A 144179-nucleotide genomic window follows, 5' to 3' on the forward strand; every position below is an offset into this window, starting at 1 on the left:
AAATTCGCCTCATCTCCGTTTTAAATGGACAACCCCATATTTTAAACGGTGGCCCCTAGTTCTAGATTCTCCCAAAAGAGGAAACATCCTCTCCACATCCGCCCTGTCAAGACTCCTCAGGGTCTTAAAGGTTTCAATCAAGTCGCCTCTTACCCTTCTAAAGTCCAACAGATACAAGCCTAGCCTGTCCAACCTTTCCTCATTAGAGAACCTGCCCATTCCAGGAATTTGTCTGGTGAGCCTTCTTTGAACTGCTTCCAATGCATTTACATCCTTCCTTAAATAAGGTGACCAATATGTACACAGTACTCCAGATGTGGTCTCACTAGCGCTCTGTATAACTGAAGCATAACCTCCCTACTTTTGTATTCAATTCCCCTCGCAATAAATGATAACATTCTATTAGCTTTCCTAATTACTTGCTGTACCTGCACACTGGCCTTTTTGCGATTCATGCACTAGGACACCCAGATTCCTGATGTGCACTATTATAAAGGTACAATGGCTGGATTTTGTGGTCAGTGGTGAAGTAACGGTGCTCACTGCTGGCCTCAAAGAATGTTGCCCACAAGGATCTCGTGATCTCTGTGGTTTGGTTGGAGTCTGGCATAAGTCAAGGAGATCTCCAGGCATCCGGCAACAGAGATGTCATCAAGCAGGGCAAGCAGCCCACCACATTGAAGCATCCTCACAGACAGCAAACCAAGAAGTTAAAAGCATTGAATACCTTCACTTTTAATTTAACCTTTCAGGTAGCAAAATAAATCGTTACTGGATTAAGATCGAAGCTAAAATATAAACTTCCAAAAAAATGTAGAATATATCATAATGACAAAATTTGGTATTAGTTTTTCAGCATCAGAGAGGCTGTTCAGCTATGATTATGAATTTAGTATGTCAGTTACACACCATGGTCAACAAAGTGTAGCTTTTTGAAGGGTATTTTTTATAGTGAGACTAACAGTAGAAGATTAGAATCTTTCATCAATTCACTGAATTCTTCAGGATTGCACCCTTTGGGGGTAAGGTGGGGGGGAACCTCAACTGCACACCCTCTGGTGGAGAGCAGAATCGCTGACAGCAACTTCTGGATTTCTATGTTATTCGGAACATGTGCGAACTCCCAAAGTTCCTGTCAATTTCAATGGAGTAATAACAGCAAACCCAACAAGCTCACCATCATTACGGCTGTAAAATTGGGGACAATATCATGACAGCGTGAAACTGCTGAACAGATCTAGCATCAGTTTTGAGTGAGGCATTCCACAGTTAGCCATGTATAAGGACAAATGGAAAGATTACATTCGGACCCATTTGGACCTGCTTAGTTACAGTGCAAAAGGTAATATGAGTCAGTAACAAAATATTGAATGCTTTATTTTAAACTAGTAGATCTCCTGTGGCATTTCTCACTGTATGTCAAAGGTTTTATGAGAGCAGTGATATTATAATGTAAAAAAGGAGCACCAACAACATTGATTTATCAGCAGAAGGGTGGCCCTAGCATCTAGCAGAACTGGAATGGTGGTGTCAGTTTATAACCATACTTTGGTAGGGCTTTCCAGGAGCATTGGAAACAGTTCTATTAGGTCTGAGATCTGCCAATAGGGAGAGGGTGATCTGAGAAGAATTGGGGGAAAATTGCTCAAGGTCTAGGAGCATTTTGGCAGATATGGGATCAGGAAGCATTGAGAATGCAGTCTAAGCATTTAGAAGGACTGAGGTGACGTTGTCAGTGCAGGGGGCAAAGAAGACAACATCTGGCAGGAAACCAGTAGTGCTTGCAAGAACATTTCAAAGTATGAGGCATTCCAGGCATCCAACATTCAAGCGGAGAACTAAACCAACACCAGCTCCTATTGGACCATCAGGTACCCACTATCCACACATTAGCTAGCCCCACCAATACGTTCCCCACTTTCATTGGGTTCTTATCTTTAATTCTTGCCTTCAAATGTTTAAATACAAATGTTCTGCTTATTAAAATTGACAGGCAGAAAGATATGGGCTGGAAGAGCATGGTTTCTTGATAGGCATTCCGAGCAAGCGGAAATAAAGTAGTATTAGTGGGTTTGCCCAATTATTCGTTCTTTAACAAACATCCGGGGCAGAATTTTCTCTTCGGCGTGCAGGGACGGGCCCCGCACACCAACGTGTAAAATGACGTGCGGTGATGTCAGGTGAGCGTCCCGACGTCTCTGTGCACCATTCCGATCTTTCGGTCGGCGCGTGCGCGCTGGAGTCAGCTGTGCGCCCGCCGAACTGTCAAAGGCCTGCTAAGGCCACTAATGAACCAATTTAGGTAATTAACAACGCTGCCCGTCCAACCTTAAGGTTGGCAGGCAAGCAAAGAGCCCAAGTGGCCTTCGCGTTTTGCATGAAACCTCATCCACGGGCGGGATGAGATTTCATGAAGGTTTTATTAAATAAATAAATAAATTTTTCACCATTCATAAACATGTCCCAGCTCATGTGACACTGTCACATGAGGGGACAAGTCTGAATAATTTTATTCTTTCTTTTTTTAAAACTTTAAAACTGAACTTAATCTCCCTCAGGCATCTCCGTGCCTCAGGGAGATTTCTGCACTCTTTCACGTGCATGCGCCCACCTGCGCCCTCTCCCGACCAGCCCGCCCGACAGGCAGAAGGTTCTGCCCCAGGGTCCATTAACAAACAAAAATGCAAGTGGCCAGTGTTTACCTTTTATGCATGTTCCACGCTTTTATGCAAAAGAAACCGCAAAAACTATTCAGATTTCCTAACTTCATATACACATCTGAAACTGACTGATTTAAATAAAATTCTTCTCTATCAACAATCTGTCCACTTGATAACCATAAAAAACTATTTGCATTTTTATGAGGAGCTCAAAATTGCAAAGCACAATTGTGCTGCATTTTTATAAATGTATCATTTACTTGAAATAAAAATCTTGGGAATTCAGGGCCAGGTTTTGGCTACCAAAGCAGGTAGCTTGATTCGGCCATTTTTCCTGACCCGCCTCAGTAAAAAGCGACCTAAGTCACAAGGTTTTTGCCCCAGAGGAGGAGAGCTGGGTGCAGAATGAAGCTGGGCCCGCAGAGCATCGGCAGCCACGAAAGAGCCACCTCAGTTCTTTGGGGCGGGATTTTAGGCTTCTAGCCATCAACCCTCACATTCACCCACCCACTGAGTAAATTGGGCTTATATTCCCTGGGGTTTACAAGAATGAGAGGTGGCCTCATTGAAACCTACAAAATTACGAAGAGGCTCATTAGGGTCGATGCTGAGAGATTGTTTCCACTGGTCGGGGAATCTAAAACATGGGGGCACAGTCTCAGGATAAGGGGCCGATCGTTTAGGGCTGAGGTGAGGAGAAATTGCTTCACTCAAAGGGTGGATGCCCCAGCATTGAATATATTTAAGGTTGAGATAGGCAGAATTTTGGTTCCACAGGGAATTAAAGGATATGGGGAGCGGCAGGAAAATGGACTTGAAACCCAATATCAGCCATGATGATATTGAATAGCAGAGCAGGCTCAATGGGCCATGTGGCCGAGTCCACTCCTATTTCTTATGTTCTTATGTTCACCCCCTGTGGCACTTCATACCCTCCATACCAATTAATGCCACTCATCCACCGCCCCCCCATGGTCCTTTATAACCTCCATGCTAATGCAATGCCAACTCATGCCCCCCACACAACCCCCTCCATGGTCCCTCATATCTTTTATGTCAAATCCATAGCCATTCACCCAGCATCCACCATCAGCAGACCTCAGGAGCCATGCGAAGATGAAATAAAATATATTTGTAAAAATCTAATACACCTCTCATTATTCAAACTTGATAGTGAAAAAATTCCCATTCATGAAAGCATCAAAGGTTTTAAATCTCCTCAATTGATTAATCTCTGATAAAAAAAACAAACACACATATGTTCATGCTCCTAATTCTTTAATATCTTATTTTATCTATCAATCAAACTGTAAACTCAGAACCCCCTGCTGATATAATATAGCTTTTGAATCTCAGCCAAGCATTCATAATGAATAGCCCTTTGGGAAATCTCAACAGCAAACTCTATTGAAAATGCTCAAACAGATGTTATCCCAGCTGGCAGTCCAGGAGAGTTTATTTTTAAATCGCCAACAGCTACAGCTATTTTGTTTTACTGCTTAAAGAGCAAGGTGTAGTATATGTAAGATCTGAACATTTTGTTGCATTACCCTCTCTGCTGCTTTCTCTGTTCAGAATGTGTAATTAAAATTTGTTCAACAATGATTGCCTGCTGTGAATCTACATGGTGAGTATTTTCTAGTGCCATATACAAGAGGGGGATTTAAAAATCTTCAGATCATGAGAGTTAAAGAGACCTTATCCACCCTTCAAGAGCACTTACATCTACTTCATAAATTTACCACATCCATCCTGTGAGTTAAGGCCCTTGCAAAAGCCAAAATGCTAAGTTTAAAATGCCCTGCTGAGTTCAGGTTTCCCTCCTGTCTGAATCATTGCCTGCCCCCTTTCCCCTACAGGCACAAAATAGGGATCTGTCAGAAATGGGGTGGGAATTCCACACCCGGGTCATGCCCAACATTTTAAAAGGCCTCCCTGGCTCTGCAAAATTCTTGTCCTCAATCTTTTTTTCAAAGTCCTTTATGAAAATAGCAAAGAAACTTTCAAATCCTCGCAACTGAAAGACACACCCTTTTTAGTTTTCAGCTTCTCTTGATAGACTGATCACATACTGGAACATTCTGCAGCTTACATGTGTTCAGAATGTACAGTTAGCATTTTGGAAAGTTCTGTAGCTTGTGCATGCTCAGAATGCAACATTGTATTCTGGAAAGTTCTGCAACCTGAACGTGCTCAGAATGTAAATTTGTATTCTAGAAAGTTTTACAACCTGCACAGGCCCAGAATGCTAACTTGTATTCTGGAAAGTTCTGCAACCTGAAGATGCTCAGAATGCACAAATGTGATTGAAAGTTTTGTCACAACTGTTGAGTCATAAAAAGTATCCATTGAAAAGGGGGGCCTTGAACTAAAATTTTTATTGACAATTGATGAATAAATGCAAACATTCATTTATTTGATTTTTTAAAAGTTATTTAAAACCTTATTTTGGCAATTAAAAAATTTTAATTAGTGGAAGAAAATGGCGGATTGAGGCAAAAAGGTGAAACAAATGAGCTTCACACTGCCATCTAGTGGCTAGCGTATGGAGTTAGAGCCATAGGCTGTGACACTAATGGGAAAATGTTATTAAAATTCTGAAAGGGCAGGCACTGCCAGGTGTCACAATTAATATGGAGGCCCTAATATATACTGTTGACATAGGACATTTGAATAGAAAGATGGCAACATAAATTGAGGTAGATTTTCAACTTACTGCCTGGACTTATTTGGAAAATAGAAACGTGTGGTATGAAAGGGACGGTGATAGCTTGGTGAAGAGCTGGGAGCTGGAGAGTGATGCTGAATGATGTTTTTTCTAACTGGAGACACCTGTACAATGGGGCTCCCAGGAATCAGTATCAGGACATGACGTCGGTGTATCAAAATATAATTTTGATGTTTGCAGCTGATACAAAACTTAGCAAAAGAATAGTGCACATCATAGTAACAAACTTCCGGAGGACCTGCTGAAATGGACAGACACATGGCAGGTGCAATTTAATGTGAAGAAGTGTAATTCATTTTGGGACAAATATCATGGTATAATCTAAACGTCACTATTCTGAAGAAGATGCAAAAACAGTGGGACCTGGGAGTGCACATTTACAAATCTTTGAAAGTGGCAAAGAAAGTTGAGAACACGTTTAAGAAAGCATATGCCATGTTTGACTTTGTAAATAGGGGCATTGATTACAAAAATAAAAAAGTTATGGGAAACCATTACAACTCTGGTTAGGCCTCAGATAGAGTATCTGGGCACCACACTTTAGGAAATATACAACACCATGGGGAGGGTACAGATGAGGTTTATCAGGCTGATACCCTGCAGCGATAAGGGACTTCAGATATGTGGAGAAATTGGAGAATCTGGGAAGTTTCTCCTTAGAGTTTAGAAAGTTAAGGACAGAGCAAATAGAGATATTCAAAATCACGATGGGTTTCGATAGAACAAGTAGGGAGAAATTCGTTCCGCTGGTAAGTGGGTCAGTAACCAGGGGTCATAGAATTAAAATAATTGCTAAAAGAGTTAGAGGGGAAATGAGGAGAAATTGCTTCACACAGAGAGTTGTTAAGAATTAGAATGCACCACTTGAAAAGTTGTTGGATTCAGGTTTTATCAGAACTATCAAAGACAATAGGGCATGTACTTGAAGAGGACTAGTTTGGAGGATTATGGGGGCAGGGGGAGCAGCCAGGATATGGGATTAAATTAGATAGCTCTTTGAAGAGGCATAAAGGACCAAATGGTCTCCTTCTGTTGCTGTACAATTCTGTGTTTCTGTGTCATTAAAGTGGCGTTGTGGATCAACCATCCATTATAGAATTCAGGTGGTTTCTATAACAGGCAACTCTGCTTTATAAAACAAAAACAGAATTACCTGGAAAAACTCAGCAGGTCTGGCAGCATCGGCGGAGAAGAAAAGAGTTGATGTTTTGAGTCCTCATGACCCTTCAACAGAACTAAGTAAAAATAGGAGAGGGGTGAAAAACTCTGCTTTATGCCTAGACAGCAAGTTGGAATGCTACAACATTATGTTGAATCATATATAGACGTTCCTGTGGGCAAGGTTATTTGAAATTTGAACTAGACAGTAATGCGCCTATGAAACTAATTATTTACTACCCATGTAGGTGAAATAAGCTTGAAGTACAGAATTAAATGTATTCAGCCAAACACATTCACCATCTATGCAATCACCTTATTCATACACACATACATGAAACTGCATGAACACACTGGCAGTTACATGTGCAAATACTCACATACACAAAACACACACACAAACACATACAGACTTGTGTATAGGAGGGCAACTATAATATTGAATCACTTAGGCCTTTCTGGGGGGAAAAAGCCACAAGTTCGGCAATTAAATTGAGCCATCCTTCATTAGCAGTGGAAAGAATGATTTGAAATTAGAGTAAAGAGAACTGGTTACTGAAGACAAAAATGTTATTCTTTACATCTAATTTTTTTTGTTACTCTGTCCTGTCTTTATCCTGGATCTGGATTTATTCTGTATTTAGTTTGGCAACTTGAAAGAGAACAGAACATTTTGGTGTATTGTTGACCTGATTCAATACAAAATCTAAATTCAGGAGATGTGGTGCAAATAAAGTGACAAGCTATATTATGTCAATCAATCAAAGGTGTCTTTTTCTTTTCTTATTATTGCTAGTGCTGTGATTTATGTACATTTTAATTATTCAGATGTTTATTATGTACAATATGATGAAATTTGGAGCCTCATATTTTCTTTCTACGCATTCAGCGTATTCTGCAATTATAGCCACAGATATCTGTTTATTTGATGAATTCTGTTTCTTCTACATAGTTTGATAAATAAGGAAATAAGTCAAAACCTACTTCATATACAGTAATTAAAGTGAAAAATCTAGTCATGATGCAAATCCTTAATTGGACTCCAGGAGAGATATACGAAATTTCTCTTTAATAATACGAGATGACTGGGGACAGAAAAACAAAGCAGGCTAAAATATGGTTTAGAAGTTCAATTAATCACAAACCAGAAATCATCCAATTTAGCACAGCTCATTCAGTAGCTCTCTAGGCTCAGGTAATGTTCTTTTAATCATCTGATTGCATTATTGAGCCTGTTTCTTATGTTGCATGGGTAGTATTGTATTTGTGTTCTGTATATTCATTTTAAAAATTGTCGTCTGAAACCTTTGGATGGTCTATGTGTATTATCGCAAATCATTTTTTTTCTAATATGTAAGTGAATCATTAGGAAAATTTTTCAATGGTGTCCCATTAGTATTCATGTTTAATGTATGTATTTTATGGTAACTCATTTTAAAAGTCAAAGGTTTCTGTGTAAAACAAACCTCCCATGTTCAGTTTCTTCCTATAATATATCGGATATAGTGAATACATCAGAGAATGTGGAATGCTATTTTTCAAGGAACCTCTCCCCTCCAATCACATGATAGACTGCGTATTTCATTTTCAGGAAAACTCCACCTTCTTATTAAATAAAGCTTTGTACAAGAGCCAACAGCAGTAATGGTAGCTCTGAGAGTCAAAGAGGCAGTAGTAATGCAAGGTGCAGATTTAAACAGGATAGCATGAAAACAGAAAATGAAAATCTCCCTATATTCGTCTCTGAAATAAAAGCTTCCTGGGTTTGGAAACATAAATTTATCTCATTTCACTTTTGTATTTCTATCATCAGATCCACTTGATGGTGTTTTGACCTGTGAGGATATTTTGAGCTATTGGCCAAAATTTTCTCATTGGCGTGCGGGGGAGGGCCCCAGGCACAAGGGGCGCAGGGCCAACAGCAAGTCCATGGCGGAAGGGGCCACAGAAGACGGCACTATCCTTCTGCCAGGGTATACAGGCGGCAAAGCAGCTATGCTAATATGTCTGAGGTACAGTGCTGAAGGAGGATCCGTCTCTCAATGGAGACAGTCACCTCCATTAGTCAGATGGTAGGTCCTGAGATCTGCGCCAACTGTGTGGGCGGGCACCCCATGCCAGTGGTGCTAAAGGTCACAGCTGCCCTCAACTTCTATGCCTCCGGCTCTTTCCAGGGGTTGGTGGGTGATCTTTGTTGAGTCTCCCAATCAGCTGTCCATACTTGTGTCAGGCAGGTGACAGACGCTCTGTTCAGGCGTGCATTGACTTTCGTCCGCTACCGGTGGGACGAGGCCAACCAGTCAGAGCGAGTCAGAGGCGTCGTGGCCATTGTTGGCTTCCCCCGTGTCCAAGGTGCAATAGACTGTACACATGTGGCCATCAAGGCGCCAGCAGGTGAGCCCGGTGCATTCGTCAACAGGAAGGGCTTCCACTCCATGAACGTACAGATAGTGTGTGATCACAGGATGCAGATTCTACAAGTCTGTGCAAGGTACCCAGGCAGCTCCCACGATGCTTACATATTCGGACACTCCCAGGTGCCGGGGCTCTTCAGCGCTCCAGCCCGGCTGGATGGATGGCTGCTGGGTGACAAGGGCTATCCCCTCAAAAGGTGGCTCTTGAACCCCCTCCACCATCCAAGAACAGAAGCAGTGGTACAATAGGAGCCACAGCACCACAAGGGCTGTGATGGAGTCTTCTCAAGATGCGCTTCCGATGCCTGGACTGTCCAGGGGACACACTCCAGTACCCCCCAGATTGTGTGTCACTGATAGTGGTTGCATGCTGCGCTCTCCACAATCTGGCGCTGGAAAGGGGCGTGCAGTGGAGGAAGAGGATGTAGACGCAGTTGCTCCAGCTGCACACGATGAGTCCAGTGGTGAGTCCGAGGTTGAGCACGCACAGGAGAACGCTGGGGGTGGGTAGAAGCTGACCTGGGCATACTCCAGGGAGGCAGGGACACCCGGGAGGCTTTAATCCAAAGAACCTTCAGCTAGCTCACCACAGATGGACCTCCAACACACGCCAGGGCTACAGGCTCCATACTCGATACCTGAGAGCTAAATCTGCCTGGATAGGAACATTAACTAAGGCCCTTGTCAATAAAGCTCAATGTCAAACAAGTCACTCATAACATCATGGGTTCCCATCCACCTGCAGAAGTAAGGAGTCACCCTGAGCCATGGTTACATATCAAAATTTAATGAGATTACAAAATTAACTCCAGAAGCCAAAAAAAAATGGTGTTGCACATCACGCCAAGTCTGAATGAACTAATATGGGGCAACATAAAAGCACCAGTGAGAAACCCATGGTGTGCCTAATGTGCCTTAAATTTACGCTTACAGGTGCTACGTCTAGGTGCTGTCCCCTCGCTGGCACTGGCATTGGAGACAGCCTGCTCACTGTGCTGTCCTGTTGGCCTCGATGGCCTTGGCGGCCGTCCTCTGGCCCATGGAGCCTTTGATGGCCCCGTCTGGGAGGGAGCAGCCAGCTCCACAGCTGGCTTCTCCCCAGTCGCCGCAGCCTCATCGGATGCCATGGTCACTGGCAGAGGGGAGGAGGAGCTGCTGCCCTCATCTGGAGCACCTTTGAGAGGAGCCCGCAGAGGAGCTGCACCGACGTGATGTCACTTCGGACCACCCCGCTCATTGTAGATGGATGGCCACCTAGCTGGGATACTTGGTGCCCAAACCATCTCCCACAATACCACTGTGAGGGCTTGCAGGTCCAAGCGCAACCCCAGGAGGCCCTGATTGGTCTCCTGGAGGAGCCCCTCCACGAGAGTCGCCACTCTCTCCATGGAGGAAGCATGGCGCTCGGCCATGAGGCTCATTGTGTCGGTGATGCTCCGCGTGGACTCCTCCAGCACGGGCACCCCCATGCCACACATTGCCTCTTGTATCTCCACCAGATCCTCCCGCATACCCTGCTGCAGTTCCAGTGTTCGCTGCCTCACGGATGACTCCAGAGGCACATCATCAGCCACCGACCGAGCACGTGCCTGGTTCCCTGCAGTCCTCTGACTGCCGGTGCCTTGGGCACTCTCTGTCTCCGCCCACACGTCAAGCGAGTGTGAAGTGCCCTCACCGTTGTGCCCTGGGACACCAGCCAAGATCTAATTCCCACCGAGCTGCTAATATCTGCACTGGTGCCTGCCTGGCAGAGATGGTATGACACTGGTGAGTCGATATGTTCTGAGCCCTCAGGTGTGAGAGGTGGCCCCTCTGTCTCCTTCTCCCGGCCCTGCTCCGGTGATGCTGAAAGGAAGAACAAGGACATTTGATTAGTTAAAGTTGAGACAATGTCAATGTGCATCCCTGTCCCCCGGATCATTATGCGCTCATCCTTCCATAATCAATGGTGAACTTATGTTGCAAACTTCAATCACTGAGCATTCAGCATTGCCATGGCTGCTGGGACACACACGGTGAATCAGTGCTTGGCCGGCAAACATACCTCCCCGTGGCACCCCAGACTCACCACCACCGGTGGACCTGGGCGCATGGCGCCTCTCCAGATTCATGGCCTGCAATTCAAAAGGAGTCAACTGGACCTGTCCTCCACTAGTCCGTATCTGCTCGGTGACATTGTGTGCAGTCTTTTCCTGAAAAGGAGAGAAAAGCACTGATTAGTCCAACCTGTACCTGGATTCCCATCGCTTCCCTGCCAACCCAACCAGAGTGGGACATTGCAGGTCTTCAGTTCTCCATTACCCCACAGCTGCCGCACACTCACACAAAGAAGCCAAGGCTGACCCCACCCCTCGCCCAAATGCTGCCTCCATCACATTTGGCAGCACAAGGTCTAACCTTGCAAAGCCAAGGAGGCACAAGCATGTGGAATGCGGAGGGCAGCAGATGGATTGGTGCCCCCCAACCTAGAAGATCCCCCCTCCCAGCACGTTAGCACCCTGACTTTGACATGTTTCGCAGTTCCAGCACTATGCCTAGGTGCAGATCCTTGAGTTTTCCCCCAAATCTATAGTCTGGATGTCAGAGTCACACTTGCTGCGGGTGCGGAAACCATCTCAGCTCAACCCTCTCAGGGTGAACTAGCCAAAGGCAATATCTGCTGGTCCACCCAGCGAGGGATACATGCCGTCAAGGATTCAATGCTGTAACTGGACTCAGAGTTGCTGGGGGGTTGAAGTTGGGGGAAAAGGGTGACGGCTGCATTAAGTGACCTGAGGCAACATGGTATTCACCCTTCCTGAGCGCAGGAGGTTGTTGAATCTCTTGTGGCACTGGGCCCATGTGTGCCAGAGCCCATCATGGGAGCTTACACTCTCGGCCACCTCCTCCCATACACGTTTGATCAGGTGGGAGGGCCTCCGCCTCCCATCCCTCGGAATCAGGACTTCCCGCCGTGCGGCCACCTCCTCCAGGAGGGCAGCTAGGCACTCATCTGAGAACCGAGGGGCACAGTGCCCCGCTGCCCTACCCTCCGGCCTGGCCTGCCCCTCTGCCCTACCCTCTGGCCTGGCCTGCTCTGCTGGCCTACCCTCCAGCCTGGCCTGCCCCACTGCCCTACCCTCCGGCCTGGCCTGCCCCGCTGGCCTACCCTCCGGCCTGGCCTGTCCCGCTGCCCTACACTCCGGCTCGGCCTGCTCTGCTGCCCTACCCTCCAGCCTGGCCTGCCCCACTGGCCTACCCTCCAGCCTGGCCTGTCCCACTGCCCTACTCTCCAGCCTGGCCTGCCCCACTGCCCTACCCTCCGGCCTGGCCTGCTCTGCTGCCCTACCCTCCAGCCTGGTCTGTCCCACTGCCCTACCCTCTGGCCTGGTCTGTCCCACTGCCCTACCCTCTGGCCTGGCCTGCCCCATTGCCCTACACTCAGGCTCGGCCTGCTCTGCTGGCCTACCCCCCCAGACTTGCCTGCTCACCAAAAAACCTCTGGTGAGCCCTCCTACCGGCCATTCTGAGTACCTTGCAAAGGCTGCCAGGCCTTCATTTAAACAGGCCACCGGGTCACCATTGGACCCAGCGGTCAGTGTACTCCCGCCGCCGTCCACCCACTCCCGCTATCCTCGGGAGTCGAGAAATACGCTAGGGGGGTGTTAATTGGCCCACCTGCGTAAAATGGTGGCGTGGACCAAATTGCGGGCGGCAATCAGGTCTGCGCCCGCTCCCGCTTGGCCCGCCCGTCATGGGGAGAATTCTCCCCATTGTTTCATTTCTGTGTGAATGCCATTGTTAACGGACAGGCTTGAAGCCAGTTCCCACTGAGAGCAATAAGGACAATGGGTTGCCACTGTCAGATGCTTGTTTCTCCCTGGCCAGAGCAAATGGTCTCCTACACATGCATGCAGCCACCTATGCACAGAGTACAGCTCAAAAACATTTGAATATCTGTTCAATGTTAATGCTAGCGTAAGTATAACTTTATAAAATTCTACGCTTTATTTTAAACTTTGCTTTACCGTATTGTTGCAAACTCTATGGTAACATACACAAGACATAGGACCTCCCTGTAAATACTTCTCCTTGCGTCATTCTCCTTGATTCTGATACACAAGAACGTGTTGATCAGAATTTCACTGTGGCTGGCTCAAACAGCACTATGGGTGTACCTACACCACATGGCCTGCAGGGGTTCAAGAAAGCAGCTCACCACCACCTTCTCAAGGGCAATTAAGATGGACAATAAATACTGGCCTAGCCAATGACATCCACATCCCGTGAACGAATACATTTAAAAAATTGTATTATGCCTGAATACATGTTTTACATCTAATGTCTACCTCCTAATTTATAACCAAGCAGAAAATTGTAGCACAAAGGGTGGATGATATGATTCAGTACACCATCTAGTCAGAAATCTTGAGAAGGAGCACAATTCCTGCAATGCCCCGAGCTACTGAATAACAGGACAGGTTCCTGGTATCAGTCATTTCAACTAAGAGAAAGCCAGGTGTTGCAATAGGAAGGGATGAAAACTCAGAGAGCTGGTCATTCCAGGACAGTCTCGCTCTGTTCTGGTTGCTCACACTGGAGATTTCTTTAGGAGTCCTCACAATCGACTTTGGCAGCAAGCCTTAGATGCACTGAGTAGAAGGGAATTGCAACCAATCCTCTGCCAAAGTTACCACAGCTGATTGGGAGAACCCTAAGGAAAATTCAGGCTTTGATTTCAGACAGTGCACTTGAACTACAAGTTCAGATACAGCACAGAGCAGTTTCGGCTTCACACCAACAGTCAACACATGTAGAATAAATTGGGTATTACAATCCAAATTGACTCCAAAGTGGAACTAAATGAGGTTCTCTGCTGCAGGAGTCTCACTCTATTTCATTCCAGTGTCTGATCAATTCCATTTGCATTTGCACTATAATAGCTGCATCAGTGCAAAGGTGCACTATGAGGAGAGATTGAGTAGAATGGGCCAATGTTCTCTAGAGTTTAGAAAAATGAAAGGTGACCTCATTGATTATATAAAAGCATTTTTAAAATGCTTGACAGGGTAGATGCTGAGATGCTGTTTTCCCTGGCTAGTGAGTCTAGAGCTAGGAGCCATAATTTCAGAATAAGGGTCAGCCGTTTAGAATTAAGGTGATACGAAATTGTTTACTCACAGGGTTGTGAATCTTTGAATTCTGTACCCCAGAGGGCTGTGGATGTATTAAATATATTTAAGACTGAGATTCATAGATTATTGGACATTAAGGGAACTAAGGGATATGGGGATCTGGAAAAGTGGAGTTGAGATAGAAGAGCTTATTGATTAGTGGAGCAGGCTTGAGCAGCTGAATAGTCTACTCTTATGTTCTTAAAGTTAAACCATTTCCTGTGGATACCACTGGAAGAAGGCTCTCATTTTCTTTCAGAGAATGGTACCCAGGATAGGGAAACGCAAGTAAAGGGAACAAAGCACAAAATTTAGCATTGTTAGCATGTCCTATTCACAGTATGTCACAGGACAAAGCCTAAAAATGATTGTTGGCAATATAAGTGGACAAAAGCTTAATGCATTCACAGAACATTATTCAGTCTGCTGTAATAGTGGGAGTACGAACCCTTTTAAAATAAGTGGTTTAAAACCTGTGTTAAAATAATGGACAGGCTATATGGATACATTGAGCAATTTTCTGCTAACGTTGCTAACTGTAATATTGAGGATTATTTGTCAGGGAACGAGTGATATAGTTCTCTTCTTTTTTTTGACTGGGGATTGCTACATTGAACGGTGAAACCAAGAAATCAGAAATAAGCACAAAGGCTGGGATCTTCTGTGCCTGCTGGTGTTGGGCATGCTCGGTGGTGTAAACAGACAATATGGCGCGATCGGTTTCACGACGGCATGAAACCGAATTGCAATCATCCGCTCAGCCCGACAATGGCGGGCCATGTTTCCCGTCATCGGACATCGGGAATCTCATTGTAATACATCAGCAAATCATTACTAGGCCAACCCAACGGACTCTACCCCACCCCCCCCTGCTGGATTGTCCACCCACATCAGCAGAAAAACACGCTGACGTGTTTCATAACAGCACATAAGCGACATGCACCCGGCGGGCTGCACTTCACTCGGGTCTTCAAGGTTTGTTTGCCTACCTTGCTTCGGGCAGCACTCGCAGTCATCAGCACCAGGCTTCTCAGATAGCACCGCATCACTTTTAGGGGGGCTCACGGGCAGGTCTCTACCTACCAGATCAGCCATATGTGGGTGGCTTTTCAATGGCTGCAGGGCTAGGGCTTGCTTGGGGAAGGGGGAGAAGTGGCCTCAGGCAAGGGTAGAGGCTGCAGGATGAGGGTTGTACTGGGGAAGGATGAATGCCAAGGTGTGTGTGGGGGCACATGTTGACCTGTGCAAGTGGTCTCAAGGTGGTGAGGGCTGAGGAGGCAGCCTCCAGAGATGTGGCCATATGGAGATGTGAGGGTGTGTGTGAGGATGGGTGGTGATGTCCCTTGAGCTGGCAGCAAGTGAGATGCCAGTGATTGTGTGATGGGCTTGAGTGTGTGAGTTTAGAGTGGTGAGATGGTTGCCATACCCTGGCTGCACGGATGAGAACATTCATCCTCTATCTGCATTGGATGGTCAGCCTCTTCTGTGCAGCATTGGCACTGACCACCACTGCCACCACCTGCCATGCTGGATTGGTGATGCTGCTGCCTGTCCTGCGACCAGAGCAGGGCTAGTGGACATCACGGCGGCTTCCACAGCGTCCAAAAGGCACTCCAGTGGTGCATCATTAAACCTTGTGGCTGCAGTCTTTTTGCCTTTTGTGGACATTTTCCCTGCAGTAGTCGTGGGCTGGAAGCACTGAGATGTGTGCATGCAGCTGGACTTTAAATGTGATGCCCAGCGTGATGAAGTGGCAAGGTGATGGCGTGGCAGGAGAATGAGAGCCCGCCTGCCATAGAAACGGCATGTTTCCCGGGAATGCATAAGTAATGCGATGGGTTTGGGATTATACAGTGTGAAAACCCGCCATTGCAGCCAGTGGGTAAAAAATTGTTTTATCCACCTGATTCCACACTTGGTGCAAATCTGGGACAATTCCACCCAAAGTTTAAACTGCTCAATGTCTTTTATGTAGCATTTCAATGCAGATTATTCCAATTCCCGAGTTTGCATTGACTTGTTTAAGCATATTAGTCTTGCAATATGCTCCAAACCAACAATTATTTACGTAAAAGGGCCTGGATTTTGTGATTGTAATGATGATAAAACTATTGCCTTCACTGTCATTACACTGTGAAACTGACAACTTCTGGCATTCACACACACAGAGTTGAATATTGAAATCTGCTGCGATTCCTTGCTCAAGTATAAAGTGCACTGTTGACGTCTCCGCAAACTGCAATCTGTTAAAAATCACTGGATTAATGAGAGTGTCCCCTTTTACACTGTAATACTGCTTTCAATGCCATCCCTCTCCAAAAATTACACTTTGTTAATGAGGTGTAACTGGATACCAAGTCATAACTAGTGCTGAAAAACCTCTCTGGCCCAGAAAACTAATTTTAAATTTTGTGTAATGTCAATTCAAATTTCCCTTATGATAAAATACCAATAGATTTTTGGAACATAATCATTTTTACAAAGTTCATTCATGACATCTCAGCTTCGAAAGTGTATGTCACTGCCTGCATAATGCATAAAAGGTGAAAGTTAATAAGGTTATTACATGTATTGGTTTGTTATCTGTGAGAATTCTTCAATGTGACTGGCTGCTCATCTTACTTGATCCACTTGGCTTGGTGCCAGATTCAAATTAATGTTCAGGAAGGTGAAATCCATGCCAGAGAGATCACTAGGTCTTTATGTGCAGCTCACTGTGAGATCAGCAGCGAGCACAGTTGCATTCACTGCTGACCACCAAATCTGGCCCAAATCATGGATGTGGATATGGTAACAGGGATCTTGGTAGAACAAAAATATATATTTCATAAAGCAACATCTAAACTAACACATGTTTCTGATTAAAATGAAAAGTACTCCTCACTGGGTATTTTTCATTATTCGTTCATGGGATGTGGGCATCGCTGGCAAGGCCAGCATTTATTTCCAATCTCTAATTGGCCTTGAGAAGCTGGTGATGATCTGCCTTTTTGAACCATTGCTGTGCAAGTGGTGCTGATGCACCCACAATGTTGTCAGAGATGAAATTCCAGGATTTTGTTCCAGTGACAGTGAAGGAACGCCAATATATTTCCAAGTCAGGATTATGTGAACTTGCAAGTGGTTGTGTTCTCATGTGCCTGATCCCCTTATTGTTCTGTGTGGTAGAAGTTTAGAAGGCGGTGTCGAAGGTGCTCTGGCGAGTTGCTGCAGTGCATTTTGTATATGGTATGCACTGCAGCCACTGTGTGCCAATGGCTGAGGGAGCACATGTTCAATATGGTGATTGCAATGCCATTCAAGCTGGTTGTTTTGTCCTAGGTGGTGTCGAGCTTCTTGAGTGTTGTTGGAGCTGCACTCATCCAGGCAAATAGGCAGTGTTCCATCACATGACTGACTTGTGGTCTTATAGATAGTGGACCTTCTTTTGGAAGTCACTCACTGCAGAATCCCCAAGCTCTGACTTGCTTCTTGCAGCCACAGTATTTAAGTGGCTGGGCCAGTTAAGTTTCTGGTGATCTCCAAGATGTTGATGGTGGTGGTGGGGTGGGGGGGGTGGTGTTCAGCGATAGTATTTTCAATGAATATCAAGGGAAGAGTAAATCCACTGCCTGAGGCGGTGCTGAAACACATGGGCCAGAGAAATATCAGAGTCTTATTCCTGACACAGATATGGTGAGGAAGGCCATTTGATCCACTTTAGCTCATTACTCAGAAAGACTCCACAGTGCCTCATCATAGCTTCCAACTATGCTTCAAATGATTCTAGGGCTTTCACTTCCAGTAGACCAACCAGAAGCCAATGTCATGTCGTTATTGATTATTCATTGTGTGAGAGAAAACTTCCTAACATCAGTCTCAAATTTGCTTTTCATTAGCTTTAGCCCCTGTACTTTATTCATGATATGCCAGTTTAATTTGAAGTGGTGTTTTGCACTGACATATTCTACACTGTTTCCTGGCCTATGTAGTGTTGAAAGGTTTCAGTCAGGGTGGCAGTGGGTGCTTCAGCATAATCAGGATAGGGTAAGAAAAAAAAATGGACAGAAATCCTACTTTTGATTCCTACATGGCGATCTCTACTGGCAAAATGGCAGCACGGGTATGTGAATCCCGGATGAGGACAAGACCGTGTATGGATGTGATGATTTAAATGGTTGACTAACCTACTACCACCTATGGTCCAGGCACAACATCAACAAAAACAGCAACTTCCACTTAGAGAGTGCCTTTAACATAATAAATCCCATCCTTCACAAGGAAGTTCACAGGAGCATTATCAAACAAAACTCACATATGAGGAGTGGTGATGGGGGAGGCAGTGGCATAGTGGTATTGTCACTGACTAGTATTTTAGTAGATCCATTGTAATGCTCTGGGGACCTGGGTTCAAATCCCACTACAGCAGATGAAATTTGAATTCAAATATTCAATTTTTTTAAATTCAATAAAAATCTGGAATTATAAGTCTGATGATGACCATGAAACCATTGCCAATTGTTGTAAAAAAAACCCAGCGGGTTCATTAATGCTCTTTAGGGAAGGAAATCTGCTGTCCTCACCTGGTCTGCCTGCATATGACTCCAGATCCACAGCAATGCCCTCTGAACAAGGGTAATTGGGGATGGGCAATAAATGCTGGCCTAGCCAGTGATGCCCACATCCCACAACAAATTTAAGCAAAATTTAGATGAGGTATTGCAGTTGCTCATTGCTTTATAGCACAGTATGAGCTGTAGCTTTCAATAAAAGGGGTTAAAGTTAGCAAAAATATGTTCTAGCCAGGCACCAAGATGGACAAATTGTGGCCTCAGGCGAGGTCAGTTACTCGGCTACACAATTAGGAAATGGTGCTCAAGGTGAAATAAAATTTAACAAGGGGGAATAACTAACAAATGAGAGGTGGGGAGAGACAAAATTACCAAAGAAAATGGAAAAGCAATTATGTATACATTCACTACAGAGCAGCACCATAAAACAACAGTAAAATCTAACTCCAAATGAGAACTGAGCGCACTAATATTTTATAATAGCATCAGTGGGGTTTTAAATATGTTCCATCAGCACACGAAGCCTTCCACCAGCCTCAGGTATATTTTATTTCTCACAATGGGGAGGGGCAGGGGAGGAAGTGTCAGAAAATTGAGACATCTGTTTATTTACTGAGGAAGAAATATGGTCTCTCTTTTCTCGCCTTATGCACTCTGAATGGCCCGTATTCTTTCTGACTAGCAGGTCTTTCCGCACTGCCACAGTTTCCTCCCTGGTGTTCATGTTCATCATAACTTTTTTACGTCTGTCACCCACACTCCTTTGAAGCTTCTTTGACCTGATAATTTGAACATTCTTGGACACTGCTGCTCAAGAATTACATTGACAGCCCAGTGTTCTGTGACATTGCCATAAGGTTCCTTTTTCTGTTACCCAGATGTTCCTGTTGGTAGGAAACATAGCAACAGCCTCCATGCTGGGCAATGCTGAAACCAGAGAGCCTTGAAGTCCACTGCTTCTAATCAGTGTTGAAGCTCTCTCTAACCTAGAATCTTTACCATCCCTGGGAGATAAAAGGGTCTCTGGACAAATGGCCTTTCTGCAGTCTTCCCTAGACCACCCTGAGATGACCGGGAACCCCCATGTGCACCTGCCATTAAGTTTGAATGCTACAATGTTTTTCTTCTTTGATGTGATCTTAAAATGAACTGAGTGACCTTTGATGATACTTTCTCTTAAATGTCTTCTAAGATAGAAAATGAGTTTAGTTAAAAGCAGGGTCATCAATTCGGCAAGGTTATTTTCATTGCGGGCAATTATATCAGTGACTTCTATCTCCTTCTGCCTGTATACATATACATATGTAAATATGGATTTAATATCTGCAGATAACAATTGGTGACAATGACCATATCAGTTACATTTAGTTTAGCAAATTGTTTTAAGTCACTGATTATGGCATTTGATTAGAGGGATCAGAAAGGAGTAAACCTTTTACAGATGAAATTCTTTCTTTCTACACAGTGATTTGCGAAATAACTAGAATAATAGATTGCTCGGAGTGCATTGCATTACACTGGGGTAAGTATTCTTTGGGCCGTTATGTATATGTAACAATCTAAAAACATTTATCATGATCTCCTTGAACAGAATTGTAAGCATGTTCCAAGAATACTCCAATACGGGCCATAAAAGTCAGCGATCCATTCAAAAGTCCATTGGCTGCAACAGGAGCGTAAAATCCCACCGGTGTAAAATTCTTCCCCAAGACATGTTCAGGTACAGGCAAAACTAGGGGTCACTGTTTAAAAATAAGGGGTCGCCCATTTAAAACAGAGATGAGGCGAAACGTTTTCACTCAGAGAATCATGAATCTTTGGAACTCTCTCCCTGAAAAGATGGTGAAAGCAGAGTCTTTGAATATTTTTAAGGCAGAGGTGGGTAGACCCTTAGTAAGCAAGGGAATGATAGGTTATCAGCGGTAAGTGGGTTGCAGATTTCAGATTGCTATCAGATCAGCCATCATCTTATTAAATGGCAGAGCAGACTCGAGGGTCTGAATGGCCTACTCCTGCTCCTTGTTTGTATGTTTAAATTGGCACCCGGGTATAAAACTGGCAAGATGAATCAGCCGTCCATCAAAGAAACTACTTGATATCATTCCAATTGGAACTGAAAATCCAGCAGTTTCTATACGGGTGACCAATCCACAAAGCCAGATTTATGTCCAGGTTCCAAGTTGAAAATCTACCCTATTAGTGCCAACAACGACATTCTTAGATGTGTTATTCTTTGACATATGTTATTAAAAATCCTACGTGTAGTATACATATCCTGTCGACATATATAACTCCTCAAATGTTATGTCAACATTTCACATTGAAGTTGCCAATGCTAACATTTTTGATGGCAAAACTCTATCTCAGCATGTTAAATTTTCCTCACTACAAATGATTGGTGAACCAATCATACCACTCAAAATGTTTTCTAGAAAAATGTCAACAGCAATTTCTTTATCAGTAACTGAAATTTCAAATATCCAAGATAAGGTTTTAAATATAATATTAGGGTAACATGATTACGATTAGCCATTGAATTGTTCTTTTCATCTTATAAGATTTTCATTAAAGTGTGTACTGCAAGGTCTCAACCGATCTAAAAAAAGCTTGAGTTTCAATTAGATATTCTTACTTTGCAACAGTTGAAAGAGCTTTCAGTCATGTTGATGAGTTCTAACATGTGCAGTTCGTAGGATTTCCCAGTGTTCGATCGGTGCATCAGCATGGCTTGAAGGGTAGAGGTTATATTCCCTAGTTTCCTGAGGATTTTAAAAATTCATTCGTTTTGATACAAGTTTAAAACTCTGGCCAAATTCTGTGGGGGGTGCAATGAGGGGGTTGCACTTGCTTACTGTTTTTGGCATATTAACAGTACAAAATGTCACAGGTAATTCCTTCTGACAGGAAAATCAGATAAGAATCAATTTCAGCCAATTTCAGACATTAAAATAAATCCCCCCTGGTTCCCTTGTATTTATTGACCCTTCCTGCAGTACCAGCATCAAGTTTGACTGACTTCATTGACATATGCTATAAAGAGGGCCAGTAGTGCTCTCAGGCACCACAATAGTCAGGATCAATGAATGGAGGCAAATATGAAGAGGTTTTACAATTAAAGGGTCTGGCTAGTTTGAATAGCAATTTCAACAACTGATAAATGATTTTTTTTTTTGCTATTCTACTCTTCATCAAAGAGGCAATCAGACAATTCTGTCACTTTCTGCACGCACTGCTCTCTCTGTGGCTATGAAGGTGACCATGACACTCAAGTTTTACGACAAGGCTTATTTCAGACTGCCACAGAGTACTATCAGCCAGGCTGCACAGTCAGGTTACTGATGCACTTTATGTGAGGGCAGGCAAACTCATCTCAACTACTTCAACCACATAAACTGTCCTAACAAAGAGCGCTTCCACTCCTTGGGTGGGGTTTTCCGTTCTGGGACTAAGCCCCGTGGCGGGGGAGGGAAGTCGGAGGGACTCCCGACGCAGAGCGTAGCAGGTAACCCCATCGAATCACGTGGTGTTCTGCTAATTAATTATGCGGTTGCGAGCTTCATGACGAATCTTGTGGCAGGTCAAAAGGGGAGTCAGCCATCCCGCCAACACGTCCAGGTGCCATATTTAAAGGACACCCAGGCCTCCACCCCGCCTTGCAGAGTCAACCTTCCCTGGTCTCCCCCACCCTTGCCCAGCTGCCCGTCCCTGGACCCCCTTGCAGAGTTGTGCTTTGCCAGGCCCTCCTGTTAGACCTCGCCTCCCAAGTCTCCACTTCCTTTGCGTGTTCCAATCTCCCGCCTTCCTTCTTTGTGTGCCAAGCACCCCCCACCCCCCCTCCCACTTCTTTCATGTGCATATCATCAGCTACGCAATAGGCTGCCAGTGCCCAGGAGAAGAGCTTTGCGAATGGCGAAGGTAGCGTCTAATGGCATATGGGTGAAAGGAATCTCCGGCGCCGGCAATATGCCATGTTTACCGATCAGGGAACAGAACGTTGGCAGGGTGGAAGGTTTCACGGGGTCACAGGATTCTGGTCTGTAGCCCCGTTAATGAGCATTCATGATATGCAAATTACGCTCCCGACATGCACCAGCGGGAAAGGCGGCCCACCATGACTCCAGTTTTGCTAGGGCTCCTTGATGCCACACTCGGTCAAATGCTGCCTTGATGTCAAGGGCAATCACTCTCACTCTCACCTCAGGGGCAGAATTTTGCCTTCAGTGAGCAGGGGGTGGGGCCCGCTCGACAACGCGTAGAAAGATGTGGGATGACGTCAGATGGAACCCCCAATTTCATCCCGGCCCATTTAAATTTTCAGGAAGACGGGGGCGCAGCAAAATCAGCTGTGCGCCCGCCGACCTGTCGGTGGCCAATTGAGGCCATTGACAGGATCATTTATACAATTAAAGGACCCGCCCGTCCAACCTTAAGATTGGCGGGCAGGCCAGGAGCCCCGGCAGCAAATAGATAAAACGTGAAACCTCATCCACTGGCGGGATGAGGTTTTATACAGGGTTTTAAAAAGTTTAATAAAGTTATTATGTAAATTATGAACATGTCCCATCTCATGTGACATTGTCACATGAGGGGGACATGTTAGGGAATTTTTTTTTTCTATTTTTCATATTTTTCAAAGTGTAAGTGATCTCCCTGAGGCTGAACTTAGCCTCAGGGAGATGCGAGCTCTCTCGTGTGCATGCGCAAAAGAGCGCACTCTCGCTTTTGGGGAATCCCCCCCGCCCGCACAGGGAGCGCATAGCGCTTCCCACCGGAGGTCATGCTGGGCGGGCCTTAATTGGCCCGCCCACATAAAATGGTGGCCGGGCCTGCTTCTCCGGCGGCGATTGGCTCCCCGCCTGCCAGAGATTGGGTCGGGCCCGCCCACCCGACAGGCAGAAAATTCTGCCCCAGGGGTTCAGCTCTTTTGTCCCTGTTTGAACCAAGGCTGTAATGAAGTCAGGAGCTGAGTGGCCCAGGCAGAACACAAACTGGGTGTCAGTGAGCAGGTTATTGCTAAGCAAATGCCCCTTGATAGCACTGTTGATGTCCCCCTCCATCACTTTACTGATGATCGAGAGTAGGCTGATGGGGCGGTAATTGGTCGGGTTGGATTTGTCCTGTTTTTTGTGTACAGGACATACCTGGGCAATTTTCCACATTGCCGGGTGGATGCCAATGTTGCAGCTGTACTAGAGCAGCTTGGCTAGGGGCGTGGCAGGTTCTGGAGCAGAAGTCTTCAGTACTATTGCCAGAATATTGTCATGGCCCATAGCATTTGCACTATCCAGTGCCTTCAGCCAATTCTTGATATCATGTGGAGTGAATTGAATTGGCTGAAGACCGGCATCTGTGATGCTGGGGACCTCGGGAGGAGGCCAAGATGGATCACCCAGTCGGCACTTCTGGCTGAAGATTGTTGCGAATGCTTCAGCCTTATCTTTTGCACTGATGTGCTGGGCTCCCCAATCATTGAGGTTGGGGAGAATTGTGGAGCCTCCTCCTCCATGAGTTGTTTAATTGTCCACCACCATTCACGACTGGATGTAGCAGCGTGGCAGAGCTTATATCTGATTTGTTGGTTGCGGGGTTGCTTAGCTCTGTCTATTGGTTGCTGTTTGGCAGCAAACCTGGTGTTGTAGCTTCACCAGGCTGACACCTCACTTTTAGGTATGCCTGGTGTTGCTCCTGGCATGCCCTCTTGCGCTCTTCATTGAACCAGGGTTGATTCCCTCGCTTGCTGTTAATGGTAGAGTGAGAGATATGCTGGGCCATGAGGTTACAGATTGCGGTTGAATACAATTCTGCTGCTGCTGATGGTTCACAGCACCTCATGGATGCCCAGTTTTGAGTTGCTAGATCTGTTCGAAATCTATCCCAATTTGCACAGTGATAGTGCCACACAACACGATGGAGAGTATCCTTATTGTGAAGGTGGCACTTCATCCCCACTACAACTACAATGGTCACACCCATCGATACTCTCATGGACAGATGCATCTGCGGCAGACAGGTTGGTGAGGATGAGGTCAAGTAGGTTTTTCCCTCTTGTTGGTTCCCTCACCACCTGCCACAGACCCAGTCCAGCAGCTATGTCATTTAGGATTCGGCCAGCTCGGTCTGTACTGGCGCTACTGAGCCACTCTTGGTGATGGACATTGAAGTCCCCTATCCAGAGTACACTCTGCACCCTTGCCACCCTCAGTGCTTCCTTCAAGCGGTGTTCAACATGGAGGAGTACTGATTCAGCAGCTGAGGGGAGGGTGGTATGTAGTAATCTGCAGGAGATTTGCTTGCCCATGTTTGACTTGATGCCATGAGACTTCATGGGGTCCGGAGTCGCTATTGGGGACTCCCAGGGCAACTCCCTCCCAACTGTGTACCACTGTGCCGCCACCTCTGTTGAGTACCTTTTGGTAGGATGGGACATACCCAGAGATGGCAATGGTGGTGTCTGGGACATTATCTGTAAGGTATGATTCCGTGAGAATGACTATGTCAGACTGTTGCTTGACTAGCCTATGAGACCGTTCTCCCAATTTTGGCAGAAGCCCCCAGATATTAGTAAGGAGGATTTTGCAGGGTCCACAGGGCAGAGTTTGCCGTTGTCGTTTCCAGTGCCTAGGCCAATGCCAGGTGACCTGTCCAGTTTCATTCCTTCTTGACTTTGTAGCGGTTTGATACAACTGAGCATCTTGCTAGGCCATTTCAGAGGGCATTTAAGAGTCAGCCACATTGCTCTGAGCCTGAAGTCACATGTAGGCCAGGCCAGGAATGAACAGCAGGTTTCCTCCCCTGAACGGCATTAGTGAACAAGCTTCAACAAAATGTCTTTTTTCAGCAATACTCAAGTTCTGTACTTCCAAATGACTATTTCTCATTGAGATGACTATCAAGGTTCTTAAAGGTGTTTTATTCGAACTGGACAGATTAGAAAGTGCTCTGCATTCTGCTCAAAGTTGTGTGTCACAAGTCGTTATCGCATTGCTTTATCCTTTATAGCTTTGTCCTTCAAGAAGGGATAAATTTTGACATTGCAGGCTCGGAGGCCTTGGCTCTGGTGAAACTATTGGCAACCTTCTTCTCAGCCACTGCTGGGCAAGAGGTACATCCTAATTCACTTCTCAGGCCTCTGGTTCCCTTACAATGTGCAAATCGCCTGATGTCACATCCTCAGAAACACTATCCAATTGCCCCAGTTTAATGTGACCTGGTACTCAAGAGTGAGGAAGCAAAGGCTTTAGCAGCCGGCATTGCAAGGGTTAAGGCAGAGAAATGCAGGGGCAGGATCATGCTGTAGGGAATCCAGTGTGGCCTGGTCCTCATCAACCTCCCCCTCGTCATCATTGTCACTGTTATAGTCACTAAAGAGGAAATGTCTCCCCTTTTCTCCTCCCCTTCATCCTTCTCCCCACCATCATCATCTTCCCTTTGTTACTGTGAACAAACTACTGGAAAGAAGGGTAGAAGCTAAGAATGGATGAGCACTACCAGCTTAGAAATAAAAGGACAGAGAAGGGGGTGGAATACTGTTTATGTGTACATCACAGGGGTGACAGATGACAATGTCGATGCTCAGTTACTAATCTGACACCAGATATATTCCATCAACCTCATTATCTCCCATAACTAGAGCAAAGTAACTCCCCAAGAGTTCCATTGGCTTCTCCTCGTAGGATATGAGGGCCTGAAATTTCATACAGTCAGGGAGACTCTGTAGACCTTTAAAAATGGCAGCTGAGACCCTATTCCGTATTTCCTGACCCCAATGCTGGGTTGTCAAATTTTCACCGGAGATTTTTAAGGGTACATGAGCTTGCACCCTGTATTCTTGACCTGGCCAGCTCCATTGCAGGATTAGGCATGTCCTAGTCCTCCACAATTTTCATGAAGTCTGGCCAGCTTTTCAAAGAGTCATGGTTCACAGCCCCTCAGAGGTGTCATGAACCATTATCTACATGAGGGAACATTTGAAAGGTAAGTTCAAAAGGTCCTCCTCATGCACCCCCCACCATGCCAAGGGATGCCCCTACTCACCCCCTATGGCCCCTCATGCACGTCATACCAAGTGATGGCTCCTCCCACCCCCAATGGTCCCTCATACCCCACATTCCAAGCAATGGCATTCACCCACTATACCCTGTATAGAACCAATGAACCCTATAGTGACAATAGGATGTGTTAAAAAGCATTTAAAAATAGCAATTTACTGATAGCTTTCCACTTTATTTTTAAAAAAAACTTAATTTTACAGGCCAATGAAAGTGCATAATGAGGCTCCCGAGAACCCAGAAATTTATTAAACTGTTGAAACACCCTGAGCCCCAAGGAAAACATTGCCTGATTGATAGCTCTGGCTCTTGGATCAATGCTGTCAATTCCACAATGTTTATTTACGCAAGATAAAGAGATTTCAAGTGCTTGCAATTTCTGCCATTGATAGTTTAAATAGACTGGATGATTGACACTTCCTCTGGGCTGCCATAAGGAGGAGTTTTTTTTTATTAAGAAGGTGGAAAGTTATTAATGAATGACTGTTTTTGAAGCTTTTTTCTACACATCTTAGTGTTACTATAGGGTTCATTGGTTCTATACAGTCTAAGGTAAGTGAATGGGCATGGAAGTGCCATAGCTTGGCATGGGGGTCTTGAGAGGACATAAGGGTTGATTGGGGGCATAGGTTAGCAAGGGGGGGGCATGAAGGTCTATAGGATTTGGTTGGGGGCATAGCATGGCATGGGGGATGAGGTGGCATGGATGGGGCATGGGGAGTGTGAGGGCTGGAGGGCCTTTCCGTTTTTATGATAACTGGGACAAAGCCCCACAACAAAGCCTTGTAAACAGCCCGCCTCTGCACTCGGCAGCCCCTCGTGGCGGCCTCCGAACTTTTTCCCAGGTCGGCTGGCCTGACTGCAGCCCACATCCACACCCCCTCCAGAATGAAAACCCCATTCTCCCCTGGTGCTTTCTCCCGAGGCGGGCAGGATGAACGGGGAATTTTCCCAACTCTGGCCAGCCACCCCAGGATGAAAGTCCAGCCCAAGAAGTTTAAAGGGGGGGGATTCCCCTTCTGGTGGTATGCCACTGTGGCGCATTCTGTGTCACCTTCTCCAATAAGAATATAGGGTAAAGGAAGACTAGCTGTTAAGTACGTGCCTAGTGACATGAAAGAGATGAATTGCAATAATACATATTTCATTGCATTTTATAAGGGAAAGCACATCTTGTTAGAAGACAGGTCCACAGTCTATGCTGAATTTATAGTATACATAGGATTATATGTGATTTAAGGCATATGATATGCTATACCTCTATGAGCTAACTGCAGAGTGAAACATTGTATGATTCCTGGAGAAAGCTGTCCTACAATACAGGGGTTTAACATAACATAGCCCCTCAGGCCTCCTGGGTAATCTTCAACCTTACTCACAGTTCATTCAAATATTTTGAGAAAAAGATCACTCTCACTCAGATCATTTTAATTTTAGTCACCATGCATAGTACTCTGCATAGAGCTCTCTCCTAGCTGGAAGAATTCAAACTGGAGTCAGGCAGAGTCAATAAGGTACTGCCCTGGCTGGATCCTATATTGTACCTACTTGTCACGGTACTTTACGCATATGTTAGTAAAATGTCTAATGGGTTTGAATTAAAAGCAACAAATAATTGGGTAACATTATTCATTTTACTACAAGGAATGGTTGTAAAAAAAAAATAAGTCACCTTTACAGTCAATTTCATTACAAGTGATCAGATGTGCGTCACCACATTCAGCAATGGTGATGAAATAAGAACATTGTGGAAAGCAGCAAAACTGTTGAACTGGGCATGTGTTAGAAATGTATCCCTTTGATTTCACAACACATGTGCCATAATATTACTGACTGATTCGTTCTTTTTAATTGGAAATCATTACTAGAGTCTCAGACAAAATGTTGGAGCCTTCTAACAGAAAGAATGTAAAAAAAAAAATCTACCCAGTCTTCAAAAACATTTATGAAATAATATATGCATTGACATTTCCAGTTGTCATTTATACTTAAGGGATTTTCTCATCCCTTGCATTTAACAAAGATTAAGATAATCCTCTGTACTTCTTAATCACTATTCATTTAATCATTAATTTTGTTTTAGGGCCATTACATAAACCTTAACAATACATCATTTTGTGGCTCTTTCAGTGTCAATTATAACATCCAACTATTTCAGTGATAAAAGAAAAAGAAAATTATAATCACGTCTTACACTGCCAAGTCTACACTTTGATATTCTTATTGTCCTGAGTCATGAAAACATTAGGTGGTACCTTTTGGGTACCACCTTGTTAGGGTTTAAAGATTAAAATTGTAGGTAGTCACATTGTCAGGTTGATGTCCTAGAGGAAAGACTTTCTGAGAAGAGTAATCCTCCATACTCCTGCTCCTAAGATGTATAAGCTTATGAATGTACTGAATTGAGATTATCAGACCAGTGAAACAAGTGTTCTAATTCCAGGGTTTATAACATTATTGCATAACACAAATATTCTTTAATATTGCTTTAAAATATACGGTCCTTAATCCTTTAAATTAGTTTGAATTTTGTAATGTACCAATATATTTGGTACATGAATAATAACAGCACCAAAAACAATCACTAGTTTTAAACTCTAAAAAAAGGACACACTAGAAACTCTCATTACGAACATACATACAAACTATGAATTAGGAGCAGGAGTAGTTCACTCAGCCCCCTGAGCCTTTTCTGCCATTTAATAAGATCATGGCTGATCTGATTGTAACCTCAACTCTACATCCCCACCTAACTCCTATAACCTTTCACCCCCTTGCTTATCAGGAATCTATCTATCTCTGCCTTAAAAATATTCAAAGACTCTTCTTCCGTTGCCTTTTAAGGAAGAGAGTTCCAAAGACACACGGCCCTCTGAGAGAAAAAAATCACAATGCTTAACCCGTTTCTATCAAATTTATTTTTCTGATATTGAAAGATGGGCATTAATTTGTTCAAATAAATAGGTTAAAACTGCCATTAAAACAGTAAAGGAATTTCATAAATATATTAAGCACCATTTTCAGTCTTGTATGCTTTGGAGCTTAATTTCTTAAAAGCAGAAATGCTCTAAGAAACTAAATGCATCACAGTTATATTGGTTCATTTTAAATCTGCTCTGTGCTTGTCATAATTATGATACTTTCCAAAATAAATACTCCAAAAACCAGCTTGGAGCAAAAACAGCATATATTAAATATTCTGGAATCATGCCTGACTGTTTTATCTTATAAAATGCTGTTTAGCTATTTTAACAGAGCATTTACAAAGCTTGATTATTTGTGTTTACTCATAGATATTAGCATTACACAAGTCCCGAATCTCCTTTCCGTCCTTGCGATTTAAGTGAGATAGGGTGAAACACTCTGAACACTGGTATATCATGACAAACTGTAATTATTACTGAGAGGAGCTGTTGCCATCTGTTGAATGGATAAGTAAAATTTTGTTTTTGCTTTATGAAATTTAACCATCTTTTGGTGAACCTTTTTGATTTTAACCAGTGCTTTGGTAATCCATTCTGTCATTCCATCTTTGTTCCACACAGAGAAAGGAATGCCACTGGCCTTGTCCATATATAAAAAGGGGTGCTATTCCCCATGCTCAGGGCCATTAGCTGAATAAGTGTTTAATTTTAGTGTATTTGGGATTCTAGGGTGTTTAGTAGTAATTGGAGGATTTCATTACATGATCCTCTAAGCTTCCCATGAAAACCACAAAGTATTGTGGGTACCAACCATGTTTAATTTTATCATTCACAATCATCTTTGTTTCCTCTATCAGGCTTGTTTATTGAGGCTATCTATCTTCAAATTTCTGACCAGAAAGAGTATAAAATACCTTCATGCTTCTCTATTTTCTTGTAAGGGAGCTTTCAGTCTGCACCCCTCGGTAAGTAGAGAACTGAGAATGGAAAACTAGTGGATTGAAGCTACATCCCAACAGTTTGAAACTATGGACGGTATGTTATGCTGCCCTGGAGGCAAGTTCAGAGTGGGGCTGCTGTTTGATCAGGCAGAGGGATGCAGGATAGAGACCACTCCGCCTTCCTGACTTATCCCAGCCAAGCTCTTGGCAGGAAGTGGAGAGGATAGTCTTCCTGCCCGGAGGCCAATTTTGGCTATGATGTAGCCAATTAAGGACCTCCACTGGAATTCCATGGAAATTCCACCTTGTGCCCGTTCGAGGGTTCCAGCATTGGGAAGGGAGGGGGGCCCACAGAAAGGCATCCCTCTGCCCTTGCTGATGATGCCCCTCCTCCCCCATCACTGGCACTACCCTCCCTGGTACCCACATCACAGCCCACTTACCACGTTCCAGGGCTCCATCAGCAACCCATGGTGAAGGCCTGAGTATTGTGCCAGCTGTGGTCACCGATCCCCGTGGTGCTGCTGGTATTTGACAACTGCCGGTCTCTGATTAGTCAGCATCTCTTGGGGACGGAGTTTCTGCCCTGCACCCGGATTAATGGGAGGCCAAACCCAGGTAAGTGCTTGATTCTTACAAAATTACGTTGAGCCTCCCAAAAATGTTCAACACGGGGTTCTGCTGTAGTTTTCTAGCCAGTGGATGTGAAACCCACCTCACACATTAAATTCCGCCCATGTTGATGCTGAAATGGATGTGACACCCTGCCTACCAAATTTACCTAAAGAATCTTTTGTAAGAAAATGCCCATCTAAACATTCTGGGGAATGCATTGGTTCTTAAATGTATCCATTTTGGAATAAAAAGGAGAGAATGCCCTGGGCTATCCAATTTTGCTGTGAAAATGTTCTCAAGTCGTATAACATTGAATGCAATTAGAATTGCTTCTTTCCTTCATCTTTCCATTATTGTCCTTATTCCTGATTACAGCTGCCCAGAAACAACAATAAGAAGGATTTGTTAATTGATTTCTAAGTCTCAGCACAACTGCCTCAAAAAAAATTTTTTAATTAAGAATGGGGTTTCACACCAGAAGAATCTGCAGGATATCCTCCTGGATGAGACCATAAGACCATAAGATGTAGGAGCAGAAGTAGGCCATTCGGCCCATCGTGTCTGCTCCACCATTCAATGAGATCATGGCTAATCTGATAATCATCAACTCCACTTTCCGGATAAATGTGGAAGGCTCATTTCCAAATTTTCCTGCAAAGGCACTACTCCATTTACAGACCATGCATCTGTGTGAATAACCCTTGGATAATAAATAGTTTAATCTGCAAGGTCGTAGCCTTTTGAATAGGAATATGAATCTCCACTCTTCAACTATTTTCATCCAACAAACAATTATTTTTCCTCCATTTAGAGATTTCAACTTAATTTATCTTAAAAACCATCATAGGAGGTTACTGAAAGCAACAATTATACCACTAATTACTCATTTCTATTTGGAAAGCATGTGACACTTATAAGCACTATCAAGTCAGATAGGCATTTTAATCATATTAGTATATTAATATGATTTTTGAGCTAAAGACAATATTATCTGGAACTTCATGACAGATATTCCTAAGGGTGTCTTCTTCAATGAGTACAGTCTAATGCAGTGGTTGGGAGTTCTAAAAAAAACAATGCACACAGAAGATAACTGTGATTTGTCTGCCTGCTTTTTTTGGCTTAAACCCCTTGCATGTTCTCGGAGCACTATAAACTCACAGTGGGCTAACTTTCTTTCTTCAGTCTCCAAGGTGAATAAATGACATACGATCCTCTTACTGTTGCTGCCTGTGGTGCTTAATACAATGCATTAATCTATCTAACCACAATTTTACCATATCCACAGTTCCTAGCTAAATGCATATATACATAGGAAGGCATTGCTCTAGTCTACAGAAAGCTTTAGTTACTTTAGTTAGGTTGCTGCTGCTAAAATATGATTAAATAAGCACAGAACATTATTGAATTCATTCCTATCCTCGCTAAGATCTAATTTAGCAGCAAACTTTCCAAAACCTGGTGACTGAAGTCTTTGTCAATATTTTTCTCTGATTGTTAGTTGTCATGCATTACCAGAGGTGATTCATGCCAATTAACGCCAAAACATGTTATAAATTCCTGTCACTATTAGCAGCAACCAATCAGTACAAATGTCAGGCAAAGGTTTCAGTTTCAAAGTCCTTTAAAAAAATGCTGACAAAGTATTATGATTAACTTTGGAAAACTGCTCTAAACTATGTGAATAAGGAGAAATGGGGACAAAAGTTGAACTGAATCAAATTTCTTTGTAACAGAAGATTAGACAGTGACACTTTTCAAATCCTAGAATATTTTAATGGCTTGGAAATCTTTGCCTTCCATTTCTATATTGGTTAAATAACAATAGGAACATATTTGTGCATTTGCCTACAAAAGCAATAGGCATTTGGAGAGGTTTGAGTTAATTAAGGAGAGGTAACACATGCTTGACCCATCTAATTGATTTTTTTAATGAAGTAACAGAGAAGGCTGATGAAGAGAATGCAATAGATGTTGTCTATATGGATTTTCAAAATGGATTTGACAAAGTACCACATAAAAGGCTGGTTAATGAAAATGAGGCACATGTTATAGGAGGGTCATTGTCAGCTTTGATAAAATTAATAACTTAAGGACAGCAACAGGTCATGGTAAATGGTTATTTATTCAGACTGGATAATGGTAGACAGTGGTTTTCCAAAGGGGCGACATAGAAAGGCTAGCAGAATGGGTGGGAAGTGGCAGATGGAATTTAATACATAGAAGTGTGAGGATGGTGCATTTTGGCAGGAGGGATAGGGAGAGGCAATTTAGGCTTAAATGCACAGCTCTAAGAAGTGTGCAGGGACAGGAGGACTGGGGAATTCATGTGACTAGACCTTTGAAGCGATAGGACATATTGAGGGAGTTTTTCGCAAAGCATATAGGATACAAAAGCAGGGAAGTTATGTTGAACCATTGTAAAGCTCTAATTAGGCCACAACTAGAGCATTGCATCCTGTTCTGGTCACTGCACTTTAGGAAGCGTGTGAGGGCCCTTGAAAAGGTGTAGAAGTAATTTACCAGAATGGTTCCAAAGATGAAGGAACTTAGCTACAAGTTTAGGCTGGAGAAGCTGTCGTTCTCCTTGGAGCAAAGGAGGTTGAGGAGAGATTTGATAGAAGTGTACAAGGTTGTGACAGGTTTAGATAAGATAAACAAAGTAAATCTGTTCCAATTAGCTGATCGTACAAGAACTAGGGGGCACAGATATAAGATTTTTGGCAAGAAATGCAAGGGGGATGTGATGAATTTTTTTTTACACAGCGAGTGGTAATAACCTGGAATTTGCTGCCTATGAGGGCAGTGAAAGGGGAGACAATGATTTCAAAAGCAAATTGGATGAGAACTTGAGAGGAATAAAGTTGCATGTTTTTGGAGATAGACCAGGGGAGTGGGACTGCCTGATTGCTCTACAGAGAGCAGCATGGACTCGATAGGCTGAATGGCCTTTTTCTATACTGTCTATAACTATGAATCTATGACTACACTTCTAAAAATAATTGACTGTGAAGAACCTTGGGACATCCTGAAGCTGTAAAAAGCTCCAAATAAATGCAGGCTTTTTTTCTGTTGTATATAGCGTATATATATGTATTTTCTTCCCAATTTGTTCAAAAATGGCAGAGGTTTAATATATAAAAGAGACTGAAATGGAATCACTTCCAGCTCTGGATAACACACTGACCATTTGTACTTCACTATTTTATTCCATAGAATACTCTCCAACTTTTTCTTGTTTTCTTGTTGGGGCCTAGCCAAATTGCCACATCAGCTTCACTCACCTGCAACCTGTGTGTGCAGTATTATTGCCATACACCTCAGCATACTCAAACCACTTTAACCTTCTTTGTTACATTGTAGCTGCACTTTGGACACAAGTCCAAACATGCTATGTGAACAATTTGAAATCCAAAAGTTGGTTGGGGGGGTGGGGAGGGGGGGGGTGGTGGTGGTCAGGGGGAGGGGAGAGGCATATTATATTGAGATGCTAAAGTTGTGCTAAAATTTTCAGCCCAAAGTTGGAGTTATACAGAGGGATATGCTACAATTGAAAATTAATGTATGGTCAAAAGAAGTATATCACATACTTTCTCATTTCTATTTTGTGATGTCCATGGCACTATCTTCAGCAAAGAGCACCTGGCACAGCCACTTTGTGATTGTGTTCTGTAGAAGTCTGTCATTGTGGCCTAGTTTGGTTCTTCTTCTGATTACCCCTGCCAGTACAGAGGCATACATCAGTTCAATGTCTCCTTAGGGTAACCATTGATACTGTTCACTCACTATAGATTTTTGGGAACAGCCCAATGCACTGCAGAAATAATTCTGGTCCCACACCTGTCAATGTTCCTAAGGGGGAAAGGAGAAGCCTTCTCTTGTGTACTCTGTGTAGCAAAATTATAGGCATGTTCTCTCTAAAGTTTTGTACTTCAGAATTTTCGAGCTAAAACATTTTCCATACCATAATGTCATAATCATGGTCATAAAACACACCCTATCACTCAATTCAGTGTATTAAAGCATTAATTTTATTTTGCCAATTTTTTTGAATAAGTTCCAAACCATTCCCTAGCTCCCTTCAACTACATTACATTCCAAATAAACACAGAATCCAATCCAAGCATTGTGCTGATCCAGAGTAAAATTCCAATGCCATTTCCAATCCATTCCTTGAAGTTAAGAACCTGATCCAACACTTGAATATAAAATTCTGATCCAAGAATAAAGTCTTCCAAATTTATTTGGCTTTTAATGCACAACTGACTTAATATATCCTCCGCCAAATTTCATGGACAGACTCATAAAAATATGAATTCTTTATAACATTCAATACTCTTTTGTTTTGTTCACATTTATTTGCTGAATACACATTATTTTGGTGTTCAGGATTGTTATTAAATGCAAATTAAATTGCTGAATTCATATTTGCCTGTGCTATATGCTAACTGACTTCAGACCCTGATTCAAGCAGAGTAGTTCTGAGTTTATCATAGCAATCATAGAAATGTATGAAGGAGGCCATTTGGTCCACTGTGGTTGTACTGTTCAACGAAGAGCTACCCATCTTAACCTCACCTTCCTGCATTAGGTCCATAGCCCTTCAAATCACAGATCTTCAAATAGACACCCAAGTACTTTTTAAATATCTGAGAGTTGCTGTCTCAGCCATCCTTTAAAGTAATGAGTTCCAAGTCCCTGCCACCCTTTGGGTGAAAATATATTTCCTCATCTCCCCTCTAATTCTTCCACCAAATACTTTAAATCTAAGGCAATTGATTTTTGACCCCTCTGCTAAGGTAAATAGATCATCCCCTTTGCTCTATCTATGCTCCTCATACTTTTATACACCTCAATTAAGTTACTCCTCAGCCTCCTCTGTTCCAAGGGAAACAACCCCTGTCTAGCCATTCTTCCCCCAAAGTTAAAACTTTCCATTCCTGACAACATCTTTGTAAACCTTCTCTGTGCCATCTCCAGTGCAATCACATCTTACCTATAATGCAGTGACCAGAACTGTACACAGTACCCAAGCTGTGGTCTAACTAGGGTTGTATACAGTTCGAGCATAATATCCCTGCTCTGAAATTCAATGCTAATAAAGGGAGATATGCCACGTGCCTATCAACCTCTCCTGCTACCTGTAAAAATGTGTAGACACAAACTCCAAGGTCCCTTTGTCCTTCCACACAGCTCAGTACCCTTCCATTCATTTTATATTTCCTTGCCTTGTTGCACTTCCCAAAATGCATTTCATCACATTTCTCTGGATTGAATTCCATTTCCCACTTTTCTGTCCAACTGACCAGACCATCTACATCTTCTTGCGGTCTAAAGCTTTCCCACTTCACTGTCAACCATGTGGCCATTTTTTGTATCACCTGCAAACTTCTTTATCTTGCCTCCTACAATTGAGACTAAATCATTAATACAAACAATAAAAAGCAAGGGACCAAGTACTGAGTACTGCAGAAGCCTGCTGGTAACAGCCTTCCAGTCACTAAACACCTGTCAACTATTGCCCTTTCTAAATGAAGATTTATACTGTTCCTCAGAATTGATTCCAATTAGTATTTGCCAGACTCATTTTGACTATATAGGGTCATAGAGTCATAGAGTTATACAGCACAGAAACAGGCCTTTCGGCCCATCATGGCCATCAAGCACCTATCTATTCTAATCTCATTTTCTAGCACTTGGCCCATAGCCCTGTATGCTATGGCGTTTCAAGTGCTCATCTAAATACTTCTTAAATGTTGTGAGGGTTCATGCCTCCACCACCCGCTCAAGCAGTATGTTCCAAATTCCAACCACCCTCTGGGTGAAAAGTTTTTTCCTCAAATCCCCTCCAAATCTCCTGCCCCTTATCTTAAATCTATGCACCCTGGTATTGACACCTCCACTAAGGGGAAATGTTTCTTCCTATCTACCCTATCTATGCCCCTCATAATTTATCAGGTCCCCCCCGCCCCCCTCAGCCTTCTCTGCTCTAAGGAAAACAGCCCTTGCCTATCCAGTCGCTCTTTATAGTTGAAGCACTCCAGCCCCGGCAATGCCTTGGTGAATCTCCTCTGCACCCTCTCCAGTGCAATCACATCCTTCCTATAGTGTAGCGATCAGAACTGCACACAGTACTCCAGCTGTGGCCTAACTAGCGTTTTATACAGCTCCAACATAATCTTCCTGCTCTTATATTCTGTGCCTCAGCTAATAAAGGTAAGTATCCCATATGCCTCTTAGCCACCTTATCCACCTGTGCTGCTGCCTTCAGGGATCTATGGACATGTATACCAAGGTCCCTCTCACCCTCTGTGCTTCCTTGGGTCCTGCCATTCATTGTGTATTCCCTTGCCATGTTAGTCCTCCCAAAATGCATCACCTCACACTTCTCAGGATTAAATTCCATTTTCCACTGCTCTGCCCACCCTACTAGCCCATCTATATCGTCCTGTAATCTAAGGCTTTCCTCCTCACTATTGACGACTCCACCAGTTTTCATATCATCTGCGAACTTACTGATCATACCTCCTATATTCACGTCTGAACCATTAATGTACACTTCAAACAGCAAGGATCCCAGCCCCGACCCCTGTGGTACACCACTCGTCACAGGCTTCCAATCACAAAAACAACCTTCGACCATCACCCTCTGCCTCCTGCCATTAAGCCAATTTTGCATCCAATTTGACAAATTGCCCTGGATCTCATGGGCTCTTACCTTCTTGACCATTCTCCCAGATGGGACCTTATCAAAAGTCTTACTGAAGTTCGTGTAGACTACATCAACTGCACTACCCTCATCTACACAACTAGTCACCTCCTCGAAAAATTCAATCAGCTTTGTTAGACATGATCTCCCCCTGACAAAGCCATGCTGACTATCCCTTGATTAATCCCTGCCTCTCCAAGTGGAGATTAATCCTGTCCCTCAGGAGTTTTTCTAATAGTTTCCCTACCACTGATGTTAGACTCACTGGCCTGAAATTACCTGGTTTATCCCTACTACCCTTCTTGAATAATGGTACCACATTCACTATCGTCCAGACCTCTGGCACCTCTCCTGTGGCCAGATAAGATTTGAAAATTAGGGTCAGAGCCCTTGCAATCTTCTTCACTGCCTCACATAGCAGCCTGGGGTGCATCTCATCTAAGCCTGGGGATTTATCCACTTTTAAGCTGCTAAAACTACTAATACCTCCTCCCTTTCAATGCTAATTTGTTCAAGTATATCACAGTCCCCCTCTTTGATTTCTACACCTACATCGTCCTTCTCCACAGTGAACACAGATGAAAAGTAATCATTTAAAGCCTCACATATGTCCCCCGGCTTCACCCACAGATTGCCACTTTTGTCCCTAATTGGCCCTACTCTTTCCCTGGTTGTCCTCTTGCCCTTAATATATTGGCGCAGCCAATTGCCACCCGCGATCGGCTGGGCGCCGCCATTTTATGTGGGCGGGCCACTGAAGGGTTACCCAGTGTGACACACTCCCGGAAGCGCTGAGCACTCCCTGTGTGGGCGGTGGGTGGTGGGGGGGTGGGGTTTGGTTGCCTGAGTCAGGGAGCATGCGAAAGAGCGCAGAAATTTCCCTTAGGTAAAGAGCTGCCTCAGGGAGGTTAGCTGAAGTTCTGAAAATTTTAATAAAGAAAAAAAATTAAGACATGTCCCCTCATGTGAAAGCGTCACATCAGCTGGAACATGTCTATGAATTTATTAAAAATTATCATAAAACTTTAAACACCTTCATGAAACCTCATCCCGCCCGTGGATGAGGTTTCATGATAAATGCGAAGGCTGCCTGGGCTCTTCGCCTGCCCCCTGCCAACCTTAAGGTTGGACGGGCAGCTCCATTAAATGTTTTAATTGATATTTAAATGGCCTTAATAGGCCTTTGACAGCTGGCTTGGGTGCGCGCCCACCGAACTGAAAATCTGAATGATGCGCAGTGATGTCGGGACACATGCCCAATGTCACCATGTGTTATTTTACGTGTCGGCGAGCGGGCCCCATCCCCGCTCGCTAACCCGAAAATTCTGGCCTATAAAATGTCTTGGAATTTTCCTTTATCTTGCCCGCCAGTGTTTTTTCATGCCCCCTTTTCGTTCCACTAATTACTTTTTTAAGTACCCACCTACCTTTCTGTCCTCCTCTAGGGCTTCCATTGTTTTCAGCCCTCTGTATCTGCCATAAGCCTCCTTTTTTTTCCTTTCCTCTTTATAATTTTTTCCTATCCCCTACTTATATCCCTTCTTCCTGTGATATTTATCATTCCCAAGCTGAAAAGGCAAACAAGAAACTTGACCCAATGCCATTTTGTAACTAACCCCCGGAAGCTATATAAGGTTGAAAAGGATTGAAACATCCTTTAGTATCTCATTATACCCTGTAGGTTAGCACCTTACCCTTCTCACCACCCCCCCAGAGAGCCCAACTAAGATGGGGTCAGCAGGTCACCTAATGGTGTACTTCCATTCCAGCTGAGAGATGAACTCCAAATTTAACTCAAAGCAGGAATTGGGGGTGTTCGGAGAGAGTATGGAGCGAGGGGGTGCGACCAGGTGTCAAGCCATTCATGCCTTCCCCTTCCCCCACCAGATCATGATTTTTATTCCCGAGCTTCATTTACATGCTCTGACTCTGGATCCCAATCCCACCCGAAACCAAAGGGAATGACATCACTGCCAGTGAGCTGGAATTGTAATTCATGGGAGGCAAGGCTGCCACTGTGATGGGTTTGAGAGCATGTGAGCTTTAGTTGGGCCTGCGGGTAAAATAGCAAACATTTCCTTATTATGTCCTTGGTACACAACTTTGCCATTTGCATTAAACTCTCAATAACCTGAGGCAGGAGGTCTTTATTTGTCTGATTTCAGGTTAATTAAAATGGTGGGGTGTGCAAATGCATCAGAAATGTGACACAAACTGCCATCCATGTTATCATAACCCTGCCCATCCCTACTCCTAACCATGCATTCCCTCCTCCCCCCGCCCCCCCACCCACAACACCCTGACAGTACCAATCCCATCCCATCAGTTAGGTTGATTAAATATCTGAACAGAGTTCTCTCCCAATGGTTGTAAATTTCTAAGTTTGGAGAGGGGAGAAGGAGAATCCCTGCCATTTATACATTTAAATTGAGTGATGTAAAGCTAACAAGTACCCAAGAGTTCCAATGAACTGCTTGGGCACTTTATAAACTAGATTTGACACAACACTGAACTTATACCTTGTGGAATGTCAAACCAAAGTCCGGGAGTCTAATTCTCCTTTGGAGTTATATGGATCCAGGTTCAGAATGCAAGTTTAGCACTGTTGCAAAAATCACTTTGCATTAACACAAACTTGCACCCTTCAATTCTATGTTTATTTTGGGACAACACTTTTGGGAGTACAATGATTGCTGGCAAAAAGGAAAGAAAGAGAAATGAATTGTCAAAACATCATTTCAAATAACACAGCTTTTTCTTCTCCAATAAGCCAGTGACTTGCCCTTTGAAATAAATGGGTTACCAACACTAACAAAATAACATTTACCAAAAATACAGGCTGATACTTCTCATTACATTTGTATGACTCTGAAAGTGAGAATGGCATCTTGTAGCTGATCTGTAGGATTGACTTAACCCAGCAGTGTGATGGAGCTGAATTAACTTCATTAAATACTCATGAACCATCAATCCTGAAATTGAGTATTGCAGTTATAATTTTGTTTAAACTATACTCATAGGTTTATACTTCTCACACCATCTGACCCATTAGTTTCTCTAAGACAGCTTGTGCATTGTTTAAATATAACTAAACAAAACTAATTATCAGAAATAAGCAAATTAATACCTCCATTAAAATAATGAACACAATGATTTCATAGAAATGTTTAACACAATGTAATTTCAAGGCCTCTGAGAAGAAAAGCATATTCCATCATTAATTACAAGTATATTAAGTACATTGCAATAATTTGTGTTATTTGAACTTTGGTCTCAACCCATGTATAGTATCACAGTATAATTATCTCAAACATTATTATGCATCTGCCTTTTTTACATCTGCATAAGATCCTTAGTTTATGAGTTCAACATGAGGAAGTAAATCAGCCATGAGTGAGGGAATAATGGCTGACATTTATATTGGGGTAGGTTTTCTTGTTTCTGCAGCTGACTGTATGGGATCATGTGAACACAGGGCTTATAAGAAAATCAAATGGAGGGGATTGTATGTCCGCTCAATCAGGCAGGCTCATTTACTTGTGTGTGCTCACACCGATAGGATGAATGACTACTTCCCATCAATGGTTCACCAAGACAATGTACAAGTGGGTTGCTGACTTCCTCTTTACAAACAATTAAAAGATTTTCCTGCTTTTATTCCAAATTCTAAAGCATGAGCCAATTATGGATGCAAGTTGTAATGCATTAAAGCCCATTGTTTTGTTTTTTTAAGTCACAAAACAAATAATTATTTAAGATGTCCTTTGAAGCAACATGTTGATGTATGGACATAATATAAGAGGAAGTCACTACGATTCTCTGCAAAAGCAAAATGCGGCAGATGCTGGAAACCTGAAATAGAAAATGCTGAAAATGGCCAGCAGGCTTGGCAGTATCTGTGGAGAAAACCATCACATACTGAGGCATTGGCTGGGACTGAATTTGGGCAATGGGGTCTCACCCATCAGTTACAGAAGAAGTGGGAATCCCATGTCATTTCCATGGGGAGGCCCAACCAACTGCTTATCCGTCAGGCACTTTACTGGCCAGCGCCAGGACTTTCCCAAAACTTAGGGCCCCAGGGGCGGAGATCAGAGGCAGCAGCTAGCCACTGCAGGCAGCTGCCAGTAATGCTCTAAAGACTTCACCAGGGATCATCGCTGCATCTCTGAATACAGATGAGTGGGACAAGATGGGGCCACAGAGAGAGGGCCACCTTAGAATGGGGCAGAAAGGGCCGGTGGGGGGGGGGGCGGGGGGGGGGGTCGGGGGGGGGGGGGGTGTGTGCCACTATATTAATCTTGGGACGTTTTCCTGCTGCCGGCAGACTGACATGTGGCCTCTCTGCATGATTTAGTGGGCCCAGCCACTGTATTTCCCACAAGAACAGGCTGAATTCAATTCTGCCCATTAACCTTGTTTTTCTCTCCACAGATACTGCCAGACCTCCTGAGTATTTCCAGCATTTTCTGTTTTTATTACTAAAATTCTCTGATTTGATTCACTACTGAATGCATATCAATTCTGCAAGCATACCGCAATCTAATAAATGCTGCTTACATTTTAACAACAGTATTGGTTTAAAGAACACACCTTATCCTCCACCCTAACTACCTACTAACAGCTAGTTTATATAATTATAACTCCAGAATATATAAAAACAATAAAATTAAGTTACTCACCTATTGATTCAACTTTCTGTTCCACACTCAGAAACCATATGTACTGTTATAGTGATAAATTACATAACATTTTGTTGCAACTGGAAAAACTTCATCTGCACTTTGAGGGAACAGTTAAATAATTGTATTGTCCAATAACTTGATGATTAGTTATGTCTGCAAACATTATAGTAGTGTACGTTTTAAATTGGCATAGAAGTTTTCTTCAGAATTTAAACAATATTTATTTTTACTGTACTCAAATGCAATTTAAACTCAAACCACTGCAGCAAAGTAAACTGGCATGAAAGTTTAAATTCTTGGTGAAATGATATTTATATCCTTGTAAGCATTTCATCTTGTTTTCATTCTCTTCAGTTCAATAAGAATAAATACAAAAATATATTACCAAACATAGAATAACATGTCCAGGAGTGATTGCAAGATAATAATCTCATTCTTAAATTCATATGGGTTCATAAAGCTTGAGAGCAATATTTGAATGACTTCTACAAGCCAGTATAACTTTGAAAAACCAGCTCATTTTTAAAGAAAGCATTTATTTCTAAATGATAGATTTTGTCTGTATTGTGGGAACAGTGTTATTTTATTTATGGTTTATACTTAATCCAGCAAGGGTGTTGGGACAGACATCACGGGACAAGATAATCTATATGACTGAGACCTGATGACACCCCTACTGAAGGATTAATGATTGATAACCAGGCTAAGTCTATAACCTCATAATGGCAAGTTGAATTTCATGAAGCAACAGATACCTGAACGGATCGCAAGATGCAAATACCCTATCAAATGCCTACACGAACAATGCTACCAAAAGATTACAGATTTGCCTCCATTGGCATTTACATCAACTCCATTATTTTGTGGAAAAAAATCCAACATGATGTTAAAATGCAACATGAAAAATGCATCCAAACCCAATTGTCCTCTCCTCTTCTCCAAATATGTTTGAGACATTTTACATTCCAGAGCAGATTTTTGGGAGAAAAATAGGATATTTGCTGCAAACATCAGAACTGAAAAGGGGGAGTTCCTCACGTTTTTTTTTTAAGATATGCATTGCCTTCTGCTCAATAACTTTCCATTGGATTGTCAATACCAGAAGTAATTGAAGCTGCCCAAATCCAGGAGGATATGTTGAGGGACACACTAAAGCTTGAGGCAGCTGCCGCAAAGGCTTAACGGGGAAAGGCCAGAGTCTAAGGCCCTCCTGTTATGAGAAACCAAGGTGCTGAAACCCGTGTATAACACTTTAAGCTGTTTGCACCATAAAATGTTACACATGAAAGTACAACTTGCAATTGTAAGTATAGTGAGGCACCTTACTGTATTGAACGAAAATTAATCTGTATCGCACTCTATGTAATATCAAATTTTTAAATAAAAAATGAATAGAATGCTTTTTTTTTTGAGAACATGTTAGAAACAGTGAAATATAGTTTACCAGCCCGAAGGAAGGTTTTGCATTTTGCAACATTCTTCACATACCTTTCCTTTTATTTCTGGACTTTGCTTTCCATTCATCCGCTGCAGGCACACATACCAAAGACCGGGCTAAAAGATATAAAAAAAAAGTATTCCCAACGCTGTAATTCAATTCAATCTACTTTTATTATAAGAATTATTATGCCACAAAAGTATTCAAACCCACGCTGTCCGTTGAAAGTAAGTGGGTGAAGATTTTTGTGTGTGTGTGTGTTGCTAAAGGCTATGCACAACGTTTGTCCGCGCTTCTAACTAAGCCGCGAAAATTCAGAAGTCTTTCTGGCTTTTTGTTGCTACACATTTCACAAATCAACTGAATATGTCTGAATGCCCATCACCATAGGTTTATTGCCCATTCTAAGCAGCACAGGAATTCACGCAGTTTTTTTTTTACACTGAAGTTTAGTACATTTTGGACCCTGAAGAATGGTTTCAGGGGTCAGCGATGCTCAGAAACTCGGGGACAGAATAGGACCGGGATGTCAGGAAGGGAATTGACCAACGACAGATTTTCATGAAGGGAAAATAACTCTGAAAGGCTACCAGAGAGGGAAAAAAAACCCAGTATTTTTCGACATTTATTGTAACTGGTTGTAACCAGTAAATATTTAAGCCCAACCCTACTTTTCTGCTTTAAATGCCAACTCATTCTGAAGAAAGGATTTTAACTAAAACGCTCTAAATAATTAAATAGCACCAATTTAAATTAGCTTTATTATCTAAGATTATTTAGATTGTTTTAGGGCCCATGTGGTGTGATGAATCTTACTTTTTTTTAAGACAACTGTTTAGATATAGAAACAAACTTTAACCCAGATTTACTTTACATTGAGTTCTCTGCCCACTGTGTGGGTATAGCCTGCAATCTATTTGTTTTATCTGTTTTATTCTTGCTGGTAACTTTCTCTCCTACATCAAACACATTCTCTTTTCAGTAAATCGGTAAAAAAAAGCTGGATAAACCGAAGCCCTCCAGCTACGACTGAACAAAGGCTGAATTTCCTCATTTTTTTTTAAACAATGCAACTAATTGGAGCTTGAGTTCGTGGTTTTTTTTTTAAATTTCGTATCTGTAAACTTCAACATTAAAGTTCCGAACACAGGAGATTGGAAGTTCACATATTTTCTGTTTCGGAATACTGAATCGGTTTGTGTTCGCGTTCCTGTCACTACTCACTTTTTTTTGTGTGTTGCATATTCGCTTAAACAATCCATCAGACAACAGCTGGGTTACCGTGTGGTCTTTGCTTATCATTGTCTACTTGATTTTGTCTCTTTTTAACTAGCTTTTCATTCCTTTTTACTTCATGTTTACCATTTATTCAATTTGAGTCAACTCCTGCAGCACAAAGTGTTTTTGAAGAGCTGCAATTCAAAGCGTCCCGTGTAACCTTTCAAAGTCATTTAAGCTTCCCTTAATTTTTCTGTCACCTAAATAAGCCATCAAGGCTTTTAAAAGCTCATGATCCTTGATTGAAATTGGTGTGGGTGCATGCTTGTTTTTTGTGTCATGATACTGCTACCAACTTTCACAGAGACAACTTGGGACAAAAAGAACTACTGTTTAACAAGATAATTCTTGCCTCCCCTTTTACTTCTGTCTTTTACTTCCTTTCCTATTGTCCAGCCCGGGCCTTTCTTTTGGGGCTTTTATCAACTTGATTCTTTTCTCACCCTCTTTTTTTTTGGCTCAAACTCCATTCTAAAGCAGGCCATGCTTTTGTGATTGTCAGAAAAATGTTTGGAGTGTCATCCCTCCAAAAGGAGCTGAGGAAAGGGAGGATTCTGGACCGCAATGTTGCCCATGCATGCAGAACATCCCCAATCTGTTTTTGTGCATTCAGTTGGTAAGGTTCAGCAGGGATCTTCCACTTGGTCTAGTTCAGGACAATGGGAGGCTGACCAGCTGCACAGGCGCCACAAAGGGTGTAGACTTCTGTGAACCGTGTTTACTTAGGGTTCTCTTTTCTGACCTGCAAGTAACACTTGTTTCTTGCACATACACTTATCCAACATCCTCAAAATAAGATATAGTAGCCCTTGTGGGCCTACCTAATCTGTACTGGAAATACACGACAACTAAATCTACGGTGGCAAATCTGTGGTAAACACGTCTTCCCAAGAAACAATCAGGGGATCACCATTCTATAATCTATCCATTTTCTGTCTATTGATAGATGCATAGAAGAAAAATGCTGTGCGCATCAGGTCCAGAATCTTTCTGGAAGTTTCCAGTGATTATGTATTGCGGTTTCTGAACAATAATTGGAAATATTCTAAATACTATTAAGAAACCATCTGGTAAGAGTTTCAAATACGTCAAATTGAATTTTCGAATCGTTTTAATATCGTTATCGACTATATATATATATACACAAAATGTGATTTTATATAAAGATACCCTAACTCCTTTTTTTGGAATGGTTGGTCTTTGTTTAGGATTTTTACACTACCAAAGTGATTGCGGCACTGTTGATTGTGTGCGTGTCACTATCCCCGCTGCAATGCTGTTGCTGGAAGCATTTTTCACCGTTTTCCTGAATTTTATGAAAGCTATCATTATTGGATTTGGGCAACTTTCAGTATCATGTAAAAGTTGCCACACAGAGTGCCGCCCCTCTCAATATCGCTCGATGGTCTTTGGATCTTTCTGCGACACCACAATTGGTTGCATTTCTCCCCCCACACCCCCAACTTCCTCTTTTTTTGTGCAAGATCGGGTTCAGAAGTTGCACGTTTATCGATGTTATCGCCCCTCGCAGGTTATTGAAAAGCTGAATTCGGCCGAATGTTCATGTTCACTTTTATTTGTTTTAGAATTATTAATATCAGAAAACGTTTTATATATCACGAAGTACATCCTGGTTTTGCCAGATGTGAAAAGAATCCTGGCCTTGATTGCAGTCCTCCAAAGGTATCAGCACCTGCTACCTCAAACTCAATAAAGCACAATGCTTTTCTTGTGTCACTAGCATAACTTTTTTAAAAAAAAATAAATGCAAGCATTTTTAAGGGTCAATGAGGAAATGTGGCGGTCCTGGCTTTCAGTTAGGAATGCAATACACGATAATGAATGCTGAATATAGTTCCCGCGAGTTGTACTAACAAGGACAGATCCTGTATATTCCCGTGCTTTTACAATTGATAGGGATAAGAATGTTACTTACTCTTTTTTAAGTTACAGTACTGCACTCCTGTTATATTGTTATGCTTTATCTGCAGTGGTGTCTGGGGAATGTGTCGTTTTGTTTGTTATTTTCTCTTTTTCATTAATATGCATTTGCAGAACAAAGTGGTAATAATGTAGGGGCTCTAACACTGTTATTTGAATGTCATGCATGCACATTGGCCAGACTGATGCGATGTTTATGCCTTCATCAGCACCTGCTGAAGTGTTGGTTTTGACTGATTTGGGGAGTTGGGGGGGTGGGGGGTGGGGGTTGAAGTTTCGACAGCATTTCCCTTGAAATTGGGATTCAGACTTGAAATGAAGCCAGGCACTTTGGAGTCCACCTCGTACATCTTTGATTCAGAGCCGCATCTAACTCCCAGGAGCGTTCGCTTTGATCTCTTTGATTTTTTCACCAGATCTGTTATGGAGTAAATTCCTAGGTTTTCCATAGAAACATCTTCTTTCCTTTCGCGATATTGATGTTTTCTTCTTCCTAGGGGTTATGATATGGTGAATCAGATTTAGAAAAGCGGGGACAATGCCGGTATTCATGGTCTGCTTTTTTTTTTGTAACCCTCGAAATGAATCAAAATACTGTTTATTCTGTTGCTCTTTACTCCAGTCAGTTCAGCTGCCTTTCAACATTTTAAACTCTTTGTAACACCAGCAGGTTGCGTTGCCATGACAATCTACTGTATGGTAAGCCCGAAAGACAATGACTTTCAAGAGCTTGAAAAGTGAGTTTTCGCTTGCCATGCAGCCACTTCCGATGGGGGAACATTCTCTCGCGGCTTCTCCCGGGGATCGTCAGCTTGTCATTCTAACAATGTACATCTTCGGGTCGCCAACTTTTTTTTCTCTCTCTCTACTTTTCTTTTGATCTGTGATGCTAAAAAGGGGAAAGCAGTCAATGAAAAATAACCAAGACTCCAACGAGCCTCCCCCCTTCCCTCCCCTTCACTTTCGACTCAACACATATTTTAAGCCACAGGATCTATTTGGGCTTCTTCAGCCACATAACTTCTGAAAAGTTTGCCTCATTGTAATTATCGCCATTGTGTCGTGTGGGGGCGGCGAGATATTTGGGTATTGGTTGCATTTGTTTATTTCAAACCAAAGCACGGGGCTCCGCCTGTGAAGATGAGAGCTCAATATATCTTTGGTAAACGCATTTTCTTTTTTCAGTCATCAGCATAAAAACCAGTGACTGCTTCGAGGGGCGCGTTCACCAGATATTTACTCCATCCAAATGGACACTATCAAAGTCCAAAAACTCCTGCTTGAAAAACTTGACTTAGATGTTGGTCTTTCATTCTCCTCCACCACACACCGTCCTCCCCACCTTCCCCCCACCCCCACCCCCCACACCATCTCCATTTAACTAAGCGCTGAGGGCGCCAAAGTAAACACGACTGGTCGTTTTATCGCCTTCAGTGCGCATTCTAAACTTGACTTCTGAAGCAACCCGCCATGGAACGTCTATTAAAAGAAGAGGCGAGCTCATGTGTCATCTGTAACACATAGCTTTGCTTCATCGATTAAGAGGGTCTTGGTATTGTTTATTGCCTGGGGTCTGAAAATACAAAATAAAAAAAGGGGGTGGAGGGGCGATGGTGGGAGAAAGTTGGTTAAGTCGTTGCAGTTCCTTGAGGCGTTTGGTGTGCTCTCTCCCCCTGTTGCTGGGCTCCCCGGTGTCTGGGCGCAGCCTCAGGATCTAAAATAAAAAGAAATCGGCTCTGTGTGCACATGTGCTACCTGGCATGCTTCAATGGCGTCTAGTGCTCGGTACAAAAAGAAAAGAGCCTTTTCATGTAACGGAATCTAATAAATCTTAACATTTCCTCACTCACTTTTTGGAGCCACGTCAACCCCACCCCCACGGCCCCTTTTTTTTTTGACGAGGTCACCAGAGACACGCACCGTGTTAGAATTTATTTTTTTAAAAGTTCCAATCAATTATTGAAGTCAATTCAATCTTGATCCAAATCACTTGAAGTTTTGTTGGCGACTGACCTTATCGGGGTCAAGTGTGTCAGTGATTTTTAAAGCGAATATTAATCTTTTCAGGACTGTGTGAATGCGCTATAAATGGGGCCATGATTCATGCGTCCTATGCATAACTACGCCGCTTTGTCCTCTGTGATGTTTTCTGTGTGTGTGTATACACAGGGAAAGTGTGGCAAATTGTTTCACTAAAATAAAACCTCTTTCTGGCTTTGAAGTGTTAACTCGTCGGGGAAACGTGTGATTTTTCACTTGAAATTAATACACACAGCATCGGGATTTCGTTAGAAAATGTTTTGCCTTCGTGAAAATAAGCCACAGAGGTGCAGCATTTAAAACATCTGATCATTTTTTAAAAATCTAAATCAAGCGTGTGTCAGATTGACTAGAGATATTTATACAGGTGATATTTATGACATGCGTTCTGTGGCTCTGATGTTTTCCAAACATGAAGGGAACCCTAATCCGCTCTATATAAATATGGAAGATATATAATAAATGACTTGATTGATTAGTAATAGAAATGGTTTATAGCCAACACGTTTCCCTGCTCATTTTATGGCAGCCATTTCTGTTAAGTGTACAGCTCTCCACTCATTATCACTATCCTCACCACTGCAGATGCTAATCTGTTAACTGCCCATCTCTCAGCTAGAGTCGAGCCAGTTATGTGTTAAGGAAGCTCATCAAGAAATCCTAGAGTGCCATTATTGTAAATATCGCCTTTTCCAGATTAATTAGATCTCGTACTACAGCAAACTTTCTCTTCACTCCTGCTAATTGTATAACCCCACCAAGTGCATAAAACAGATTGCGAAAAATCAGCTTTGCTCTCAACAGAGTGCCACTGTTGTAGCAGCAGTGGATTCTTTAACTATTTGCCGATGTGGGCTTGAGCAACAGGACTTAAAGTGACCCTGTGAAGGGGCAGTAGATTAGACCAGAGGGTTAAATGATCAGTGTACAGACCGGGGAAGTGTTAACACTGATACGGCCTTATAAAGCTGGTGCAGTTTACCGTAAACATTAATTATGAAAGCCTCAAAGGTATTGACTTCAAGCACCAAAGTGGAGATACCAACTTGAACCTGGATTTTTAAAAAATACCTGCGATGTGTGGGAAACTTGTGCAGTTTGGTTTAACCTGCACTTCTTACCATTTTAGTTATGACGCCAATTTTTAGACGATTGTATAGGTGTTCTAAGAGTGTCAATAATTAAATCATTATTTCCCTACAATAATTGAATATTATGCAAACTCCTCTTTCATTTTCTTCATCTTTTGTCCCCTAAGGAAGTTGCACCAATAAATGCTGAATAATATATCTAACACCAGACAAAGTCAAATTTGTTCAGATAAGAAAATGTCTTTTGCCATTCGATTGAATGATAATTCATTAATTAGTTTTATTCTTTCAAATTATTATTTTATTCTATTAAACATATTCAGATAATTCAGAATTGCAGTCTCCAACCTTAAACTGAACGTTCATATCTATCTCAAATAAATTAGAATCGGTTAAAATCGCTTCATAAATGACTCTCAACCACAAATTTTGCTGTTTCGCTGTTTCAACGTTATGCAATTAAAATGGCCAAAACCTAATTTCAACGTTCAGCAATGTGATGGCTGAAAAATAATAAAAACAAGAAGAATTCATGTGAACCTGGAATCGGACCCGTGCAATGTTTTGCCCAATCACCTCAGATGTTTAAAATATGCTAAAATATGATGTCTAGCACACGAAAAGAAGGAACAGCCCTATCGATCTGAGACAAGAATTCATTTATTAAAAATTATACGAAAATTCAACTCTTGATGTCCAGTCCAAATGGTTAGCGACTAAATATTCCTCAGAGACAGTTTCAGAGGCGTATGCAATATATGCATAGAAAGAGGAAAGTGAAATATTGTATAATAGCAATATGTCATGTACGTTTTTTTAATTCTATACAGAAAGAAAAGAAAAAAGAAAGAAAGAATACATGACAATGAAAAGGTTTGAATTCGTTCTTATTTACACGGTCTATGAGACCAGGTGAGCCACATTTATGTGCAAACGAATTAAAAAATATTGAGTCCGAAAGACTCAAGGCCGGTAAGATGGTCGTATTTTTTCCGAAAGATTAACACCTGCTGACGGATAAAAAAAAATGTAAATATGGTCTGCACTCAAGTGGGCGAACTAATATCTTATAAACTGGACAACAAATCTGTGGCTTTCTTGAAAAGCAGATACCTTTGGAAGAACTAATGCTTTCCAATTAAATTATAGATAGAAGTTAGCTAGATGTCGTAATCGGTTCTCTATTGTATTGCTAAAGAAGGTAAGTATAAATCATTGTGTTCCATTGGCATTTATTGGGAAAGGTAACGTGTATATTCTTTTCCCTATTGTTTTGAAGGATAAATGAAACCAGAACTGGCTTGAGCTTGTAATTTTCTAAGTAGATTTATTGATAAACAGTGTAACCTGTATGAATGCTAAATCTTTACATCCATCTGACAATGTATCCTTACATCGATTTGCATCTATACCCCTCCTATTAACATTTTATAAGCGTATATTTACACTTTCACTTTGCTTTTGCATTATTTGCAATTATCTATCTGTCTATCTATCTATATTATCATCTAGACTAATTATTTAGTGTTGGGCTACACAGATAATACGGTCCTTGAAATCTCAACGCCGCCCAGCATGGGGGCACTCCTGTCAGGGCTGATTGTATTTTAAGGCAAACATTTGTGCAAACAAATCAATAAACTAAGGTCAACTTCTATTCAGAACAATTGTTTGCTGGTTCAACTATCCAGTCATCTAGTTAAGGTTCAAGGACCTGGAATACACAGTTGCATTGACCTTATCTGTGGGCCATGTTTGCTTGTATTTTATGTCCTTATTTATGTTCTTTACTGATATGAATATTTCCCCAAAAAACAGAAACGTGGAAAGCGGGGGAGCGGGGTTGGGGGGTGGGGGTGGGGTGTGGCAGGTGGAGGGATTCCATCACCTACGCTTCGGGACCGCAAATCTTTGCATTGAATGGAGCCACCCTTCGCTGTTTAGACTACACCATCCAGTCGGCGATTGGAAATATGTTGGCTTCAGTTAGTTCCCATTCAGTTGCACTAAAATGAAAAGCATTTCACTTTGGGTGGTGGCCATTATTCCAATTAAATTGTAGGCGTTTTTTTAAATAATAATGTCATTTTGGAACTATGTTGCATGGCCATGAATTTGGCGGTTGGATTGATCCTTTATTTTACTGGGTCAAATTCCTTTTATTAGCCAAGACAAAATGTTGATAAATTGAAGATTAATTCAGAGGTTTGCTCTTGGAGTCTTTTAACAGAATTGTAACATTTATGCAGACTTCCTAAAGAGTCGCAGTGTGCAATATTAGAACTATTAAACAGCTATTGTGCTATTGTTGAGTTATTATAATTATTCGTTCTTATGTTTTCTTCCATGAACATTTTTTTTGGGGGGTCGTGGGGGGGGGGGGGTAACAAATATGCTGATAAATTGCAGGTGCCTTCGTGATTGGATTGAATTTGAATGTGACGATGCCAATGAGGACACTGAAATAAACAAATTATGATGCTTTATCTTGTATTCTGTTAAACTCTAGTATACACGCCATAAGGGGGGCTGCAGTAGTCCATAGGAAAGGTTTGGTGGTGATTTGTCCCTTTCATTGGAAATTACTGATTAGGATAAACACTAGAGGACATAATACTTTTACGGTTAGGCTATTTCGAAGTAATCGATAGTCAAGCTTGGAAACTTTGACCGTAATTGAAAATTGATAAAAGATAATGCAGACGAAATCAGTAGCCATCTTTAAGTAAGCCCTGGTATAATTATGTAGCAATATTGGAACAAGCATTCATCGAAGAGAATAACTTTTTTGAAACATTTTCACTTTCTAACGATGTAAGATGCTGTCCGTATATATCAAAGGAAGGGGAAGGATACTTCTGCGAGGAAAGCACGTCAGAATTGAACAATTTTAACTAGAATTCTACATTCTAAAGTGGGTTACACACTTGTATCCGTGCTGCTGGGTACCAGTCGGAAGCAGATATGGTTGGTGTGGCGCTGTTCTGCATTCCCCTTAAAATTATGGTGCTCAATTGCTTCCTCCTGTCTTTAAAATCATCAAGTGGCTTTCAGTAAAATTGAAATCGTGTCATTACATGATTTTATGGAGAACCCGACAGAAAATGTGGTTTCCTGGTAATCTTTTCCAATCCCTTTTTTTTAGCTACTGCATTTCATTCCATTCCAGAGTCTGTTCAGTGAATAGGCCAATATCTTTCATATCCCATGTTAAGAGGGAGATGGTGGCCGGTTGCTTCTGCTAAGGTTATAATAGTGAGTGTAATATCTTGGTAAAGCTGCAGCTTTGTAGTCCATGGTCCTAGCTACACCATTGTAGAGACGAACTGTTTGATTGTTTATCTCCTAGCTCGGGTGGGAATGACAGATCTTCAATCTATCAGAACTGCCCTGTTGCTGCAAACATGAAATAATATTTGTCTTCGTAGCATATCATCCCTTATATTAAATCACCTTAAGTGTTATGTAGATCCTTCCTTCACACTAAACAAGTGCCGGAATGTTTATCTATGGTTTTCTATATTTATGAAAATATATTTTCTATGTTTCTATATCGTGCTTATTGTTAAATAATTCAAATAAGCGATCTTCATTGTTTCCTCTTTTTCTCAACGTGTGCTATGTATATCCTACTATAGATCGTCCATTACCAATGCACTCTGCTCACTGTATAAACCTGGGTTTTTGGCCGTTCTTGCTTATGTTGTGAATACCTTTGAACTACTTTGGCTTCACTGATGAATTGGTTTCTGGTGATCATTTTCGATATTTGAATCTATGTTCATATTCATCACATACACGACTGCAATTTTCAGTTTGAGTCATCTATGTTTGTGATGAAAGTTGGGGTTATGATATCTATTGGCCTTCATTATTTCAAGTTAAGTAGTTGTTTCAACAAAAAAAAACGTTCAGGTCGTCCCCTCCCCCATCCCCCGCCAACGCCTTATTAATTGTTCGCACTGTTTTCCTTTAAATTCATCCTGTTTTGGTCGAGAGGAATGTTTGGGTCAGTGCTACTTTCTTTTTATTTTAACGGGAGCTCAGTGTGGCCATCTACTTCGGGCGAGTTGCGGTTTTGTTTTATCTACCAGTAAGCAGTTTGCAGGCATGCAACGGACAAGTCTTGGTCCCCCCCAATTTCCTTGTTAGGTGCATGTTTTAATTAAGACATACAAAACGCACCTTAAGATATAAGAACGAGAGGTGTTGGTACACTGCATAAGAATCAGAAAATGTATGATGCATGGGCTGATTCCTCTTTCCAGAATGCAAGGCAATACATTCTTAAATGCATCAACCAAGTGTGTCCTCGGGTCAGTTGACGTGAACACTTTATACTCTTCTGAAAATTAGATAATTTAAACAGTTTAAATAGCTCCCTTTGTTTACTATGCCAATGAATAACTGAATTGATTTTTTTTCATACAGGACAATTATTCCATATCCGCCTCACGCTGAGCCGATGTGATGGAGACAGCTTTATTATAAACAAGGCTTGTATTATTTGACGAATCTTTTTGGAAGTTGTTCTCTCTACAACAAAACCACGACTTGCAAACTTATCGTTGCCTTTTTCTTCAGTGAAGTTTCACATTCAGCCTACGGATCGTCGGCACTTTTATTCATTTTGCAAAAGTTCACCTCTAATAAGCGGAACAAATTTGTTGACATTTTGGTTTCAATTGAACCAATAATTTGCGCCTCTTTAAAATCTCTGACTTCGGGGGAATTGAGATTTCATGACGGAGCCTTTGGCTTCGTGAGCACGGATCTCCAGAACAATGGACTCAAGTCTTTACCTTTTTGTTTTGTTTTGTATATTTTAAGTCTCGAACGTTGACATTTAGAAAGATGAAAGGGGCCGAAGTGCCACCAACCAATACACCAAACCCCTCCTACCCAACCCCCTCCCCCACCCCCCGCCTCACCTCCAACACCTTTCCTGTTCACATCTCATTCCCCAAGTAGCCTTAAGAGTCCTTAAGGTCTTTTGCTGAAATTCTCTGCCGTTTTCACTATAAATTCGAATCAGTGAGGAGATTTATGGGAAATATCAGTCATGTGCCGTCCAGAGCGAAGCTGTTCACTTGTGATGGTGAAAGGTTCTGGATAGACCCTCTGGGTCATTGGCCCAAATAAGATATTTGCGAGTCTCGTCCATATTTTAGAAAATGACAAACTTTCATTGCGCGCCAAGAGCAATTCCCCTCCTTTCCATGAAAACGTACAGAGTATTCTAATGGAAACGACTAATACACACATTGACTTAAGAAAATAATCATTAGGCAAACCGTGCGTTGTGTGAGTTTTTCAGAATTTATGAGGGAGGAGTGACAGATAGAGAAACTCTTCTTGAGTAACTTGTGTCAAAAAATATTGAAGTGCCCCTGTTTGAAGTGTAAGAGTGGGGTTGGGGTCAGTCCGTGTGCAGTTAGTAATATGCCGCACTAATAATGCATGGAATACTGGATCGAATTACATTGATACGATTTATTTATTGGAGATCGACGTGTTCCTTCCCGGTCAACCTCTGTGACAAAATTGCGAACGTGAAGTTCGCTTCTTGGAGGGGGCACAATGTTCACTACAACACATTCTGATCAGTTTATGCAAGGCATTATTATTGCAATCAGTTATAGAGTGAAGCTTACGTACACGTCGGAGGGAATCCAGGCTAACTTCCTTTTAAGTCATTTTGTATTGATTTTGTCAGCGAGTGCTTTAATTAGCGCCACTTATTGCAGTTTCCTGCTTCACACTTATTTTGCTTTTATCACACTTACGCAAGTGTACTAGTAAGTAGTTAGAAGGGAGAAGGAGCCGCCAGGGTGCTCAGAATGGGTCCATCAGCAGCAGAGCTAATTACAGCCCCACTGACCGATCCACGTCCACGCACAAGCTGGCGCAACCCTGCGATTTTATCAAATGCATCTGCACTGGCTGTGGAGCACAACGAGGCCCCTCGGTTAACGGGTGCTCCCTCAATATTAAGAATAACTCCGGGGACAGGCGCTCCGGGCATTTAATCACGCGTTATTTTTTTCTCTCTCAAATGCAAAGACTACAAAGGATCATTTGCAATCTCCCTGCAAGAAAGCTGTCTTAGTAACTGATATTTTATTATGGCCTGATCGGGAAAGGAAGATAGCACCTAGGGCCCTTAATCGTACCTGTTGTTGCTGCAACAAAAATATTAAATATTTTTTTATCTAAATATGTACTGGCGTCTCAGCCAAATGTAATGAGGAATAATTATTCCATATCCAATATACATCAAACACATGTTAATATTTTGTTCTAAAAATTAATACAAATGAAAGGGAAAGTTACTTACCCAGGATAATTAGGTGCTGGTCACTTTACCAATCATTTAAAGGAGTATAGTTTGCTCTAACTCTAAGCGGTTACTGCCCCTTTATCTTTTTTTTTCCAGACTGGTGTCCTCTGTCCTCCAAGTCTTGATAAAAACTTTTTTTGGGGGGGAGGGGGAGGGGGTGGTGGATGATATTCTGTATTAAACTGTTTCCCTCTTTACAGCCCAGTGACCTTGATCCTCTCAACACCACCTGTGCAGTTTCTGTACATGCTTGGCAACTTGTTACTGAGGCAAATGGGGAGGGGGGTGGTGGGGTAGTGGGGGGCGAAAGTTGCTCTGACAATGGCTTCAAAAGGAGCAAGCCACTATTTTCTCCCATTTGTTATCTAAACGTCAGATACTGTATACCCTCCGTTAACATATAACTATTAAGCATATATGAAGAGCAGGAGAGTTCCTAAAGAGATTTCTCGTTATTCATCTGTGAAATCGCTAGAGCTACACAAAGGGTATCAGCTGCGTTATGAAAAATGGCCCAAGCTGAGAGAATGTCACAGTGGTCGCCTTATTATTTTAGCCCTTTAAAAATCTCAGGGAAACTTCTCTTCTGATGAATTCATTTTTCTTCCCCTAAAAAAGAAGGGCGGTAGAGATTTTCATCTGCAGCCACATAACATGGGTGAGGATGAAAAGATACTATCAGCCGAAAAACAACCAGATGGTCATATCTGTGGTAGAGCTCTGCCTGCCCAAGGTAAACAGGGGCGGCAGCTGCTTTGGAATTGGAGAAATTGAAAAGCCAGAAAATATGTTTTCAAAGACAGAGTTAGCCAGTGATCTTGGAAAACGTGTTCGGTTGTGTTATGGTTCAATGAGTCACGTTTTGATATCATTACATTTGTCCTTTTCCACAGTCATCTAATTCCCTACGATTTAACAATTCAACGACTGAAAATGTTTCTTGTTTTGGTTTGGTAAATTAAGAGGAAAGAAATCAAAAATAAATGTTTTTTCCTTTCATTCGACTTTTTAAACACAATTACATGGGATAGCAACCATTTTAAATAATAATAATTCCATCTTCACAAAACTGCTTCAGAATTATGATAGTCAATGATAAAACCTTACGTTTAAGACCTTTAAGAGCAGTAACAGATTTGGGTAAAGTATGTTTGATTTTATCAATGTTAGGCTGTGGAATTGCTTGCCACATTAGAAAGGAAAGTATTTAGCTCATAATTCCCTCTTCCTGTCTGATCTAAAATAACAATACTATTTACAAAGGAGCAATGTTTGTTTTCATCGCAATTCTTTAGTAGCCGCATTACACAGCTTCAAAAAAAACACAAATGTTTTCCATCTACACACAGAAAAGCAATCTATTTCAAATAACACTGTGTATCTCATTGATGTAGATTACCAAATCTATTGTGCACATTTTGCTCTATATATTTGCTTTCACATTCTTGTCTATTATAATGGCACACAGTGTGGTGCATTTTATACCTAAAATTTCAGTGAAAACGTTTCCCCAGTATAAGATCGACAAATGCACAGAAAAAAATATGTGCAACCGCAAACACACACACACAAATAGATATAAGCAAATAAAACACAATTTCTTAAATGCCCATACAAACCGCATAAACACACTGAAAATGATTGTTTTTATTGGTTGTACGTGTGCATTCAGTCAAATTGTGGAATAAAATGCAAAATTATTGTATTTAGCATAGTCTTATAAGTTTGCTTCTATAGCTTCCGGCTGAAATTATTGCTTATATACAATATATTTAGTTCACTTTTAGGTTCTGGCTATGTTACAACTATCTAATCATACTAATTTCAATGGAGCTTCATCTCAATGCCAGACTGGAGTTATACTGACAGACAGAAGTTATACTGTCAACTCGCTGATTGCGGCGAGTTGCACTTAGGACACACATTAAAACCGCTAGATATAAATACTTGAGAGCATGTGGAACCCAAGAGGCTGAGTGAAAATGTTAGATGAGCGTTCGTAGGGAACCCACTTCAAAATGTTATAACATTGAAAAGTATCTCTACAGGTCACTTGATATCCGGTTGAAGTTACACTGCTGTCGGGTGGGAACTCAAAGTGATGAGAGCGTCCTACAGAGGTTTTCGTATTTGCCGGTTTTAGTGCACTGGACAAGGGCAACCAAAGTTTAACCCAATAGAGCCGTGGATGTACACCGAGAACTCTGATGTCAACGCAAAAGCATAGCATATCTGTACCCTAAGGCAACACCTGGTAATTGAAATAAAAAAATCCATCTACTTCAGTGGCTTAGTTTCTGCTAAGTAGATCATTTCAGCTGGTAGCACCAGTTAATTCGATACTGTTTTGTCCATAGTGCACAATGCACCATATTTACAGCATAAATCGTATACTGTCACCTACTGTACAACAATGTTACTTGACTTCTACTACTCCAAACTCCAAATTCAACCTTATTGAGGACTGTCGATTACAAATAAACAGGAAAAATGTCTAAAATATACATTACAGAGAGTATAGTATACCTAATCTGTGAACACTCAAGTGCATCCGCGAATAACGCATTGTAGAAAATTGTTAGGTTAACGTGACCCCTTTTTAATACAATGGAATAAAACAGTTTCACTTAAATTACATTTATTTTTTCTCTACTTTTGACCTTAAAGAAAATAGACTGCTGAGTGTCGGATTTCATTTAAAGCGATATTTAGGCTTGCTCCTATTGCGCATTTTGGACAGATCGGATGGATTCAAATTGAATCCAATATTTGGACGTGAGGATGTGTTGTACACATATTAGAAACAAGGGTTGAACGTCAGGTGTTTCTACATGGATGTGGCCGATTGCTTTGAAACTGCACTGTGACAATAGGAGAACATTTACAGCACCAAAAATCTGCTGACAGCATCTTACCAAGGGCATCTCTCCTTTGTTCTGATTAAATATATTCACTCTTTCACACAGTTTCCACTAAATGCATCCGAAAGAAACAAGCTGTTTCGAAATCAACTCAAATTATCATAAAAATAATTCACTTCCGATAAATGTAGAGTGTATGTAGATGTCATTAAGCAGTGAGTCTTACGCATTAACCAGTTAGTCACCAGTTAGTTAGTGTTAATTTTATGTGTTGATATGGGTAGAATAATTTAGGTAAACAGCCTGCCAATCTCCGAGGGGTGGCTGCAGAATTCTGTGATGTCACCATTTAGCCAGTCACACCTGATGATATTGTTCGTTTCGTACAGGTGTTCAAAATTCAACACACTGATTGGCTGTAAACTGTAAATAGACGTATGTTTTGCCCCTTTCTGCTATATTTTATATATAGCACAAATATTGATATTTAAGACAGTTTTCATGGTTCCACAATAAATGTAGCTGTTCTACAAAAAGCAGGAAACATGCAATGTATATATTATATCGCCTGCATAAATATAATGGACATGTTAATGAGCAGCTGATTGAAACCTGAACATTCTGTTAGGACACAGAACATTATTTTCTTCTTTGTAATCGATTACAACCGGGTATTTCAATTTGATATTGTGCAATGATGCGCAGAATTGCAGTTGCTTGCGATGAAAGAGAACATGCATCAATGTATGCAATTTTTCATATCGTGTATTGATTACCTTATATTACACAAGAGTCGACAGAGGGAGCCACAGTGAAATTGCATCCAGCTCAGATGCTTGAAAAGATTTTTATGCAGACAGATTAAAAGTTCTATCTTTGACAGGTTGAAAGCAAGCTGCCATTAAGAAATAAAGTGAACAGATTAGCTTTACTATGCAGGTATGGCCCTGACTGATTTTATGCATTCTGCCACAATTGCCAGCAGTGAGCAACTTAGGTCTCCACAGTCAACATTTTCGCCCGCATTCTGTCACGCACATTAATTGCCCCATAAATTAAGATATAGTGTGCATAATATAAAGTAACAATATGCTTATATTCCACGTGTACGACTTAATTAAGCTATTTGCAGCCTGATGCTGTAAGTCAACGGGTGTGCAAGTGGATTAACAATATACTGTCCTCATATTCTCAGGATGGTGCATAATTACTTTACTGGCGGCACATATCAATTTTTGATGATTACAGAACACATGCTCCCTTTACCAACATGCACTTTAGCAATTCTCCTCTGTGTATTAAAAGTAATTTCTTGTTTGGGAATAAATAGAAGACTCTAAAAACAAACGGTCAATGCAATTGGAATTCGAAATATATATTTTTTAAAAACCTCGCGTGCATTAATTTTGCATTCGCCCACTGTTTAATTTATACTCTAATTATTTTATTGTGTTTTGTTCAGTGCTATTTAATCAGTGTGGAACAAAGTGCTTCATTTACGTCTGAGAGGTTTTGGCCACCATAAACCTTTGGCGCCGTCAAACATGCTCAAGAAGGTGAGTTTGATACAGGTAACTACTTTGACACAAAGTATATCCTCACATGGTATAGTGATTTATTTAGTACAGAAGGAGATTAATAATTTAATGGAGGCGCTTACTTTTCCTTCTTCCCAACTGGATCGCAAGAGGGGGGAATTAAATTAAGGGAGTGTCTGGGTTCAAATAGGCACCAATGATATCCCATGTGGACCTAGCACAGGGAGGTTTGATCAGAGTCTGTCTGAATAGTCACATTACAGAGTACTTGTTTTACCACATGTTCATGAAATTTGTAAAATAAGCAATCGAATTATACCACTTGATTGCATTAGCTTCCATCCCAGTTCTTTATATCTTCTTGCCTTTGTTGCGAGGCAACAGAACAAAACTGGTTACAGAAATTGAATTACTCATAAAAATGATTGACATTGCCTGGCATTGTATTTTAATATTCATAGATTTTTGAGAGAAAAAAAATTGCAACTTGCCTTATTCGCAATCAAAGTGAAAGAAATTTAAAAAATAATAATTGCTAACATATTTCTACAATAAGGCATTCTAGGGTGTTTGCAAAATGGTGTTTCACGACTTCTAGATGGTTGTACTTTGTGCCTCTGATTAATAGAAGTCTGTTGTATTGCTGTTGTCTCCATGGAAGTCATGCGGGGAAGAGCAACATATTCCAACTATACAGCATGAATTTTGAGATTAAATTGAGATGAAGGGGGAAATAGTGCATATAGTGCCACAGCTGGTATATCAAATGAATTGTAATCTAATGTTTTTGAAGACATTTGAAGCTCTAGCATTGGCCTTTTGCACATTTTTCCCTGGAAAGCCTTTCGCGTTTTTGTACCTGTAGCAGGTGACATTGACGCAGAGACATCTGAGTGACAGCGGGAGTGAAGAGAAAATCTAATAAAGCTTAATAAGCCGTGATAGCCTAGATGTCATTAAACCTACAAATAGACGCTTGAAAATAACAAAAAGGTAAATGTCTTCATTAGTTGGATCTCCAAAGACCACACAACATTTCATTAATTTATAATTTATGATTGTTTGACAAATATTAGAAAGTATGTAAATATGGGAGACATAATGTCTTTTCTGCGGGAGACCGGAAAATGGCCCAAACTGTATGATGCCTCGTAAAGTGTATAAAAATGAATTTATGTATCTGGAACAGTAGTTTCACTTTACACAACACACCGTGCAACTGAGATAGTGCAGACAAACTAACGTGAGCTATTTTCAAAGAAGGACAAGCTGTTCAACCCTTGCACATCTTACATGTGGTCAGGGATGCAAGTTTTATTTTGATCCCTTTGCCTCGCACCTGTCTTCACCGTATGCCTTGCATCGCTCCCTTTGATATTATACCAACATCGTCCAGGATACATAAACAACACAAGAGCTCAGTCCTGGTCACTAACTCTCTGTCACATGGAGGATGAAGCACCAACGCATTTCGGCTTGCATTATTTGTATGTGGTGTTTAAAAAAACCGTTATGCATCCAAAATACATAATATATTTTTAGAAACTACCCAATTTTATTTCGATCAATTAAAACTGTGCGATAAACACTATAGAAGACCTTGTAATATTGTGCTTACATACCTGAATATATATTTATCAATCTACCCATATAAAAATCTAACGATTAATTATGAATTAATCGCGTTAAACCTGAAAACGTTGGTTGCAGGATTTATGCAAATTCAAACTGTCCGAGAATTAGATTGACAAAAAACTTGTCGTTTTAATAAGACAACTCGATGTCTATCCAATATTAGTATGATGAATTAAATGATACAGCCGTTTAGATGATAAGCTAAATCGAATTCAATTTATTTCCAATACTTATCTACAATATTCTCCTGCAAATATTTAATAATTTAATGACATTTATTGATAACAGCGTTTCGTTTGAAAAAAATATAATATCCTAATATGAATAGTACGAGAGTGCATATGTAAGATTTTTCTGCATTTCTTTTGTGGTAAATTAAATATACCATACTTATTTTAAGAACAGTCAGTTTAGCTTACAAAAGCAACATTGCAAATGTAACTTGTCGCCATCACCTGCCATTGGCCAATTAGGTTGTTGAACGAATTAAAACTGGCTATTTACGGTGTTATTGTAGAGATTACCTGAAGTTATCACCTTAACAAAACCCACTTACCTGCAAAGTCCTGCAATAGTTTTATTCGGGATTATAAATGCGAACTGGTGAGCCAGAAGGTTAATAATTTCGCAGCGGCTTTAACGAACATTAACGAATTGCTGCGTTACTCGTTTGTTCAGATAGTTGCATTAAATCTTTAACTATGTGGTCAAATCCGTTATTTTTTTTTTAAAGAAACTAAAACTTCAGAGTTTTCTAAGCAGAGGTGCAAGAAACAATCTACGTCATACGTTGAAAATTCCCAGTTGTCCAAGTAAAGGTGTAGCCCTGCACCCCTACCCCTGATAAACACAGTTGAGGAGGAAGTTACCTCATTGAGTAATCTCGTGAATATTTCAATGTTCTTGGTATTAAAAGTTACACGACGGTGACCTAGAAGAAAAGACTTCCTACTGAGAGAGTTATAACCGCCACCCTTGTTCACCAGACATATTAAATTTGATACTTCAAGGAAATACACACTTGTCACACTATTGAAAATCGATTTATGGCACAACAATTTAAAACATTTTACTATAGATGTTGAAATTGTTGGCGCTGTGGCCCTGCTGCTCATATGTAAAAGCTGCATTAAATCGTCACTTAAAAAAAAATGACATAAGAAACTTGTTTCGAATGCATCTATTACCTGCATCAAATATTCTGTACTTTACAGGCGGGGTTCCTAAAAGAGGCGAAAAAAATCCAAAGTTCTGTGCAGTCGATTTTTAAAATATATCAGAGGACTATCTTTGCTTAATAAAGGGTGTCATATTTTATCAACCATCTGATTTAATTGTTTGTGCAACCGACATGTCCATGTAACGATTAACTATTAGTTTGTCTTCTCGATAGAGGAGAATGAAGGTCACTTCAAAATGCAGAAGGAGCAGAATTTTGACGCATTAAAACAACAGGGTAGAGGCCCCTCGTATTGTCGTACTGTGTGTAGTGTTTGTGAACAAATATAGTGTTACACCCTAGACATGATATCGTTTTTTTTGCATACCTTATAAAATGGTGACCTACACTGGCGCATGATGTACGGAAGGAAGTGTCAGCCTAACTTAAACCAGACTTCAATGGTCTAACTTAATCATGTTCAATTAATGTAGTAGGTGCAACAACTCCACGAACCGTTTTATTACCACCATATCCATTTTGAATCTTTAACTAAATACTGATGATCAATTCCAGGTTCTGAGTATGTCATTTTAATAGTCAAGTGGCCTCGGTGTTGTTTATTTCAATTCTTTCTCGGAGTAAGGCACGGAGGATTTCCATGAAACTTGTTGCTGAACAGACTTTTTGGACTGTGCTGACGCCTAGGTAATATTACAAGAGCCCGTTCTCCCTCGACATCATAAGTTACCCGTTCGAATGTAATCGTTTAAACACACTTAATTGAGTTCACCTATCCTCAACCCGCCCAGGTCATCATTCATTCTCTGTTCCGCATATCTTCGAATTATAATTTATTTGATGCCTTCTACTTCCTCATATCAGTGACATTTCCCCTGGTGCAGTCGCATTCTTTGAAACAACCATGGTGGTTACAGGAGATCGTGTTGGATTGTGGCACGCCAGTTTGTAAAATAAAATCGAATGGGGGCAGCACACTTCTCTGTTACACAATATTTATTATTTGTTTGTTACCTCAGGATTTTTTTTTTCTTAATTGTCAAACAAGTGTGACATGGAAATTATTGTATGGCAACATTGCGCTCAAATAACAGAGAAAAACTGGGGGACACTTTTGTCTGCACTGGGACAGAGTGGCACTCGTTTTGTTTTTGACGGTAGGGTTTTGATGACTGAAAGTACCTACATAAAACAAACTTTCCTGCAGTGTTAGTTTCTTTCCTTATCGTCATGCTTCCTTCGAGACTGCCAGATGATTTTAAAAGACAAAAAAAAAAATGATAAATAGCGTCGAAGAACTAATCGCTGGAGGGCGCGTTTACCAATTCATAATCATTTGTTCTTGGTGATGTATGACCCTTTCTGTTAAATCTGAAAAGCTTCCATTTGAAGGTGTAAATAGCTTTTTTCTTCAGTAAACCTTGCTGCATTAGGCGTGATTGATCTGATGTACAATTTGTCCCAGAGTGCCATTTTAGAGGGAGAACACAGGTTTAGGAAATTAACAGGCAACCCTGTTACATATTAATGAAGTCGAGAGATACACTAACGTGGCGCTAATTTAGTTAGTTGTTTCTACTGCAATCGCCCTTATTTGGGTTGTATTAGACCCCCGTGGTTGTTGCACACTGAACTGAGAAAGTAAGTTGCGATATCTTTCCAGAACAACTGAACACCTGATGCACAAAAACAAATATTGACTTGTGCTCTATAGGTTGGTTTCCTGCTTGAGATGCTAGAGTTCCAAAAGATGGAAACGCATTTACTACTGCAAGATAATTTGGACTAAAGGCAAACAAAAAAACAACACCACAAAAGAAGCATATAAATAGAACAAAATATCTGCGCACTGTTCTAATTAACCTGAGCACAGCACTTGGAGACAGAAGTAGGCAGTAGATCGTTCTTGTTAGCACCTTTCTGTTTGTTTATGTTATTCTGCCTGGGCAATCAGAGTATTACAGGCTCCTTTAACTATAATATTTTAAAAGTATTCCTTACAATAAACCAAAAGGTGGTGAGTATCATTAATCACACATCTTTGATTTTCTCTCCATTGCATGGACGCATATCTACGTATTGCCGGTTATCAAAATATGGAAGCTTCATAACAAACGCCTGCCTTATCACAATTATTGATCATTTCAATTATTCTATATTTCCACTTCATGACTGACAAATAATTTTGTTACATTCCCCCTTGGTCTTTTGATGACCTCGAACAACCCGGGGTCACTCAGTTTGTAACCTTTGCTGTTTAGTTCCAGAACACTTAATTACAGCTGATCCTGAAGGGATGTTCAGAGCCACCCCTTCCGGAAAAAAAAGCCTTCATAAATATCCGTGGTGAATCTACTTACACAAAGAAACCCCTTTCCTGAAAAAAAAAATCTTGATTGCACATTTATTGGCATGGAAGTGAATACACTGACATAATTAAATAATAATGTGTTCAAACCAAACACATAACAGCCACTGTATTTTGTAAGGATTGTGTTTCCCTGTGTAGGGTACGATGAACCGTCAGATGTTGTACTCACTGGGAGTCAGTACTGGGAGAATATAGTTGCAGGCAGTTTTAGAAACGTCCCGGGTATGTCCCGGCAAGTTTAAGGAAACAATGGATTGTGAGCTGCGATTTTGCTTCACATTTAAGTGTTTTTCCTTCGGGGCCCAAGAGAAAAGCCCATCAAGATGAGTAATTTTAAAACAAGTTGTCGAACACTGGTGTGCGAAGCCTGATACAGCCCCTTAATCTTTTGTATGTACAGATAAGAGTATCTCTAAACCTTACGTTTTAATCAGCGCGATTATTTAAACACAAAGTGATGAGTCAGCTTTGACAAAACAACGTGTGATATTTGTGAAAATGTTCTCTTCCTCAAACTGCCCACCACTGGTATTCAAGGTTATGTTCATTTAAACGTCACTTTCAATCAAGTAACATACAACAATCTTCCTTGTATTCTACAGCCTTACAAAACCGTGAATGACTTTAAATGTTTCCCAAGAACTTTTGTTTTCCTGCCGATTTATGTTCTTTTTACAAAATACGTTTTGGAAAGTGATTTAAAAAAAAAAAGATTTGGAAACGTTGTTACAAAGAAAAGGACAAATTAGAAGAAATTTTCTGTGATCAAAGGAGGAACAGAAAAGCAAGTATGGGCATTCAGGACGCTTGACTTATTCAGACAACTGCTTTGGAAAAGAAGGGCAACAAGCGTGTCTTATATTCAAAAGACGGTTCTATTCATAGTGCAGGTGCGAAATAGTGTGGCACATTCTGCCACATTATGTAAAGGTTGTTAGAGATTAGTGTTCAGACTTAATAACTAAGGCGCTTGATTTACATTGTAGAAAGCCTCTTCATCCGTGAAAGCAAAATAATTTAACGCGTGATCATTTGGAGTGCGGCTGATACCCTAATACTTATATTGTGTTTTAAAACTGCTGGAGGACTTTCCATCGCTTCTTTAGAAACCTATAATTTACACCCGCTGCACAAATCTTAGAAATGAGTATTGACACTGTGTGAGTGCATGTGCGTGTGTGTGTGTGTGTGTGAGAGAGAGAGACAGAGCACGGACATGTATGTAAGAGAGAGGGGATAAAGAGGAAGGAAACGGGAGGGAGTGGTCAGAATGAACGAGGTACGTAGCGCAAATGAAAAAAAAAAGGAATAAAAAAACACTAGAGTGGTCGCATGAGCCAGGCAAGTTTGGGAAAAGAACAATTAAAAGTAAAAAGGGAGATTGCATATATCAAATGGACATTTACTTGCTTTCTTGTATGCCGACTTTTGTTATTTTAGATCGTAAACTGCTTATTGCAATCGATCCAAATATTTTAAAGAAAAATATGGATCCTCTCATTCTTGACTGTATGTGAGTCATGTGACCATTTAGGGATCATAGCTTGCTCAGGGGCATTTTTGAGGTAATATTATTAATCATTCAAATAGTACCACAATGAAGTTTTATTATAATTTAATTGATGATGCATGCAGATATATATGTATATTAATATATAATATATGCACACACGCATGTGCAAATAAATTCCAAAAACAATTAGTACTAGACTGAACATATTGTCAGCAAATTTCAAATGTTCTTGTATTTAAAACAATAAAATCTTTGCACACTAAGATCAAAATAATATACAGAGTAAATATGCAGAGGCATAAATATATTATTAATGCTAATATTGTGGGTTTAAACAAACACTGTGATTCATTATCGTTCACATTTTCCATTCATCTAAGGTATATTCTAATCTGCACCATCACTATAATATATCTCGTGTCTACCTCAGAATTTCACATCATGTGCAAAATATTGCCAAGAGGAAATATGAACAGTCCACTTTTATAGAGAACGGTAATACATGAATACTGGATATCCATATTTTTAGCAAGACCGTGAGAAAAGGCAATGTATATATTTTTTTCCCCAGCAATTGTACTGAACTTTCTTCGAGGTGCGATGCCTACTGAAGATTGCAGTATAGATAGATACCTAGACTTGCAAATCAGCCCAGAGGGGATGTATAGTTTCAATGCATTGTCTTAGAACGTAACTTGCGTTTGTCGAGGGACTTGACACGTCTAAGTTATGCTGAATCTGGAAGAGATGCAATTTACTAAAAAGTAGTCTCCTTAATGTACAAGCTGCAAGTTAAAACCTAAAGGAGATTGTTTCCACATAAAAGGTCGTAAGTCAGTCCATTGCTGTCTGACCCTCCAGTTCCTTGTTAAAGGCATCATTCACACAGCCTCTAACAAAACCGCCTCAGCTTTCACGGAAATGTTTTTATTATTCTATTTTCTTACATGATTCGTTAATTAAGAAAGCTGAATGATTAGAATAGCACCTGCGTGTTGTCAGGACGATTTCTGCATACTAATCTGTTCATCTTTATATCTAGTAATTATAACATAAAATAAGACATTGAATAGAACGCAAAGATTTTTTTCTAAGGCTTCTACTAATCCCCTATTAAAGGAGTCTTGTTAAATAATTCAGGACAGTTTCCGGAAGTGGGATTACCAACTCCATTATTTTTCAATGAAATGATATTTCACACTCAAATGAACCTCTGTATTTCTATAACAGCTTCTGAAAGGTCAGCCTCTATTTTCCAGAAATTAGAAATCTAAAGGGGAGCTTGATTCTTTTATGAACACAGGATGACAATAATCTCCTTACCCGCAGCCGTAATTAAAAATGCAATGAAGAAACCAGGCCTTTTTTCTTCTCCAATGTGGTACTTCACTATTTGACTGCATACATTGAAATATAAATTTGAACATTCCTACTCAGTCACTCCACGCACCACTCACCATACGTTCAAATTTCCAACCACCTTATAGTTTAATGCTGATAAATTTTTATTAAAAAGCATATATAAATCAGTGTACCCAAATTCACCGCAATATAATGAGGCTAAAGTGTAAGCTTGAAACTTTTGGAATGCAGTTGTTTTGCCAAAAGAACATAAACAGGGGAAAAGGCAAGACAAGGCTTAAACTAATTAAAATTCTCTTCCAACAAATATGATTGAGAGTGCAGAAAAATACGGTAACTCGTTCATGTGTTATTAAAATAGAATTATGCTCCAACTGCTTACCTTACAGCAGGCTTATTTACAACTTGTGTGTATACATATATATATATGTATGCATATTGGAGATACGTGTTTTTGATTATTTCCAAATAATTCATATGAAATGTATACGTTTAATGGCACGCACATCCGATGTATTTATCCAAGTATACACCTGCGAATATGGGTGAACGTAATATGTTCTATTCACACTTTCCATTCATAAACGAGATATGCCATAACAGTAATATTGCAGTCAGAACATCTTGACGTATATTTGTGATTAAGACATGCTGCATAAACAGCAGACTGGCTATATTTTGTCATTTACGAAAAGCTGAAGTTTGCATGCTTGATTGATTTGTGTAGAGCAGCACCAGATGCAAGTATAAGAGAGATGCTTGAGCGTATGAAAGCACCACTACACGTTATTAATCTCAACTTTAGAAACTGAACATCACCATATGTACATCGTCCGAACCTGGCATTACTTGAATGGCAATTGAATCTCTATACCCCGAGGAAGGACTTCAAAGTCATTTCACATTTTAGGGGCATACCAAGTTTTCTATAAGCTAACATGTTGCGAAACTAATTTTGCACCATTATAACCAGAGCAAACCATCTGACGGCCATGCTTTTATTATATTTATTTATTGAAACCTTCAAAACTTGCACATAATACAGTCGATGATAATTTCAGCTAATTCGAAATCTGTTTTCTAATTAGAGGTCTAAATTTTGGCTCCAGCCAAGAAGTTTAACGTTTTTTTTTTGCAAAGCAACAGTAATTCTCTAAAGCCGATATTAGTGTGGGAAAACTATTTCTTAAACCAGTTAAATTATCAGTGGCATTGCATGGACCTCAGAGAAATACGCTATCTCGCCTCAATTATCCTGCCTTGCTTATCCAGGCAGCTTTTCTACAATATTGATTGACAATAGTTCAAGAAAATATATAATTTATGTCAGCGTTGATTTTATATTAAAAAGAAAACAGTGCTGGATCAAATTGTCGAAATCATTTAGGTGAACGCCACCTTGCTTGTAGTTGATTGATTAAAATTTATAGTATGTCTTCATCAGACTTCCAGTATTTCACACGCCAAAATGAAATTGTGGGCACTTTAAAACTATACCGTGCTATTTCATAATTGCCCCACTGAAATATCTCTCGTGATGAACATGGTTTAAAGTTCCGTTTCAATGTTTTGTTAGAAAAATGACTGTATATATGACTTTAAATCGGGTCTGCACTTGATACAGCTGCAAAACACTAACAGAATTGGTTTAATTTTTTGTTATCGTGTAACGCGAAATCCTAATATGTATAGCATAAGCTTATAATGTGAGTGTTACTGTGTATACACGCTGATGAACGATCCCATTTTAACATCATTACCTCTTTTATTTAATATCTAAAAAAATACACCATATTATTATTGTTTAGCCACACTGCAGACTTAGTTTCCTGCTTGAATATTTGGTTAAAAACACTGCAAAGGTAATTTTTTAAACATTGCTGATGTTAAAGCGTATTCCATTGTTGATGCGTTTTCTTAAGAATGATTCCACCCGAAGTAAGAAAAGGAAAGCAAATTTCACGATATTTCGAGGCTTCTCTTTTTCATTATTACAGAAAGGACGATGTACACATAAAACTGAAAATCGGTCTTGATAATATAGGTGTTTAATTGTGTTTCAGGAATGTCCGTAAACTTAAGAAAATATTTAAAAGATTTTGAAATTTTTATTGCCTGTTTGGGAGAGCCAATAAATTTTAACTATCATTTAGATTCTATGGAGTCTCAGTTGGATGTTTAATAGTCAGTTAAACAGTGTCTTGTTTTGTCCTTACTCGCCAGCGCGCTTTTCGCTCTCGTATTTGGGAACCTTATTCACCACATAAATATCTTATGTTACCATGGTTTATTATGATCTGTATAAATCAACATATGCTTCGCAGCTTCAAAGGTTTAACCGAAGCTATACGGTCTTAACAAGTCATGTGGGTGACATTGACGACGTCAGAATCTCTACCAGGGGGTGACTGCTTGGGACAAATATTGTTTCTTAGGAGCGGTCTTCCGTTATTTCTGTTTCTTATTAGTTTGCCTATAACCAAAAATTATTGAACAATGGTATACAAATTACATTCTGGTGGCATTTTACTTAACCAAAAGTTGCAACGCATATCTCGTTCCATATTTCAAGGAGGATTAAAGAAATGAATGTGGCACTGACAACAGTTCACATTGAAAATCCACGCCTAAATTAAATGATATACAACGACACCGGAAGAAGCGTTGAAATCTAAATTTTGTTTTTTAAAAAAACCTTAAGAAATTTGAGGAAAGTAAAATTAAAATCGCCACTTATACGATGCCACATTCATTATTGATCGCATATCACTTTCACCTAATTCATATAAATGCAGTGTAGTGACGGGGACTAGCCTACTCTTGCACAGTGTCGTGAGGGTATTGGCTCAGGAGGTTACTACTGAGTGTGAGATTATTGTGCTTCAACCGATGGGTGCTGAAATTCTGTTTAGATTATAAATTCTGACGTCATGTTTTATGCATATTAGTCATAAGGAACAAGGCATCGTGCTTTTGAATGCACGTACAAAATCGAAAATCTGCGATACCAAACGATTACTTAGAAAAGTGAGATATTGAGTATAAATATGAGTTGATTACTTTTTGCCCACTTCAGAGTTTAGTATTTTGGTCTCCGTATTGTTTAGGGGTGCTAGTCCTTATACATGCATTGCTTTGTTGTCAGGACTTATCAGTGAATGGACGTTAATTAATGCTCTCCAGAAGCTTGGATGGAGTGGATGATAGGAAGCAACAGGGGATGAATCCCTCCAAAATGGTTTGTCAATGATGAGAAAGAAAAGCCAGTGTCAATAAAAGAACCACTAATGATGGCCACACGTCTCTCACCATGTTGTCCAACGTGCCTTTCCATCTCTTGTTGACTATAGTCAAGTGTAATAACTGCATATCCTCAGTCAAGCATTATAGCCTTTCACCGTGTGGATTAATTAGTAAGAGTTGTCACCTCTTCATTTCTTTCTGGCCACCATTTTGGACGAATTTCAAAGTAAGCAACTGTGTGAACATATAGCGAATGTGGGATTAGATTTCGATTTTCACCGTTTTGATAACTTAAGAATTCAAATGGTCCTTAAAGGTTCATAAATTAGAGACGACAAAAAAATTGTTAAGTCACCGGAAAAATTGCTTGCTCACTTCACCATCAACCATATCGTAAAACAGAGCGCATGCGTGTAGCTTTTTCTCAACATGCTTTATCTGAATTATAGCAACGAGCTGTGGCTTTGGCGATAAACTGGGGGCTCGAATGCAACTAAAATGAGTTTACTGGTTCAGTTATAGCTGCCACATTTATGTTTCAAATATCTCCAGCAAAACAAAACCTTTCGACTGATGTAAAACTGACTAAACAAAATCGTGTTGTTGAAAGACTTGCCATCGTTTGGGTGCATAATATGTCACTGATTGAAATCAATGTCGTCTGACTGCTCCCAGCCAAAATAAAACTTGTGCACGCAACACGTTGATAAGATATGTATATAAAAGCTCAATTAGTTTTCTATTTATTGATTGGGGCAGCATCTCAGTCGGCGTGATACCACATGACTCAAAACAATTTGAGCTAAACGATATGATCAAACAATATTTTAATAGAGTGAGATTACATCTTGAAGTTATCATCTACGTGTTGCGATTCGCACACACATGGTATAATGCAATGCAATCCCCAATTTTTGTTTCAGTTATGGTTAATACGAGGAAATACCGCCCCCCTCGCCCCCACCACCGCCTCACAGTCATTTAACATCTACATTAAGTGACTTGCTGTCAGTGTACTCCGAGTAACTATCGTAAGAACTTGCTAACCTTAAGAGCCATCAGCGTGCAACAAGACCGTGTAAGGCTGTTGATTAAAATAAATATCTCGCACTTTTGACCGCAATTTGACTTGATTTTTCTGTATCCATTATGATATTTTATTAAGGACCACGATTTACTTAATGCAGCTGCCAATAATTCCTTCCGACTTGATTGACAATAATGAATTATTTGCCTGAGACCCTGGTTTCAATTTAAGGCCCCCAAACGTCCATGCAAAATACGAAAATGCTTCCAGGACTTGGGGGAGGGTTACACTGGACGAAATTCTGTAATCATGGTAATGAATTCATTAGAAAATTGCTTTCCTGCAAATTGCAACATGTCTGTCACGTAGAGAACCAGCTATTTACGAAACGAGGAGGCTGCTAACTTATTTCACCGATAATTTGCACAAATTTGGAAACGATTGATTTGCGACGCGATGCTATAATAATCCCACCCAAAAGAATTCATGATTAAAAGTTAGATATCCATTGTTTCTTTGGGCCCAACCTAGCGTGGACTTTAACATGGAAACTAATAGGACGGAATTGTGGCCACTTTTAAAGGCGACAGGGATAGAGCTATGAATAGTTTAATTAAAACTAGCTTATATTGTTAAACAAGGTTTTGTGAAAAAAAACGGCTGAAAGAATCTGTTTCAGGTTGAATGCTTTTTAACAGATTCCTTTTTTGGTGGTGTCAGGCGCAATGTAATGCCCAGCACTCCTTGTATGGTGCCGATTTGCCGTGTTCTTGGAAAAAAAAACTCCGACATAATCAAAAAGTGAACAGCGAACAAAAGATGCAGACATTACAAGCGATTGTAGAGCGGGGAGGGGGGTGGGGGGGAGGAGGAGAACTCGGCCCTAAATCCGTTCAGGGATAGTAAACGGCAAAGGATAAGAGGTCTACATTTAGTGCTCTCTTCTTATTCAAATGATTCTAAAAGTTGCGAGCCAAAAGTGGGGGTGCGTAATGAGTGATTTTTATTCCATATCCATTTCAGGTCATTTTATTGAGATGATTGGATTTACCTGCTTAATGCGCTGTTCAATAAAGTTTGCTTCTGCCTCCAACTTAAAAATTCAAAGAGATAGACTTTGAAAGACGAAGTGGTAGAAGGCGACTTCGCTAATAGAATTGGGAAGAATGCAAGGAACTGAAACGAGAAGAGAAAATATAATGCCTTTGAATAATAGAGATTACTGCAACTAAACCTTAATACAATACTGTAGTAAATGGCATTGAACAAAATGGCGACCGTGCAGGAGTTTGAAATGCAAAACCCGGGATTTGTTAAGGAACATTTCTCAACATTGATATAACATTGCTACAAGAAAATAGAAGGGTCGAGTTTAATGCAGGGTGTTTTATTTTATGCACGTTTAAATCGCAGGAAAATCATAAATAATTATCCTATTCATATCAATTAAAATTGTAACCCTTTATGTTGTCACTCTGTTTCTATAGCAGTTATTCTAACAGTTATATACATTTTGAAGTTTCGGAAATGCACTAATGTTTGAGCAGGAATTTGAACAGGTATGGCAGCATAACACCAACACAATTGTCGGTTCAGTCTAAAATGTAGCAACAGTTCTAATACTGCCCTGTCTGCTCAAGGTAGTAATACAAGTCTTTCCATCTTTTATCTCTTTAGAAACGGTTCAGAACTAACGGACAGAAAACGCTTGACAGAGAGGAGAACAAATCGCTGACAAAGAACGCTTTCCGTTTCATCAGCGTCGTTAAGACGACAAGGAAGAATCCCTTAGATAATAACTCCCACTTCAAAGACTTCTGCCCTGAATAGAGAATGTACCATCCTTTTTATTCAGCCACAAGGGTTTTCACTAAAGAGGACTCGACTGTTTGGTTATTTTTCACCGTGTTTATTTTTCGCCATTCACTGGGTACTTGTATAAAATAAACAACAAGACAATTACTAAAAGACGAATTCCCAACTTATCTGCTCACAGGGCCCGGATCGAACCCGCTGGGATCCCTCTCGGAGGAGCCAAGCCAGTTTGATTCAGGCCATCCCTAATCCGCCTGAGAATTCGTCCCAACCCCAAAATATTAAAGATTATGATGAAGTGAAGATTGACTGTACTAACCTAGCATGAAACCAAAGGTCAACGCAAATGTATCTTAATAGAGTGTCTCGAATCGAGTGCGCCTCCTTTGAAGGCAGTTTGCTATTGCTCCGTTCATTACCATAGCGATCCTAGCGTGCGGTGCTGATGCACCATAAAACTCACACTTTGGAATTCTAAAACCCGGCTCTTTGAACAGCCCGAGTCTGATTAGGGTCCTTGTGTCCTTTATATTCTTTCTTATTCTCCGGGGGTAAAAAAATCTCTTAGCCCTTTTAAAAGTTTATGGAAAGTTTAACTCGCTCCCTGATTAACTATATCAGATAGAGACAGGAAATTAAAAAAAAAGTTAATTGACACTCTAACTCAAGCCGCCTTTTTTTCCCCTTTTGCTCGGAGGTGGGGCGCGACTTATATTTGTGGTTTTATTTGAATTTGGTACAAGTCATGCTTCGCATGAGGCTTTTTTTTGCTGCCGAAAGTTAAGTAACAATGAGATGAACGACGTAAAACAAATATGTGTGTATATATATCATATACACATACACATATAGCTATATACACTCAAAAGCTTGCTTACATATGGTCCTTAAGACGTACACATTCCGCTCTTAATGAAAAGACTGGACTAGCTCCAGACTTGGCTTTCAGTACTTAAGTATGACTTGTCTATTGCCATAGAAATCCTAACTCACCATGAAGATTCACCGTTGCGAAGAAATACTTCTTTGTAGATTTTCCTGCTTTGATGTCTCCACAAGGATATTCAGGCTTTTGAGTTGTGGCTGTTTGGATTACCTATAGCAACTGGGTGGACATCTGCAACAAGTAAATGAAAAATTAAAGGTGAATCCCTACCCATCTTAATGAATTCCATTTATAAACTTGCGCACAACGTTACTTATTGCACCCTCTAAGGCTCCAAAACTTTGAAAGGCTGTCCAAAAGTTCATTGCATTCGCCTTATCGTTTTGTAGCCAATCCATCACACGCCACTATAATCTGATCTAAAAGTAGACTGAAATAAATAAAAGCTTTACTCTCGATACTATTACTCAACTTTTTTTATGGGCGTTAATTATTCTTCGATTGTTTCATCATCTGGCTCTACGTCCATCGAAAAAGTTTCACTTGTTCTCCGTGTCTTTCACGTGAAATTGGACATTGTAAGAAATGGATGCCACGTCTTTCTGAAGATGCCTGTCCTCGCTTTTAATTTTCTTTCCATGCTTCCTTTTATTTTTGGCCTACAAATGCTTTCTGCACCGGGTCTCGGGGAAAACATAATTAAGGAAAGAAAGAAAACTAACTTATTTAATAAACTATGAAGGAAGTCAGGCGACCTTAGTCATTGGCGGTGCAACAGAGCAAACTGGGGAAAAGATGATTGGATTATTAATATCTTTTCACAGCTGTCCAGACTTTACTGGAATATATAGTAGATTAGGCTTTCTCTGAGGGAAAAACGAATATATTAACTCCATTTTATTTATCTTGCATAGCAACCTAGTCCCCTTACTGTGCAATACGTTATATCCCCATTTGCTAGGCCTCATACCACAAAAAGTGAAGAGAGAACAGCTAGGCTACGCGAACTGCTTATGCTAAACGTTAAACTCCCTAGTTACTTTTGTGTGTGTGTGCAAGTGTGTGTCTGTGTGGGTGTATGTGTGTTAGTGTGCGTCTGTGTGTGTTAGTGTGTGTCTGTGTGTGTGTAAGCGTGTGCGTGTGTGTGTGTGTAAGTGTGAGTGCGTGTGTGTAAGGAATGGCGAGGAAAGCAAAATATTTCATATTTCAATTATGAATCGTTATTTGGATTCGAGTAAAAAAAAGTTTGCTGTTCATGAGATTCCCAAAGCATAAGCACTTTTGGCAAATTCAGACCTTTGATCCATCAAGTATACCATAAAGGGATAGTTGCATAAACCGATTCTAAATTTATTTTTGCACAGTAGTGCTTTATCAAGTGCTGTATCATTGATTCTCTGTTGACTAAATGTTTTCTGTAATATTTTAATCAGAAAAAATCAATGTGATACATATATATCTTTCTGTTTCTCGTTCGTCTATATCTGTGTGACTATATACTACCTATCTATTCATTATCTATCAGTTACCACCTTTTATCTGTCTAACAGGCAATGGGTAGCTGCGTGATTTAGCTTTTCATTGTAAAGTGTAACAAACAGCCATTTTATTTTATTTTACAAAATTTATTTTTACAAGACGCATTTACTTGTGAATTCTGACAATACAGTTATAAACTATGCACAGTCCATTCGTACATTGGCAAAGTACAATGTGGTTTCAGCACACATTCCAACGATTTCTGCTTAAACAGTAGGATTTCACCGTAACAATACCTCGGTCTTACAACTTTTCACCAACTATTTTTAAAGGTTCCACAAAGGGAAAACGCGCTTCGCCGATGTTACAGTTTAAAGAGAATGCGTTTTATTTAAAAGAAAACGTGCGTTCAGCATAAATCAAAAGTACTAAATGTTTGTAGCCCCTGACTACAAAAAAAACTATACCAATGAGTTAGAGCTTGCTCTTTAGTAGTGGTTATATATATATATGTCACGGAGATAAGACAGAACCGATGTTTTACCAGGCATATTAACGACAAATGGCTCATTTTCTAAAAGTTTTAAACAGTATTCCTAATATTATCAATTTATTACAAACCAGTACGAATGTATATCAAAACAGGATCAAAAATACAGAAAGAAAAGTCTCCTACATAGTCAAAACCTCCAGTTATAAAACACTATAATTTACAGAACACGCACTAATTATTTAAAATAATCCAAGAAAAAAAATGTACACTGTCTAATCGCCCTGTAATAAAACACTTTGGGTCATTTATACAAAATGTGTTTTATTGTAACATTTTAAATAAATTATTTCAAGGAAAACAAAACAGAAAAAAAAGGAACGAATTATTTAACACAGATGGACGCTGCATTTGTCAATACCAATATTTATATGTTTTTACAGACTTATTCTGCAAAAATGTCTAACACCGAAAATGTAGTTTGCAGAAATGTTTAAACAAAGTCAAAGGCTAGACAGGCTTTTAAAGAGACAGTATCCATTTTGTTTTGGCCTACAAAAGCTTTTGTTCATTACTATTCACATCAGGTGTACAGAATATCTTCTTTCGCCTTTCTGGCTTTCAAAAAGAATTGCAACGTACTTAACAAATCGATATAACAGTGTATTTTTCTTCCACAAGAATGAAAGGTAATAACGAGAAATGGAACAACGATTTTCTTTACACAACATCTTGTGAAAACAATACTATATGTTGGCAGCACTTGTGAGTGAACAGAGATGCTGCATTGTTCAAGACGCGCATTCTTGACTATAAACTGCAACTTGTGTACGATTACATTAGGGATACTTTCTCTTTAATACATGTTTTTATATATTTTTTGTATGCCAGTGCATTACATTATTTCCCTAGGCGCTAGGCCTCCAGAAACTCAAGTAGTTCCCAAGTCCAGTGCAGCAATGGCATTGCTAACACCATAACAAAGACTTAGTATATTTTTTTAATGATAGTGGATTCATGTCCGACTGGCCTTAACTTTCTGGTTAGAGTATAGTTCTGGGGTCAGAGTTTCTGTAAGAGTGCTCTCCTGGTCCAGGTGATGATGAATTACTTGGAGGTGTTGGAATACCGCTTGCTCCTGTGCTCTGACACACATACCATTCGCTCAGGTTAGCTGCGTGGGAAGATGTGATGGGGTCAAGCTGGGAGGCTGAAGCCGGGGGGTCCCGACCTGAGTCCGAAGAAGGAGATACCAGCGAAGGGGTGGAGGATTCGTAGCCCGAACTGGGAGGTGGAGATTTGCAATGGACCTTCATGTGCTTACGAAGGGAACTGGGGTGCGTGTACGATTTATCACAGCCTCTTACTTTGCAGTTATAGGGCTTGTCACTTGTATGCACATGCGAGTGCTTTTTCCTGTCGCTGCTGTTAGCAAAACGTCTGTCACAGCCTTCAAACTCGCATTTGAAGGGCTTTTCTCCTAAAAGAAAACCACAAGGGGCAGAGTGATGAGTTCACAGACGTTAAGGTATTATCATTCATTATTAACATTCAGTTATTATCCACTATTAAAAGTGCAACTTAATCACTAACACACATTTCAAGAAACGTTAAGTTAGCTATTTGAGGCATTCATGTTACAGTATTGTGTTGCAGATACGTTCTTGCAGATATGGTGTGACGTAATGGTTTATCCTTGTTAGTAAAGTTAAAGCTGTGTTTAATGCCAAGGCCTAAGCACCAGCCATTTGTTCAAAGTGACTTACAATGGATTTCTGAATTAGCAGGGGTGGGATTTTTTTTTAAAGGGCATTGGTGATTATTCTAATAAAACATTGCAATATCATTAATTTTAAATTTTATTTAAAAACAATATACCTGTGGTAAATACAATATATTGCGGCTGCAATGCAAAAGCTGCGTGCTTTACAATAGAGGCCCTTCACCGAACTCTCAAAATGTCGATTTAATATTACACCGTAATTAGCCAAACGTTCAGAAAGCCGTTAGAATAATTTGACCTTCACTTGCTAGGTTGAGACGGCCAATCAACGATATTAGTGTAGTACAAGCTAGTAGTAAGTTAGTGGACCCATGGGGAAGCCCAGACTCATAAACACTGTTATTGTGCCGTGTCTGGAGCGTCCGACACTAGGAGCGTGAAGTCTGCTCTGACAATTCCCGAGAGTTCTAAACTCCTCCTGGCTACACAATTCTCCTTCTTTACTATTAATGCTGTGTATAAAGGAGTGAGTAATATAAGATTAACTGCGACCAATCCTTGTTAAGTGTCACCTCACCAGTTAGCTTCGTCCTGGCTAAAATAAATAAGTTGACGAAAGCCTCCCTGAAATTGAATTTAAACTTTGCGTTCGATAACTTAAGAAAAAATATGCCTACCTGGTGATAAACTCCGCAAGCGGGTTGCACGTTCTGATCAATCTCTTAACATGCATGTTTAATTCCAGCTTTGGACTTTGTACGGTAATATTTTATAAGTGAGGTGACAAAACTACTGAAGCCTCTGTTTACCCAGAGGCGATCTTTTCATGCTTGTTGAAATAAATAATGTAAAAGGGACGGGATTTCAATTCAATAAAACTGGCCTATAAAGGACTGAAGCCAATCAAACGGCATGAATATTTTACAAGATAATTACTTTGTTAATAGAATTACTATACTTGCTATTTTTTATTTAAGAATTTAGTAACAATAGTGTGTGCAATTTTAAACTAAAAGAGAAATGCAATATTTATCACACTTACAGTGATTAATTGCAACATATGGAGGATGCTATTTAACTGAAATATGGGAACGTGTAAGCAGTCGACGCAACTAAACACACGGCTCTTCTAGGGGTTACTACAGTATTTTTAAATAAATAGGAATACGGCCGGTCGAATGAATTGTTCTTGCAAATTAAGTGCTCATCACTCTAAACTGCTGAGCTGAAGTCGATGAAGTACTGGGAAAGTTTGTTTAGGCAAGGACAGACAATGCTATCAAGTGTCAGATACGCGCAGTGTGCCTATTCTGCACCCACTGCACACATACAATTGTGTGTCTTATGCTATCAACTATCTAAAAATATTAAACGTAATGCATTCATTACGTGATATATTTTTGAAATATCCATTTCACATATTATCTCTGTTGCAAAGTGCTTTATGTATCGTGTTTTTTTTTAAACCGAATGCTGCAATTTATTAGTGTTACCGGCGATCTTTAAGTTACAGAGTAAAGGGAAAATATGTTTTGAATTGAATATATAACTAGGACCAGACCTATAAAAAGACCCACAAACCTCCCCTTGTTAGGATGGACATTGAAAATGCACTTCGATTCAATTAAAAAGCCAACGGACATGGCACAGTTACGTTACCAGTAAATACAGGAGACAGTTGAGACAGAAAAAAATAAAACGCACGCGGACAGTTTGGAATAGTTTACAAGTTTCGGTGCAGAAAAGTACCTCCGATTAAATTGTACCTACTTATTTTACTGAGAACCTTTTCTCCCCACCTCCCACCACCACCGCCACCGCCCCCCCCACCCCAGTCCTCCAACACCCCCAACCACAACCACCGCCCCTTCCCAATCCTCCGTTCTGCCAACTCTACTCGGGACCTAAAGGAAACCACCAAGAAGCGTATTTTGCTACCGCAGAATTGATCATAAAACTGAAATGTGTTCGGCTTTTGCGGAGAAATTCGGAGGCAATTTCCCTGCAGTGTCTTCTAGGCGAGCAAGGCCGCGCACAAGGCAGACAACAATACAGCGGGCGAGCCCACGGCGTATCGAACCGCTGCTGTAAACCCAATTAATAGAGGCTTTTCCAGGGAGTGTGAAAAATTTATCTGTGCAGTTTCATTACTTATAGATTATTCTGATTTAGGAAGTTCAAACGCAGCTTTGAATAAGCCTCGATCGACTCAATTTACTTGCTGCTAAGTGGAACTAGCAGATGTTTTTGACACATGTCCCAGTTTCACAAATGGTTCTGCAAGTGACATTTTCGGAAAACGTAGGCCTGAACATTTGTTTTCATTAGACTGAGGCCTCTAACATGTTTAGAATTTTTTTAAAAACAAATAGGTTAGGAAGCACACACACACACACTTGTAGTACTGTTACAGCACATGATGATTGAACTTAATAGATTTATGTTTATGGATTCTAACAAAAAAAATAACGGAACAAAACATACAATTCATTCTTTAATAATTCTCAGTTATCTGCCAAAGCTTTCACTGAAATCTACTTAACGGCAAAACAGTGTCCACAGAGTTCCAAGTGTCATGTTTTGGAACAATCTTTAACTGCAGCTGAAAGGAAGAAAGCGAGTGACTTTGAATTTCAGTAAAAAAATTGAATCAGGGTTGCTTTATTATCTGCAACCGGAAGAGTGTTTACAGTTAAAACATCATAAATTATTTACTTCCCCCACAACCATACAAAGTTCTCGGAGCTGTGTGATTTATACAAATGCTGCAAAAATCAGGCTACTTTCCAAGCCACATAAAGCCCAGCTTCGCTGGGTATTTATATTGAAGTCCCACTGGTAACAGGCCAAAAACATAGTCATTAACTGTCGGGTACCGAAAATGAAGTTAAAAACAATGATAATGATCCTTCGAAAATACTGACCTGTGTGAGTTCTTTTGTGGATCTTGAGATTTTCTGATCTGGCAAAAACTTTGCCACATCCAGGGAACGGACAGGGGAATGGTTTCTCGCCAGTGTGGACTCTGATGTGATTTACAAGTTTATATTTGGCTTTGAAAGGCTTTCCCTCTCTTGGACACTCTTCCCAGAAACAAATATGATTCGACTGTTCTGGTCCCCCAACGTGTTCCACTGTTACGTGAGTAACCAGTTCGTGCATCGTGCTAAAAGTTTTTGAGCATGGCTTTTTAGTGACAGGGTCCGGTTCGGTCCACTTGCAGATCAGTTCCTGCTTGATGGGTTGTCTCATGTAGCGAAAGAAAGCACCTGGACCGTGGTGGCCAGTTAGGTTCATGTTAATATTCATGCCACCGTAGCCATGTAGAGGGGAAGAGGCAAAGGGATCACTCCTAGAACTTGCCACTTGACTGTAGTGCTCAGACCTGGCGTACATGTCTCCAGGTAGCCCCAGTCTTAACTGTCCGTTCAGATGGTGTCCAGCTGGGGCTGCATGGGAGGCCTGATCATGCAGTCCAGGGAATAGAGAGTGGCTTCCAGCCTCGGGGTGACCATGGTGTCCGGGGTAGCTACCTGTTGTTGATACAAACATTCCGTGGTGAGAACTTGTGCCAGGATATTGATCAGTGAGCCCTGGCATTACTGAGGATGTCAAATCTCTGCGGATGAGGAAGTCTCGACCTGCCGAGATAGCCTGGGCAGTATAGTTGGCGTGGGAGTGCGAGACCGAGTAACTGACTGCTGCTGCCGCCTGCGCTGGGCCAAAAGCTGCCGTTGGATTGGAGACAACCTCAGCGTGGCCTGCCATATGATGGTGATGATGATGGTGGTGATGGTGGTGGGGATGGGTTGGGCTGAGTTTAAGCGCAGCGGCGGCTGCAGGGTGCCCCATGTGTTCAGGCCCGAAAGGACTCGGCCCCAGGCGGGGTTCTCCAGTATTCTCCCCAGGGTTCGTGTGTGCCATTGAGTGGGGATGGCCGCTGAGCCCCGGGAAGCCTGTCATGCTCTGAGGGGGATGGTGATGATGATGGTGGTGAGCTCCTGCCAAATCTACTAATCTCAGCGCTGGGTTTCGTTTGGCGAATGATGGGTCCATCATCGGACTCCCCAAAGCATCCATGCTCATAATGCCTAACAGCAGGAAAATAAAAAAAACTTTTTTTTAAAGTTACCGAACTTTAGAAACTCGCTCTTTGCCAACGTGGATAGCCATTCGGTGTAGAGAGTGCAGACGGATAGCAGCAGCAGGACGCATTGAGAAACTGAATTGAGATTCATGAACAGCTTTGCAGCCCGTCGAGCTCCGCAAGCAACACCGCATCCCATTGGTCAGTTTCCGATGATTGACAATGCTAGTTACGGACCCCAGTCAGGGCACATGCGTATTGCACCAAGCGCTGGGGTTGTGGTGGTGGGGTGGTGGGGGGGTGGGGAGGGGAGGTTGTTGGTAGAGAGAACAGAGAAAAGTCTTCTTTGGCTGCAGGATGTGTTTTTTTGTTGTTGTTGCATTCTTGCAACACACTAATTTTATTAGCAAAACCCTGTAACTGTTTTGTATGATCGTTTTTACAGCGATTTTCAGCTGCTCAATGCCACCTCTGCTTAAATAACAAAAAAAAATGCGGATCTTTTAAAAGTTGAGGTGCGCTGGATAATTTTTTAACCGCAAAGAGTGAATAATTAGCGTTTTCCCCCCACTGTGATAGACATTTGATCATGTAATTCATTTCTGGGAGTGCTGAGGGGAGGGGGGAAAGAGAATAAGATCCATCAACCAACGATAAATTGGGGCAGAATTTAACGGTTTTGGTGCAGGTTATTCCTTAATTATTAACCCATGTATATATATATCTATATATATATATATTAAAGTTTCCTTCAATTATGAAAGTGAATTGGGTCTGTTGCTTATTAATCGACATCCACTCGCGCTTTTTGAAGGGGTTCATTTGGAACCGTCTATCAGCCTAAAGAGAACAGAGTGTGTATCGCGGCAGAGTTTGGTAATTTATGAGGTGTTATGCTTAGAGTGTTTGTTTCACGAACAAATGTACAGTTAAAGCCGCGTTGGAAAGTTTCTCCGGCCACCGAGCCGATCAAACATCATCATCTACTTAGCGGTATCTTGCGCCGCGTCCCGCACACCCCCTTTTTATCCATTCACCCCCCAGCTCCTGCCACTAAGGCAAGCATCCTAGTTTTAATGGGCAAGAAGGAAAGTTACAGCGCCGGGCTGAAAATGAGGTTATGGCCTGTTATGCTCAGGCGGGAAATTAGTGATTTTATCTTTCCCCGACACTGGCCGACTTCCAGGCGTGTATGTTTTTCCTTGGGACAAAAATCAGACGGCTGGTTGTTCTTAGCGGCGCAGACGATCAAAGGGATCCCCAGTCAGGGGTATCTGTTAACTTTTTTCTCTCCCCCCCCCCCCCCCACCCCTTCCCCGAGACTGGAGTATGTAACTTAGTTCAGCAAGTACGAACTTACTGAGTTCTGCCTGCAGTCGTGGGTTAATCATTCGCTAGGTCAGAATCCGGGGAAGTTTTGGTTCTCGTAGAGGGATGTGGGATGGATGGCGGCGGGGGGTGGGGGGGTTGGGGGCCGACGGGGGAATACTTTTATTTTCTTAAACTTGGTAAGATTTTTTTTTCGGTTGCAATACTATGTTTCGACAGATTGCCAAGAGATTTGAATGACCGCCTGCATCACATTGGATACAATCGGCCTTCGCTGTCTTTCTTTGGGGAAAAAAAAAATTTTGAAACGTGTTCCAAGACCCAGTTTGCAAAGGCGAATTTATACCGTACGGCGAAAATCTATCAACACTGTAATCTGTGAATAGGAAACTCGCAATCGCGCCGGGGGAGGGAAGGAGTAAACTGCAGTGCACTATCGGGAGGCATAGAAAAAGATAGCGCAATGATAGATTGCCAGTTGATCGCCTCCGTCTACGTAAACACATGAGTGAGAGGCTTTTTTGACCGAACCGCACTCCATATATCAGCCTCACTTCTTCATATGTTTCCTCTAATACCAGAACGTAATGCTAGCCGCAATCCCTCCTCCCCCCCCCACCTCCCCGACCCCCCCACTCGTAACATATATGTCTGCAACTGTAACTTGTCTTCAGCACATATCGTCCGTTTAATTCACCCTGAGTGCGTACGTCTGTCTAACCATCTCGCCAGGCACGTTAAAAAAAAGTAGTTTAGCTTTTTTTTTTGTACAGGGAAGAGGAGGGTGGCAGAACGGGCCACTAACTCAGATATATACGTTGTAGCCCTTTAGATTGCTCAGCGAGAGTGCATAAGGGAAGCGGAAACCTGGTGCTGCGCTATCCGTGGATTTAGGCCGCCGTCCTAAGCTGATCTGCGACAAGGGCTGAAGCTTGCAGTCTAGCACACAGCAGACCTACAAAACAAGAGAGAGAGAGAGAGAGCGAAAAAAGGTAGGTTTTTGAAAAGGAGGTGGGAGTAATAGGGTGGACAGAAATTTATGGTGATGGTGGGGAGGGGGTGGGTGGGGGTGGGGGATGGCGGTGGTGGTGGTGGGAGAGAGAAATGGCAAATTTAAGGTAGGAGAGAAATAAGCAGAAAGACGTAAGCAATACTATACGTGCGAGGAATATATCCAGAGTCAGGGCAAACACTCAGAACAAGAAAGAAAAATGGTTTAAAAAAAGTATGATCAAATGAGAGCACGTGGGGGTGGGTGTAGGGGCACGGCGGTGGGAAAAAAAATCACACAGTTGTTCAAAACAATTCTCTGCAGTCATACCAAGTATGTTAAATATAATGAAGGGTTCGCTGAATTTGTAAACACCAACCCCCAAAACGTAAATTAACTGAAGACACGCCATTCAGATAATGCAAAAATGTAATTAACTCATATTCACCCTTTAGTAGTAATTTCAAGTGTGAGTATTAAAGGCTTTAGGATATGTAATGTTGTACAACGAAGGCTAGATTAAAGTTGCATTACTATCTGCATAACTCTCTACATTTTCCACATTATTTACAATAAGTGTTTAAATTGCTGGCATTTTTCTTTCTGTTTATGCCCAAATCATGTATGTCTCAGACCATCACTCGGAATCCCAAACTGAAATAATAACCACTACAATTTAGACTGCTCCCCCCCCCCCCCTCCAACCCCCACCCCCCGACCCCCCCCCCTTACTCCCCCCACCCTCCCCCACCCCCACCTCCACCCAAAGCTTTAACGTGTAATACAGAAGAATGTAATGTAGATCTCTTATTGTTGACACGTTTGTATTTCAGCCTCCAGGGCTTCACACTACAGGCTTAAACTGGGATTCGTACTTGTGCTGCTGCATACCTGGTCAAGCCCCCACCTTGATGTCAGTTTATCCGTTGTCTTTCGAGCAATTTCTCAGTCGCGAATGGCGGTCCCTAGAAAAGAACACAGTGCTTATGCACGTTGTAATATATAAATGTTTTCTAAAACCTAAACATAGTGTAGTGGAAACTCTAAAGTAAAAGTATTGTAAAATATCCGATTTGCACCCTGTAATTGAGCGTAATACTATTATACTGTACAATTATACATTTATTAACATAACGTTACATGAACCTCTGACTTTTCCTATCTTATTTAACAATGTTGAAATATAATGATTGGACAGGAAGGTTATTTCATTATAACAGGCTTTTGAGAAGGAAAATATTTTTTGTGTGCAATATACATTGCGATCACGCTGTTTTTTTTTATGTTCATTGTCAATATATTTTAACCAGATAGCGAGTTTTGCACTTTTGGTTAAGTATAGAATGTGTACAGTGCCCGGAAAGAAACGTTCAGATGAGATGAAGGTCCTTCAGTTTACCTCTTTATTTAACGTAATTGATCCTTCCAGCCTATCGTTTAATTTAGTTGCAAAGATTGTAAACGTTGATAAAGTGTAGAAAAGTTTATTTTTGCGAGACATATGGTTTATGTTGCTCTCCAAACAAAATTCTTCAGAAATTAGCGCGTTACTACTACTTTTGTTATGGACAGGATATTTCACTATGTGATTAAGATGTCACAGAATAACACGAGGCAGACATTATACCCTTCTTATGGCGGGCAGTTCACAGCTTCCTGTACCCCATTATAAACAGGAAATTATTGCAAAATTCCAGGTTTGCAGACTGCAGGATCAGCACTAAAGAAATCCAACAGAGATGCTAAGGAACTTTGATTAAACCCTAGTGTAAAGTGAAGCCCGGCGGGAAAAAAAGAAATGCAACAAATAGGCGTGGTATTTGCTTTTGGTTAAATCAGAATTGAGCAGTGTAAATTCCAAATTAAATTGTTTTCTGGTAAAATTTGCTTTTGGAAAGTACGTTGAAATAAAGCAGCTTAAGGAAAACCCTCTCTTTACCGAAGCTCAGTTCTGGCGTAGTTTTAATGCAATATTTTCATAAGCTCTTTTTAATCACAAACTCGATTTGAAAAAAAAACTGCTAGAAGCCTAGTAATTTAGATTCCCAAGATTCCATGCGTTATATTTGTACCTTTCAACCCACCCACCAAATGTTTAGCGTAATGAACAAGGAAATACTTCATTTTTACTCCAGATTAATTTGGCTTGGTTGCATATGTATGGGGTTGTACATGTTTGCAGTTTAAGTCATAATGTTTAATCTGAGAATCTCGGACTTCTGGTGTCAACAAATACCGTGACCCAACTACATTTCTGGGGAACGGTAATCATTTCCCCATTAAACCATTCAAAAAAAAAAGAACATGAAACCTGCAAAATAATTCATCTAATTGCCAGGAACAACTCCACACAGACAAGCTGTGAGTGGTTTAGGTTAGTAAAAAGCTAGAATTCGGTACATTTCTGTCTTCATCAATATGCATTTTGTAAATATTTAGTTAAAGAATTTTGATTAAGAAAAAACCCTGTAGCACGTTTATGTGCAAAATATGCAAAGAGTCCCTATTAAGAAACAACAATAAAACAAGGACATTATCCTAGATTAAGGAACTACAGTACTGAATGCTACACTGCGGTTAATAAGCATCATCAGTATGGTGCAAGTTAAAGTATTGAAGGCAGGGTTACGTTTTGCATTTACGATATTGAGGATTTATTATTTCCTTTAAAATCATACTTGTCCTATATAGAATGCCGCATAGAGACCCCTCCCACCAATAACTCACGATGTTAATTTTACGTACCCATAACTGTTAGACTGTTGGTTGGGTAAAGGCATTATTGAAAGAATTCGCCAAGCAACACCGATTGATTTCATTGTTTTGTTTTGCCTGAGCAATATTTCAGTAACGACATTATATTTGCTTTGCACTCATGCAATATTGCAAACACCAACTTTAAAATAAGAGAAATGATATTATGCATTTGTAATAACAATTGAAACAGTGAAAAGCTAAGGAACCTGTATCAAGGCAGTATAGTCGTTATCCACAGCCATAAATGTCTAGACGGAAAGAAGCATTTCTTTCACTGTGCGCTACAGTTCCCCCATCGAAGGAAGTTAGGATGTGATAACAAGTTAGAATACTGGGAACCCTGTATATATCCATATATACATATATATATATATATATTCGCTTACGATCACTATTTATACCTTCAATAAAGCCACGACGTAAACTTACTGCACATAGATCCTAAGTTGTATAGAATATTGAGAGATTTCAGGCATAATGTCTATTTCAGAAACGCATACACATGACTAGTTCATTTACCTGTTGTGCTGATCGCGAAGATAGCCATCATGGTCTAGTTCACCTATAACCAGTGTATGGCTGGAACTCTCAAAAGAGCTAAGGAAAGGAACTAGAAATGAAATAACTTGCACAATTTATTCGATACAATTTACGATTAAATCAATGCAGAATGGTTACACTAATAAGCGGCACTATTTAAATTTCGCAGATTTTATTTGTGTAACTAATGCAAGCACATATTTGTGAATAATGTTTTAAATATTTTATAATCACAGACCAATTTTTAAAAACACCCAATTGTGAATCTATAAATTTAAGGGATATAAATTTAAGCGATATCCATTTTAGCATTGTCAGGAATATTAATGTTATGGTAGCTTTATGTGGGTCCACAAGTTGTGCGTTTTTTCCTACTATGTAAATACATAACAATTATGAGGAAATATCGTCACTTTCAAAGTTGTGGTCATCCTCCTGTCAGTTTTTTTCTTCACAAGCAATTAGTTTTGGCTACAACAAATCGACAAATATATTTCTGGTAACTTCTATATCTATACATTACCTCTCTATCGTTGGCAAACAATTTCTAATTTTGGAAAGTTTTTCTGTTACGGTCCGACTCTATGTGGCTGTGATTAAACATTGAAATGTAGATACCTGTAACCTTGATACTTATAAGAGGCCATAAACCCATCAAGGAGATCAAAGTCTCAGTCTTAAATTGATCCAAATACGCGTCCAACTTTCATTACACTCAAATCGTCCGTAAATGAATTAAAGAATGCAAGTGTCATAGAATAATGTGGCAGTCCAAACACATTGGGTCGAAGGTTGTTGTTACAATGCGATGGTCGTCAAATATTAATTCTAGTACTGCCACGCAGAGAACATTGAACTACAGCAAACAGCTGCTTGTGGGATGTACTGTCACTAATTTGTACAGTATGTGACCACATAAAACACTGTAAGTGACAAGGATAGAGACTGGAGATTGAAAACCACGAGTTAAGAGAGGACCCACTGCCTTTTTAAATGCTTGATCCTAATTCCATAGGTAAGTGTTTATTATATTGATAGTCTCATCAGGCAAGGATTGCTTTTAAACATTTCCGTATTCATGTTTATTCAGAAGATAATATAAATCTATATGCTAATAACTTACCAACTGAACAAATTGCAACTTTTGGTTTCTCTGTGTATATTGAGAGTGTAATAATGTCATGGTAAAATCTAAAGCAGACCATTAGTTATTTAGTGAGAGAGTGGTTTTAAACATAGTTGCGGGAATTCCATTGCTATGAACATCTCCTTCAGTTGCATGCAGGCCTATATTTCAGTGGGTATAATTTGTATTTTGCATTTAGCTGCAAGTTAAAAATTCGATGATGTTAAACGTCGCACTTGTATTAGAACTGATGATGTCTGGATTTTATCGTATACATAGTGTGTTAAACAATTCTGAAAAAAAAATCAGGGACTGGCAGTCTCATTTTTAAATAAACTATGTCAATGAAAGAAATTTCAACAAAACTGTGCCGAAGTAACTCTATTTTGAAACATGTATGTGTGTGTGTGCATGTGTGTTTGTCACCTGTAGCTGTTCAAACTAATGCTTAGACCTGTAAAATACCCATTATAGTGTAATCTTTCACCTAGAGTGTAATTTTGGAAGGGTATGCACTTTATTCCGAGTATCTTCCATTGCATTATATTACACCTACCTCAGACAGGCCAGCCACACAATGGGATGTTTGACAACCTACAAAAAAAAGTGCAATCGTAATAACTTTTTTGGTACAATGATGCAGATGAATAAATAGCCGGATAACCGAATTACTAGACAGATAGATCAAGCGAGTTCAATAATGCAAAAGTTGAAAGTCGGTGGGTGGGTCCTTTACGGGTACATATGTTTTTTTTTTAAATAACTAATAAGATTAACAAAGTAACACGATTAGTTTTTGTTTCTGGTTTCAATTTCTCCAAATCAAGAACGTAGCATAGCGTAGTAGTGGATACCTGGCTAAATCTAATGGGGTGACATTTTGTCTTGTTGAAGAACTGAAGGGCTGCTTATATGTAAGATACATCTAGCAATACTAACCACAAGGCTTACTGTGTGAACGTATTTTTCCACAATAAATTATTGATCTATAAACCGCTATAATAGGCATTGCCTCTAATTTTTTAGCCATATTTTTTTACACATTTTTTCCCACTTGGCCCAACACCATGTTATCTGCAGAATATACTTGTGACGTTTCAGGTCTTGCTTTAGATCTGTGTCCTTAATATTAAACATAAATACAGCTGCTGATTGTTTGACGCTGGAAAGTCCTCACGAACTCGTCCCTCACCTACAGAACCCAGAAAATCTGATGAATTTTCACATACAATGTGAAAAAAATTGTGTCCTGTCGGATTTTACGATAGCTTGTTTTTCTGGGTTTTTTTTTTAATGGGTAGAAGGTATATATTTCAACAAAAACACGCGCATTTCCAATGGCATTGCCTCTCAGGCTTACTGTTCCACAGTTGTCCACATCCGAAAAATGACACATGGAAAAAAAAAGTTCGTCCTTCCCAAAAAAGTTGGAAATCTCTGGCTTTGAACCTTTCACGCAATCCTTAAGCCATCTATAGCCCGGGAATAAATTCAGCAAAAAGAAGATAAAGGAATTAGTATCAGAATGTTTCATTTCAATCTCGGGACAGCCCTGATACGTGGTGTAAAAGACCTGTAAAGTTTGTAACGCGAAATTTACGTGAGAATATCGTATAGATAATCTCTCTCCTATGCTAAACACATACACACATATTGGCACTAATTCCAGAAAATGGAAATAGCTCTGTATAACAAATCGTTCAAAGTATCAATCACATCTCTAACGGTGATGTGATGCACGGATCTGAAGGCAGGCAGGCGGTTAGTGGGTAAAGGCAAGGGTGACCTTCAAACTTCCCCCACTCCCCCCGCCCAAAGTTTCTACGACAAACCCCTGGCAGTTGGAATTTTAATTCAAAGCCATGAGCAACTTGAAACAAAATGCTAGAAGCGTGAGTGCCTGCCTAATCGGAACTATAATAAAATGTTTAAATGCTTGGCTTTGGGCGCTATTTTAACTAACTAACCGAGCGGAGCTGATTTTTGAGTTTGCCTAGGCATCTCTTGAATACGAGCTAAATTTTGGGCTTGCTTTGATGAAGATTTGTTTCAATACACGTGTAAAAATGATACACAATCTCGGCTGCAAGAATAATAAGAAAGTTAAAACACACACACACACAACACGAAAGAAAGAAACAAATCACTGAAGCACCCAACACCGGAATCCCGACGTATCTAACTAGCGAATAGATTTAATAGCAGAAAAATTGCATTCCGTTCCCTGGTCCAAATAAAGAGCACTTATATATTGAGTTATTGTTTTCCAGTTTAGTCAACGACGTCTTACTTTCAACGCAGCTAATATTTTCGAAGGTATGCATTATGTGGCATTGTGTGGCTCTGGCACATGTGGTCGGTCACGGGTCAGGGGTCAAAAGATATGGTATTTCAAAAGTCGGGGACTTCAGAGCTACTCTTGTGCGCAAAAGCCAACTGACTAGCTTGATTGGAATCAGTTTTAATCGTGATAAATACGATAGGCGAAACGCTACCTAACGTGCTGAAACGATGTGCAGATAATCCTAACTATACAGTGACATTTAGTGTTCGTACATCTCAAACAATGAGAGAAACCAGGTCCAAAAAAAAAGATATCAATTAAACATGCGGTGGTGGGGGTCAGTCATCAGGAACAAATTTGCAAGATATTTTTTGCATTACAATTGAATTGACTTAAATGGCATTCCATTAATGGGAATATGTGTTTAAGGGGAGCGTGGACGCAACCACCAATTCATTACCTCAATATTCGAAAGCGTTTGCTTCTCAAGAGAACGCGGATAAAGGACACGCGTTGCTCAGCTCACTTTTTGAAGAGATTCCACCTACACTCAGACATACATTCGCGCATAAAAAAAAACTATGTTAGGTGCAAGTGCACATGCAAGTAAAGCTGCACTTTAACGACAGCAACGTATCTGTTGGTCGCAAATAAACGATTGAATGATTAACTTCGTTTCAAGATTGAAATCAAATTTAAAATTTAAATTAGGCTCAATGAAAATAGCCAGAATTTTAAATCAAGTAAAAACAATTCCTTTTGTAAACTAACACTTCAACCCCGAGGCAAATGTTCCCCCCACCCTCCCTTCACAGAACAACTAAATGCTTTTGCTATCCATCGACTGAAAACAATCCGAGGGAAAATATCGGTACACACAAGTGCATTCGAATGGAAATGCATAATTCAGAGCCATTCGCACCTAGATTTGCTTTTATTACAACATGATGGCCCCTGACAAGGGCTATTCTGAGGAAACAAAAAATCTGACTGATATCTCTATTCTCTTTTTAGTCAATTGCATTTACATGAAAGATGATGGAAATTCAGAGGTCAGGAGTCGTTTAGTAAAAGTCAGTCGAATACACGTGCCTCACTTACCGTCCTCCACCTGTTGAAGAAGATGTCTTCGATCTTTTAATTCAGGTAACTTCGAAGTTTAAAAAAAATCTACTTTGTAGCTTTGACTAGGTAGTCATTCTTCATTTCGCCTTTTCAAGGTTTCTGGAAGCAGTTAGGGAATGTATGATGAAGCAGAAATGAGCCGTCAGGATGATATTTTAATGGCTTATATGTCACGTCGGTGCATGTGGCTTTGAACTCAAGCAGCCTGCGTTTCCTGCGGAGAGCGCCGCAAATCCCACTTGATAACTTCCACCATCCCACAAGTTTTAAAATCAGCCATTCTTTATATATTTGGAGATGTAGCCCAAAGATAATGCTTTGGGAAACGTTTACTTTTCAAACTCTTAAAGTGTCCCTTTAGAATGTGCACACTCTTTCAATGAGCAGTAAATCTTTTTGAATCAAATTACTCCTGCTTCTGCTACTAGACTGCTGTGATTTTAATATCCATGCTTTCAGCATATTGCATCATTTAAAGCAATGCTATGATGTTAGCTATTGTACTCACTCAGCAAGGCAATATCGCATTCCATTTAATTCTTAGGGTGCAGATGCACGACTTAAGCAGAAAAACAACATTTCATTAAGTGCAAAATAAGCGCGGGGTCTATTGCATCGTGAGGGTCAGTTTAACTGCGACAGACACCCTCGCATAAGACAATTCTAAATCATTAAAGCACCTAAAATTTACACTTGGAATTCTCTACTAAACAACCATGCCGCCTTCATACTCATCAGCAAACTATGCACAGCCTCAAATCGTCGTAAACTGGGAACATGCACACAAGAGTCACTCATTCTAAATCCTTTGCTGCTACAACGCTCCAAACGTGAAGACTGTCCCGCAGCTTTCTAACATTTAATGTTAAACGTGATTCCTTGAAGAAAAGCGCTGCTGTAAAATATAACTGGAACTACACTGCCGTGGAAGGTCCGAAGGAAGTCATGTAAACCGTCGGGGTTTTCACTTACGCCATTACTCCCGCACGAATAATATTTTAACCTGTTTTAAGTTAACCTGTTGTACCTTTGTGTGAAAACCTTTAAAAAAGTATTAGTCAAAAAGTGAGCAAGCCCAATTGTTCGTGTAAGTGTGTTGTTCGATAAGAAAAAGCTGAGCGAGAAGAGAGGGGGCAGGAAACCAGGCAACTATTTCAAACAGTGTCCTTCAAAAGTGATGGTCTGCTAACGGAGATAATTATTAAAGGATGCGGTAAGGCTTCTTTGTTATAAAGTAAGACTTTAACACACAGATTTAGCTTCAAGGAAACTCATTGAAGTGGCGAACAAAAGGTAAATTGAACGATTCCGATTCTTTGTTGGCTTTTTACGTTTCTATTACTAGAATATAATTAGACTTAATGAATATGCAAACCGTTGGCCTCACGTAAATAATTAAATTACTTTGCAGAAACACAGAAGATGGACTTTAGCAAATTTGGGGTTGTGAATGGCAAGAAATAAACTAAAACATGAGGTGGAAAGAAGCTACATTTTTCTTGGCTGACAGTGTTCATAAACCATTTTCGCTTTCTTTGTTCGTAATCAATGAAAAGAGCACCAAACCTTTTTTTTTTAAAAAAGGGGGAAATCCTTACTTGCAGCTATTCTGGCAATTGTTTGAGAACCTATAGATATGTATAGGGCAATTCAGTGTCACTATAGAAAAAAAAAGGCCCAAGCAAGATGTTTTCAATCGCCTTTTACATGGGGAAAGACAGGTTAATCAAGGGTTTCGTCTCGAAAACAACCAAGTGTTGTATGTTTGTACTGAATCCAAACATATGCATTTTCCTAACCCAATTCAAAAGAGTGTTCTTTCTCTTTTTGCTCACTCATCTGGGTAAGTGAATTTTCACCGGCGATCAAAAAGCTACTGAACAACAAAGGAAGCCGCCCGCTTTTTTTTCTCGTCTGGAGTTGTGGCACATTAACGAATTTCAAACAGTCTGACAAGGGGGTGACTGATTTGTGAAGTCGAAGAAGACAAGAGTTTTTCTTCAGTTCTCTCTTTCCCCCCGCCCCCACCCCCTTTCCCCCCTCCTCTTTCCATATTATATATATAAAAAAAAAGAGGCGAGAAAAAGAAAGAAAATCTGGGCTCGACAATGATTTATCAGGAGCGACTGTCATGCGCGCACAATACCTGGGATTGATGAGGCGAGCGGGCCAATTAGGCGGCGGGACCAACGGCGGGCGCCGGTGATTGGCGGCGGGGCGCAACGGGGCAGCACGGGCTTGACCAATGGGCACGGACGCCTAGCGCCACGTGACTCCTCCCCCAACTCCCATTCATCAAGGGGATGGTGTTGTCTTTTCAATTCATTTATCTGCAGGAATGATTGCCGCTATCATTCTCGAGCTCACCGCCCGGCTGATGAGGTGAAAGTTTCTCCCCAGGAAGATAAACCGCAAAAGACAATATTGCATGATTTGCGTTTGCAGAGGGGGAAATATCTCCAGCAAATTCCCACACGCTGAAGAGAGAGAAAAGGGGAGAGAGGAAAAAAAAGAGTTTTTGCAAGTCCTTCAAACAGACTCAGAGACTATTTTATATTAAGCAAGTTTCGTTGTGAATTGTCTGTAGCTTTTTTTTTAAAAAAAAACATTTATATCATTATTCCTTCTCTACCCCCATCGCCAGACGATGCTTCTGGACGCTGGACCTCAATATCCTACTCTTGGAGTGACTACCTTCGGATCATCCCGACATCACTCAACAGGCGATGTCAACGATCGAGAAGTGGGGCTGGGGATAAATCCTTTCGCTGACGGGATGGGTGCTTTTAAAATCAGCCCCAGCACTCACGATCTCGCATCGGGTCAAACTGCCTTCACGTCGCAGGCTCCGGGCTACGCCGCAGCTCTAGGTCACCATCCCAGCCATGTGAGTTCGTACAGCAGCGCAGCGTTCAACTCGACCCGGGACTTTCTGTTTCGCAATCGGGGCTTTGGGGAAGCGGCGGCAGCCAGCGCCGGGCACAGCCTGTTCGCTTCGGCGGCGGCTGCGGGCAGTTTTGCGGGACCCCATGGACATACTGACGCTGCGGGGCACCTACTCTTCCCGGGTCTTCACGAGCAGGCGACGACCCACGCTTCTCCCAATGCACATGTAATGAACGGCCAAATGCGCTTAGGCTTTTCTGGGGACATGTATGGCAGAGCAGACCAATACAGCCAGGTCACTAGTCCCAGATCGGACCACTACGCCTCGACCCAGCTGCACAGCTATGGCCCCATGAACATGAACATGGCGGCCCACCATGGGGCCGGGGCCTTCTTTCGTTATATGAGGCAGCCCATTAAACAAGAGCTCATATGTAAATGGGTAGAGCCCGAACAGTTGACGAATCCTAAAAAATCCTGCAACAAAACTTTTAGCACGATGCACGAACTGGTTACTCATGTAACAGTGGAACACGTTGGGGGACCAGAACAGTCGAACCATATCTGTTTCTGGGAAGACTGTTCAAGAGAGGGAAAGCCTTTCAAAGCCAAATATAAACTTGTAAATCACATCAGAGTCCACACTGGCGAGAAACCATTCCCCTGTCCGTTCCCTGGATGTGGCAAAGTTTTTGCCAGATCAGAAAATCTCAAGATCCACAAAAGAACTCACACAGGTATGGTGAATGTATTTAGAGAGAATGAAATACTACGAAGCATTTATAGCCGTTTCAATCATACTTTAATTTAAAAAAAAAATAAATGGGACACTCCAAGCATTTATTTAGTAGACTTGTTGTAGATGCGTGTGCAGATAAATATTTATGTCAGAATGAAATTAGCATGTTTAAGTATTTTGATTTCCCTGAACTCCCTGTGCTCTGTATTTTGGTGTGGGCGCCGTTCTTTTAAATATGTAGAATTATATTAGATTCTGTGCAGTTCTGCAAGGACAATAAATGCTGTGCTTAATGATTCTAGCATTGACGGAAAATACTTGAGCAACAAACCTATTGTGATAAGGGTTTATTTTTAATTAAATTATTACTAAGCTTAATTGTATCTGAAGAGGAAAATACCCACTGTTGCTGGTTTGCTTAGTTTCGTTAGAAATTCACAAGCAGCAATTGGAGTATCTATTTTTGTTCCTCGGTTCCTATTTTTTTGCCTTATGCCATGTTTGCATATTTATATCTATCTATATATGTATGCAAGTGCGTGTATATATAACTGCAATGTTAAGTTTTGTATACGCGGGCGCATATATTTAAATATATTTATGCGTATATATTTGTGTGTATACTGCTTTATATATATACATATATGTGTGTGTGCGTGTGTGTGTGTACAATATATGTATGCCTTTACATACATTTTGGGCTCTCCATGGCTTACAATCTTGTTAAAACTTGGTTCACAATGTGCGATTGTGGAGAAAATAGCACTCGACAACAATGTCGATGTTAATGACACATAATGGTTAGGTAGTTGTAAAGATTTTGCAAAGTCGAGGTTTAACACTTTCTCGACTATAAAACCTCCAGGGGCACTTAGTAACAATTCACTTCACTGCATGAGATGTCCACTAACTCTTACTCTAGATAAACAGAATTGGAAACAGTTTAATTAAAGCGAAAATGTTAATGGAATTAGCAAATAATCATTTCCGTGATCTTTTTTAAACGCTATTTCAGCGTTTGCGTTACAAGGGCTGCATTAGTTCATCGTAGTGGCAATGTTTGCACGCTGGTTTCAGGGAGGGACGATATTACAAATAAGAAAGAAACCTAAAACGGTTCTGTTACATATTTTCAACTTTATTCAACGTACCACTGCAATTTTAAAAGGGCAATAAGCATTCATATATTCTTGTGAGGCCGCCACGGCAGCTGCAACATCGTACAACCAGCCACTGACGATATCACAAATTAAGCAAAGAATCAACATTTATTAATTAACTCTCATTCTTCATAAAATTCCGAGCTGTGTGCATCACATTTTTTTTTTAAAAATCCGCTGCAGTTTTCTAGGGTTTGTGAGGCATGTTTGCAGATTCCTGCGGGAGGGTATTCCAAAATGAGTGCTTGTTTTCACGATGGCTGCTTTTCTTAGCTGTAAGATCGTAATGAGGGTTATATTAAGGTGTATACCTATCTAAATAGTGAATTTCAAAAGAGCTAAAATTGTCTTAATAAAAATTGTCATCGTTGATAGGCGAGAAGCCATTCAAGTGTGAGTTCGAGGGGTGCGACAGGCGTTTTGCTAACAGCAGCGATCGCAAAAAGCACATGCACGTGCACACTTCTGACAAGCCGTACCTCTGCAAAATGTGTGACAAGTCCTACACTCATCCCAGCTCTCTACGAAAACACATGAAGGTAAATAAAAAAAAAGCAAATATCAGTTTGGATTGCGAAACATTTATAGTCGCGTTAAATAAGTAGAATGCGTTTTGATAGGGTATAAGGAAATTGAATGGTCATCTTGAATAGCTGACAGCTTCAACACTGTGCATATTAAATTAAAGAGATACCATCCCTTTTATAACCTTGTATGGTCAATATATATTTATTCCATCATAAGTCAAATCTAAACATCGTTCACAGTTATAACAGTTTTCATGTTCATGAAAAATTATATCGGACATTTTTTTTTGTTACTTTGTTTACTTAGCAACTTTGGAATATTACAACAGATTTTTTTTTTTAAAAACGAGTTGGAATTTTTGAAATGCCTTATCATGTTAAGCTGTATATTGTGCATATATATATATATACTTTATAAATTTATAACAAAGCTTTACACAAACGCTGTAGCTGTCTTAGTCTTACATGGTGGATGGTTTTTGTAGGTCCACGAAGCATCCTCTCAAGGATCACAGCCTTCTCCTGCGGCAAGTTCTGGCTACGAATCCTCAACACCCCCCACCATCGTGTCGCCGACAACAGAAAACCAGACCAACAGTTCAATGTCCCCAACATCGTCTGCAGTCCACCACACATCCAACCACAGCACGCTTTCATCGAACTTTAACGAATGGTACGTTTAAGCAAACATACATCAAAAAATACAAAAACATACAAAAAAAAACTTTTCAGAAAAGACTCCAAAGTTACGATCGCGAGGAATCAAAGACAAAAAAAAAGCTGCCAATAGACGCCGAGAGGAATAAAAAGGAAGAAACCAAAACCTTTGAAAGGTTCCATAGTAGCGAATTTTAAAATGCATGTAGGACGATGCTATTTCTCTAACCATTGCCTAGTGCTAGGTTTAAAGAAAGAACTGATAAAGCTCTGAAATTGCATGTGTTCTATGGCAGCGGCCTTTTCTCCTTTTTGTAAATATAGAATTACTAGTTTAAAAGTCTAATGTTTGAACCTTGTAAATAGGCATATCACAGGGGATTTGTCAACGTGGTATTTGCATATCTGGGCGACGGTTGGAAAAATGCAATTATTTGTTTATGGATGGCAAAAAAAAGTTACTATAGTCGATGTGTACCAAAATGTGAATTACTTTGTATTTCAGTCTCAACTGAGCATCAGAAAGCTAGCAGATACTATTGTTATTAATGTGCTTTTTGTATCCAGTGCAAACCTTTCGTCCCAAAGTCCAGTCGGAGTAGTGAAGTGTTCAAAGTGTTGCTTGTTATGTCAAAAAAATCGTAGTGCAAGCTTGGAACTCCGTGTTAAAATGTAACTTTGTTTTATGTAAGACTTGATATTGAAGCAAAATAAGAAATTTATCTCATCATTGCCTTCGCAGTTGCGATAAATTTATGTATATATTCCCAATCTCCATATTTATCCGCATGTACGTAAATTACCGGTATTACGTGTTACAGATATTCGATATTTATGAAAGATGCATTCGTATGTAAAACCTAGTTTACAAACTGTTCCATAACATTTCGTACAATATTAAAGATTCCAAAATCCAATGCATTGCATTCAGTATTTTTATTCATACGGCAAATTATTGCACGTCACAGAATAAAATAATCAAGGAAGCAGGGAGTGATATATATCTATATTTATATATATATATATAATACACATATTTTTACGTTGCTGGAATTGTCTCTATTAAACCATCAGAAAAGTGCCTTTAGAGATATAAAAATGATGGATGAAAGCATCCCTGCTGATATTAGCTTATTGCGTAATTAGTATTCATACCTAAATTTATAAAACCAAAATTTTGGATCACTATATAATAATATTTTAAATTAACTTTTCAGAGCTTGCAATAGCAGCCATAAAATATTAGAGAGGAAAAGATTACTCTCCCGACATAAATATTAACGCTGGACATTTAATTGATGCGTCGTGTAAAGATAACCGCCTGACTTCACAGGAAGTTAGCGAAAGAATAATGTGTCCTTTTGGACACATTTGTTTATGGAACCGCGTTGATAAATATTACATTATTTTTGAAAGTCATAGAATTTTAAATATATCTATATAATTAGACATCATTACGAACAGCTTTTAAAGATTTCATTATGGCAGATTCTTCAAACTTTTTCATATGGAGGGACAAAAATGCATATATACGTTTTAACCAGAAGCTCAGGCCTTCATGGTTTCATATCTTTGCAATTACAATCGTTAATAGCTGGCATTAATTGAAATCATTTTTAATTTATGTTCTTTACTGTGAATTATAACCAATGCTTCTAAACCCAACCACTTAGTGCGAAATTAAATCTACAAGAACACAATTTATTTTATGTAATCTGATTTTCTTTATGCGCCTTTACTTATTTAATTCCCATTCACTTTTAAAATTCCGTTCCATTCGAAGATGCTCTGATAGAAATTGCTAAGTGAGAAAAAAAATAAAAATCTAAATTACTTATGTTTAATGACTGTAGCCGAACGCCTGTTTCACTAAATCAGATTGTCTTCTTTGCTATTTACTTTGATAGATTTGCAGGCTGTACTGCTTCCACTAACTTAGCTACGCTTGTTGGAACTGTTGGGCTTTGTTCTTCATTGTAGCTTGCATGACCGCCCCATTAAGCAGACAACATATCAACAGACAGCACAAATCATGATGCTAGCTAAAGTTACGAATGCTTGTGATGTCCATAGAGTACATAACAGAAATTGACCTTCCGGGAGATGAGATTGATAGTTTAACTGCTTATTCAAAGATTAGGGTTAGAGAGGCCAGTGCTATATGGTAAGCAGGCGGTTTAAAGAAAGAGATAAGTTCAACCGGTGTAGAAAGCGCAATGTAGCACCAAATGCAGTTACATTCGTAAATATTAGTTCAGCAATCATACTCTGAAACGTAATGTTGGTGTTTTACAACACCGACTGAAATAATCTTAACTGACTAGCAGGCAGTGCGCAGAATGCTGATTCCAGCCAGTGAGCATACGTTTCATCCATGATATTTAGTAATTCATTAGTTTGTGGATTTAAAAAAAAACCCAAGCCATGGCCTTATGTACGTTCGCGAATAATGGCACTTTTGAAATTAATCTTTTCAGCAGCCAGTAACAGTCAGCCATAGCAGCGTTCAAAGTAAAACCAAATCATAGAGCGCCACCTTGCAGAAGGAAGGATTGTAAGGACTGAGCTGCCAGTGAGATGGAGATTCGATGAGCAACAACGTTAAAAAGGTCATTTGCAGAGTTCTGGTGCTGCATAGGCCTAGATACGTTTGAATATTTTTATTTATTCGCGGATTTGCGAATCTTAGCGGCAGAGCCATCAAAATTGGCGTGTTGAAATAAAAAATCTGAAAAAATTAGCCAATTTTAAATCATTCATTGAACGTATTTAGTAGTAAGGGTTACATAAACACACATCATTGTAAGTCAGCTATGGCGTGCAGGAGAGCATATTGTTTGTAAACAAAAAACAATAAACCGGTTCTAATGCTGTTTAATAGATTAATGCCAGTAAAAATTGTAACTTTTGCCCTGACCACTTATGAAATATCAGTAAATGAAGCCAATGGACTGGAGTTAGACTTTGGAACCTGTGTGAAACTGCAATAATAACTGCCCATGATTGGCAAGATAAAGTTTGCGTGAAAGGCACAGTGTTTTTTGAACCTGTGCAAGTAGCGAAATTGCACGGACACGATAGTGAGCTTCTCACTCCTTCAGATTGTGGGACATGGCTCTCAAATACCCGGAACACCCTATTTATAATCCTTAAATTTATTTGCTTTATTTTATGGATAGCGAATGCTAAATCTTACCTTCATTTCCCCTCCCTGTTCCAAACCTATCGTTGGTCTGTCGAACGTCAGGAGTGCTTGGCGAATCGATAGCCTTAAAAGTTTAGTTTTTGCAACTTTAATAAATGGAATTTAAGCGCAATCGATAAAATTATTTCAAATTCTAGCGCAGCGATTCGAACCATTGCGACCAAAACCCCAAGAATCACAAAGGGCAGTAGATTTCTGACTTTCTGTTGGCATACCTCGAGCGGGGGTGGAAGTAGAAGAGCAACGTTATTGGTCAATTGAATTTTATTCCTTGCTTAATTTCTAAAAAAAACAAATACTATTTTCTTCATGGTTTATTGCTTTTTGAAACCCATGAGAGTTTGCGATAGAATATACTATTCAACACTATTTAGCAGAAACCAGGGGAACGCGTTGTAAATGGCCTGTTTCAGAGAAAATGCTTTCAGACGTATTATTGATTTATGCACTGTTTAACTGGAAAATATAATGTAGCACTGTATAGAATGCCAAAAGCTGAACACACTCAGTGCATTTTCCTATGTGGAGCTGAACAGGACGATATATTTTTTAAAAAAACAGGCGCGGACTGATAACCTGAGAGCGGGTCGGGTGCTGTTTTCATTGCCGGTACTCCAAACACGGAATCTTTATTATTGTTGACAATATTTATAACTACAATATTGCATCAAACAAAGGAGACAACAAAACACTTAAAAATGTTCATCCCCGCTCTATGCATCATCGGCTTACACAAGACCCGCTCTTAAAAGCACCGAAAATCTTGATGTTTAAAATTGACGATTCTTGCCTTTAATGGTGGGACAAAATAACTGTACGCATAGAGCGTTATTGAGTGCAATATCCCACCATTGTCTATACGCATCGACTGGCCTGTATAGGTTTGGGATGGTGTGGTTGCATTTTATGAATTCTTCACTCTAATCCGCCTTGTTTAGTGCAACGAGTTGTTCCTATTTTAGGAAATAGCACATATCTTTGTTAAAATGTCTCGCTCACAGAAATCGCCAGTTTCATTATGGGCAACTAGAATCAATTAAATTAAATGGGGTTATAGACATATAAAAGGATATCGCCATGTATTTTTGCTTCTAAGCTCGCGTTCTGAACAATGCATTGTAAATTAAGTTAACACGAATAGAGCCGAGGTTTTAAAAGATACTGTTTCGATCTTTGTGAATTTACAATTTCTCCTTGTTTACCTACAGAAAACAAGCTGAGGGCCCATGGGCTCTTGAGAGCTGTGCAATTCACTAACTAAAGAAACACGATCAGCCTGTGGAACATCGCTGCTATTTTTAACCTGCAGCTGGAAGCTGTCATCAATTTGTAACATTTATTCCAACGTTAGAATGATAGCACACAATAGCATGGAGTTACCAGATGACGCACTTTACACAAAAAGGGGGCTTTAGGGGAATTAGCATAAACGTGCTGCATTTGGCGTTACAATTTCTGCCACGGGAACTGAGAGTTTCGACCGAGGCAATCGGAGAAGGGAAAGGAATACTGATGACGGTTGCGTTTTTTTTTTAAAACGTTTGCTCGGTGCTCCTCGTCTCAAATGACTTTTGTGCCAGAGAGACGTTTCTATTAGAATGAAACATTCTTGGAACTTCACTTTGGCGGAGTCATAGTGGGTTGTGGTAGTCGCGGTACATGCGCAGTGTGATCACTGGAAATGTGGCCAACAGTGCTACACGTGCTGGTGAATATTTATTATAATCGCCATCTACTGACCTTATAGCAAAGGCTGTCCACTGACACCGAACAGGACAAATTAGTTATCCGTCACTTACGGCAGCTTCTAATACACACTAATGTGAACCAACAATAATTACATCTGTATAAATTATGTTACTTTAAATGTCCCCGCATACATATTTATACTTGCAATATACACACAACCAGAATTAAAATTTAAAATGTTAAATTACTCTACTGGTTCCTTGATATAGGTTAGCGATATAATTATTAAATGAACATCATTTAACTAAATTCAAATGTTAAACTTATTGATGTAAGTACTTTTCGACATTTTCAGCTGGTTTTGTGTGATATCGTGAAGCCACTCTCGTGTCAGTGCCAAAAAAACTAAGTTGTTCAAATGCATCAGCCCACGATTTAAAGGTAACATTTTTCTAATATTCACATAAACCAGCACATTTTCCGTTTGCCTGTGGAAAATGTATTTGGACCTTATCAGGGTTGCATTAAAATATATCACCGGTGTGAACCACGGATGTGTGAATTACACCTTTAAAGCGGAATTATGTTTGATGAATCAATGTTCTCTATGTGGATGCTGATTGCTGTTATCGAGGGTGAAACAGGGTGGCAATGCATGTCCTTATATATAGATGCGTGTACGTGTGTTTTAAATAATACACGCTAGTATATATTATTTGCATTGTTGATAGCCATAATACATATGATTGTAATTAGCACTTCAGGAAAGTAAGTTTGCTAATCGTATGCCAGAACAATAAATGAACCTCGCAGCCTTTTCATTTTGACAGCGCACTATGTCCAGTTGAAGTAATACGGGTCAATTTAGATTCGCTTTCATAATAGTTATTTACCAAGTCAAATATATATTGATCATGTACCTCCCTTTCCCCTTATTGTTGTTGTTTATAAGCCATATTCAGTACAGATTTCGGTTATACCATAAAGCAACGTTATCAATCGTTGAATTCTATCGCGAAGCATAGGAGCCGCAACAACCCTAAGCGTTGGCATAGGTAAACATAATGCAGCAACTCCGACTAGCAATAAGCACCTGTAGTGAAATTAATACAGCATAAATAACAAGAGCGCACAATTTTGAATGGTTTAGCTGCCTTTTTTCCTCGTTAGGTCTATCTTAGGCTCTGAACAGACGACGTTCAAAGCATAAACCCTGTTCCATTGAACAAATGGCCTGTGCATATGCCATAATATTGTGCATAACTTTTTTATATTCTATTAACTTTGGAAATATGAAGGACTCTTTAGGATGTGCAGGTCGAATGAAGAAGTTTGGTTTGTCCTGATCGCAAAATTGCAATAGTATAAAGCGCTATGACTGAGTACTAACAATGCATGACTGCCATAATATTAATAGAATGAGTGCATAAATACTATGCAAGCAAGATAAATAAACAGTTCTTTCGCTAGCTTAATGTAGAATTTTTTCCACCGGTTTGGCTCAACAGTATTTCGAAATTAAATGAAGGCGATATTACATTAAATGCTCTCTTTCATGCAATATTGACACTGTGAAGGTGATTTTACCTTTAATTTTAGAAGTTAATTTCGGTTCAAAAGCACTCACTAGACAATACTCAAAAAGCACTTATATGTTCTCGTGTATTAAACAAACATTTAACACGATAACATTTTTAGCTATATATATATATAAAACTAGCACCCGTGATATAAAAATCCATAGACGGCTAGAAAATGTTTAAAACATCAAAACTGCTTTTACTGTCTAGCGTGATTTAATGGATGTGATGATACAAGGCCTTAATTTCAATCCTGAACAGCACTTGTTTAAATGAATTATACCGGCAAGGTTTATGAAACCGCCGCAATGTTTATTTTGTTTTTAAATATCTATTTGAACTTGGAGCTTAACATATCAACATCTTGGCTTTCTGTCGTAAAAACGGGAGCAACCGGTATAGACAAGGGTGATGTTATGTGTGGACAATGTACACAAGCTCAACAAAGATAGTTAAAACTAACACGTGTTTTCTAATACACACGGTGTTGTGTGCTTGATAACAAATATTTTAATCGTCAAAGGTCCAGGCTTGTCTTTTTTTGGGCGTCCAACCAACTCATGATTTCGAAAAGTAATGCATCACAGACCTGCAAATGTTCACCAACAAGTACTAGACCTGTCAGGAAGAACCTGGTTTGTCTTTTTTCTCCGTCTGCGCGCATTTCAAATATACTCATCTCTTTCAGTGTGTTGTCATTTGCCAGGTTACTTCCTCCGCAGATACCGAGGGTAAGAAGGTAGCAACAAAATATATCACCTGCATTACTCTAGAAACTACCATAAAGCACTGATTGGAGAACCAGTGGCATTATTTTAGCAAGTTAAAGATTGTGAATCCCCAAGGAAAATTTTGGGTGACTGTTTTCTGATTCGCAAAAGACAAGCTGAACACAAAATAGAAGGATAATGTGCACTTCAGCTTAATTTCCCACTATATTACTTCAACAAGTATCGCATTCATACAGTATATTTGTATATTGTATTTGTACATTGTTTATTGTATGGTGCACTAGTCTGGAACATGCATTGTCATGCTTTGCTCTCAGCTGCAATTTACAATTCCACTGCACGCAACTTTCCGAAAGTGAATCGTTCAATTACGACGTGTCCAGTCATCTCCGTTTTCTTTCTGCGGGGTCCAATGGTTAAATTTTTTTTTAAAAAGGTGCACAGATCCTAGGTATTGCTTCTAAGGCAAAATCTTAATCGTCAAAGATCACTTTGAAGTGAAAATTCAACAGTGACATATGTAATAGTACAGGCTTAAACATGATTATTATCAACAAACTTCTAAATAATTATTTGAACGTAATAAATAATATTTATCAAAATAAATGTGTATTCCTCTTTGTTTCCCATGACGTTTTTGCTATGAAACGTAGAGTTCACATACAAATTGGAAACAAGGATTTAGTGAGTAAGGAGGAGTGTGTAATCATGGAATGCTAAGAACTAATGCAGCGATATAGGTCCATATTTCTGTTATATAGCAATCTGCTATTTGGAAGTACAATGTCAGGCAATGCAAAATAAAGGTTTTGTGCCCACTGGCTGGAGGTATGTTACGTTGATCCTTACTGTTGTTACTGCTTGTAATTTTGTTATCTTGCTGTGTGTTTATTCACAGTCGTTGGTGCTGCTCTCTGGCACTGATTCCGGGTGAGAGGTTACTCCCAATAACTCCTTCTCGACGTGCGCCTTTCTTCAATCACCCTCTCCATGTTCTCATTATTTTTTTTCGATTTCTGGGGAAAACTTTACCGGTGAGCTCTCTCGTTTCGTTGTGTTTTACATGCACCAATTTAGGGAATGCGAACGGGGTGCCTAAGAGGTTTAATATTCGATTTTATTTTTGGGGAAAAATAAAGACGTGCAATGTGAAAATAATGATTTATTTATTTTTTTAAAAAAAAGCTATCGTGCGCATTGCATGAATTATATGGTTTTGGCAGCAGCGGCGGCAGCAGCAAATCGGTCGATTGGCTGTCTGGTTTGCTGAGGATAACGCTACAGGGAGCACGCGGCTTTCCCGCCTTTTCACCTGCACCAGGAGCTCCGGCTCCAGCGCCCGAGAGCCGCGAGCGCCCCAACGCCCCGCCCCCCTCTGCGCGCACTCCAATCGTATTCCACACCGCGCGCCCCAATTTCCGCACGAGATCAGCGCGGCACAAATTCCCGCCTTTTTTTTTCATATCCACGCGCCCTCCGCCGGCTCGTGCGCGTCTCAGACGTTCACCAACCGCCCACCAGCTGGAGTTTCCTTTGCCCCCCCCCCCCCCCCAATTACTTCGCCCAATCAAGACGGTAGGAAATTCCTGCGCGCTGCCGTTTTCGAGTTGACTACAAAACGTTTGCCATGTTTCAAGAAACATTAAAAAAACATTTTTTTATCTGGACGCAACTCCCACCTCGCGCAGCATTTATTGGCGCAAATGCCACGTGGTGCACGACACTGGGTAGAGTGGTGCCTTTTCTATGCCGAGGCGCACCAACGCATTGGGCAAAGTGGCAGCTTTACCCCAGAGTGAGAGAGAGAGAGGTTCTCATTTAACATTGGCATGTGCTCAAGTCCAACAAAGTGTGATGCCCTCCAGGAAGACCCCTCACACCATTGTATAATGTGGAGCATAAACTCCAATGGAGGTGTTGTGGCGCAGTGGTAGTTTCCCTACCTCTGGGTCAGATTCAAGTTCCATTTAAGGACTTGATGGTCACGAAGATGCATTCATAAAAGTGGCCAAATTGTTTGATTATGAGCGTATAAATCCTTCCAATATACCTGATGGCGGGTGGTAAGAGTACAAGAGTTTCCTGGACAGCCACACTGCAGAAGGCAATGACAAAGCACCACAGTGCTCTGCCAAGCATAATCATGGCTCAATCTCTTAAGGCATGGTACCTGAAGGAGGAGGAAACTCCATTGTCAAAAATAAAAATACCTGGAAAAACTCAGCAGGTCTGGCAGCATCTGCGGAGAGGAACACAGTTAACGTTTCGAGTCCGTATGACTCTTCAACAGAACTAAGTAAAAATAGAAAAGAGGTGAAATATAAGCTGGTTTAAACGGGGGAGGGGTAAGGGGTGGGGGGGTGGGACAGGTGGAGCTGGATAGAGGGCCAGTGATAAGTGGAGATAGCCAAAAGATGTCATAGTCAAAAGGGCAAAGAGGTGTCGAAGGTGGCAAACTCCATTGTGATGTGAAACCTGACTTAAGATGTGGATGGTGATCCATTGCATTTAAGTGGAAACTAGATAAGCACATGAGGGTGAAAGGAATGGAAGGATTTGTTAATGGGGTTTGGCGAATTGAGTGGGAGGACGCTTCTGTCCCATGTGGACCAATTGGACACATTGGCCTGTTTCTGTGCTATACATTCGATGTAATTCTATGGTATTCCAAGGTGTTTTATACATTTACTGTAAAGTTTTCTTTTGTAATATTTCGAGGAAGCAGGCACTTCCTTTCACATTCACAAAAGATTAATTATTTACTGTCAATTTACACACACACACACACACATGAGTTTGAGTTTGCAGCCATGGCTAAATGGACCCGGCCAGCTGTTTTATGCACTATGTAGCCACTGGTCTCAGACCAGTTTAAGTTGTGCAATTGCAGTTAATATGAGGAGCATTCAGATGTGTGTTGATGGGCATTGATGTGAAAAGGAAGTAGTAGACTCAGGCTGCCATCTGACTGGACTTATGCTCTGTGTAGTACCACATGTCCTGAGTTCCACATGGGTGCTGCAGTGCCGTGCAAACTCCCATTCAACAAAATTCACAGCTGGTTTACTGGATATATTTCCACTTAAAAATTTGATGTATTTAAGTTAAGGGGTAGCCTAGGCTCTTTGACTGTTAAAATTTAACCAGCTAGTCACATCAATTGACACAACTCTTCTGTTGCTAGATGAAAGCAACATGGAAACAACAGAAATAATACCATCCCCACACCACCAACTTTTGAAAGGAACTGAAGTTGTGTCATCTGCTCATTGACTTGGGATTCAAATTGCCAATCTGATTATGAATAGCATGAAAGAAAAACACAATTTGCATTAATATCGTGTTCATCATGATTTCAGGAGTTATATTCATTGCTGAGAGTTTGATGAAATTACTTCCAGTTTGGACATACTCAAACAACTAGAAATTTATCACAAAATATGCAGTATAAGTTAAGTCAACCAACTTCTGAACCAATTTCTGTTTTGGGAGCAGGTAGTCTCACAATATCACACTGGCTGCAAAGTAAATGAAAATGGTGAAAACGAACTCAAGAAACAAATTTAAAGTTTAACATTTTTGTTGATTGTTTTTAACTTTGTAATATTAGCATAAATCACTTCTGGACTATTGACTCTTAGTAAACATTTAAAAATCTAACTAGCTACCAAATTAGCCCCACTATTTTCCCATAGCCCGCAAATATTTCTTTATTAAATATATTTTGAGAGTTACTATTGAATATGATTGCACCAGGCTTTCAGGTAGTATATTGCAGATCATAACAACTTGCTTAATATATAAAAAAAGCTCTGCTCATCTTCCCCCTGCTTCTTTTACAGTTATTCTAAATCTGTATCCTCTGGTGACTGACCTTCCTGCCATTTTCTCTATATTGACTATCAAAATCCTTAACTTTCTTTTGCTTCTATATTTAAAACACCTGCCTCTTGGCCACAATGAATAGCTGCAAAGGTCAAGCTGCCAATAGTAGTGAGAATCAGTCCATTTGTGGTGCTACACATAGAACTAAAGAAAAGAAAAACCTGCGTTTTTATAGCACCTTTCACAATCTCAGGATGTCCCAAAGTGCTTTACAGCCAACAAAATACTTTTGAAGTGTAGGCACTGGCATCATGTAAGGAGATATCAATTTAATGCCTGATGTGTAAAATTGCAAATAGCTTCATATACATCTTCTACGATGCACAGTTCCAGAAATTTATACAACATGTTTTTGAGATATACCTGTAGCTCACATGCAGTACTTTATTTTTCTATAAAATGAGTGCATGAAACGTTTTATCAAATTGTTGAGTGATCTCCCATTTTGACTTTGTGTCCTGTAGGGTTCAGCAGCTTTCTGTTAGTTTATATTTTTATCCATTTCATTTTTTGTTTTTTAATCTTTTTTCCCCCAGATTTCAAATCACACAACAAAATGTTGTAAGATATGTTATTTTGCATCCTTGCACTGTTATATCAGAAAATAAAGTACATTCACCGAAGCTTTGTAAAAGGGGGCTTTTAAAATTTAAAATAAAACATACGCAGTGCAGGTTAGTAGCTGCGGTTGGTAGAAAATAAATCACTTGTGCCAATAGTACTTGTGAATTATATGGTTAAAACTGGGCTGTTTAATGTTAACATTTGTCTCTGATGTCTATCCTATGTTTTTAAGTTTCTGGAAAACCCTGTCAATATAAGAGTCACAGAGTAAATATGGAAAGAAATAGTTTTTGTGTACTGAAAGAAAACATGCACAAGAGGTGTTTAATATTGGAGTGAAAAGGCTTTTTGCTAAGCATACTTGGAGATTGTTAAGTTTATTGCTATTTCAAAGCATAATTTTGGTTTGTGGAGACATGAAAATCAAATACTGTGGATCATTTTCTCTGACCCACAAAAACATTGAAAGAAGAAGCCTTTTTGTGAACAGAACATATAGCTTATTGCTTGTGGTCAGCTTTACTTATGGTAAAACTTTATTACACAGCTGGCAGCCTTGTGTCTGGTATATACAAGATGCTGTGCTTTAAAGAACTACAGAGGTGTAATCAGAAATAAATTGATTATAATTAATTTGTTTCCTGCACTCTGGAACCATGAAAGTGTTTTTCTGTGTGTTTAACCTGTGAAAGTTGCCACAACACAAGGCAGATTTAATGGTCACCAATATATTTTAGAATCCGATCAGGGATTTATTATGGCACAATAGACAATCAGTCAAAATGTTTCATTCAGTTCACTGCCATTAGAATCAGCTTAATGTGTGGCATTAATTTAATTTTGACTGTGTTATTTTGTGTTTGGCTTTTAGCTGGTAAGTTTACAAAATATATAACAGTTTGCATTTGTGGCAGTGCTTTATTGCCCATCTTCTCACCTAATGTACATCATGGGGTGGAGATAAAAAGAGTGAACCAAAAATAAAGGGAGTAGAATAAAGAAACAGTAGAAATGGAGCAAAAAATTATAATGTGTAGCATTCATGTTAATGATAATACCCATTAAATTCAAAGATTGAGTTTGGTTAATGGGCGGAATTTTCTGAGCCTGCTGGCAGCGGGTCTGATAGGTGGCAAGTGCGGAAAATATGGCGCGACCTGCTTCACGATGATGTGAAGGCAGGTCGCGATCATCCACTCAGCCTGCTGATGACGGGCCGCGTTTCCCGCCGACGGTTGGCAGGGAGCTAATTGTAATACATTAGCATATAATTAAAAGGCCATCTCTCCAGGCTCTTGGAACCCCGCCATATCATCCGTCCACGTCGGCGGGAAAGCAGGCTGACATGTTTCACAACAGCACGCAGGCAACATGCACTTGGCGGCCTTCACTTTGGGGGAACTGAGGTGAACAAGCAGCAGTGTTCTTCACAGCTTGCCTGTTGTTTACAGGCCTCAGGGGCGCCGGGGGGCGGGGGTGGGGGGGGGGGGGGGGGTGGTGGGGGACGAGGGCAACTAGTGCCTGGCCCTGGAGGTGACTGCCGAGGGGGTGGGGTGGTGTCTGGGAGCAAATGCTGGCCAGTGTCAGAGACGACTGCTGCGGAGTGTTGGGGGAAGGGTGGCAGGGGGTGGTGGGGGTGTCTGCGGGCGAGTGCTGTCCAGCTTTGGAGGCGACTGCTGAGGGGGAGGGGAGTGCCGGGGGGCAAGTGCTGGCCAGCCTTGGCGGTGACTGCTGAGGTGGGGTTGGGGGGAGGCCAAGAGCCCTGCACTGCATCCCACACAAAGGCAATCCCTGTGGGGAGCAGCGTAAGCAAGGGAAATGGCCACGCATTTGGGACACCTGTATAAACTGACCATGCCTCTGCAACAGAGGCAGATCAGGTGCAGCCACAGTGATATGATTGGGGTCAGGCCCCTAGCCTGCTGGCTCATGCAAGCAAAGCGGAGGCACTAAAGGGCCACCAAGTGCTCCATACCTTACCCCTGCCTCCCAGCACATAATTCGAGTCTACCACTACTTTATTGGACCACAGAGCAGTTGTACAATTTCCTCGCCAACTCTGGCCATGTAGCAGTAACTGCTGGAGGCGCTCACAGCCCCTTGCAATCTCGGCATCCTGGTTTGGGCCAGTGTCTCCCATGTCGCAGGTTGTCAGGGCAGCCATGCAGCACATTCAATGCTGGCCATCCGAGGGGTGACCAGCACTCTCTGGAAGCATTAAGGGACGGTCACACAGGGTCAGGAAAGGTGCTAAGTACACCCATGATAACCACGTCTCTCTCTCTTTTATGCTGCAGGAGGACCACATCAGGATCATGAATCCTGCTGACCTAGTTGCATGCCTGATGGCCTACAGAGACCATAGAAAATGGAGCAGAGGGCGACTGAGGCACCTGGCCACGCAAAGTCAGGATCATGAAGAAAGGGCAGAAGGGGCTCGCGCACATGCTGCCCAGGAGCAACAGCGAGCCGTGGCTGGTCAGCGCCAAGCAACACCCAGGGTCTATAGGTACCACCTGCCATTCCTGCAGATGACTGTGCATGTCTAGGGACCTGGTGGCTCATATCTGCCACTTATTGCAGGACTTGGCGCCAAGGGACATGAAGGGCATCCACTGCCAGTGACTGTGAAAGTGACTGCGGTGCTCAATTTCTATGCCAGTGGCACGTTTCAGGGCTCCACAGGTGAACTTTGTGGGATTTCACAATCTGCCACCCACAAATGCACCATGCGGTCACAGATGCCATCTTCTCCATGGCACACAACTTTGTGCATTTCGCCTGGGACTGGGACAGCCAGGATGCAAGGGCCATTGGATTCACCCTGATCTCAGGATTCCCACAGGCACAGAGTGTGACTGACTGCACCCATTTGGCGCTCAGGTCTCCGTTGCTACACTCGGTGGACTTCATCAACCGCAAGGGCTTCACTCACTGAACATGCAGCTGGTGTGTGACCTCTAGAAACGCATCCTGCAGGTATGCGCACGGTTTCCAGGGAGTGTGCATGATGTCTACACCCTGAGTCGCTCGCAGATGCCTGCGGTCTTCCAGGGTCCACAAAGGCTGCAGGGTTGGCTCCTTGAGGACAAGGCGTAACTGCAGAGACTGTTGCTGATGACACCCATGCGGCAGCCTCAGACTGCAGCAGAGTGACGCTATAATGAGGCTCGTGCAGCAGCTCGCAACTTGGTGGAGCAGACTATCGGGATGCTGAAGATATGGTTCCAGTGCCTGGCCCAGTCTGGTGGAACCCTGCAATACACTCCGCAGAGGGTGTCACGCATCGTCTGCTGCGCCATTTACAACCTGGCGCTGCAACAGGGAGAGGAGCTGGCTGAGGAGGAGATGGAGGAGCTGCATGTCTCCTCTGGTGAGGAGGATGTCGATGGGGATGAGGGTGACAGGGTCCTCGATGGTGATGACAACGGGAATGAGGGAGGCTCTTGCGCTGGCAAGACGTGGCAGGTACACTCAGGAGGACCTCATAGCTGCCAGATTTGTGGAGGATGATGACGACATGAATGAGGTGTTCCCGTAGATCCTCACATCGCAGTTGTGAACGTTTGACTCCAGTCTAGCTTATGGTGGCCCCAATACCCTCTGTGAGAATGCTCCTGTCATGGAGATGCAGTGGAGGCCCTAATAGTTACTCAATCACAGGAGAATGATGACAACATGCAGTGAGGACACTAGATCTTACATAGCCTATGTCTGATTCCTGTCTGGCTGAGGGCAGCTCGCTTGTGCTCCATGATCAGGGCTATCTCAGAGACGCAGCCATGAAACTGAAAGAAATCAGTATTAGTAGGGAAATGGTGTTGGGGAAATTGATGGGATTGAGGGCCGATAAATCCCCGGGGCCTGATAATCTACATCCCAGAGTTCTTAAGGAAGTGGCCCTAGAAATAGTGGATGTATTGGTGGTCATCTTCCGAGATTCTAGAGACTCTGGAACAGTTCCTACAGATTGGAGGGTAGCTAATGTAACCCCATTATTTAAAAAGGGAGGCAGAGAGAAAACAGGGAATTATAGACCAGTCAGCCTGACGTCGATAGTGGGGAAAATTCTAGAGTCCATTATAAAAGATTTAATAGCTGAGCGCTTGGAAAACAGTGGCAGAACCAGACAAAGTCAGCATGGATTTATGAAAGGGAAATCATGCTTGACAAATCTACTGGAATTTTTCGAGGATGTAACGAGCAGAGTTGATGAGGGGCAGCCAGTGGATGTGGTTTATTTGGACTTTCAGAAGGCTTTCGACAAAGTCCCACATAAGAGATTAGTGTGTAAAATTAAAGCACATGGGATTGGGGGTAGTGCATTGAGATGGGTAGAAAACAAGTTGGCAGACAGAAAACAAAGAGTAGGAATAAACGGGTCTTTTTCTGAATGGCAGGCAGTGACTAGTGGGGTACCGCAGAGATCAGTGATGGGACCCCAGTTATTCATAATATATATTAATGATTTAGATGAGGGAATTAAATGTAATATCTCCAAATTTGCAGATGACATAAAGCTGGTTGGGAGGATGAGCTGTGAGGAGGATGCAGAGATGCTTCAGTGTGATTTGGACAAGCTGAGTGAGTGGGCAAATGCATGGCAGGTGTAGTATAATGTGGATAAATGTGAGGTTACCCATTTTGGTAGCACAAACAGGAAGGCAGATTATTATCTGAATGGCTATAAATTGAGAGAGGGGAATGTGCAACGAGACCTGGGTGTCCTTGTACACCAGTCACTAAAGGTAAGCATGCAGACGCAGCAGGCGGTAAAGAAGGCAAATGGTATGTTGGCCTTCATAGCCAGAGGATTTGAGTACAGGAACAGGGATGTTTTATATTCGTTGGAGTTCAGGCAAAAAAAAACAGACCTGTTAAGTTATTTCCCAGAACAATTAGCCTTACCTTCCTTCTGCCGCAATCTTGACAAAATTCTGTTTCTGGAAGGGCTAAAAAGAATCACAGTTTACTACCATCACCAGAATCCTGTACCACTCTGAGAAAAATAAAGCTTCCAAACAGACTGAACCTCAATCCCTGCTTTATTAATTTATTTTGGTGGTCAGTAGTTCAACCAGGCTCCATTTACTCAAACACTATTTTTGCTTGCATGTTATCAAGACTTTTAATCATTTTAAATGTTTAAATCAGGTCTGCTTGAAATTTACACTGCTCCAGCAAATCTAAACTCAAGGCATCAAATCTGTCTTCATAGATAAATGCATTTAGGGTTGGGATAACCTTTGCTTCCTTTTTCTGTGTGTACTGCAGAGCTACTACTCCCATCATGAGGTGGGGGATGGGGAGCTAAAATTTTACTCTATACCCCAAATGGAGCATCACCAAAGCTTTCTACAATCCTTTTATAGTGGAACTAATTTTGTATTGAATAGTTAGGGCAATATAAAGGTCAGAGGCTAGGAATCCTGTGACGAATAACTCACCTCCTGACTCCCCAAAGCCTGTCCACCATCTACAAGGCGCAAGTCAGAAGTGTGATGGAATACTTCTGTAGTAATCTGATACGTAATATACCTTTAAGACAAGTGTCGTAAAGATCACATGATCTTAATACCCAACAGCACAATAGCGTGGGCTACCTCTGTGGGAGAGCCTTGAGTTAGACACCGAAGAGTGAAGACTGAGTTTTGAGTTGTGAGCACATAAGTGTAGCTGCTGAGTTTAGTTTGCAAATAAACAGCACGTGTTTATTCAGCAACGATCTCTTGAGGTTCTCAGTCTCTGTACCAACTCGGTCACCCTGAAACAAACGTACAACCCGGATCCCTTAGCCCCCACGAGCCAAAGGGCACTGGATCCAGCAAACAGGCGACAAGAGTAAAAGCACGAAAAGCCATGGAAAAAATGAGATATACAGCAAGGAGAAACGGAGGAAATCAGGAGAACCGAAATTGGGCCGTACCTCGTATGGTAGTTGTAAGTAAAAGAAAATTTCCTTCTTGATCGTTGAAGTAATCCCCACAGAGCATGCAGCAATTTGCAAGAGTGGAGCCTTTCGACCCAACGTCAGACGACTGTCACACTATGTTGAACGGGCGAACGACATTGCAGGGGAGGAGCAGAGATTCATGATCCTTCTGTCCACATGTGGGAGTAAGCCATATGGACTAATTCAAAATCTATTGGCGCCCAGTGCCCCAGACTTGAAAAGTTTTGTTGACTTAGTGAACCTCATAAAGAATCATTACCAGCCGTTGATGACGATGCAGTGGTTTAAATTCAACTCAAGAATTAGAGCTGTGGGGGTGACAGTTGCTTGTTATGTGGCAAGTCTGAAGCAATTAGCTGAATATTGCAAGTTCGGTACATTTATCAATGATATGCTTAGAGATTATTTGGTGTGTGGTATAAATGAAAATGTGATTCAGAAGAGATTATTGTCTGAAACAAATTTAGATTTTCAGAAAGCATTGGAAATCACTCAGGCAATGGAAGGTGCAGTGCGAGACTAAGACGCTATACGAGGTGCACAAAATAGTGCCAAATTCCATGTTGGGCAGGAAGCCTCAACCAAAAAGAGTGTGAAAGTGCAGAGTTTTACTCAGAAGCGGGAAACAGCCACTGCTAGCAGACAAATTAAAAGAGACAACTTAGCAGCAAAAACATGGCATAATAGTAACAGGGATGGAAGCAAACAACTTTTTAATCAATCACAGTTTAACAAGATCGAATGTTTCTTCTGCCATTGATATGGACATCTCATGAGACATTTTAAAGATAGAATCAGGCAGACTTGCAGACAAAAGCAAAAACCCAATGGGATAAACAACGTTGAAAAGCCTGAAGTAAAAGATCCTGATATCTATTCGTTATATAATTTATATGTAGGAAGAACAGAACCTATCAATGTAACCATGAGAGTGAATGAGGAATCTATAAGAATGGAGGTGGATACTGGTGCAGCCACTATGGTGAGCATACTTTTAAATACCTGAATCATGGAGAACTTAAGCTGAATTTAGAAGAAACTAATGACAAATTACAAACTTACACAGGAGAAGACATACAAGTCAAGGGTGTATGTAAAGTCATAGTACATTACCAAGCCCAAACAGTGTGATTATCATTGATGGTAGTAGCAGGCGAGGGACCTAGTCTCCTCGGATGAAACTGGCTGAAAGAAATTAAATTAGAATGGACGGAAATCTTCCAACTGAGAACTAGTGGGCTTTCAGAGCTACTATAAAAATATGCCTCAGTTTTCAAGGAAGAACTTGTAAAAATTGAGGGGCTACAAGTAAAAGTTCATCCAGAATCTTGCTTTCAAGATTCATGAAGGCAAGACCAGTATCATATGCAATGCGGGATAAGGTAGACGTTGAACTGGATAGATTAGAAAAACTGGGAGTGATACAACCAGTACAATTTTCAGAGTGGGCAGCTCCAATTTTACCTGTTCTCAAACATGACCAAAGCATTCGAACATGCGGGGACTATAAATTAACACTCAATTGCAAAATTGGATAGACACCCCATACGTAAAATTTGAAGGTTTATACGCTAAATTGGCTGGTGGAATGGCTTACGCGAAGTTAGATTTGAGTCATGCCTACCAGCAATTCTAATTAAAGCAGGCATCCTGGAAGTTTGTCACCATAAATACACATAGGGGATTGTACCAATACACCCATTTACCTTTTGGCGTATCTTCTGATTGCGCCATATTCCAAGAACCATAGAAAGTTTACTACAGGGATTGCCCCATGTTGTCGTTTATTTGGATGATGTCCTCGTGACTGGACTCACTGAAAAGGAACATTTGCTGAATTTGGAAGAAGCACTGAAATGCTTTTGGAAGTGGGAGTGAGATTGAAAAAGGAAAAGTGCACATTCCAAGCAAAAGAGGTAACTTACCTAGGTCACAAGGTAGATTCACAAGGCCTACATCCAGTTGAAGAAAAAGTGGAAGTCATTAAAGAAGCCCCGTTAGACCCCTGGGAGTGGCCAGGAAGACCATGGGTACAGGTCCACATCGATTATGTGGGACCTTTTATGAGAGCAATGTTTCTACTTATCATAGACGCTCATTCAAAATGGATGGACATATACGAAGTGAGGTCATCCATTTTCTTCAACGACAATAGACAAGTTATGACAAAGTTTCACAATTAACGGACTACCTGAAGTGCTAGTATCAGATGATGGAACAGTATTCACAAGTGCTGAACTTTACTGATTTACAAGCCTCAACGACGTTGTTCGTGTGAAAACATATCCATACCACCCTTCTTCAAATGGACTCACTGAGAGAGCAGTTCGGACATTCAAATCTGGTATGAAGAAATTGTCTGGAGATCCCATAGTGACTAAATTAGCATGATTTCTTTTCCACAATAGACAACTGGTGTTACACCAGCGGAATTGTTGATGAAGCACCGTCTCTGGTCGACACTGAGCCTAATCATGCTAAACTTGGAGGGAAAGGTAGAAGGAAGGCAGCAAAGTCATAAAATGGGACATGATTGTCACAGCTGGGACAGAACATTTTATGTAGGAAAGTATTTGTGATAAGTTTTAGAGAAGGGCCGGCATGGCTGTTCAGTGAGATAAGTGCAGTAACCAGACCTCTTTCCTACCACGTGAAAGCCAAATATCGAGTAATTGGGAGACATGTGGATCACATAAGAAGAGGAGAACCAGATACCCAGAAATGATTCCACAAGTGTTCGAGACTGAATTGACATCTCCTGTTGAAAGAACTCAATCGAGTTCAAATGTGTTTGAAGGGTCGAAGGGTCTGAAAGAGTCGAAGAAACCGATTTGCAGGTACCTACTGAAGAACCAGGTGTTCAGACAACTTCAGTAAAGGAGATTCCAAAACAAACTTCAGAAGCTGTAGAGCTGAGATGTTCTACACACATAAGGAAACCCCCAGAGAGACTGACTTTGTAAATAATTGACCTATGTAAATAGCTTGATATAGTGAAAAAATTGTAAACTGTAATTTCAGTAAAGGGGGAGGGATGTAGTAATCTGATATGTGATATACCTTTAAGACAAGTGTTTAATGTAAGATCACATGATCTTAATACCCAGAGTAGCATGGGCTACCTCTGTGGGAGAGTCTTGAGTTAGACACTGAAGAGTGAAGAAAGAGTTTTGAGTTGTGAGCACATAAGTGTAGCTGCTGAGTTTAGTTTGTAAATAAACAGCATGTGTTTATTCTAATTATGATCTCCTGATGTTCTCAGTCTCTTTACCAACTCGGCCACCCTGAAACAAGTCTGCAACCCGGATCCTTTAGCCCTAACAAACCAAAGGGCACTGGATCCAACAACTCCCCACTTGCCTGGATAAGTGCAGCTCCCACAACACTCCAGAAGCTTGACACCATCCAGGACAAAGCAGCCTGCTTGATTGGCACCACACTCCCTCCACCATTGATGCACAGTAGCAGCAGTATGTACCATCTACAAGATGCATTGCAGGAATTCACCAAGGCTCCTTAGACAGCATCATCCAAACCCACGACCACTACCATCTAGAAAGACAAGGGTAGCAGATACATGGGAACGCCACTACCTGGAAGTCCCCCTCCAAGTCACTCACCATCCTGACTTGGAAATATATCGCTGTTCCTTCACTGTCACTGGGTCAAAATCCTGGAACTCCCTAACAGCTCTGTGGATATACCTACACCACATGGACTGCAGCGGTTCAAGAAGGCAGCTCATTACCACCTACTCAAGGGCAATTAAGGATGGGCAATAAATGCTGGTCCAGCCAGCGAAGGCCACATCCCTGAATGAATAAGGAGAACAAAAAAAAGCTCAAAATTTTGCTTAATTTGACTGTAGCCTCCTGACATTGGGCAATTAAGCTTTTAGAGAGCAGTCAATTAATTCTCCCTTACTGGCACTTTTAACTCATGTTATACTTTATGGTGCAGGTTTTCAATCTGCTGTCTAATTGTGGATTTTCCGCCCTTCCATATCACTCTTTACCACCTTGAGACTTAATTTTTGGGTATATGTGTCTTAAGTCACCTTGAGATGGCATGCTTTTCATTTCAAGATTTGCTGATGAGAAGTTCATATTGTATTTACAATATGAATAATTTTGTAATAATTGAAAATTAGTAGCAGAATGATTAAAAATATGCTTCTGAATGTATCAAGAAAAGCTACATTTTTAAAGAAGAACATGATGGTTATTGTATGTTACATTTATAACTTATTTATGAATCTAAACAAGTTGATAAATATATTTGGAAAGTATTTACCAGCCATAATATATGTACAAACATACGAATTAGGAGCAGGAGCAGGCCCCTCGGCCCTTCAAGCCTGCTCTGCAATTCAATAAGTTCATGGTTGATCTGATTTTAACCTTACATTCCTGCCTACCCCCGATAACCTTTCACCCCCTTGCTTGTTAAGAATCTATCTACCCCTGCCTTAAAGATATGCAAGGACTCTGCCTCAACTACCTTTTGAGGAAGAGAATTCCAAAGCCTTACAACCCTCTGAGATAATTTTTTTTCCTCATCTCTGTCCTAAATGGGCGTCCCCTTATTTTGAAATGGTGACTAGAGTTCTAGATTCTCTCACAGAGGAAACACCCTATTCACACTCACCATGTCAGGTCTCCTCTGGATCTTATATGTTTCAAACAAGCTACCTCTTACTCTTCTAAACTCCAGTGGATACAAGCCTAGCCTGTCTAGCCTTTCCTTTTAAGACAACCCATCCATTCCAGGTATTAATATAGTAAACCTTCTCTGAACTGTTTCTAATGCATTTCCATTTTTCCTTAAATAAGGAGACCAATACTGTACACAGTACTCCGGACGTTGTCTCATCAATGCCCTGTATAACTGAAGCATAACCTCCCTACTCTTGTATTCAAATCCCCTTGCAATAAACAATAACATTCCGTTGGCTTTGCTAATTACTTGCTGCATCTACATACTAATGTTTTGCGTTTCATGCACTAGGGCATTGAGATCCATCTGCATCTCAGAGTTCTGCAATTTCACACCATTTAGATAATTTTTAAAATTCATTTATGGGATGTGGGCATCACTGGCCAGCATTTATTGCCAATCCCTAATTGTCCTTGAGAACGTGGTGGTGAGCTGCCTTCTTGAACCGCTGCAGTCCATGTGGTGTAGGTGCACCCACAGTGCTGTTAGGAAGAGGGTTCCAGGGTTTTGACCCAGCGACAGCGAAGTAACGGCTATATATTTGCAAGTCAGGATGGTGAGTGACTTGGAGGGGAGCTTCCAGTTGGCGGTGTTCCCATGTATCTGCTGGCCTTGTGCTTCTTATTGACTTTTTAGTGGTTTGGTACAACTGAGTGGCTTGCTAGGCCATTTGAGAGGCCATTTCAGAATCAACCACATTACTCCGGATCTGGAGTCACATGTAGGCCAGGCCAGGTGAGGACTCTGGATTTCCTTCCCTAAAGGACATTAGTGAACCAGATGGGCTTTTACGACAATTGACAATGGTTTCATGGTTATCATTAGATTTTTAATTCCAGGTTTTCATTGAATTTAAATTCTTCCATCTGCCGCATTACCCTGAGTCTGCTTACCAATCCAGTGACAATACCACTATGCCACTGCCGCTCCACTACGCCACTGCCTCCCCAATATGTCTCATTTTTATTTGTCCTGCCAAAATGGACAACCTTGTATTTTCCGACATGATATGCTGATATTTATGTTGATGTTGTGGAGCTATAGGGATTGGGAATGGGTGATAGATGTTAGGGAGTCACAAATAGGGTGTGTTTGTTCCAGTTCAATTATAATGACCACAGATTGTAACGATTGGATTTTCTTATAATTACTTTACCTTCTTATAAGAGTAGCACTTCCTATGTGGGTGATTATTTAGGAGATGCTGTGCCAGTGCAATATTTTAGCAGCCATAGCAGTTGTCATTTTTGTGAAAATATATTCAAATAAAAGAGCATAGATCTGAATTTGAGCTATGAGTACAGAATTATCACTGCTCTGGACAAAAAGTCAAAGTCACAGACTGAAATAGCAAAGAAGTATGATGTCACTCAGTCAAACATCATCAAAACCTACAAAGAACAATGGGGCTCACACTAAAGAACAATGGGATTCTCTCTCGAAATGGATCAGAAACTGAAATATTCGAACTGACTTGAAACTTCTAAACACGGCGACACTGGGGCAGAACTTTCTGAATGGTTCAAGACAGTGTGCAATTAAAAATCTCCCCAGAATTTCAGTACAATTTCATCGGAGAAATCCATTAGAACTGCAGGAGAAATCATATATAATGATCTCTGTAAAGCCAACAGGATGGATCAGGAGTTCATGCTGGAATTCACAGACAAACCTATGAAATGACCCCTAAAATGACAAAAGAATGGCTTTCATTAGCTCTGCCTGCAATAATTCAAATGTCCTGACCTTGTGGTATGTCCAACTTCAATGAAGTAAAAGTTTTCTGGAAGTTATTGCTAGGTGTATCTCGTAGCTTTTGCATAGGAAGTATGTAGGTGGGAAACAGAACAAGGAATGTCTGACTCTTCTGGGTAACAATATGTACAGGTCTGAGGAGTTAAAGTGAGAAGTTACCCTTTTACAAAATATTTGGTAATTCCTGGAGGCATCATTTGCCATTTCACTCCAAGATCTTGGATGACTCCTGTAATTCTTTGGGGAGAACCTGTGATCTCCAAATAGAAAATTTCAGCACAGAAGCATGTTCATCATTATGGGTAATTACCCTGCGCAACTCAGAATTTGTAGCCAGTTGAATAGGGGAATTTGTTCATTTTCCAAAGAGCACCAGTCAAAGCATCAGCTGATTAATGCTGGGTGTATCAAACCTTTCAGTGGTCAATATTGGAAGTTTCTGGGAAGACTGAGTTCTCAGTCAATTAACTGGACACCTTTAATTTAGCTGCTAGGCATTGGGATTTGTGACTGAGCACAACATTGAAAAAGGCTTTTGCAATGCAGGTATGGCCTGTAAAGAAGAGGAGCATTTGGTATAGCAAGCTGGAATAATCCCTGTTGATATTCCTCAGTCTAGCTATATCACAGTTGATGACACTTTGAACAGTCAGCTCTCCATCAAAGCTTTGATCAAACTTGGACTGAAATTAATAAGGATAGCAAGAACTTTGAAGATGATGATGTTCCTGATCCTATGACTCCAGCAGCCTGCCTCAAGAATGTCTCTAACATTCAGTGTTATATACAGTGCTCATCTAGCAACATTTGACTCAAAAATGTTGGTTTATTTGGCAAATATTGAAGAAGCAATTGCTCGTGATTCAGATTCAAAGATAAGACTGTCTAAAATAACTGAATTTTTAACAAAAGGTAACCCATTGTTGAAATTTGAACTCTATCGTAAATCCCAGATTAAGAAAATTCTTGTTGAGGAATAACCTTATTGGCAAAAAGGACAATCATGAATTTAGAAAGCAAACTTACAAGGTTTATGGAACAACAAAGATTGATGCTTAACAGCCCACTAGTTGAGGCATGGCACAGTATACAGATTCAACACGTCGGTCCGCCTTTCTGTGGATCCTGGGATTTCTGGGGCCCTCTCTTCATCTTTGTTCCTTGAACCTTGACTAAGGACGCCCTTTGATATTTTAACTTAGTCAACTTAACTTTAATATATATATAAATTCCTTTGCAGCTTTAAGACTTCAACTCTAGTTTCCCAGTCTACCTTAACTGCTAAAGTTTCTAATCTACCTTAACTGCTGGAGCTGCACACTGTGGAGCTGCCTGCTCTGAATCTCTCTCTCTCTCTCTCACATTCTGCTGAAAACAGCTTCCTAATAAAGATTGGCTTTTCCAAAATGACTAACTCTGTACTTTTTTGATCCCTATTACTGGATTCTTACAGCAACAGTAAACCTGTGAGAATTACTTTAGTCACTAGTGTGTTTTTACAGCAACCTGTCAAACTATGACAATAACCTATCGACTGGCATTGTCCTGTGCAAATGTTAGCTCCTTAGCAAGCGCCTTACTCCTAACTTTGACTCTCCTAACAAATGCCACCCTCTTCAAAACAACCTGGCTGTGTTTTGCCAATTTTCGTGAGAAAACCTCGCATAGTTATGGTACAAATAATGTTATAGTTTTGTCTGGTCCAACATAGGCAGGCTCAACTGTATCTAAAATTCAATACTGAAGAACAGCAGCTTATAGCTCGTACAAATCAGATATGCACCATTCTAAATTATCATTTGACATTTGTTTGCCTGAAGACTAGCTTCAAACAACTCAAGATTTTTGAGTCACAGCATATTGTTGTTTGTGTCAGACACGCCATGTATATCAAGAAAAATGCAGCCAACTAGAGTGGAGCTTCATTATTTTGTACTCTTGTGTTGGAATTAAATGATCCAACACAACAGTTTTGCACAGGTCACAGTGAAGGTTCATTATAGTTAATAAATGAGCTTGAAGTAAGTGTTATGGACCCAAGATAAGAATGAACAAAAATATAACAGATTTATATTTAGAAGATCTACTTTGCTGGACTTCATAAGCTGTAATGCTTTTACCTCACTTTTAATGACCTTTTAATTGTATACAGCTTAATCACATAATTTACTTGGTGTAGGGGGTAACATATTAGCTTGGATAAAGGATTGGTCAGCTAACAGGAAGCATAGAGTAGGGATAAATGGGTCTTTTACAGGTTGGCAAGCTGTACAAAGTGGAGTCTCACAGGGATCAGTGCTGGGGCCTCAACTGTTTAAAGTCTATGTCAATGATTTGGATAAAGAGACCAAATGTATGGTAGCTAAATTTGCTAATGACACCAAGATAGGCAGGAAAGTAAGTTGTCAAGAGGAGGAAGAGAGTCTGCAAAGACATATAGGGAGGTTAAGTAGGTGTGTATAAATTTGGCAGATGCAGTATAATGTGGGAAAATATGAACTAGTCCACTTTGGCAAGAAGAATAGAAAGGTATACTATTTAGATGGAGAGAGATTGCAAAATTTGGTGGTACAGAGGGATCTGGGTGTCCTGGTAAATGAATCACAAAAAAGTTAGTATGCAGATACAGCAAGTGATTAAGGAGGCAAATGGAATGTTGGCATTTATTGCAAGGGGAGTGGAATATAAAAATAGGGAAGTCTCACTGCAGCTGAACAGAGCCTTGGTGAGCCCACATCTAGAATACTGTGTACAGTTTTGGTCTCCTTATTTGGAAAAAGATGGAATTGCTATAGAAGTAGTTAATAGAAGGTTGACTCGACTCATCCATGGGATGAAGGGCTCATCTTATGAAGAAAGGTTGATTTTTTTAAAAGCAGAGTGTTATAATCCCCAGCTGAGGTTACCACTGGACAAGCCTAATCCCAGGGTGGAACCCAGATTGACAGATCCTAACTTTTATTTATTTGTTCAGATAGGTGGAGAGGGTCTACTAAACAGAGTCACTGGAGTCAGCTAATGAAATTGTAAGAAAAGAATAAAACATTTATTAAACAAAAAAAGATGAACTATTACAATACTCCTTCACCCACAGCTATACCTTTACAGATATATACAGATTTGTAAGGATAACACAAGTTACAAAAGTTATCTTATACTTTAATGTTCACAGTAAGTGCACAGTCCATGTAAACCTATGATGACCTGTGGTCAGACACACCACACTCTGAAACCAAGTGACAGATGCTATGGATCTCTCCTCAATTCCCCCCAGATGCTTGTCTCACCATGAGTTCAGTCTCACTGAACTCCTTCTTTCACATGAGGGTTTCCAATCTCCACTCTCCAAGACCTTACTTTGGAATCTTCTCCCAAATCAATGCTTTCTCTCAGACGCCTTCTGCAAGTGTTCACCTCCAGGGTTTCGAACTCTCCTTCCGATGTTCCTCTCCCCTGGGTCACGACATGCATTCAAGTTTTTCTCTATGCACTCTCTTTCACTGACTCAGCTATGAACAGTACACCACAGCTTTACATGCCCATAGCAAAGCTGTCCCATTGGACATTCTTGCCTCTTGCAAACTGTTCTCACTTTAAATCTGCTTTCTGCTGCTTTTGTCTCTTTAAACCTGAGGCTTGGAGCTTTTCTCTCTGCCCCTCACTCATAACTTCACTTAACAGGACCTTTTCCAGGTTCCTGACCTTCCTTTGACTAGAAGGTCTGCTTGGGACTTTCTCCAGTTTCACTCCCCTGGATTTTGGGGTCCTTTTCTTTAGCTTTGGAATGGCTATCTGTTCCCTTTGCTCCAGTCTGTTCTGGCAGCTATCTTTAAAATCAACTGAACTCAAAGAGCTTCCAAATCAAACTGCTGTTTCTGGTTTCTTCTATGTGTGTCTGTGGGAGGGGTCTACCTCTCTGGACACCTATTGCGAGGCAACAGCCCAGTTTCTCCACTCTTGTTTGTTTAACTTAGCTGCAACAGTCGTAAGTCTCTCATTAGAAATGCAGGCACCTTTTAAAGTGAAACTAAGACTCAATTTGACCTTTTATTAACACACAGATACTGAAATACAAATCAAACATAAACATTAAAGCTAAAACTCACTCCTAACATCCACAAGTAGAAATATAACTTACTTAAACCATCTCTATTTCCAAGAGTTAGATAGACTTTCGATAGTCAAAGGAATCAAGGGTTATGGGGTGGGGGGGTGGGGGGGTGGCAGATAGAAAAGTGGAGTTGTGACCACAACTGGATCAGTCATAATCTTATTGAATGGTAGAGCAGGTTTGAAGGGCTGAGTGGCCTACTCCTGCTCCTAAATCCTACATTGCTAAGGTCTGGTAATCTTACTTGTCTCATATTCTGAAATTTTGATTTTCTCTTCATAATGTTATATGAACATACAAACATACAAATTGGGAGCAGGAATAGGCCACTTGGTCCCTTGAGCCTGCAAGACCATTCAATAAGATCCTGGCTGATCTGATTGTAACCTCAGCCCCACAGCCCCGCCTACCCCTGATAAACTTTCACCCCCTTGTTAATCTAGAATATATCCAGCACTTCCTTAAAAATATTCAAAGACTCTGCTTCCACCACCTACTGAGGAAGCGAGGTCCAGACTCACAGCCCTCTGAGGGAAAAAATCCTCCCCATCTCTGACTTAAATGAACGACCCTTTATTTTTAAACAGTGACTCCTTTTTCTAGATTCTCTAACAAGAGGAAACACCTCTCCACATCCATCCTGTCACGACCCCTCAGAACCTTATATGTCCTATCTAACCACAGCATTGCTATTTGAACATCTTCATTGTTTGATTTTTTTTATTCATTCAGGGGATGTGGGCTTCACTGGCTGGGCAGGCATTTATTGCCCATCCCTAGTTGCCCTTGAGTAGGTGGTGGTGAGCTGCCTTCTTGAACCGCTGCAGTACATATGTGTAGGAGTGCTGTGAGGAAGGGAGTTCCAGGATTTTGACCCAGCGACAGTGAAGGAACGGCGATATATTTCCAAATCGGGATGGTGAGTGACTTGGAGGGGAACTTTCAGGTGATGGTGTTCCCGTGTATCTGCTGCCCTTGTCCTTCTAGATGGTAGTGGTCGTGGGTTTGGAAGCTGCTGTCAAAGGAGCCTTGGTGAATTCCTGAAGTGCATCTTGTAGATGGTACACACTGCTGCTACTGTGCATCGGTGGTGGAGAGAGTGGATGTTTGTGGATGTGGTGCCAATCAAGCGGGGCTGCTTTGTCCTGGATGGTGTCAAACTTCTTGAGTGTTGTGGGAGCTGCACTTATCCAGGCAAGTGGGGAGTATTCCATTACACTCCTGACTTGTGTCTTGTAGATGGTGGACAGGCTTTGGGGAGTCAGGAGGTGAGTTACTTGTCGCAGGATTCCTAGCCTCTGACCTGCTATATGGCTAGCCCAGCTCAGTTTCTGGTCAATGGTAATCCCCAGGATGTTGATAGTGGCGGATTCAGTGATAGTAATGCCATTGAGTGTCAATGGGCGATGGTTAGATTCTCTCTTGTTAGAGGTGTTCATTGCTTGGCACTTGTGTAGCATGAAGGGGAGGTGGTGGCAGCATAGTGGTACTGTCACTGGGCTGATAATCTAGAGGCCCAGGATAATGCTTTGGGGACCTGGGTTCGAATCCCACCATGGCAGATGATGGAATTTAAATTCACTCAATAACTGTAATTGAAAGTCTAATGATGACCATGAAACCATTGTCATAAAAACCCATCTGGGAAGGAAATCTACTGCCCCTTACCTGGTCTGGCCTACATGTGGTTGACTCTTTAAAAATGTCCTCTGAACAAGGGCAATTAGGGATGGGCAATAAATGCTGGCCTAGTCAGTGATGCCCACATCCTACGAATGAATTTAAAAAAAAAGAATGTTACTTGCCACTTGTCAACCGAAGACATGGACTGCCTCAGTATCTGAGGAGTTGTGAATGTTGCACATTGTGCAATTTGCAGCAAACATCCCCACTCCTGACCTTATGATGGAAGGAAGGTCATTGATGAAGCAGCTGAAGTCCTGCAGTGATGTGCTGGAACTGAGGTGACCAGCAACCACAACCATCTTCCTATGTGCTAGGTATGATACCAGCCAGTGGATAGTTTCCCCCTGATTCTCATTGACTTCAGTTTTGCTAGGGCTCCTTGATGCCACACAAGGCCAAGGGCAGTCACTCTCACCTCACCTTGGTAGTTCAGCTCTTTTGTCCATGTTTGAACCAAGGTTGTAATGAGGGTAGGAGCTGAGTGGCCCTGGCGGAGCCCAAACTCAGCATTAGTGAGCAGGTTATTGCTAAGCAAGTGCCGCTTGATAGCACTGTTGATGACCCCTTCCATCATTTTACTGATGATCGAGAGTAGACTGGTGGGGCAGTAGTTGGCTAGGTTGGATTTGTCCTATTTCTTGTGGACACGATATACCTGGGCAATTTTCCACTTAGCTGGGTAGATGCCAGTGTTGTAGCTGTACTGGAACAGCATGGCTAGGGTGCGGCAAGTTTTGGAGCAAAAATCTTCAGTACTATTGCCAGAATATTGTCAGGGCCCATAGCCTTTGCACTATCCAGTGCCTTTAGCCATTTCTTGATATCACGTGAAGTGAATTGAATTGGCTGAAGACTGGCATACGTGATGCTGGGGACCTCCCGAGGAGGCCGAGATGGATCATCCGCTCGGCACTTCTGGCTGAAGATTGTAGCAAATGCTTCAGCCTTATCTTTTGCACTGCTGTGCTGGGCTCCTCCATCAATGAGGGTGGGGATATTTGTGGAGCCTCCTCCTCCAGTGAGTTGTTTAATGGGGATATTTGTGGAGCCTCCTCCTCCAGTGAGTTGTTTAATTGTCCGCCACTACTCACGACTGGATGTGGCAGGACTGCAGAGCTTAGATCTGATCTGTTGGTTGTGGGATCGCTTAGCCCTTTCTATCACTTGCTGCTTATGCTGTTTGGCACGCAAGTGTTTTGTGTCTTATACCTTCACTAGGTTAACACCTTATTTTTGGGTATGCCTGGTGCTGCTCCTGACATGCCCTCCTGCACTCTTCATTGAACTAAGGTTGATCCACCGGCTTGATGGTAATGCTAGAGCAGGGGATATGCCGGGCCATGAGGTTTCAGATTGTGATTGAGTACAATTCTGCTGCTGCTGATAGCCCACAGCACCTCATGGATGCCCAGTCTTGAGCTGCTAGATCTGTTCGAAATCTATCCCATTAGGATGGCAGTAATGCCACATAACATGATGGAGGGTATCCTCAACGTGAAGGCAGGACTTCGTCTCCACAAAGACTCTACGGTGGTCACTCCTACCGATTCTGTGGTGGACAGATACACCTGTGGCAGGCAGGTTGATGAGGATGAGGTTAAGTATGCTTTTCCTTCTTGTTGATTCCCTCACCTCCTGCCGTAGACCCAGTCTAGCAGCTATGTCCTTTAGGACTCGGCCAGCTCAGTCAGTAGTGGTGCTGCCGAGCCACTCTTGGTGATGGACAGTGAAGTCCCCCACCCAGAGTACATTCTGCACCCTTGCCACCCTCAGTGCTTCCTCCAAGTAGTGTTAAACATGGAGAAGCACTGATTCATCAGCTGAGGGAGGACGGGACATGGTAATCAGCAGGAGGTTTCCTTGCCCATGTTTGACCTGATGCCATGAGACTTCATGGGGTCCAGGGTCGATGCTGAGGACTCCCAGGGCAACTCCCTCCCGACTGTGTACCACTGTCCCATCACCTCTGCTGGGCCTGTCCTGCCAGTGGGACAGGACATACCCAGGGATTGTGATGCTGGTGTCTGGGACATTATCTGTAAGATATGATTCCATGAGGATGACTGTGTCAGGCTGTTTCTTGACTAGTCTGTGAGACAGCTCTCCCAATTTTGGCACCAGCCCCCAGATATTAGTAAGGAGGACTTTGCAGGGTCGACAGGGCTGAATTTGCTGTTGTCATTTCCGGTGCCTAGCTCGATTCCGGGTGGCTCGTCCGGTTTCATTCCTTTTTTGAGACTTTGTAGTGGTTTGACACAACTGGGTGGCTTGTTAGGCCATTTCAGGGGGTTTTAAGAGTCAGCCACGTTGCTGTGGGTCTGGAGTCACATGTAGGCCAGACCATGTAAGGACGGCAGATTACCTTCCCTAAGGGACATTAGTAAACCAGATGGGTTGTTACAACAACTGACAATGGTTTCATGGTCATCATGAGACTTTTGATTCCAGATTTTTATTGAATTCAAATTCCACCATCTGCCGTGGTGAGATTTGAACTCAGGTCCTCAGAGCATTGCCTGAAACTTTGATTTTTTGTTTGATTTCCCAGAGGTTCATTTCAATATTTTGCTAATTTGAACTTGAACAAATAAGGACCATTCATGCTTTCTTTTTGTCTGAAATGATGTGGAACATACCTTATCAAACTACAAATATGTAGCAAAAAATTAACAGGGAACAATATAGTTTATGTGGAGGATTATGAGGTAGGACTGATCATTCAAATCTCTCAATAGAAATTGCCTTATTACAGAACCAGCCCAAATTGAATAAAAGTCTCTGGACATGAGGTCATGCCGTTATAGACATTTTTCTGTAAGAAAATTTGATATATCGCAAGTAGAAAATGAGAAAATGTATTTGGTGAGAGCAATTAAATGTTGAAAATGTAGAAATGTATCCAGACTATTTCTTTAGTAAGGTCATGTCAATCAGTCAAAGTGCACATAAACAGAAATCTAGGATTATTCAGGCAATTACTTACAAAGTGTTAAAATTGGTGCTCATGTTTGTTTCTGTTTTTGAAAATTTTGACACCTCTGATAGTGTGTCACTCCTTAATATACTGTACTGAAATACCAGCCCAGATTATGTGGTCACATTCTGGAATGGGGCCTCAACCCACTGATTCAAAGACCAGAGTGCTAACAACTTAGTCAAAACCATTTCACATTAAAATAAAAGCATAGCTAATTTTTGGACAGAATATTCTCAACACTGAACTGATAATGGCATGAAGTTTAGTGACAGCTCATGTAGGAATGTAATAAGTGAGACTGGGTACAGTAAAGTCACGATGAGTCAAATCCCAGGGGATCTGCCCACATATCTGTGTCAAGCAGAGCTTCGTTATAGCCAATGCTTTCCCACATGAATGCATCTCTATGTAACCTGATATGACTACAAATGGGGTCTATGTCAAAAACAACAGGTTCAAATGTCAAATGAAAGCACAGTAAAGCAATAAATGTATGAAAAAGTTTTTGTTCAATTTGATCACATCTTAAAATGGCCTGAACTTGTAAAAGGCTGGAGCTGTGCATTGATAGATGTCGGGAGTTAGCTTTGGAAAAACTCTGTAATCTTTTTCTGTTTAGTGTATTATCTTCGTAAGTGCGCGATATAGTCCACCATGTTATCAATGTAGTCAAACATGTTTTAAGTGCTTTCGTGATGTAGTGTGAAATTCCAGAGCACCTGTATGGCCTTTGTGGCATTGGCTAGGGAAACAGGAAGGCAAGTAGGCGGGTATTCATCAGATTCTTCAGTGTCAAGCCACTTGAGCTCCTCGGTTGAAGAACATACTCCATCTAAAATTGCTTAATCTGTCAGTTCTGTGGCATCGTCCACCTCTGCGTAAGTTTCCATGGTTGTCTCTGCTGGAATTCCATGCTGGCCCCCTGCAGACAAGTGAAAAGTGCCTTATCATCGGGTTAGTTGGCCTCACCCTGCCCCTTTTCTGTCTCAACGTCTTGAGCAGTCATAATCTGTTTGAACCCAACTGATGGAAGCAGTTGGCAACTGTGACTTCCGTCACCATCTTCCATGCTTTCTTCATCATGAACATGGCCTCTAGAACAGTTGGATTGTACTCCTGTTTCTTATCGATGGCCTTCATAACTTGGGAGATCAGCTGCTATTGGTAATGGGTTTTCAAGTTCCTAATCACTCCCTGATCCATTGGCTGGAGATTGGCTGTGGTGATGGGAGCAAGGACATCAGTTCTTGAGGCCAACGATGTCTGGGTGTATGGGGCAGTTGTCTATAATGATGACAATCTTCCTTTTCTTTCATTGATAGATTTTGTCCACTTTCCTGATACATGCCTCAAAAATGCTGGAGGTCTTCTAGGCATTTTTGTTAGCCTCATACTGTGTGGGTAGTGTCTTGACATTCATCTTGACATTTGTGAAGCAACGTGGCTACTTGGACTTTCCTATCACAGGAAGTGACAGCTTTTCGGTGCCATCCATGTTGGTACAGACCTTAGCAGTGCTGAGTTCCTTGCCCACTTTCCATGATTACATGTTTCACCTTTAAACATCAAAGAGCGGTTTGGCAAAAGACGGTAAAACAGTCTGCTTTCATCTGTGTTAAAAATGTTTCATAATGCATATTCATGGATGAGACCATTTTGGAGCCAAGCATCTGTCATTGCTGCACCCTCAGTACTTACTGTGTGGAAGATGATGCCATACCATGTCTTGAATTAGTTCAGCCATTGGTTGCTGTAGGTGAACTCTATGTGGCCCAGCTTCTTTGCCAGGGTGACTCCACTTGATGGGAATATTCTCTGTTTGGTTTGCCTTGAACCATGTTAGCAGAGCTTCTTCAATGTTAGGATGAGCAGCGTTCTCATCCTCTTCCATGCCGGAGAGAACGTCTGCTTGATGAACTATTCCAAGATGTTCACCTTGTGTTTCAACATGCTGGACAAACTCAATGGTGGAATTTCCCACTCCTTTGCAACGTCCAGTTTCTGCTTTGTGCCACGGTTTTCCACTTGCTGTATCAACTTCAACTTCTCTGTGATTGACAACACTTTTAACTTTCTCACAGGTTTAGCCACACTCACAGGTTTTGCACGTACAGGGAGATCTTGATGTCAAATGATGGCTTGCATACTGCTCCATGATTTTGTGTGGTTTGACTGCACTCAGCTTGGTTGACGGGGCCATATGACAAGTTTAGAGAAGTTCAGATAATCTGGAGTTATCAGTGTGAAATTTCAGCTTATTACGGGCAGTGTTCTATGGGATTTGCAGTTCTGCTGGCGGGAATGGTTGACAACTTCGACATAACTGCAAATTTGTATCATCCGAGTTTGACTCATCGCGATTGCTCTGTATAAAATTAACGAGAAATAAATGTAGGTACGTATCTAATTTTGCCATTCTTATTTGGTCCTGTCATGTATCTTGTTTAGCTAAATTTTATTGATTGGCTTTATGAGTATACCAAGTTGGCTGCATGACACTCAGATAATCAACTTTGACAAACATGCCACTTTTTCTCTTTTATCATCTTTTTTTCATTTTACAAGAAAGTAGGCCAATTGCAAAAGTATAGTTAGAATGTTAGAGATGGAATTTCTCCTATTGCGATTTTACTAAAATAGTCAGCATGAGTACAAAGCTGGAAATCATATGAGCAAAGAAAATTTATGTCACAGAAGCACGCCTTTCAGTCTATTGTATCTTTGCTGGCTGAAAAAAAACTCCAGCCTAATCTCACTTTCCAGCTCTTGGTCCATATCTCTGTAGATTATGGCACTTCAAGTGGTTGTCCAAGTATTTTTTTTAAAAGCAATGAGGGTTTCTGCCTTTACCACCCATTCAGGCATTGAGCTCCAGACCTCCTGTACCATCTGAGTGAAAAAAATTTCTCCTTACATCCCCTCTAATCCTTCTGCCAGTTATTTTAAATCAATGCCCCCTGGTTATTTGCCTCTATGCTAAGGGAAATAGGTCCTTCTTATCAGCTCTATCTTGGCCCCATATAATTTTATACACCTCAATTAAATCTTCCCTCAGCCTCCTCTGTTCCAAAGAAAACAGCTGCAGCCTATCCATTCTTTCTTCATAGCTAAAATTCTCCATTCTGGCAACATCCTTGTAAATGTTCGTACTCTAACCTCTAACATGTTCACCTGCTTCTTGTAATGCTGCACCGGAACTATACACAGTACTCTAGCTGTGGCCTAACTGATGGTTATAAATAATCGCCCTGCTCTGATATTCTATGCCTTGGCTAATAAATGTAAGTATGCCATCTTAATTAGCTTATCTACCTGTCCTGATACCTTCAGGAGTCTGCGGACATTCATTCCAAGGCCTTTGTGTTCCTCTGCACCTCCCAGTATTCTATCATTTATTATGTACTCCCTTGCCTTCCTCAAATGCATTTCTTCACACTTCTCCAGACTAAATTCAATTTGCCGCTTTTCTGCCCACCCTGTCATGTCACCTTCCTGCAGTCTATAGTTTTCTTCATCATTATCAACGACATTGATAATTTTTGTATCAGGTGCAAACTTCTTAATTGTGCCCCTTACATTTTAAGCCTGAATCATTTATATATGCCATGAACTGCAAGGGTCTCAGTACTGAGCCTTGACGAACCCCATTGGAAACAGTCTTCTAGTCACAAAAATACCCATCATCCATTCACCTTTACTTCTGGCTGCTGAGCAAATTTTGAATCCAATTTGCCACTTTCCCTTAGATAAAATGGGCTTTTACTTTTCTGATCAGTCTGCCATATGGGACCATGTCAAAAGTTTTGCCAAAATCCATGCAGGCTGCATCAAACATGCTCTCAATTCTCCTTGTTTACTCCTCAAAAAACTCAATCAAGTTACTCAGACATGACATTCCCATAGCAAAGCCAGACAGACTATTCTTGATTTATTAGTGCCTTTCTAAATGATGAAGTATTTTGTCTCTCAGTTTTTCCAGTGATTTATACACCACTGAAGTTAGGCTGATTAGCCTGTAATTGTTTGCTCTTCCTCTCTTTTTAAACAATGGTTCAATGTTAGCAGCCATGCAGTCTTCTGGCACCATGCCTGTAGTCTCTGCTATTTCCTCCCTTGCTTCTTTTTGCAGTCTGGGAAACATTTCATCCAGGCCTGGCCATTTATCTACTTTCAAAAATGTTAAACCCTTAATATTTCCTTTATCGCTATGTTAATCCCATCCAATATTTCATATTCCTCTTCCTTAACTGCAATGTCTGTCTCTGGTATGATTTTCCAAAATTGATTATTAAGGAAGCCTTCACAATGCACTTAGAAACTAATGGTATGATCAGGCAGATTCACCTTAGTTTTATGAAAGGGAAATAGTGTTTGCCAAATTTCTTAGAATTTTTTGAGGATGTAACTAGTAAGGTACATTAGGGGAAGCCAGTGTATGAAATATAATAAAAGCAAGATACTGCGGATGCTGGAGATCTGAAATAAAAACAGAAAGTGCTGGAAAAATTCAGCAGGTCTTGCAGCATCTGTGGAGAGGGAAGCAGCGTTAATGTTTCAAGTCCATATTATGACTCTCCTTCAGAATTGAAGTGAGGTGGAAATGTGATGGCTTTATGCTGTTGAAAAAGGGGGAAGGTCAGGTGGTAATAAAGGGAAAGTCAGGGATAGGTTAGAGGGTGGGGAGACCACCTGATTACCCCAGATCCAATCTGATCCAACTACCCCCAGACCACCCCCGGCTCAACCTGACTATTCCCAAACCACCTACTACCCCCCCGTCACGCCCCAACTGATTCCCCAACCACACGTCTAATCGCTGACTCGACCAACCTCCAATCACCCGACTACACCCTTGACCTTACCTGACTACACCTAACCACCCAACTAACACCCAATTTGAGTACCCCAGACCACCTGGCTAACCTCCCAAAGAGACTTGACTACCTCCGATCTGACCCGACCCGACCCGACTACCCCTTGACCACCTGAGTACACCTTCAACCTGGCCCGAATACCCCCTGACCACCTGAGTACACCCCCGGCCCAACTACATCCCCAACCCGACCCGACCACCCACTCACCCACCTACTTACCCTACCCAGACCCACCACCCACTTATCCACCTATCCAGCTCAACCATCTACACACCCTATACACCTACCCACGCACTCACTTACCCACCTCACCCATCTGCTGCTTTACCCACCTACCCACCAGAGCTACTCACCCAACTACCCACCTACCTACCTGACCCATTCACTCACTCACACACTCACCCATTCATCCACTTACCCATTCACACATCTATTCACTACCATGCAAAGGCTGGACCTTTAAACTTACCATGTGGCAGCTGGTGCCTTTTTCTGCCTTCTCCAGACTCTAACTTCTCTGACAGCCAGGATCAGAAGATCCTGGAGGAAATGCACAGCAGCATCATGTCAGATGAATCTTCAAGCGCAGCAGCAATCTGCTCATGATTACCACTGCTCGGAAGATTTGATCCAATGAATGTTAATGATTTAGGTGAATAGGCTGGTTTCCTGATGATACAAAGCTATGTGGGATTGTAAGCTGGGAAGAGAAGACAAAGGACTGAATTTTACTAAATAAGAAGTTGTCGCATTGTATGGCCCAAATATGGCCACATGACCACTCAGGCAGGAAAGGGAAGCAGACTTTGTTGTTTGTGTCTGGCTGGAAGCGTGCGTGCTGGCCAATAATGGGGACAGTGGGGGGCAGAGGTGTGGGCAGGAGGAAATCATGGCAGTTGAAACACAGCCACCGTATTTAAACAAATGGCAGAACTTGGTTTTCAGGCATCGCAAAAAAGGGTACCTGGAAGGAAGACTAAATGGGTTGAATGCAAAGAATGACTGCAGTTCGAGGCAGCATGGCACCCAGGTTTTGTGATGCTTCTGTGTAGTAATACTCCTGGCAGCAAAGGTATGGCAGGAAATGCTTTTCCCACTGATTGGAGCAGGAGGAGGAGACCAGCAAACATTCCCGAGAACGCGTAGCTTGAGGTCGCAGATGAGGTCAGCAGCCCCAGAGTGGTCGCATGGACATAGTTGTAGTGCTGCAAGCGATTCAATGACCTGCTGAGATCTGGCAAGGTGAGTAGATCTCGTCATATCAAGTTCACACCCTGGATGTTACAAAACCTGTCAATGCAATGTGAAATGAGTTTGAAGACCATGTCATCAGGCATGACCAGGCACCAGTGTTCGCATCGAGGCACATAATAGCATTATAGCAGAGGCCCCTGGTCAGTCAGCATTGATTGCTGCATTGCCAATATTAAATGGCCCCTAGCAACAAGCCTCCCAGGAGCACAATGCTGACCCTTGAAATTGGCACAGGATGATGAGTACAGCTGGATAATAAAAGACCAGTAACATGGGGCAGAATTTTTAGCTCGGCGTGCGAATGCGCGCCCGACCCGATCGGATGCGAAATCACACGAGATGATGTCGGGCGAGCATCCCGATGTCATCCCGTGCTCCGTGCTATTTCAGTGGGTGGGCGCGTGCAAAAGTCAGAAGTGCGCCCGCTGACAATTAAGAGGCCCAATTAAGGTAATTGAAGGTGCAGTTGCCTCTGATTTTTCGTGGTCTGTCCAACTTTACAGTTGGTGGATGGGCGAATCGGCCAGGCGGACTTTGGATTTTTCATGAAACCTCACCCAAGGGCGGGTTGAGGTTTCCATTATTAAATGAAAGAAATATAAAAATCCATGGACAACATTTTTATCATGTATATGTTCAGGTGACTGGTTGTGATGCTTGCACGTTTTTTTCCTGATTTCAAAAACTTTGTTGAAAGCTTTTCAGGTCTTCAGCTTTCTGAGGCAGCTCTCTGCCTTCAGGGAGCTTTTGGTCAGCGCTCGCCCGCGCCTGCACTGATGTCAGCGCCCACCCTCCTTGCGCCCCCAACCCCGGCAGCGCTAAGCTTGTCAGTGCATATTTCATGCTGGCTGGCTGTTAATTGGCCAGCCAGCCTGACATTGTGATTGATGCCTGTTGGCATTGGTGCCTTGGCCACACTGCTATTGTCCACCTGGCCTGGAGCTCCCTCCAGATCCTCTCCCTCCTCTGAAGAGGGTGCACACTCAAGGAGATCCTAATCCTCCAAGACAGCTCCTCTCTGGATCAAGTGATGCAGACATGTTATGCACAGCATACCACTACAATTTATGAGACCCTTGATGATGTATACTGCAGTGCTCCGCCAGATCTATCCAGACACCAGAACTTCATTTTCAGCTTGCCAATAACCTACTCAATTGTGTTCCCATGGCGCTGGTTTTCGGTGACCTCTGCCTCTGTATTGTGTGCCACACAAGTACAAGCAGCCATGTCTACAGAGTGTGGCCCTTGTCACCCAGTGTCTGTCCACAGAATAACAAGGGTGGCCTCAAATGCTGAGGGATCTGGGACTGCCTGAAGATGTAAGAATCATCACAGCTTCACGGGAATCTTGCACACACATGCAGAATTTGTTTGTGGTGATTGCATATGAGCCGTCTATTCAGTGAGTGGAACCCCTTCCTGTTGACAAAGGCTGCTGGCTGCTCTGCAAGTGCCTTAATGGCCACATGTATGCAGTTGATTACCTTCTACATCCGGGGGAATCCAGTGTTGGCCCTGAATTCAACCACCCTCTCAGCCTAACTGGCTGGATTGGTGAAAAAAATGTACGCATTGGCCTGACACCTGATAAAGGCCTTTGTGACAGCTTGATGCAGTGGTGGGCTGCTGACTGGGAGATTCCACAGATGCCTCCAGAGGAGTCCTGGAATGATCCTGAGGCATAAAGGCTGAGAGGCATGGTGACTCTCACCACAAAAGACACTTAGTGGCTACCGCATTCCTGAGGCCTCAAATCCTTCTCCAGAATTGTGCACAGCTCCAACACCTGGGCAGTTGCAGTCTTTGATACTGATGCTGTGATATCTCCATGTAGCTGAGTGTTTGCCAGTAGACACTTCGGCAGTGCCATGCTGTCTGCTACTATGCATCTCCAATTGTGGCTGTCTCTGCTTTATTCTTCTGCATCTCCTATCACCCTCATGAGCCTTCTGCTCCTTTGGGTGTTGCAACCCTGCTCACTGTGCTTGCACCTGCCTGCTTTTCTCAATCTCCTGCTCACTGGAAGGTCAAAATGTAAGTCCACAAGAAAAGAATCACATATTGTTGATAGAACCTCTGATCATAAGAGGGAGAAATCCTGCAGCAGTCCAGAAAGACATGGAAGGGCAAGTAGAGGCTGTAGGTTGACTGGGTTATACAATAGAAAAGGACTACAGAACAATTTAGGAACATGACTATAAGTTGAAAGCCTTATGATTGCGAAGTTTTTAAAAACATGTATTATTTTACGGGATGTAGGCATTGCTGGCCAGATCAGCATTTGTGGCCCATCCCTAATTCCCCTTGAACTGCGTGTCTTGCCAAGCCATTTCTGAGGGCAGTTAAGAGTCAACCATATTATGTGCATCTGGAGTCACATGTAGGACAGAGGTTAAGGTTAAGGATGGCAGATTTCCTTCCCTAAAGGACATTAGTGAACAAGATGGGTTTTTACAACAGTCAGTGATAGTTTCACGCTGAAGAATTTCCTGGTCGGCAAGCGGTGGCAGGGCCCAATTGCTGATATGTAAAATGACACCCGGTGACGTCGGGCGGGCGTCCCGACGTTGCCGCGCGTCGTTTAGATTTTCAGCTCGGCTGCGCGCCTGCCAAACTGTCAAAGGTCTATTAAGGCTTGTTAAAAGCTAATTAAAATAGTTAAATGAGCTGCCCATCCCACCTTAAGGTTGGCAGGCGGACAAAGAGCCCAGGCGGGCTTCGCATTTTTCATGAAACCTCATTCACGGGCGGGATGAGGTTTCGTGAAGGGTTTTAAAATTCAATAAAAGTTTTTTTAAAATTTCATTGACGTGTCCCAGCTCATATGACATTGTCACATGAGGGGACATGTCTTATAATGTTTTCTTTTCTGTATTTAGATTTTTAAAAGCTTTAACGCGCAAGAGTGCAGGTCCCGACTCAGGGAATCCCCCCCTCCCGCCTGCCCCCGCACAACCTCCCTGACGGGGGGAAAATTCAGCCCATGGGCACCAGTACTGAGACTTGTTTTCAATTCCAGTTGGAGCGGCATTTGCATAGCGCTAATGTCACTGGACTAGTAATCCAGAGGCCCAGGCTAATGCTCTGGGGGACATGGGTTAGAATCCTACTACGGCAGCTGGTGAAATTTATATTCAGTTAATAAATCTGAAATTAAAAAGCTTGTCTTGGTAATGGTGACCATGAAACCATTGTAAAAACCAATTCACTAATGTCTTTCAGGGAAGGAAATCTGCTGTCCTTATCTGGTCTGACCTACATGTGACTCCAGACTCAACAGCAATGTGGTTGACTCTTAACTGCCCTCTGAAATGACCTAGCAAGCCATCCAGTTGTATCAAAACACTAAAGCCTGCAACAAGGAGTGCAACCGGATGGGTCACCTGACATTGACCTAAGCACCGGAAACAACAACTGCACTTTGACCCTTCAAAGTCCTCCTTATAAACATCTGTGGGCTTGTGCCAAAATTGTGAGAGCTGTCCCACAGACAAGTCAAGCAACAGCCTGAAATAGTCATATTCATGGAATCATACCTCACACACACCACAATCACCAGAGGAGGCAGCACAGTGGTATACAGTTTGGAGGGAGTTGCCCTGGGAATTCTCAATGTCGACTCTGGATCCCATTAAGCCTCATGACATCAGGGCAAACATGGGTAAGGAAACCTCCTGCTGATAACCAGAAACCACACCCCCACCCTTCCTCCAGCTGATGAATCATTACTCCTCCATGTTGAACACCACTTGCAGGAAGTGTTGAGGGTGGCTATGGTGCAGAATGTACTCTGGGTGAGGACCTTCAATGTCCATCACCATAAGTGGCTTGGTAGAACCACTACTAACTGAGCTGGCAAAGTCCTAAAGGACATATCTGCTAGACTGGATCTGCAGCAGGCGGTGAGGAACCAACAAGAGGGAAAAACTTACTTGACCTCGTCCTCACCAACCTACTTGCCACAGATGCATCTGTCCATGAGAGTAACTCACCCGCTGACTCCTCAAAACCTTTCCACTATCAACAAGTCACAAAGTCAGGAGTGTGATGGATTACTCTCCACTTGCCCGGAAGAGTGCAGATCCAGAAATACTCAAAAGCTTGACACCATGCAGGACAAAGCAGCCCACTTTATTGGCACCCCACCCACCACATTCATCACCTACTCTCTCCACCACCAATGCACAATGACAGCAGTGTGTACCATCTACAAGATGCACTGCAACAACTCACCAAGGCTCCTTCGACAGTACCATCTAAACCTGTGACCTCTACTACCTAGAAGGACAAGGGCAGCAGATGCATGCGAACACCTCCGTCTGCAAGTCCCCATCCAAGCCACACATCATCCTGACTTGGAAATATATGGCCGTTCCTTCACTGTCACTGGGTCAAAACCCTGGAATTCGTAACAGCACTATGGGCGTACTTGCACCATGTAGACTGCAGCAGTTCAAGAAGGTGGCTCACCACCCTCTCCTCAAGGGCAATTGGAGATGGGCAACAAAATGCTGGCCTAGCCAGTGATGCCAACCACCATGAATGAATTTTTAAAAATGTAATTTAAATTTCAACAGCTGCCGTAGTGGGATTGTGAACCCATGTTCCCAGAGCCTTTGGATTACTAGTCAGGTGACATTATTGCTATGCCATCATTATAATCTAATAACATTGACAAAAGAAAAAGAATTGGATAGTTGGAAGAAATTTAGTGTCTAGTCTGAAGAGACAGATAGGGGGCAGCCAGCCTTATCACATATATAGGGCAGAATTTTATGCCGATTGGGTGCCCAGCCCGATTGTACTGAAACTAAGTACTGTGATGAAATTTGCTACGATCAAGGATATTTTAAGGACAAATAAAATGTGAAATAACTTAAATGTAGAGAAATGCGTACTCAAATTCGCAGTCTTCAGTGACCTGAAGGACATGAAATTAGTCCTTTTTAAAGACACCTCCTATGCCAATCTTCCAAATAGGTAGTTGAGTACAGTTGGTTTAATAATGTTCTTTGTGGGTGAAAATGGAAAATGTTGCCCGTTGGCCTGGAAAACTACGAAAACAAAAGGGCTGTTAAAAGTACCTTAGTTGTGGAAACACTGGCTGTAGTAGAAGCAATGGGGGTTTTACTTACCAAGTATTTTAAGAGAA

The 144179-nt window shown here is 41.2% G+C and overlaps 2 protein-coding genes and 1 long non-coding RNA gene across 12 annotated transcripts; 1 reads left to right on the forward strand and 2 right to left on the reverse strand.

Annotated features, from left to right (window-relative positions):
* Window positions 1-44185: 44185 nt before the first annotated feature.
* LOC144693964 (uncharacterized) lies at window positions 44186-76558 on the reverse strand. Its single transcript, XR_013579631.1, has 3 exons — window positions 76458-76558; window positions 76252-76375; window positions 44186-48131 (listed from the first exon to the last, which is right to left on the reverse strand). It is a non-coding gene; the product is annotated as an uncharacterized LOC144693964 (long non-coding RNA).
* Window positions 76559-76720: 162 nt separating this feature from the next.
* LOC144693962 (zinc finger protein ZIC 4-like) lies at window positions 76721-95913 on the reverse strand. 6 transcript variants are annotated; one of them, XR_013579627.1, is made up of 5 exons: window positions 94052-95913; window positions 91223-91260; window positions 89520-89597; window positions 87135-87208; window positions 79457-79593 (listed from the first exon to the last, which is right to left on the reverse strand). XR_013579627.1 is itself a non-coding variant. In XM_078564234.1 (3 exons), exons 1-3 carry the CDS (start codon window positions 84072-84074, stop codon window positions 79157-79159), a joined length of 1152 nt encoding a protein of 383 aa, XP_078420360.1. In that variant the 5' UTR covers window positions 84075-84089; the 3' UTR covers window positions 76721-79156. The 6 variants fall into 6 exon arrangements, 2 of the variants coding, with proteins under 2 accessions (XP_078420360.1, XP_078420359.1); XR_013579629.1 differs by having other exon boundaries at window positions 79462-79593; window positions 87151-87208; XR_013579628.1 differs by lacking the exon at window positions 79457-79593 and adding an exon at window positions 85447-86207.
* On the forward strand, window positions 79368-100961 carry LOC144693963 (zinc finger protein ZIC 1). Of its 5 annotated transcripts, none has more exons than XM_078564240.1 (5): window positions 79368-79641; window positions 93965-94096; window positions 96720-97698; window positions 99236-99399; window positions 99873-100961. In XM_078564240.1, the coding sequence occupies exons 3-5, from the start codon at window positions 96723-96725 to the stop codon at window positions 100068-100070; spliced, it is 1338 nt and encodes a 445-aa protein (XP_078420366.1). In that variant the 5' UTR covers window positions 79368-79641; window positions 93965-94096; window positions 96720-96722; the 3' UTR covers window positions 100071-100961. The 5 variants fall into 5 exon arrangements, with proteins under 5 accessions (XP_078420366.1, XP_078420365.1, XP_078420364.1 ...); XM_078564239.1 differs by lacking the exon at window positions 79368-79641 and adding an exon at window positions 83167-84124; XM_078564238.1 differs by lacking the exon at window positions 79368-79641 and adding an exon at window positions 86113-86244.
* The last annotated feature ends 43218 nt before the right edge of the window (window positions 100962-144179 follow it).

The sequence above is a fragment of the Cetorhinus maximus genome, chromosome 19 (genome assembly GCF_964194155.1).
Source record: "Cetorhinus maximus chromosome 19, sCetMax3.hap1.1, whole genome shotgun sequence".
Taxonomy (NCBI): domain Eukaryota; kingdom Metazoa; phylum Chordata; class Chondrichthyes; order Lamniformes; family Cetorhinidae; genus Cetorhinus; species Cetorhinus maximus.

Excerpts from the sequence above, each read along its gene's own strand:
- LOC144693962 (XM_078564233.1), bottom strand. The coding sequence starts at position 83,922 with ATGAGCATGGATGCTTTGGGGAGTCCGATGATGGACCCATCATTCGCC. Across the intron at positions 79,594-82,760 it reads CCACAAAAGAACTCACACAG|GAGAAAAGCCCTTCAAATGC; the intron begins GTCAGTATTTTC and ends GTTTTCTTTTAG.
- LOC144693963 (XM_078564240.1), top strand. The coding sequence starts at position 96,723 with ATGCTTCTGGACGCTGGACCTCAATATCCTACTCTTGGAGTGACTACC. Across the intron at positions 97,699-99,235 it reads CCACAAAAGAACTCACACAG|GCGAGAAGCCATTCAAGTGT; the intron begins GTATGGTGAATG and ends CATCGTTGATAG. Across the intron at positions 99,400-99,872 it reads CTCTACGAAAACACATGAAG|GTCCACGAAGCATCCTCTCA; the intron begins GTAAATAAAAAA and ends TGGTTTTTGTAG.